Below are 144,179 nucleotides of genomic sequence, written 5' to 3' on the forward strand. Positions count from 1 at the left end.
CAGCTATCACAAAACAATGTTTCTGTATGAGCTAATGCATTGGAAATGCCCCATTTAGGTAAAAATAAAAAGAGCTTTTTTAAAAAAAAATGTATCCAGCATCTACACTAGATCCTGTATCTTATGTGTCACATCTAAAGAAAAGTTTTTACCCAACTTTCTCATATTTTGGGTTGCTGATGAGAGAAGGCCACTCCAGGCGTTCTTCTAGGTCAGATGATGATGTTAAACCAGATTTGTTCTTAAACTGGGTCCAGGTCAGATTCCAGTGGAATTACAGACGCACCTGTTTTTTTTTGTTTGCTTTTGTTTATTTTTTGTTAAAGCTATTACAGATCACAATATAGTGTTGGTATTAAATTATACTTTAAATCACTTTCTAGTCAATCGACCCAATTAAATCATTTTACTCTGGAGACATGTTCACTCAGTCGCACACGTCTACACAGATACAGACAACTTGGGGTTAAGTGCCTTGCACGGGGGCACGTCGACGTGCCACGAAGAAAAGCTGCAATTGAACCCACAACTTTTCAGGATGCGAGTCCTACCCTCTAAGCCCAAGTTTCCCCCAAACAAATCTGAGCTAGCTTGTAGTACTCCAGTGGACCCCGCCTATTTGTTCAGTATTTCTACACAATGCTGCTTGACTTGCTGTTGGCTGGTGAGGTTTAATCCTCAACATGGCCGTCATCTTCGAGTCCCGACCCGATGACCTTTGCCCTATGTCTTCTCTCTCTTTCAGAACTTGCTTTCCTGTGTGACCACTCTCAAATAAAGGCCTCTAAAGCCAATAAAACCTAAAAAAAAAACACCTGAAAATTGAAAGATGAGTTGTTAAATTTGTATTTTGACATGCGACATGTCTCCTAGACCTACATGTATTAAAAGACAATCGAAACTAAATTAGACATTTTATTATATAAAACCAAACGAGTGGAAATCCCCAAACGTTCCTGAGTTTGTGCCAAACCCAGGCCTGTAAAAGTGGTGCAGAAGCTCCGCCCAGTCAGATGGAGCAGTGAGAGGGTGTTCATCCAGATTAGACACCATCATGTTTGAGCCAATGACATCATCGCAGTGTTCTGAGTTTAGACAGAAAGTGAAACTTTGTGGCAGAGTTTGATCCTTCATTGTTTTTGCTATCTTTGTGAAATCTAAATCTGAGCAACACAAAGGTTTAGCATTCTTTTATTTTGTTTTTTTAAAAAAGGGATCATTCTCTTTCTCAATTCCATTTTATTTCTTTCCTTAAGCTCTTCATACGTTAGCTTGTACCATACTGGCTCTGTTTTTTTATTTATTTTTTTAGCAAATGAGGCGTTAAACAACAAAGGGGTATAATTCTAGTTGATCATGAGGCCCATAGTGTAAAGTTCTGTCCTACAGTACCAATGATGCTAAAAATCATAGCATAATCAGCGCTGCATGTCCTCCAGGTCAAAACAAGAGCAACTCACAGCTTGTCAGGGACACCAACAGGTTTCCATCAGTGGTTGGGTAGAGATAGCACCAGCTCTTCCACATGTGGATAAAATGATCTACTCACTGTTTCACGTGTGAACTGTTTTTGGTTTTAGGAACTTAGTTTCTGTAGAAACGTTGGCTGCACTCCTGGATAATTTGGTTTGCTTATCACGTCCTGTATACAAACCGTTTCTGCTTTTCATTTAATAGCTGTGATTTAGTTTTTCTATTCTATGCTGACTGCTTTCTTTTGGAAGAGCCAGAGTGGAAGAACCTCAGTGCTGGTTCTGCTGGACCCCAGTGCAGCCTTTCACTCTGCTGACCATGACACTAAGTGAGCTGAAAGGACTCTGGTCAGGCACTCAGTTGGTTTGAATCTGAGGATAAAACAAAGTGTGAAGATTTGTAGCTACTGACAGCAGATAGTTCAGGCCTTCATTCTTCATCTCTTTTAAGTGGACTTTCTCTTCATGCCATCCTCGTCCCTTTGGCTTTGCTATAACACCACTGCCAGTCCTCTGACAGCTTACCAACTTATTGGCATATTTCTTCTGATTAACAGCCTTTTCATACATATGTGATGTTTTCATACTCCATGAAGACAATGTGGTCTACAGCTAATCAATTATTGTGCCTTTGTCTGTTATGTATTCATTTATTGCCTTTTTATTATTATTATGAATGAGGCTATTACTTTGCTGAGTATAATGTATACACAGAAGTTGAATCTTTATTTTAAAACTCTTTATCTTTGCTGGGGAGTTAATTGGAACTGGAAATACTGGGTTACTGGGAGGATGGGGTTTATGGAACCAGTTACCAGAGAAAAGGAAGTTTTGGTAATATCCAAAAAAGAACACATTAAGCCTACCGTTTCCTTTTTTGAAAACAAAGGAACTCAATTACAACTTTCACACTGTAAGAGAAAACCCCAAAAGGTTTAGTTTTTATGTTCATTGTCTGGAGAATTCAGAACACGGAAACACCTAACCCGTTTACCAAAACTCGTCTCAGCCTACAGTTAACGCAAACGTGTTTGGTCATATTTTACCTGGTAACGTCAGGATATAAAATTCCTGATTGGTTAAGGTCACAGAGTGGGCGGGATTTGATGTGTATTCAACCCGAGGCTGAAGCACTTTCTGTTTATTGATCAGAGGACGGAGAAAGAGCCGGTTCTGTTCCAAACCTTCCGCCACCCGAAGAAGAAGAAAGTGAAGTAAAAATGAAGCTGCTGCTGTGTCTCGCAGCTCTGGTTGCTGTTTTCTGCGCAGTGAGCTGCAAAACTTGTAAGTAGCAAAATCTTCTGTTTAATTCTGCCAGGATAGAATAAAACAGTGTGATATTCTTCATCACACTGAAGAATATCAGAAACATTTCCTATTTACAGGATTGATCTTCTGACGCTGTCAACAGTTTCGTGTTCTGTTCAGTAACAACGTTTTAGGCGACACCATTGGTGTCTTTTTGTTGATTTGATCTTGATGAGGCCTCGATATAGACGCAGTTGTAATTGACATTATATATATACATAATTAATATATATGTACAGAATATGTTTTTCTTTTAGTTAATTCTCCCGAAAGCTTCAATGTTGGCGGGAATTGAAGTCAAGGACAAATATGAAGCATAAAATAATTATAGAAAAAGCTTGATCTGAGTTTAGTTTCGATTTTCCCACATTGCAGACTGTTGAATATCTCCCCCTACTGGCGACAGTGTGAAGTAATTTTCAAATTGTCTTTCTTTTCTACCGTTGCTTCTCTGCGCCAAATTATTTATCTTCTGTGAACACGTGAAGGTTTAATGTCTGAACTGTCATAGAAACACTAGTTTGATGTTTAAGCGAAATAAAAGTAAAGATTTTGAGGATCTCTGGTTGTATTGAGAACTTATTTTATATGTTAGCAGTCTGACGAAGCTTTTTCATTATCTCAAAGTCTAAATTGAGACACTGAGAAGGAATTATTTGCAGAAGAAATGTGAATAATTACCATAATCCTGTGAAATGACGACCGTTTTTTGCCCTGTTGCCTCCAGCTCCACCCAAGGTTCTGATCTACAGCCGTAACCCTGGAGAGTTCGGGAAAGAAAACTCTCTGATTTGCCATGTGAGCAACTTCCACCCCCCTGACATCACCATTGACCTCCTGTGTGATGGCACAACACTCCCCAACCCTGTGCAGACCGACCTGGCCTTCAAACAGGACTGGCACTTCCACCTGACCAAGAGCGCCACCTTCACTCCAGTATCTGGCAAAACATGCATCTGCAGAGTTAATCATGCGGGAACATCCAGAGACTACAATTGGGGTGAGTTGGTCATTTAAAATCTTTCTGGAATAGATATTTTTTTGAATCAGAACCAAAGTCCAGGAATTCCCCTCAGTCTGAATTTGGCTTAATCCGTTTTGCTTTCGATTTCCCTCCCTGTGACATGCCTGGTCATATGACTGCAGCCAACAGAAACCTGCTGGGAGAACAATGGTTTCATAAAAACAATCATTTAAACCTGTGGAAATGTACCCACATATTGTTATATCTAATTCATTAAACCTCTATGATAAAAGTATGACCATTAGTGACGGGGCTTATGGCTCTTCAGGATCAGTTCACTTCAAAGAGCTGTTTAAAGTTTCCAGTTTTGAAAATGTAAATTTTTCAAATAACAAACCGTCTTATCCATAATATAGTTTTATTTTAATTGCTTTTGGAGATAAAGTTCACAAAAAAGTTGAATCATCTGTAAATAACCAAAGTATGTTCTTATAGATTATAGTATATATTTTCATAAAACATAAAATTTCAAAATATACTTGTTAAATACCCGTGTAGCTTTTTAAATCAATGTTGTGTGTATTTATAATGTTTTAGTCCTTTTTGTAATATTGAAACAAAATTTAAAAAAATGTAACAGAAAGTAGAAGGAAAAAGTTGACTACAGATGCAGTGGCAGAAAACACAAATCCTCCTCTGGACTATTAAATATAAGAATTAATGTGACTATACACATTAACCAAAGAGCAACAAGGAAGAATAAACCAGGGAGAAGGGAGCGTCCTCATCCTCTCTCCTGCTGCATGAAGCCTGTCAGTGTAGCCCCCAGCTAGTGCAGAGCCGCCATGACACGAAGAAAACAAACCCAGACTGTGTGCTCATAAACCAGAACTCTCCTCTGTTTTATTTATTTGCTGATTAAATACATATATTTTTCATTAAATATTATAAGAGCTGCTGCAGTCTGCACAGAGCATTGTTAGCAAGTTAAGTTATGATAATAAACAAAGAACAGCTCTCAGTCAGACCTGCCGTTCTTAGTAAAGAGCTGTTAAAAGAGTCGGATTGTTCGTGAATGTCACATCACTGATGACGATATCTAAATGATATCTACAGAACCTGCAGAGCAACGTTTCCGGCTTTTATTTTTTTCAATATTTGTTGCTGTTGTGCTCAACTTTGAAATAAATGAAAATGGTTCAGGTGTACAATCACCATGTCAGAAAACCAAAAATGTTTTGCTGAAAAGTATTGTCCCCAGTAGAACATTCTGGGAAATATATATATTTTTTCCCCAAACATCAATCTGGACTCTCAGAAAGTCCTCAGATGAGTAACAGTTGCTGTGTTGTGTTTTACAGAGCCCAACATGTAACTGCAGAAACCCAGGCAGGTAAGTTTCCTCATGTTCCTGCTGTCAGAACCGATGAGCCACAGTACAATTATCATATAGATAAAGTTAATTACTATATACTTGTTAAATAGTAACAATAATAGCTATTATTACATTATCACCAACGTTTTCCTCACTGAGAAATTCTGTTTATTCATATTTGATATTTGTAAGTTTGGTAAAATTGTGTTCCAACACGTTTTGGCTATCTTCAAGGTCAGATTACTTTTGATTGATTACTTTTCAAAACTTTTCTAATGCTTTTTTTTTTAAATGTTGAAGCTGAAAACAACATAGAAGTAGATCAGAAACAGTTTTTATCTTGACTGCACTTTGGCTCCTCAGCAGCAAGATCATCTCTTATTAATGCTGTCATGTTTCTTTTCAGAATATCTTCTGCTGCAGAATCATGTGTTCACCATCCCATCAATCAACAGCATCAGTTTTCTTCAGTTTGCCTCTCACTGTTTATTGAACAATAGTTGGGTAGAAGGTGGTGGGTCATTTTCAGTCTTGTTTTTGTTGATACAAACTTTCCTACAACATATACACCAGGTGGTAATTTAAGTGTGCTGTTTTTAATTTCTTGCTTTTCATCCTGTAAATGATTGTATCCATGTTTGATATGTAAACACTCTTAAGTGAAACTTTTTATTTCACAATTGGCCAAATTGTCTGAGAGGTTTTTCTATTTTTCTTATTGATTTATGGCTTAAGGTGATTGTCGGCAGCATGTACTAAATAAAAGCCTCTTAGTAAAACTTCTTTTCTGTCATTAATTAAGAAACATTACAATAGTTACAAAATTATAGCTTACTATAAAACAAAATACAAATAAACTGTGGCTTTATTTCATCCCAAAGGGAACATATGTCATAACTCAATGTTAGTCAAATATCTTCAAAGAATTTTGTCAGTGTGAATTTATTCATAAAGTACTTTAAAAGCAGCTGTTAAGTTCACCAACATGCTGTACAGTAATTCCTACAATTATGGATGCTGAAGGAGGGAGGATCTCCAGTAGCAGTCAGTCTTCCAATGAATGTGAAGAGTCTTCTGACTGAAGACTGCTGCTGTCTTGACAGTCATGACATGCTAACAGCAGAGCTGGTCTTCCACAATAACACATCCAGGGTGACTCCATCAGTTGTTGGCGGCTCTGCTGATCCATCTCCTTTGCTTCTGCTGCTCTTCAGGTTTCTGTCTGAACGTTTGGTCAGAGCTGGGCAGAGAGATGTTGAAGTTGGGGATCGGATCCTCATCTGTTGTAATGGATGGAAGAGTTTGAACTTCCTCCTCCTCTCTGCTCCATGCAGATTCTGTTTTAACTTCTCTGGGATGTGGGGTCAGAGTTCAGATGTCAGTTAAGCTTTTGAGAACTTAATTAAATGCCACACTATGACAGCTGTGTCTCACTGTGTATGTAAATGTCTGGTTTCAGTTGTACTTAAATACTACAAACTCACTAAATAATGTTAAAGCATACGACTACCTGGGTTAACTGGACTGACTCTGTTTTAGCTTCGTCTTGACCCCACAGTCTGTAGTTTGTCTCGGACTGACAGAGGGAGTCTCTGTCAGTGAGGCAGAGTTACAGCCTGAATCGTACGGTAACCGCTCCGATGTTCTGCTGTAACTCATTCAGCATGTTTGACTCAGAGCAGAAATCTCCTCCATGATGCTTCCAGGCATATATTACATTACACATACTTTGAAGAGTAGGCATCATCTTTTCTGTCTCCACAGTCCAAAAGATGATTTGTCCTCAGTAACATGGAGTTCATTCTTATCATTCATGATTCAGCAGTCCGGTGGAAAGTAAACAGTTATGAAAAGGTTTCATATTTTAGTTGTATTTCATAAACTGTGAATGCGTCTCAGGACATGGAATCATCTTTTATTAAGGTTTTATTGGCTCTAGTGGCCTTTATCTGAGAGTTGTCAGACAGGAAAGTGGGTAAAGAGAAAGAGAGGGGGGTCAAAGGTCATCAGGCCAGGACTCAAACCTGTGACGTTGGGGTTGAGGACTAGTCTTCCATATGTTGTGCGTTACCGGTGTTCCACCGCAGCGCCCAGACATGAAGTCATCTTAAAGTCTAGTTTATTTCAGTAACTCAATTCAAGAGGCGAAACACATTATACAGACTAATATATCTCTAGCATTTATTTTTTTGTTCAATTTGATGATTGTGCCTTACTTCTGATGAAAAACCTGTTGGAAAATTAGAATATTAATAAAAAAAACATTTTTTTAAATGCAGAAGTGTTATGTCTTACTGACCTGACAGTTTCCTCTAACAGGCCATCAAACTCGTTTTCATTTTAGTCCAAATCAAGATCATGAATATCCTCAAAGTTCCTGTTATGGCAGAACATATTAATAAAGCTACTCATTAACAAATGGTTCAAATATTGTAGAAGACTCTACATTTGAAATTTAAATAATATTGAGCACATTTTTTACATTGATGTAATCATATTTAAGCACTGTTACGACCCGTCTAGGGGTGGCCAGATCATAACATGAAAGGTCCCTCCTCGTCCCATCCCAAACAGCCAACACATACAAAGTTAAACATTTTACAGTGATATTTATTAAAAAATATATATGTATTTGATTTAGATATGACAGAAAATGGAGCATATAACTTCAGAATGAGCTAATGCCAAAACAACAAACAAAAGAAACTATCTAAATAATAATCAACTTACCTAACTGAAAATAAATAAACCAAATGACAAAACTTACCTCCCTAACTAAAAAAACAGGAAAGAACTAAGGTAACATAAATGGCAGCTCACTCCTACAAACTCCAAACCAAGAGGTTTAACAAACAAAAAAACAAACAGTGTTGCCGGTTGAGATGAGCAGAGGAGGGATCCTTCAGGAAGTCCACGTCAGCAGCTTTTATACTCGTCACATCCGGGAAGCCACCAATCGGACGTCCCCCGTCGTCCTCCAGGCACCAATCAAAAACAAGTACCTGCACACTTATTTACATAATCAAATTGAACGACCCCAGTCGTAACAAGCACATAACTGTCATGTTTGTAGTTCCTTCTCATGTGGCCCTTTAGCCCATCCAAGCTTATTGCAGGTCACAGCGCCCATGTCTGCCAGGTTCCAAGCACCAAAAGGTTTTCATTCATGATTAATAAAACTTTCTCATTGCAGTTTTTTTTTAGTGTGTGAGTCTCTTCAGGGTGAATTAAAAACTCCTTTACGCTGCATGTGACAGACTGATTGATAACTGAGTCTCAGTAATGGGTTCAGTGCTCAAGAATAATGCAACATGTCAGAAAAGAAGTCCAGTCAAAGTATCAAGTGAACACACCAACTGTCAAGGTCAGTCAGGGTGATCACCTCTACAGAAGGAAACGTTTTGGCAACTCTGGAGCAAACAGCTGTGTCAGCACTCTGAGAGAAATATTGCAGCAACAGTCTTAGAAGAGCAACTGCTGGCAATTGTCAGTCTGGGAAGGCTTTTAGTAATTTCCCCGAATTTAAAGAATTAAATTATAAATTGAAACTTGCCAATCTTTCCAGGACTGTGTGGATGGAAAATCTGATTTGTCAAGCTGTGCCTCTGTACTTTGTTGAGGAAGGATCATAGTAGAGTGTTTGCTGCAGGGCACAGCTGGACGTCCCAGCAACTTCCTCCCACACTTAGAACAATAATTTAAAGACCAAATAGAGATATGATTGAATATTTATTACAAAGTACCATAGTCAAATGCAACCGACTTTTTTCTTTTTTAGGTTTCCTACAAAAAACAAAACAAAATCTGAATCAAGTATAAATGAAATGAGAGAGTTGACCAAATGAACAGGGATCAGTTTTATGCGGGAGGAAGTGAAGCAGGATGAAGGAGCTTTAGATCTTGCATAATTCATCTCCAAATGTCAGTTCTGCATCTTTCCAAACAAGTTTATGTTTTTAGAGTTTCCATTATGTCCACCAGATGGCACTCTCGTCCTGGCGCCTGATGCAGACCACTTCCATTCTGAAGGTGCTTGTTATGGGAGCGTGGCGTTGAGCTTCAGATTGGGCTCTCCTTATTGAGCTCATTACATTACCAGCTGCTTGACCTGCTGGTCGATGGAGCAGAGGAGGTGATGTACTGTAATTGTGTGATTTGGCTGATTATTCCTGTAGCTGTTCAGAAACGCTTTCGCTTCAGACTCGGTGTTTCCATCTGAGCTCAGAATAAAATTATTTTTAACTCGTTCTGCAAAAAACTAACTACCATCCGATAGGAGAATGCACAACAGTAATTATTAAATCTTACTGTAAAAAACTTGTTGCATTGATTGAAAGTCCATGCGCTTAGATTTTGAATTTTTGAAGTTTAAACTTCAAATACATATATGTATATACACATGTATATACCGAATATATAGTTCATTTTCAGGATTCTGGCTTGCAGTTAATGTGAACCCAATATTCAGTTTATCTGAAACTTACAATATTACATCAGACAAGCCTGCTCTGTTAATGATTTATTCACCACAAAAACGGAAACTAAACTTGTTCTAAAATGCCGGTGTGACAGTTTTGGTATCAGAAAGCTATGTGAAGCGAGCCGTGTCAGTTGCATTTATAAACGTTTACTGTAAAAAGTAAATTATGTAAACCAAAGTGCAGAATGCTTTTACATCCAGCAATGACTGGAAATTGGTGGTTTTCATTTCCCTTTTTTCAGTAGAGCATTAAAATTCATGGGCAGGTATTTATGTGCTTCATGTACACCGTTAGAATACCAGATGAAAAATATATTTCATGTTCACTTAATATGACTCCTCAGTTGCTGTGTGAAATGACTGGATCAAGCAACACAACAGCATAATATTTCAGAATGCAGTACAGATGCGATGGAATGAAAGCATCCTAATCCAACCAGTTCTGGATTATAAAGTTACTGAATTCTAACCTGAGGTGAAAAACCCAAACAGCAGAACACCATTATTTATTAGTCAAAGTGAAAACATGAAACTAAAATATCTACAAATTGTGTGACTTAGTGATAAAGTTCCTGAAATTAACTGACTTAAAAAATGGCGAATAGGCAAATTCTCCACCAATAATTTTGATTTATATTCCACAAAAAAAATAACCAAACAGATGAATGGTGGTCTACTGCATTCATGTTGTGTTTGTGGCTCAGTGGGAAAAGTGGACAAGGAGCTTTTAATGCCCCATGTTCAGGCATGCTGCCTGTCAGAGCTGTGTGTGAGGGCGTGTGGGCGTGTGTGTGTGTGTGAATGTGTTTCCACTGTGGAGAAGCATGACCAGTGTCAGTGCATTGAGTGGATGGTAACTAGATCTGAACCAAATGACTTGAACATATTGAGGGGAAACATGCGTGATTGTCGCTACATGCTGGTCCAGGAGAAACTGATGCTGCAGGTTAGTGACAAACATTTTAATCTACTTTCAATCATTAATTGAGCTTATCGGGTCAATTGGAATGAACTGAAATGATTTTTTTATCACGTGCCTTGAGAAGTGAATTGGTGTTCTATAACTGAGTCCGTCTGTTCTGCATGACTCCATATACAACTGATGGAGTTCAGATTGAAACCCAGTTATTTCCCATGTGTCCCTCTATGACGGACACGTCCCGATGGGAATCTGTGGGACAGCATCGTAAGGAACTCGGACAGAGACCGGGTGAAAATGTCCAAATATCCCAGTAGTAATGTTGGTGTTGCCCTCTGTCTTCCTCTCTGTGTCTGTTGGATGAACTTAAGGACTTGTGCTGAGTTCTGTGGAGCTGCCGCGGTCTGTCCTTTCTCCTCCTCCTGCCCCTCTTCCTCCTCCTCTCCCTCCTCCTGCACCTCTTTATTGTGCAGCTAAATCCGTGGCGGATATCCCTTTAACAGGCAGAGGCAGACAGTAGCAGCAGAGAGGAAGCAGCTCTCTCCTCCTTCAAACTGACCAGCGCGTCTTTCTGGCTCCTTCCGGCCGGCGCGGACCAGAGCATCCAGTCTGCAGCTCTCCTCCACAAGCGGTACGTTTCTTCAGCATCTTCCTCGCCGTGTGTAAGCCCAGCCATGTGAGCAGCTCCGTGTCTCACGCTGTGGAGATGTTGCGCTCCGTGTCCGTGTTTTATTCACGTGTCTTTGTGGGATTCTGCGCTGGACTTGTTCGCTTTTCATGTGCAATATGTAAACGCATCTAAAGCTCGGATGTGTCAGATTTTGTTCCGAACGCTGTCCAGTCCGGTCCGTTACGTGCCAAGCACAAAGACGACAGTTGGTGGGACCAAATGGTTGGAAAGTTGAAATCTAGATGAGTGAACGGCTGTGGAGGCAGGGATCTGCTGCAAAGTGAGCAGGAAGGTGATCTTTGACTAGACCAGTTCTCAAGTTGTGTTTGAACTCTGCAGGGGAAGCAATACTGAGAGGTAACTGAGAGGAGCAGAATTAGATGAGACCTGAGATAAAAAAAAGAACTACAAGTCTATTTAGAATAAATACAGGTGTGTGTATTAAACAGAGATCATTTTAAAATGTGCAGTTTCTCTGACATTACTTAGAGATGTTTTAGTAAAATAGCAATTTCTGTTTAATTTGATGAAAAATTAATGATTAAATAATTTCAAATATTTATTTTGAATATGACTTCAAATAATGCAAAGAGAGCAGGCTGATATTCAGTTTTTAAAACACACCAGTCATGTTTCAGAAATCAGTGTGTGGAGGAATAATCCAGATTTTCATCCTCTTCTCTCCTGATCGCTCAGCAGATCCATCCATAATAGATGTAGAAAATGTTGGAAGTAATCTCATTATTTTTCCAGAACTGGACTTCAGGATTTTTTCCACTTTGGATATTTGGTTCTTTTTAGTCTATTTATTTAATTTTATAAATATATTGTCATTTTCTAACTGTTCCATGTAGAGTTACTGCTCTTGATTTATTTTATTTTATTTTTCTTTTGTGTACGCATGTATTAGGAAAAAGTGATCAACCAGAAACAACATACATTATTATTTAATTCAACTGATATACAAGTTAAGATTTGAAATGTTGAGAAACTCGTAACAAAGAGAAGCAGCAACTCTGATGAGTTTTTTACTGACAGTTTACTCAGAGGAAATATGCAAACCGATAGGATGAAAACAGGGCAGAATATGAAATATTATACAAATGATTTAAAACATTTACAAGAAGTGAAAAATAAAAGCATCAAATCGAACAGATCAAGGAAGAAAGGAGTTCTGACCAGAACTGGACTTACATCCGAGACAGTCAGACAAATTAGAAAACTTGTAATCTGGCCTTTTTGTACTCAGTCAGTGTAATAATCCCAATATAAAACTTACAAATCTAAAATTATTCTCGAAAACATTTGCAACTAATAAAAATACCCATCAGTTTCAGCTGTGAAATTACTTAATCTGTGAAAAAAATGATCACACTTATTTCTTTAGATGATAAAAATGTGTATTTTCAAGAAAAAAAACAGCAAACCACTGTTATGTTTGATCAGAATCCATCGAAATATAATTACCACTGACACTTAAAAGTAAACAGACATTTTGTGAATATTAGTAGATATTTAATTTAACAGTTCTGCAATATGAACTGAATATGAATATGAATATATCCTTTCCTATATATATATATATATATATATATATATATATATATATATATATATATATATATATATATATATATATATATATATATTTATATATATATATATATATATATATATATATATATATATATATATATATATATATATATATATATATATATATATAAAAGCATATAGACACTGACTTCAAAAATTAAAATTGTGACATATTGCAGAAGGTATTGGATATTGGAGCTGATCAAAGAAATGAACTCATTTGTCTGACAGCAGTGAGAACACAGAGGAAGTGTGGATCAGAGTTCTGAATCAAACAGCAGCCGAGCGTAAAACAAAGAGAAGATTAGTTCTTTCATTAATTAGGCGCTGCAGGACTCTGCCAAAAACACACACATTCTTGTTTCCTTCAATTCAAGGAACTATTTAAAGGAGAAAAATTAAAGAACACGCAGAACTAAAAAGTCAAGCAGTGAAAATAAATCTAACTGAATAACTGCATGATAGTAGATGGGATAAAGATCCACATCCATGTTGCCAAACCCGGCTGGCAATGCAGCCGCCTTCCTCTCTGCTGGAGAAGGAACGCCGTAGCTTGATGATGTGCAAACAGGAGAAGACGGAAATCAGCTCTTATTATATATTTCTATTAGAAGGACTGCTGCAAATGATGATGAAAAGGAAAGTGTAACTGCCTCGTTTATTGTCAGAGCAGCACTGTCAGTCAACTTTACCAGCTTAGTTTTTTTCTCAGGTCTTCTACAGCACAGTTCTGTTTCAAACCTACAGGCAGTTTTATTTATTCTGCTGTATTTTTTCTGTTTCGGGAAAATTCTTCCATCATGAATTCAGCAGTTGCCATGTTTTCATTACTTCCATAAAAACAGACCAAAAACACCTGCATTTAACTTATAACTCATTTAGAGTTTGATTCATGGACGCATGTAAAGAATGTGAGAGCAAACAGGTGTGTGTCACATATTGCTGCCATGGTACTGGAAATATTAGCTATTGTTTAGATTAATGTGGGAAGCCTCATTTTATCTGAGGTATTGAAAATAAAAATGAAAATGAGTGTCATCAAGTTTCTGCTGAAGGGAACCCCAGGTTGTTCATTCCACATCAGCAGTCAGCTGGTTACATTAACTACACAAACTGTATCTCTCATGGCTTCTTTATGGTGTCGAGTTCAAAACAGCGTTCCTTTAGAGGGGCAACGGGTGGCGCTCTTCTGATAACCAAACCATCGCTCTGGGTGATTTTTGCTACCAGAAACAGTTTCAAACAGAGCGCTTTGCTTTTATAACTGCACATCTGTTCTGAGTCTGAGGCTTTTTTCAGAATATGTTTCTAAATAATCATCATTGGTGAAGCGATGCCGTCCATGTTGTCTTCCCAGCTCTTTTCTGACTGCATCCCCTTCCACTGGCGGCTGCCATCGTCATTAATGTGCTTTTATTGCTGTCATTTTTATCATGGCTCCATATCGTGGTCTGTTAGTTCAGGCGCATTGCTCCCTCTAACCGGGCAGCTTTTTCACCTTCTATCATTATATTGGTGAGGATAAGGATGGCAGAATCAACCTGACCAGGCATCCTTTCCTTCTGAAAGGAGCTCAGGTTTGCTCTCTCTCCTGTTCTAAGGAATGAAAACAGATCTTTCTGAAATGATGCAGAACCCAATTTTGATCGGTTTAAGATGGAAAATCAGCTGGTCTTCTCTTTTCAAACAGGCAAATTTTATTCATTCAGGTAGAAAAATATAACTTTTGTGAGGGAGATGCGATCACCTCAGCTGTGTTATCACCATGGGAACCTGTGTCTACATAGGAAACAAAGACCAGGGACAAACACAGTGACACAGCTCTGCTATCAGGAAAGACTTGAAGGTATGGATCATCTTATTAGTGTTAAATGTTAATTTAAGAAAATATTTTCGAATGTGTTAAAGAATGAGCGCTCACTCTCTGGATTTCTGGGTCACATTCATCAGACAAATGAAGCTCTTCACAATTCTGATGTGTTAATCCATATTTAAAATCAGAATACAATTTAACTCATTTGTAATTTTTCATTGTGAACTGCATTTCTGATAAATGATCCTGTAATAAAGACGCATTTTCTTTAAACATATCAAGCTGCTAATAATATTAGAGATGTATTGATTTTTATTGCTTGTAGTCATAATTCTCAGCTTCACTCTGCAGATTTTTTAGATCATTTTGGTCACTTCTGAATAATGGGTGTGTAATAAATGGTAAATAGACTGATTCTATATAGGACTCTTCTTGTCACCCTGACCACTCAGAGCATTTCATAATCCAGCCACAATTACATTCATTCACTTAGTCTAGTGCCTTGCCCATGGTCCCATAGACATGACAGGAGGAATCTGGAATCAAACCTACAACCTTCCAACTGTAGGACAACCACTCCATGCACTGAAACACCAGGTGCGCCTAATAACCAGTAAAATATTATGTTCATTTAATGAAGTAAATGTGGTAAAACGTAACCACATTATATGTCAGTGTGGTTTGGAGTCATTCAGCTGATATGATTATGCTTCTTATTTCATCATGTTTGGTTAAAAAAAAAAAAAGACATTTCCTTTAGTATCTGTATGTATTATGTGTGTGTAAAAACACAAATCCACACTGAGAGTTTCTCAGTCGTGCAGCTGATCTGATGACCTGTGTAAGCAGGCACCTTTTCACCCCAGCTCCTCATTCATTTTCCTTCACCAGAAACCACAAGACCACCGTGCCTGGAGAAACTGAAACAGCATCTTAATGAAGCATCTCCAAATTAAAATTATTTTAATTCAGGCAAAACCTCGTAAATTAAATGAAGTAAACTTGTGATTCATTTGCTGTCAAAAATAATTAAAAACACGGCGCCGCGCAATTCGTTTCTGTTACAAAACGTAATTGCCTGAAAGCCGTACTGTTTTATTTAAAAGCTTCATTTTTCAGAGCTGAGATGTGTAGCAGAAAGAAAAAAGATTCAGCTGAATGTGAATGGGAGATAAAAAAGAAGCGGGCTGCGGTGTGGCGGTGGCGCTGCCACCGGCTCCAACGAAACCTTTAACAGAAGGTTTTCTAAAACTCAACATGATGTCTGATGTCCTGAACAGGCTTGGAATGAGAAGTGCAGCAGGGCCGCTGCAGCTTCCGTAGAGGCCAGAGGGGCCCGGGGCTCCGATGGCCACCCAGCTTCCTGCTGGTCACACTATAGCTGTGCTTCCATCCTGTTGTCATGCAAACTTAGAGCAACCTTTTAAAATGTTGTAAAAAATAAAATAAAAATTAATTAAGTGCGTTTCCATGTACATATGATTCAACCAGCCTATGCAAAACGAAACGTGATTTCATCAGATGTTGACGCTATGCATGGCTGTAAAAAAATAAGATGTAGAAAGTTGTAGACATTTTTCTGAGTTTTGTGCACAGACCCACCAAATAGATGGGAAAGTTTGCTGTATCAGAACTTATTTGGCAAATGTGTTTCCATCCTGGCTTTCAGCACATGAACTCTTTTGTAGAAGAGCCAAAAAGCATATGAAACGAGCATAAAAACTCTTTGTGAAATTTAGGAAGCTTTGTTTCTAAGTTTGCTGTTGAAATAAATTTTTTCCAATGTGACACCTCAACATGCACATAATATACACAGTTAGTGGCTCTAGCAGCAAATTCAACATTTTTACTGCTTGATCATTTGGAACAAACAATGCAGAAAAATCCATAATGCATAATAAAAATAAAGTTAGGGTTTCCCCCTGACTTCTCTTTAGCCGACAGGTTTGTTTCAGCTGCGGCTCGGGAGGAAGAGGATTGGTCTGTCTGTCAGCAGCTTCACCATCACGTTATGGCCCTACAGTTTGTGAATGTGTGACCTCGGACCAACTATGTGGGATATGAGGATAATTTTATTGCAAACATACAAATGAGCTCCAAGTTCTTTCACAGAATTGACTGGTTGGGAGAATTTTCCTCTTCAAACTGAAGTTTTAAGCACATTTTAAACTCGGTGCTAAAAGTGTGTGAATGGGTGTGTTTCCAGGTGTTAAAGACATCTTTGTTTTCATGCACTTGCCCGTTTTGAAGCAGACAACCACAGAATAAAACCCCGGCAGCTGAGAGCAGCATGTTGGAGCTGCAGCACCATCCTACTGTAAAAAGAAATCTGGGAAAACTGATGACAGCTTTGGTTTCTCCTCCAGGTTATTTTCTGTTTACAGTCTCTTACTAAAGTATTCACACTCCTAGAACTTTTTCACATTTTGCCCCATTACAGCCTTTGGGTATTTTATTGGGATTTTATGTAACGCTTATGCATCATTGTAAAGGACAAGGAAAAATATTTTCAAAATGATTTTACAATTAAATCCTTTTCATTTGTATTGTCTTTGGCTCCTCTACTATAACACCACTAAATAAAATCATTTGCCTCTAGAAATCACCTAATGAGGAGGCAGAGTCCTGCGTGTAATTTAATCATAAAAGCCCATGTGCATCTCGCTCTTTGAGTTGGTCTGTCATTTAATATCTCAGTAAAATGCTTTAAGGTTTATGGCTTTAAAACAAAAACAGGAAGCAGATCAAAGGGTTTGAATAATTTTTATTCATTCTCATAAATTAGAACTAAAAGCCAAAAGGTCACTCTGACACATAGTAACAATATTATATTGGGACTAGAATTATTTCCACGCAACCCGGAGATGATAACAAAAAGAAACAAACAAATAAATAAATAATTAGAGTAAAAAAACAAGGTAGCAATCAATTGAACCACAGAACTAGGTCTGATACAATAAGCAATAAATCAGTTATGTGATAAATTAAAACTCAATTATCTTTATTTTCATAAAAAATTTATAGTTTTTCTCTCTTTCTACCAAAAACTGCATGATAAAAGTCTTCCGTCTGGTGCTTTTGTCTTAACTACTCCCTTTTTTGAAAAACAATTTTATTTACAAAGACTTCATTTTTCATTTTATTTGTTGTTTTTGTTGTTTTGTCTTTTTATTTTGGGTATTTAAAATCTCTTCCAATTCCAGTGTGAAACCTTCATTAGAATTGAAAGCTTATTGATCTTTTCTTGCATTAATGTGCCATCTCCATTATTTTACTTGAAAATGTAATATTGTTGTAATACAGTATATTGTTGTGATAAACAACAACATTATTATTCATCACAATAACGTCTGGGATTATTTATTAACTTGTTATTGTGGCAGGCCTGCAGAACACTCTTCTTTATTAGAGATATGGAATAATTCAAGTCATTCTAACAGGCATCAAACAGGATTAAATTACAAGAGACAGAGGAAAATCTCTGCTTTCTAGAACTTCAACATACAATAAGGTGAAAACGTTCAGCAAAAAAATGTGAAAATAGAGTAAGATTACGGTATGCATATAATATTTAATTATACAGATGGTGTTACGTTTGAGTCCAAAACTGATTTTCAAAATGACTTAAACCTGGGAGAAGAGTCGACACGGGAGTCTGTAAAAACAAGATTCAGTCGTTCTGAGTCGCGTACGTGATCAAGACAGCTGCATCTGAGCCCAGAGTGTTAGACACTCAGCATCTGCTAATGCATTTCTCTGTCTGACACTAACAGTGTGAGGGACTGTCACTGTCACATTCATGACAACAGAAACACTTTTAAATATGCATGCACAGGCCTTCATGCTCATCCGCTCTGCACAGAATGCACACACACCCTGAAACACATCCACCAGCCATGCTGGGACTCGCCTGTGACAAACAACCGCAGTGTGAAGTGTGAAGTGTGTTTCTGTCTCATCAGTGGGCTGTCAGCGTGTGAGGTTGCAGTGAATGATGAATCGAGATGGCACGCCGACATCGCGCGGCGGTCCAGGTGGACTCCGCCAAGCCGCCTGTCCCCAAATTATCGCCTTCTTCTTACACTGTTGCCATCATTCAGCACCTCTCAGTAGCTGCGCTCTGCTTCCAACAGCCAGTGAAAAATGAGCTGCAGGACTGAATCTGTGTCTTAATAGATGAGGCGCACGCAGACGGGCCTAACACCAGGGACAGGCAGCAAAATCTACCAAATCCTGTTCAGGCTCTAGCTTGTCAAAAGCTGTATTCACAGGAACTAAATGTTGCTGCAGATTCATAACATGTTAGCAAAATATGAAAGCATTCATTAAAACATCTGTAAATATGAAATCATTTGAGAGCTGAACAAATTTCTAGATTTATTTTTCATTCAGTTGGTTGGGTGAAAATGTGGAAGGCTGTGCTTTCTGAGTGACTGAAAATGTAGCTGCTGCTAAAGCTTTTATTTTTTATTTTTCTACATGTACACTGTAATGGAAGACAGCAGCAAAATCCGCTGAATTTAGTTAGATACTTTTCAGTAATATCAGAATGACACTGAGAGCTGATATTACCAAGACACATATTTTTGACCTAACAAACATACTACTATTGATAACATTATTAATATTAATACTAATGTTATTAAATGGGTGGCATAAAATATTTCAATGAACTGACTGTCTTTCTTTTAATCAAGACAAATAAGATTCTGAATAATAACTCAGAAGAGGAGGTCAGTTCAGACACAGAGCACCAGTAGAGTTAGTAGAAAATCAATGTACTTGCCTCAAACACAAGGACTCTGAAGAAAAGTGGTGGTGATAAAGCTTGATGTGATGAGATGACAAAGAAAGCAGAATATTAGAAAAGAATGATAAACTGAAAATCTGACAAATACAGACTGGAACAGCAAAAAGGCTCACAGGTGCAAAACAAGAAAAAGGAAAACAAAAAAAACTGAGGTATCAGAACAATCAAGGAATCTGCAAAGGTATTATTCATCATGTATGCATGTCATATGGAATGAATCACTTCTAGGACATTTCTATGGCAGCTTATCAATGTTCACTGCTGCCAGGGCTGCACAATGTACTGAAAATTTATTGTTATGACAGAATCATTCTATGCAATTTGCATATTGAAAACAATTGCAACAACTTCAAGAGCTATTGGAGAAACATTTAAGGATCACACATTAAGATTTTCTGTGCTTATGCTGAGTATAGCTGGTGGAGCTGGTCGTTCATTAGAGCTTAAAAATGTTTAGAAGACAAAATGGTGATCAGTTTTTACTTCACTCCAAAAACAGCAGATGTAACCAACAACTTCCCTTCTTGTTGACATTTCCAAAAAACATATTGTTGATTCATTTTACTGTATTTTTTCCAGTAGCTGGACATCATATTTTGTTTTGCAAATATCATGGAAACTCTTCTATTCAAAAGTTTATTTTCACTCAGAAAAATAAGCATATAGAAATAAAATGTTATTTAAATCAGATATAAATTTACATTAGAAATTAGTATAAAAAGCCAAAACTGGGGATGAGGAGGTACGATTCTAAGGTGATTCAAGGAACTCGGTAATTCAAAAATGAAAGGCTTCTTGTGCCTCTCTGAGTGAACATTCCTTTGCTTTTTGTTGTTGAGGAAAGACCACTAGAGATTAAAGGATTTCGCAAACATGCATGAAAGAATCAAGGCAACATTCCAGGTGTGCTTTTGATGAGGGAATAACATTATAACATAATGTGAAGCTGTAGCAAATAACAGTCATATATCCAAGTAGAACTTGTGGACACTTTTCAAAGTTGTCCCCCTTCTTTTTGAGTCTGAAGAATGTGTGTGTTTGGACGGCCAGGAGGACACACACATGCTCAGTTATAAACCACTCGCCTTGTGCTTTACTTTACAATTATGTCAAGACTATGGTTATGTCTTGTTGAAGGTGTGGTTAATAAACCACAGCTTTTCCTTTCACTAAACTTTCCATCAAGATGCCTGCAGAGGGTCAACTTTTTTAGCAGCCATGGTATTCTCAAGAGTTTAAGAGAATCTGGCAAACAAATGGAGTCAAATGATGAAATATGAAGATATTTTGTGTTTTCTTCAGAAACTGTTTAGGAATAAGAGGAACTTCATTAATCTTTTTAAACATGTAATTACTACACTAGGGTAATTTGCAAAACGTTAGCTGTTCTGGTTGTAGAACAAGTCGCCCCATATTAAACATGCAGAGCTACTTTTCTGTCGTGCTCTAAAAAGAAGAAGCAGATACCAGGATCACCTCCTGTTCTGCCTCTTTTCTGAAGTGACTCTGTTGTATTGGTTTGATTTGTTCTGTTTGTCGACTTTTCATGGTTGCTTTGGTTGATTCATTGCATGTTTGGACAGTTCTTCACTTTGCATTTGGATGCTGTGCAACTGGAAGTATGAGCAATGCCTCCATGGCTGCAGCCCCAGGCACCTGTCTCCCTTTGGATGGGCTCTGAAATGAAATTGTGTTGTGCTTCTGCACAACTAAATGAAGCATTCTATTCTATTCTATTCTATTCTATTTTGCTCTTACTTTGTTTCATTTACTTTTGAACAGTTGTTATGTTGCATAACCAAGACAACAAGGTCTTGTTTTTACAACTGGGAGATGCTGATTTGCATCTCAACAACTCAACTAACACATGACCTCTGACCCCAAACCTTCAAACTGTGTCTTCCATCTATCATGATGGACCAGTCAGTCTTTCTAACCAAACAGCCAGACAGAGATTTAAAGAGGAACGGTCAGAGCAAATGAGACGAATTAGCAGTTCTTGATAAAAAGGAGTTCAGGACAGGACATTGTTATAGAATATCATTACTAAATAGTTATTTTAAAACTTAATAAAAACTCCAGTTTGTCACAGAAATGTGTTTGTGTTTTGGGAAATACCCTCTCATGTAAATGTTTAGCTACAGATCCCACCTATCCAAAGCTCTGTGGGTGAATTCTGTTCTTTGTAATCCCTTTAGGTGCTGAGGAGCTGCAATAAGCAGAGGAACAGGAGGCCATGTTCCCGCCACAGATTACAGCCACAGTGAGCTCAGCTTGTGTTTGAGGACAAGAGTCTCCCCTCTGGCCTATCCAGTCCGCTCGTTGTCCAGTACCAAAAGCACCAAGCAGCTGACACCACAGACAACTATGGCCTTCACACTGTCAGAAATCATGGCGGCAAGGCGGCAGCAGTCCCAGGCCCAGTCACACACTCAGCGAGGCAGCAGGGCGGCTGTGGAGGTAGACGAGTACAGCACCAACCCCACACAGGCCTTCACCTTCTACAACATCAACCAGGGCCGCTTCCAGCCACCGCATGTCCACATGTGAGTAGTCTGGAGAAGAAAAGCTGCGGCCATGTTGGTCACCATGACAGGATACCACTCCAATGAGTTTCCCAATATTTCACAGTCAGCTGTTAGTCGTATTATAACGAAGTGGAAGTGATTGGTAACAACATCAACTGTGCCATACGGTGTTGTCAGAGCAGTCAGTGGATAACACGTTTCTGTAGCTACAGTCCTCCAAGCTTCATGTAGTCTTCACATGGGTAAAGAACAGCAGAAAGCTTCATGGAATGGATTTTCACTGCTGAGTCATTTCCAAGCCTTACATGAGTGAGTGCTCTCTGTCCGTCGCTGGACTCTGGAGCTGTGGAAACATGTCATGTGGAGGAGTCAGGGTTTGGATGTTAGCAGCAGAAAGGTGCTGGGCTGAGTGTGTGTGTGTACGGTTTGGTGGTACAGGGTTACTGCAGGACGTAGACTTTTTATTACAGTAAAAATAACTTTTAATGTTTCCCCTTATAAAGACATTTTGGATCATTCTTACAGCTTTGTGTCGTAGGAATGCTCTAGTTACAGTTCAGCTGATACGTCCAGCAGCTGACCTGTCCAGCAGCTGACCCGTCCTCTCTTGACGGTCCCCCTCCTGGCTCTGATTGATTGTAGAACCACAGAGAGGAGACGGAGTAGCTCATAGCTTTCTGTCTCATTCCATTCTGTCAGGACATGGTGGTTTAAACAAATATCTAAAAGACACATTTTTATAAAAGTTACTGCAGCCTAAGAAATGATCTTGTATAGTTAATAGAGTCTGAAGCATCTGCCAGTTTCTGTGTAATGAAACTAATTATAGACAGAATAAAAATATATGTACATATACATATATATTTATTATGAGAAAGTAATTCTGCCAGTTGAGGACCATATTCATTAGCATGTCAGTGGAATGAAAATGTTAAAGTGAACTTTAGCATTTTCTTACTGCGCTTAGTTCATTTTACTTTACTTTTCATGACTGTCTGAGATTCATGTAGTGGATATCTGCTTTTTACCAACATCCTGATTCTTACATTCTAGAAGTTGGATGGTGGGTGGCGGTGATGGGGGGTTAGGATGTGGTGGGACGACAGTGTGGAGGAGAAAGGGCTGTGTGGAACCGTAGCTGGAGGAAACTTCCTAAAGTGGGCCATGGTTATTCACCATCTCCCTGGTTCCCTGGAGACCAGATGAATGTACATGCTCACTGAAAATCCCACAGGACTCTACACTTTTCTATATCTGCACTTTATTCTTTTTCTATTTTTGTACATTTGCTTCAGTGTGTCTTTGAGCTGGGCTTTTATTGTGGCCTCTCGTTCCCACTTCTTCCCAAGTCTCCTGCTTCCTTTGCTTCCTCAGTCTGTGGGGATGTTTTTTTTTTCTTTTGGTTGGATACTAATTTAAACTTCTTTTCCTGTCAGCCTGCTACTGCAGAACTTTTGCGAACACTGTTATTTACCTGCACACTTTACACATGCAGTGACACTTTTATTATGGTCCTCAAACTCAACCTTGACTTTGCTCATTTCTTCCTTCTCAGGGTGGACCCGATGCCCCACGACACTCCCAAACCTCCAGGCTACACACGCTTCGTGTGTATTTCAGACACTCATTCACGCACAGACGCCATCCAGATGCCGTACGGAGACGTGTTCATTCATGCTGGAGATTTCACCGAGCTTGGGCTGCCCTCTGAGGTCAAAAAGTTCAATGACTGGCTAGGTTAGTAAAGCCTTGACTCTAGCACTACTGTGGCTCAGGTGTTTAAATTTCACCACTAGGATTCTACAGGCAGTTTAAGTACAAATCACATGCAGCACCTTTTAAAACTTTAGAAGTAAAAAAAAATAAAACAATCACTGTTTATTTCAGTTCATTTTCTCAGTATGATGTGTTTCTTGTGTATTTTGTAAGTTCAGCTCTTATCTGATTTTATTTATTCTGTTATAAGCTCAAGGACGTTTGAGTACACTCAGAGAATTTTTAGATTCAGGGCAGAATCTCTGCTTTCTTATTTTCTAAACCTTTAAACAGAAAAGAAACCCTTTGTTGCATCCAAACTTCTCAGATGTTCACTGACTGAACTGAAATGACTTCAGTTGACAGTGAAAACTTTAACAAAAGGTTTACAAAATGCTTAATTTTTTTGAGGGTATCATTGTCGGCTGAAATGTGAACCTTCAGGTCAGATTTTAACCCGTGTCATCCATGAGCACGAATGTCTGTTGAACTTTGGGCTTTTAAGGATGAGTTTGAGTAAGGCAGAATTCACTTGATTTTGCTTAGTTGGAATTCATTTCACTTCAGTGGATTTACAGTCGAATCTGTGTTGCAATGTTTTATGTCAACATATTTCAATACATAATTAAATCCAACTTACCAGTTTAGTAAATATGTAGAAAGAGAAGAATTTGCTGAGGGTCCCAAACAGGCAGGTGGCAGTTCAACAGGATCAACAGTTTTTAGCTCTGGCCAGGTCTGTTATGTGAGTCTGTGAGCCTCTGTGTGTTCATCTCGCTTTCTGACGGGGGAGGGGGGCATCCTGTCCTTCCCCTGTTTACCCACTCAAGTATATAAAAGCTGCAGGGAGTGCAAGTTGCTCGGTGAGTTGCTGTGCTCCAGCAGCGGGCCAGCCAATGGGAGAGATGGGGATAAGAAGGTAAAGTGAGCCAAAAGCACCTGCTGCCACCTCTGAAGTTCCACTCCTCTCTCTCCATTCCTTCATCGCTCTTCTCCTTTCCTATTATTTCCTCCTCCCCTGCAACTCTGCTGTCTTCCTCCTCTCATATAAATATTTATGATGTGGCTCTGTTCGCTGCCTTTTCACTGATGAATGCGACTCCTGCTGCTTCTTGTGCAGAACAGATTCAGAGTGTGATCAGCTGTAGTCTGACCCCTAACCCCGGTCACAAATGATTCTGCTACTAAACTTTTTACCTTCTCCTTACTTTCATTGCCTTTTCCTCCCATCATCTCTCCTTTCCATTTTCCTTTCTCTATCTCCTTCATTTTTTCCCATTCCTCTTTCTCCCTCACATTTTCCAGCTAGCTTCCTCCCAGTCCAGTCCTTCCCCATTCTACTCCCTCTCACTTAGTGCAATTCTTCTTTTGGCTTTTATTTTTAGCAGGAAGTCAGCTGGCTCTAAGGGTGGGGGAGGCAGGGGAGACTGGCATCCACTCAAGGCTTTGTCAGGGGATGGCAGCGTTGCAGGAGAGGCAGGCAGAGAGAGGAAGGAGAGGATGAGTGAAGAGGTAGGAGTTGAAATTCATGCAGGAACAGTGATTGGACATGGAGGAGATGATGGGACTGTGGAGGTAAAGTAAGTCTGGTCTTTTTTTGTATGTGGAGGAGCTCAGAGTTTTAAAACCTGGAGGTTGATTCCATGATCCCCCAGCCACTATCTTTGTCATTGTCACAGAAAACCATATAGTTACTGCTGTCAGTCACTGAGAAAAGGACACTATGTGTGTGCGCGCATGTGTCTGTTTAGCATTTCTCACCTTGGAGGCCCATTTTTCCGTCAAATGCTACGTTGTGAGGACCAACTTCACCTTATGGGGTCCAAAACCCGTTAAAAAAATTGCTGTTTGTTTCTGGGTGCCCTGACCCCTGTTAAGTTTAGGGTTTAGAGTCAGGCATACTGGTAACAGCTTTAAGGTATGGTCTGGGTGAGGCAGTAGAAATGAAGGAAATGTCAATGCACAGTTCTTGTGAAGTTAGAAAGATATCCTTTATGTGGTGTTATAGCATTCTGGGCTTCCGGCTGTTGAGAAACATTTGCTTCCTGGAGGCATATGTAGCCGCTCTCATCAGACTCATCTGTTGTACATGTACTCTGCGTTGTGTGTATAGGCAAAGAGAACCAGCAGACGAGGACACCAGGGTGTATTGCAGCAGTAGGGCAGATTTATTCTGTTTAAAACAAAAATGCATCAGCACTCCAGTTCTTGGGCTCTGGCCTTCCCACACACACCTCTCCCCAGCGCAGCTTGGCGCGAACTCCAGGACTGTGGTAAAACCAACCAAAATTCTCTGACATTCACAAATAATAAAGTAAAATGTCAAAACAATTAAAATAAGACCCAAACAAAAATAATCTGCCCACTAGTTACAATATTTTATAATTCAAACTGAAAATATACAAAATACATTAATCTAACATTCAGATAACATTTTGAAGCAACTCACATACCTGTTTAAAACAAAAATGCATCAGCACTCCAGTTCTTGGGCTCTGGCCTTCCCACACACACCTTAACAAATCAAAAGAACAAAAATGACCACATTGGCACGGTAAACTCAATAAATGTCCTTAACGTGGGAATTAAGTGCCCAGTACAGTGCTGCGCTAAACATAAAACAGTTGGGGAACAACATATAAAAACTTGCGAGTTTGGCAAAAATACTTTTAAGGACATTTTGAATACTTCAACAGACAAACAGAAGACAACTTTGTACGCTTACCTCTCCCCAGCGCAACTTGGCGCGAACTGAGGAGGGCAGCGCGAACACACAGGATATGACAAGGAGACAGGAAACAAGAAAATAAAAGCTTCTCCGCCAAAATAAAATACAATTCAAAAACTAAGAAAAACAAATATACACAGGTAATGAGGATGGATTTGAGGTGAAATATAAACAGTTTTACACACTTGCTACACATATACAGTGTTGAAGTTTTAAATTTTACCCAATCTCTAATGTTTGTCCATGACGTACGTAAAGTACCAGTTTGATGATAACCAGAAAATGCCTGCGCCGTAAAAAACCATCCTCCACTGTGAAGAGAGAAGAGCAAATCCGAAAGAGGCGGGTGTTTGTTAATTTAATATTTTTAAGCATGATCAACATGGACTGAACAGCTTCATTCACTTCCTCTGCTGCCATCACTAAAACTACAGGCAGACTACGATTCTAAAACAGAGCAGAAAATCAACTTCATTGTTCACAACTTCAGTCAGAAATCACCCAGAGAGAATTTGAGTCAATGAGAGAAAACCCAGACTGTGCTGAAAACAATTTTTTTTGAGTGGCACTGCAGAGGTTAGTTACAGTGTAAATAGTCATAGCCTGATTTCAAAATAATGGTTATTGATTTTTATCAGTTTAATGACTTTCTATTAGTATCTATCGATCTATAGATTGTCCGTATCTATAGATCGATATAGATACATATCTATCTATCTAGACAGACACAGCCACACAGGTACACCCACTAGAAGGAAACAAAAGTGTCCTCCAGGAGGCTCCCACCGCACAGTACAACACCTTCATTCTACTGCCTGGAACCAACGGTACTTTTTTGTTTCAAGAGAGAGCAGAAAGGGCGAGCTGAGAGGTTTGCAAGCAGAAAGTTAATCCATGCAGAGGGAAGTTTTGCACGCAAGGAGAAAATCTGAGCGCGATTACAAATATTTGAGAGAGTACAGACAATATTTGAGAGAGCAGAAGTTTTGAGTGCAAACATTACAAGTTTTGAGAACAAAGAAATTAATTTCTGTTTTCAAACTGAAAATGTGTACTCTTCTTGACTTATGGCAGTAAAATTCCTCCATAGCTATCACCCTGTCACACAGCTAGCTGTTACAAAGTTCCCCTGATTGGCAGTCAAGCTGTGGGAGTAGAAGATGATCAGTCAGAGATGGAAAATGGAGCAAGAGAAATGAAATAACTCAGTTAAGTCACTCAAAGCAATAAGTTCAGAGAGAAAAACATATGAGAAGGTGGATGGAAAAGAGCCAGACATCACAACAAGCTTGGCTAACTGCATGCAGCGAGGCTAATGCTTTATGCTGCTTCCTTGCCTCCTTTTTCAAACATCAGAATTTGATCCAGCATGTATCACTGATGAGTTGAGACAGAAGCTAAATGTGCAGTGAAGTTATACAATGTTTTTAATCATAGTAGTGCTGTGTTGTGAAAACACGAGGAACACACCTTAGAAGAGGCTTTGTATAATATAATGGTCTACAGTTACTGATAAATTTGATTCATAGAGAAAGTAGAACACTACATGACATTGTAATGTTGCATATACCTTAGTAGATGTTTTGATATGACAATTTTGGAGTAAAAACCCCTGCTTTCACATCTGGAGGTCACTGGGTTTGGTCTTGGTCACAATAGCTGTACTGTAAAACTGCTGCTTTGATTGTCAAATACTATGAACTCTAATCAACAGTCACCTGACTGTGTGCAGTGGAACGGGACATTGTTTTAAATAGATGCAGAAAACTGTAACTTTTTGTCGGTAAGGGAGAAGATTTTCATTTTCTCCAGGAATACTTTTGGTTTTTGACAACATGAGATTTTATGGTTGTTGTCGCTGTTTTCTACTGTTTCATTTTGTTCTATTAAGAACTCGGTCCTTCAATTCCTTCACCATCACCCAAACTGGTCTGTGCCCCATGCAGGTTTTGGCAGTTTGAAGCCACAAGTGGATGTTTATTTCCCTTAGTAGCAGTGAGTAACGAGACACTCTGTCATTATGTCATTTCATTTTCAGGATGACCAACCAGGGTTCGTCTTTTTGCACAGAATATCTTTTTTATTGAACATTTGTGATGCAACTTTGTAATGGAGTTGTACTTAGATAGAACTTACTTTCCAAGTTATCTTTTGCAAGTCTTTTTCAGTTTTTAAAGTTTTAAATATTCCACATATTGTTGTGTTCTTATAGTTCTGGACTACAGGTGATCAGCTTATCATTTAAAGCTAAATCTTAGAAATTTGAAACATTAGTGAAATTGGAATTTATTTCAGAGTGACATAACCATTTCAAGCATTTATTTCAAATAATCAAATCAGATACTCTTTTGAGAATTCTTGTGAAGAAAACTGAATTTTATTTTTTCATTAGCTGTAAGCCACAATCATTTCAATTTATAGAAATAAATATTTCAATGTTTAAGAGTAAATTCAGTTCACTCTTTACATAAAATGAGTTTATTGAGATGCATCTACAGTTTTCTTTTCAGGCCAGGCCTGCAGTGCTAAAAACCCTCCATAAAAATGTTGTTAAATTGGCAGAATTTGTAACTCATTATCATAAAAGTAGCAGTTAAACAGTGTGTGTTGCATTTAAACACAAGTTATTTAGTGTACAATCAACAAGGAGCAACTATCATTTTGCATTTTGGTGCAAATTCCATCCCAAGACGAGCTCAGAGAGCTGCAGGGCATTCAGTGTGAGATTGCGTCTGTTTCGCTCTTTTTTTCATTTGCCACTTGCTGTCCATTCATTTTCTGTTTAGTGGCGTTCAAACAACTTCTGCCCCTTTCCCCCTGGCTCTGTGTGGCTGGACTTCGCTCCTCTCCACACAGAACCTGAACCTGTTGTGTTTCCATTAGGAGGCTGATGGCTGAGGTTCTGGCTCGAAGGCCCGTCTCCAGCTGCTGCAGTGGTTCTCTGTTAACTGTTACTGTGTGCAAGAGCTACTTCATGGTGGTTTTGGGGGAATGCTTGTGCATTTGAACAGCTGATTTATTATTACAGAGCATGTGTAGTTCAGTTGAGTTGTAAATAGTAAATACTAAAACTATACTTCCTGCAGGTAAAACTATACTTGGGTTTTACCTGCTCCTTCCTTTGTGGTTCTAAATATTATACTAGTCCCTCTTGAGTTTCATGAACCATACAGGTAACAGCAGTCTGTTCACATCAAACTTCAGTCCTGCTCAAAAAGCCAGCAGTGGGCCAGAAAACCAGTAATGGAAATGCTTGCAAAGTGGTGTCTGCCTCCTCATTGGGCGAGAGGTGGGACACACAGAGACACAACCATCCACAGTTAGAGATCCCCAACAGTTATGTTTTTGGGCTGCTGCAGGAAGCTGGAGTACCTGGAGAAAACCTACAAATGTCCTGGGATTCTAGAATAGCTCCTCCAGGCGGCTGGGGAAAGGGATGTCTGGTGAGAGGGATGTCTGGGTCTATCAGCTGATGGATGGATGGATGGATGGATGGATGGATGGATGGATGGATGGATGGATGGATGGATGGATGGATGGATGGATGGATGGATGGATGGATGGATGGATGGATGGATGGATTGATTTGCATTACTCTGATAAGAAGAATATTTATTCAGTCCAACGATCTGGAGACGTTTAAAGGCTTTGAAAGGTGAAATGAAGTGAAACTGTGGGTGTGACTATGACAGTCTCCTGCCAGTTTACACATTTAACCTCAGTTATTGTGAAAATATTAGCGTAGCTTTGGAATAATACAGAATCGTGGCACAGTTTCCCACAATTAGTTTCACTATCCTCCTCTTAGATGTGACTCTGCTTTCTGGCTGGAGGCTGCAGGGTTCGCAGCCTTTAGCATCTTATTTAAAGCCTGCTCTGTTCTGTTCTGTTGAATAATAAATGAGCAGAGACTGTGATGCAATCACCATTCAGGCATTTTAAATGCAAGTAAGTATGGGTTGTTGCTCTTTTCTGGTCAGAAAAGGGAGAGAGATCTTTCTCTGCATATCTTGGCCTCTCCATCTCCACTTTGGGTTTTACACTCTTTTACTCTGTTTCCTCATATCTCTACTTCTGTTTAGCTTCTTTATCTTTCCTCAGTTTTCTGCTGTATTGCTTCCTTTAGCTCTGTAACAGTGAGGGCATTAAACTTTTATGCTGTCTTTTTATGGTATGTTGTACTCCTCTTCTGCCTCCCTCCTTTTCTTCCTGCCCTTGTCACACATCTATCTCTCCTTAGTTTGCCATTTTCTTGTTCCTATTCTTGGGTTTCCCTCCTCACCTAGGTCTGCACTTATGTCTGCACTTCTATTCTCCATTTGTCTTCATTTCTAATTTCTCTCTCTACTTACTTCCTCCCTGTTAAATTTAAATCAGCGAACTTGAGAAAACTTCATCCGACTGTAGATTTAGCTAGCCATTTTGCATTTGTCCCTCGGGGCTTTTGTTTGTTCTGTTTGCATTTTTACAAATCTGTGCTACTTTAATCTACTGTATGTGCATACGGGAAGGAAAAAGATTCAATTGGCTGTGAAGTGCTTACAGAAACATTTTCACTATTTTTTTTTTGTAAGTACTGAAATTTTTATTCATAGTTCAGGAAACATTTATAGGCAGAGGAGTTTCCAAGAAAAACATTTCCAACATGATGGACATACATATCTTTCCTTGTTTTTAGCTTTTCTGTTGCAGAGTCCTCTCTGAGTCAGGATCATTAATGTACAGTACAGACCAAAAGTTTGGACACACCTTTCTAATTCAATGGGTTTTCTTTATTTCCATGACTATTTATAAGGCAAGAAATCCCACTTATTAACCTGACAGGGCAAACCTATGAAGTGAAAACCATTTCAGGTGACTACCTCTTGAAACTCATCAAGAAAATGCAGAGTGTGTGCAAAGCAGTAATCACAGCAAAAGGTTGCTACTTTGAAGAAACTAGAATATAAGGGGTATTTTCAGTTGTTTTACACTTTTTTGTTTAGTGCATATTTCCACATTTGTTATTCATAGTTTTGATGCCTTCAGTGTGAATCTACAATGTCAATAGTCATGAAAATAAAGGAAACTCATTGAATTAGAAGGTGTGTCCAAACCTTTGGTCTGTACTGTATGTTTTATAATAAATGTTTCTTTCACACTCTCTGTCAAGGAGAGGGAGGCCTTTTACAACCCCAGGTCAAACTGCTGGAGACTTTAACAAGGAGCAGATGAAGGAAGTCAGCAGCACTGCAGCTTGTCTTAGTGTAGACAAGACACAAGTAGATGATTTCACTTAGTGTGGCGCTGTATTTGATAAAAAATTAAGGGATTCACCTTGGAGCCAAATGTATATCATGACTTCTTAGTGAAGGAGCAGGATGTGAAACCCCAAAACAACTACTTTTGCTGATAAACTGTCAAAAACAAGTTGTTTAGGGTTCTATCTTTATGTTTATGTGCAAAGTTTGACATTTTTGTGCAGTTTGTTTAGTTTGTCTAAAACCGTCTCACTTCTGGCCTCTCCAGTCAAACAGTTCTACACTGACTAAACGGGCAGTTTAGTCAAACAGTTGAATTTCTTCTTGTTGTTCCAGTACGACTTGGTGATGATAAAATCTAAATTTGCTCTAAATAGTTTTGAAGAACAAATAGTTGAACAGAATTCTGCAAAGTGGCTCAGAGTAAAGAAGTTGTTGTTTAACACTGATTTAAGTTGACATAATAGAAACCAAAACCCTGGCCTGGGGTGGATGGCTTGTTGCCAAGTACCTTTAATTCATCAGCATTCATCAGATGCCCACGCTGCTTGTTGTGAAAGTTGCAGCTTAATCTTCCACCACATTATCCTGGAGGCGACGTTTGTCACACCGAACAAGGAAGTGGAGCAGACAGAATAAAAGAGAGAGATGGAATGCCAGAGAGAGAGAGAGGAGACAGACCACCTACGAGGATGCTTGATGATACGCCGTATCTGTCTTTGTCACTGCCTCTGTGTGAGCGTCTCTGGATGTGCCCGTGTGCGAAATGCATTATGTTTGCTGTGGACGTTGTGAAGTGTTAGGAAGTTCTGCTGGACTCAGATAAAATAATGCTTTTGGATGCGTGGCGCAGTAGGTGGTGTTTGTGTGTGGCTCCTCATAATTACTGGCTGTCTTTGTTTTGGCTCTGCTTATTCAATTGTGTGTGTGTTTATGTGGGTGTGATGGAACCTGCAGTGTGCGGGTGGTGCATTAAATGAAATGTGTATGAAGTTTGAGTTGAGGTGGAAAGGCAAAAGTTCTTTTATCTTCCTTCATTGTGTACCTTTATCTCGCATATCTTCTTTGTTTCTCTTTTATATGATATATTACTTTTTTTGCCCAGTCAGTCTTTCTGTGTTTCTCTCACACTGTCATGAAACCACCACTGAGTGTGTAATTTATCTGTCGCTGAACATCAGTTGTGTTTTGTCTGAAGCTTCACTTTGAATCCAACTGTTCTTTTTATTCTGGCTAACGTTGTGCCGCAGGTTCAAAACCTTACACAGTTCTACACGTAAAGAGAGTGTTCAGAGTCAGACAGACAGTGACAGAGATGGCAATAATCAAAGGAGTTGAATAATCAAATTCATCTAATGTATGTATACAGTGGACCCGTGGTACAGGAGGGAGTTTGGGACCACAACCACAAAGCTGAAATCCACAAATACTTGAGACATGTATTATACACTAATATGCATTGAGATAATGAGAAGTATAAGATGGCATGAACCAAACAGGTACGTGGCAGTGATAAATGTTGGTTAAAGGTGATGATCTAGCTGCGCAGTCCAATGAATGCAGAGAAGTTGCATCTCTTCCTCTTACTTCCTTCACCAGCTGCTCTTTTTCAGGAGGTTTTGCAGAGTTCTTCTTCATGTGTATTTCATCTTCTGAAGCTGCATTTTCTTTCAAATGTTTTGGATATTTTTAACAAAAAGAAAAAACAGTCTGCGAATAGGCAAATTTTCTATGAATAACTCAGAGCTAAAGAAAAATCTTCGAAAATGTGAGTCTAGGCTGGGGTTCACTGTGTATGTGTCACAGCATCAGCCCACTGCAGCAGAGACCTCCAGATCTATGAAGGTCTGCCAAGGAATGTGGCACAAAACCATCAGTACATGATCATTTAAGTCCTGGATGCTGTGAAGTGGAACCTCTGTAGTTTACTCTCATTTGTCCAGATGTTGGACTACATTATGGTTGGGACTCACTCTGCCCTCTCCAGCTGACCCTGGTCCTCCCTCTGAGGGCCACATGTCCTTATTCACAAAGACATTAATGATACAAAATTGAAAAAGAACTGTTTGTTAACTATTACAAGAACAGTTATTTATTGGGAGTTAACATTTGTCTAGTAATAATCTACTACTCTGTTAGGAATCCAGCCATTACTTACTAGTGGGTTATTTATAAAATTAACAAGGAACAAATGAAATACTACTAGCTAACAATAACTAGAACATTTCTGAAGAAATTTAAGAGTCAGGCTAAAGTGTGTGATTCTGGACCGAATCAGAGGTTCTGATTAGGAGTCAGTGGGCCTCAGGTCAGAGAGTAAAAGCCTAAACAACGTAAATTAACACATAGTTCATTAATTATTAGATGAACAAGATTTGGTTCCAGTGAGTTTCTGCATAACGTAACATTTTTCCGGATTATTATTTTTTGGTTGTGAAGTCTTTCCAACATTACGGAGCTCCTATGGTTCTGGAATGTTAGAACACACTGACCATCATCAGTGTGTTCTAACATTGACGGTTTCAAATGTTCTGGATATTTTTAACAACAAAAAATAAGAGAGTCTGTTACGACCCAGCTCAGCCAGGGGGAAGGAGAAGAAACATTAAAGAAACTTAGATGGTAAAGGTTGATCAATTTAGGGTTTATTGTTTGGGTTTAACAAAATAAAAAGTTAAAAAACAACTACAATCAAAAGTTAGGGTCTTTTAACCAAAAAATACTAAATAAAACAATATCCACAAAACAACCAGAGTTGTAAGCCAATGATCTTAATCAAACAAAACTGGACTAAAACTTAAGGTTAAACAAAAAACAACAAAATTCTAGTTGGAGTCAGGCTACTATAAGCTTACATACAAAGCCCCCAGAGGGACGATCAAAGGTAACAAAGATTTACAAAAGCTCACAAAAAGACGGTGCTGTGTACAGAAGTCAACAAACACCCATCAAAGTGGCAAGCTGTCTGAACAAAGAATCAACCATGCTTCTCCCAGGAAGTCTTGGGTTTAAATAAGGATGCCTCATCAGGGATTGGTGGAGCTGATAATTGGTGAGCCAATCAGCTCTGCTGTAGGCCTCAGGGAGTGGCACAGGTGGATGAGGGCTGCTTCCATTTCCTAGTGGAGTCAATTTGGTTGGAAAGCTGCAGATATACCGATACGGAAGAGAAAAAGAAAACATACAAGGCCACTGGCCGTAACAGAGTCTGACTAAGAGACAGAGTGTTCTTGACATTTAAGTAGCCTCAAAGTATTCAAGTAATATTCATCCATCCATCCATTTTCTAACACCCTTGTCCCTAGTGGGATCGGGAGGGGTGCTGATGCCCATCTCCAGCTAACGTTCCGGGCAAGAGGAGGGGTACATCCTGGACAGGTCGCCAGTCTGTCGCAGGGCAACACAGAGACATGCAGGACAAACAACCATGCACACACACACTCACACCTAGGGAGATTTTCTAGAGTCAAGTACTATTGATTTTCTAAATAGTTTCAAAGGATTTTGATAAAACTGATTTAAATTAATGATGTAACAAATAGAGAAAGAAGACAGGATGAAGGTTTGAAAGAACCTGAGTTTTCTTTTCGTCTTACTTCAGAGGAAAGTTTGAGTGCTGCCACTTCCTTATTTATTAACTCCTACGGAAACAAATTTCAGACTGGCAGGAAGTATTTGGCCCTTATTTTTATGCAACTGCACACACTCCCAGAATTCCCAGACTTACACTGTTATTAAGTTATTTGGCAAGATGTTTTGGCTACTGCTTTTTAATATCGACATGTACACACACACACATGCACACTTTGGAATTAACTGTTGGCAGGCTGGATTTTTTTGCCTTTCTTAGGGAATCTATGTGTGCACACACACACGTCAGAGCACACACATGCACACACACACAATGGGCAATAATCCGCCTGTACATGTGGGAGCTTTGGCCAGACCAGGGATTTTCCTCTTCAAAGAGCAGACCACCCATAGCAGCGACAGAACAATGATGGCCGTGCTCCGGAAGATTTCCTGTGGGTGCAGTTAGAGCCCACACACATCTAGCTAGCTCCATGCATACAGACGATCTCAGGCATCTACATATACAACACACAAAGATTACGCATGGACACAAAATCATAAACATACCTGCAGGCTGCATAGTGTAGCTGAAAGGTAGTTTACCTGGAAACCACCAGGTAGAATTAGTGGCAGGATGTCACACACTTGATTTTGAAAGTTTGCAGCAGAAGGGAAGGGGATGCAGCAACACAACGGACAATACAGAAAAAGGACTGAAAAATGACAAGGAGAAACTAGATGGTTGAAGGGATAAAAAGCTTTCATTTAAGACCGAATGATTTCCGCAATGTGGAAAAATCAGACAGAATCACAAAATTCACCAAACAAAATGGAAATCAAAACATGTAGAATTTACTGATAGTGGTGATTTGAAGACCTTATGTGGTTTCTGTAGTATTTTGGCCACTGCAGCTCCTGTACATTTCGTCACCTGGACCACACAGAAATAAAAGGTGAGGCATGGTGAAAAAACTGAAGAAAAAAAAACTTGAGGCTTAGCGCAGAGTTAGCAATGTACGTGAATGAACCACCATGAATGGGAGGAAAGTTAAAGTTAAAGTTACTCCATGTATGTGAACTGTCAAAGATTATTTTTGTGAAATGAGAAATTCTGACTAAACTTCAGTTACTTCTTCACTGGCCACATCACAAAGGCTAAGTGTGTCTAAGTCTTACTACTCACAGTGAACAGCAGCAGTCTTCCAGTCTAAATTAAACCCACCGTTCTGTCCATGGTACTGGACAGACTGTTTTATGTTGTTATTAATTAAAAAATAACTATTCAAAGACGCTGCAGTAGAATAGTCTCATCATAACATGCAGAACATATCGCTTCATTTTTTAGCCTCCCCAAAAGTAATTAATAGAAGGATAAAAAAAAATCTTTGCATAAATTAAAGAAATAATACTTTGAACTAACCTAAAAAACCTCTCATTTGTTACAGCTGTATTTATTAGTTTTGATTATTTGATCAAAACACAATTTTCATCCATCCATCCATTACCATACACTCTTATCCCTAAATGGGGCCATGAGGGCAGCTGGTGCCTATCTCCAGCGGACAACGGGTTAGAGGCAGGGTCGCCATGGGCAGGTCGCCAATCCATCACAGGACAACACAGATACAAACAGTACAAACAACCATGTACACACTCATATCAAGGAGAATTTAGAGATCTGTCAACCTGACAGTCATGTTTTTGGACTGTGGGAGGAAGCCGGAGAACCTGGAGAGAACCCAGGACCTTCTTGCTGCAAGGCAACAGTGCCTTCGTAACATATACTGTATGCTACCAATAGGAGCCGCCACTGTGCAGCTGCTCTATATTTTCATTTAAAATAAATTAAAAAAATATTTATTTTTCCAGAATCAGACGTGAACATTTATCTCTACAAACTTCACAAACATACATTTTATTCTTTAACATAAACAAAAGCTATAGTGTTACAGAAGTTTAAATTTAGATTTTGTATCAAAATCTAAATTTTGACTGTCTTTATTCCTAGAAATAAAGATAATTTTTCATGTAAAAGGTCAAAATTATTATGGTGTATTTCTAAAGCAAATGCTCCTTTTCATGTACCAGAAAATACAAAATAAGACACTCAAGTCTTCAGTGCTATTTCCAACATACACCACATAAGGAAAATAAAACAATACAATAAATGTGGCAGACCTGTTTTAACAAGAAAAAAAAAATCAGATCACGGTGTTTTGATTTCTCTTAATTTAAAGTCTGTTCCTTCCCTATACAATTTACGGTACAATTGAAGCCAAAGTTCTCCAACAAATGTAGATGTTTTTAGACAAAAAGGAATCAGAAAATGAGTTTGCTGTGCATTGGTTTTGTGTATCCATTTGCCTTTGGGAAAGTGCAGCCCCTTGTTTATGGGGATTTTTTTCTGTGTCTTTGTGACAACTAAACACAAGCCCTTTCTCCAAACAAATGGCAGTTATGTATGAAGAGGCGTCGTCCCAGGCCCAAACCGTAGAAATGGCTTCTCTTTGACAGCTGCTTTCATCTCGTTATTATTCCTCCTTCACACTCAAGGATTTTTGGGCTTCCCAAAGTATTTCTTTTGCCGTCTCCTTCCTCTCCCTCCCTCTGTCCTTCCACCGGCACTGAGCTGTGATTGGCTGTTATGACAGACTTGTCGCCTGGCTGTCAGCTTCCTCTGAAGCTGACTTTAATTACTCCTTTTCACTAACATGACATGTTCATGCACAGATGCATGCAAACTTGTGCACACATTGGAAAGTCACTCACAAATAGGCCCGCTGATACACAAACTGGCGCATTGAGCTGCACACTGTGCTGTGCTGGCAGTAATAATGGAATAAGAATGGCGATTGAACTCTCTGCCAGCCAAACTACCTCACACAGCAGACCTCCAGATGTTTGTCAATGTTGACTCTGTTTCTTTAGTCAAGCTTTGAAAACGTCATTTGAAATTGTGAAGGCCCAGACACTGCTGGACTTGATGAGCTCAGATCAATGTGGCACCCTGCTGTGCCAAGCATTGAATAGCCAATTAAAGCCATTGAAAAGGAGGAGAGGATGAAGAAGTGAGGGTTTGATTAGAGGAAGATGATGAAAGAAGATGGGGTAAAAATCCAGCAGTGGTTGCTCTAGCCTGTAAATGTTTAATATTCTGCATCATAAAAGTGACAGTGATGACCCATTCTGCTTTCCTTTATTCCTTCCTTTCCTTCCTGTTTTCAGAGGGACGCATTCAGCTTTGCTTGCATTAACAAAAGGTAGCAGTGCACTGGGTTGAGACCTTGACTGATTGAGGAAATCTAAGACAGATGTACAGATTTACTAGGAATAGCGAGGAAAACAGGAAGTCACATGTCACTTGTCACATGTAAATTTTAAACCATCTGAGAGGGGTTTCACATGGTCCGCAGTTTCTTCCTCCGCTGTGCTTCCTTCTGTCTTCATCTCTGTTTCTCCTCTCTTCCTACATTCCTCTTCATTCCCCGATTCCATACTTTTTTTCTCCCATGTGCATTTCCTTCATTATGCTTATTTATTTATTATCATAATGTATTTATTGCAATTTCCACATATCTGCCTGGCCACTTCTTAACTTATTGTGTCCTTCTTTTTTAACCTTGCATCTGTCCCCTTTGGTCATTCATCCCTCTAATATTTCTCTCTTCTAACCCAGGTACTCTGCCCTACGACATCAAAATAGTGATTGCTGGGAACCATGAGTTGACCTTTGACCAGGAGTTCATGGCAGACCTCATTAAACAGGACTTCTACTACTTCCCTTCAGCCTCCAAGCTGAAGCCTGAGAATTATGAGAATGTCCAGTCGCTGCTCACCAACTGCATCTACCTGCAGGACTCTGAGGTCACTGTGCGAGGCTTCAGGATCTATGGTTCTCCATGGTGAGTGACTACAGCTCTCTACACAAGTCAACAAGTCTGAAATGTGTAACATGGGATCTCTGTCCTGCTTGGCTGCCATGCTGAGAATGAGACAAAGAATGTGACGCGATGAGGGTGGAGGATTACTTGGTTGAGAGAGTGAGTCCACAGCCAGGTTCACAATTGAAACCAAGCATAAAATTAAGAGCATGTGTAGACAGTTTCTTTTTATTTTGATTTAATTACAAATCAGTGTAGTATATTTACATATACTACATATAATCATTTATTAATTGGGTTCATTCTTTTAGACATTTCATTTTACTCAAGTTTAAGACATTTATGAAAATGTTGCTGTTCTGTTTGGTAGATGTCCCTCTATGCTCAACTGATTGCATAAAATGTTTTAAAAAAGAAGAGCTCTCAAGCCTTTGGCCTGGCTTTTCTCTCAGGCACCCTGTGTTTCTAGTACGTCAACAACATGAATGTTTGTGTTTGGTCCTTTATGTGGGCGTGTGTGTTTGTGTGTGATACAGGATTATTGAGTTGGTATAATAGCAGTTTTTCCAAAGCAGTGCTTAAGCTGGTGTATAGTGAGCTGGACAGGGCAGCAGAGAGCTGGGAGTCAGAGTGAGAGGATGGAAAACAGACGGGGAATGAATTCCAGGACCGGACTGGACCGGACTGGACCGGACTCAAGAAGTTAGAGCAGGGTCTAAACATGGAAGATCTTCTGTTCACCACCTGGTCACCACCTGGTTGCTGATGGTCCTGCATGTTGCTGAAACCTCACAAATCACAATTTTCACAATGATCAGAACACCTGCAGCACCACCATCTTCCCTCCCTACCACTACAACAGCCACCTCCACCCGTCTGCCTGTGTGTCTGTTCAGTCACACCTGTATGGAGTTGTGTTAGCTATTTAGTGACGGTTAGCCTGTGAATGAGCCAGAAGACTTCTGGAACAACAGAAGATTAAAGAAGATTAAATGTTAAGCTAAAGTAACACAAATAATGTGATGATGTGATTTTAGACATAGTGAACCTTTTAAAATTATGCTGTGAAATGTGTGACATATTAAATGCTGACATGAAGTGGTTGAATCCTGAAGACTTAAGTAATTCTGTCGTTTTTCCGACATGTTTTGTTTCCCATAAATATTATGAACAATTATTTTTCCTCTGCATTTTTAGCATCTGAAACTATAGGCATGAGCCTCCTCAGGCTATGATGATGCAATAGTTGCACTAAAATGTAAAACAAAAACATACTTAAGGATATAATTGCTTTGATTTTAAATAGTAATATGGGAGATCAATGGCTTTGATTATAAATAGTAATATAGGAGATCAATGGCAAGTGACTGGACAAGATTAACATTTATGCTTTTAATGTAATTTATTGACACTCATTAATTAAATTAGTCATTGTGAATAGAGCACAGAGAAAAGAAAAACTAAAGTTAAAATGAAAACATAAGACAATCTCCTTAAGAAAAACTGTATATACAGTGCTGTAGGAATTACAGTTCAGTCCTTATATATGTGCTTATACATAACAACAAGATGGCGGCGCGTGTAGACGCTGCGGCTCGGAGCTCCCGTGTTTTCGTTTTTTTTTAGCCTGTTTTTATTGATGTCTTCGCTCAACACACTACTGGAAGCCGTTACAACTTACAGCAGATTAGAACTGTGGGACATAGGAACACAGTTTGGACTTCACACACCCACCAAGCTGGACTTTATTCCTCCAGAGCTGCTACGAACACCTGGGACTATGATCATTCCCCCCATGCTGCCAAGGCGACGGAGGAGGCAGCGCAAACAAAAGAGGGGTAAGAGAGCCGACGTGCGTGCTAGGCTACAAGCTAGCCCTCATAAACCGGCCCTCCCCAGCCTCTTCCTCGCCAATGCCAGGTCCCTCGTCAACAAAATCGACGAGATGCGACTCCGGATTACTTCTCGCCGGATGGACAGCTGTGTGACTGTTGTCACAGAGACCTGGTTGGAGGATAACATCCCGGACGCAGCGGTGGAGATAACGGGGCGCGATCTGTTCCGGGCGGATCGGACTGCAGCTTCGGGTAAGGGCAGAGGCGGAGGTTTGGCATTGTATGTACACAATGCCTGGTGTACAGCCACACACTCTGTCGGAACATTCTGCTCTCCTGACTTGGAATATCTGGCGGTGAAATGCAGACCCTTCAAGTTGGTGAGAGAACTCTCGTCCATTGTGATCGTGGCCGTCTACATACCACCGAGGGCTAATGCTAAGCTAGCATTAGAGGAGCTGTACTGCCTGATCAGCGTGCAGATGAACTCCAACCCGGAGGCGGCCGTGATTGTGGCGGGGGACTTCAATCACGTGGAACTGAAGGCTGTGTTTCCCAAATTCCACAAATCCATAAACTTTCCCACCAGAGACAATAACATTTTGGACCAGGTCTACTGCAATATCCCCGGAGCCTACAAGGCTGAAGCAGGTCCACATCTGGGCATGTCTGACCACATCTCAGTGGAGCTGATTCCTGTCTACAAGCCTCTGGCCTGCAGAACTAAGCCGACCACCAGAATAGTTCAGGTCTGGACTGAGGAGCTCCTCCATGGGCTGCCACCTTATCGTGGTGGAGGGGTTTGAGTGTCCCAATGATCCTAGGAGCTATGCTGTCTGGGGCTTCATGCCCCTGGTAGGGTCACCCAAGGCAGACAGGTCCTAGGTGAGGGACCAGACAAAGAGCAGCCCGAAGACCCCAATGATGAAGGAAAACTTTGGACTTGGTGTTCCCTCGCCCGGACGCGGGTCACCGGGGCCCCACTCTGGAGCCAGGCCTGGAGGGGGGGCACGATGGCGAGCGTCTGGTGGCCGGGCTTTTACCCATGGAGCCCGGCCGGGCTCAGCCCGAAGAGGAAACATGGGCCCCCCCTCCCATGGGCCCACCACCCGTGGGAGGGGCCAAAGGGGTCGGGTGCAGTGTGGGATGGGTGGCAGCGGAGGGAGGGGACCCTGGCGGTCCGATCCTCGGTTGCAGAAACTGGCTCTTGGGACGTGGAATGTCACCTCTCTGGTGGGGAAGGAGCCGGAGCTAGTGCGTGAGGTCGAGAGGTTCCGACTAGAAATAGTCGGTCTCACCTCGACGCACGGCTCTGGTTCTGGAACCAGTCTCCTTGAGAGGGGCTGGACATACTTCCACTCTGGAGTTGCCCAAGGTGAGAGGCGTCGGGCAGGAGTGGGCATACTTGTTGCTCCCCATCTCGGCGCCTGTACGTTGGGGTTTACCCCGGTGAACGAGAGGGTAGCATCCCTCCGCCTACGGGTGGGGGGATGGGTTCTGACTGTCGTTTGTGCTTACGGGTCGAACGACAGTTCAGATTACCCACCCTTTTTGGAGTCCTTAGAGGGGGTACTGGAGAGTGCTCCTCCTGGGGACTCCCTTGTTCTGCTGGGGGACTTCAACGCTCACGTGGGCAATGACAGTGAGACCTGGAGGGGCGTGGTTGGGAGGAACGGCCCGCCCGACCTGAACTCGAGCGGTGTTCTGTTGCTGGACTTCTGTGCTCGCCATGGATTGTCCATAACGAACACCATGTTCAAGCATAAGGGTGTCCATATGTGCACTTGGCACCAGGACACCCTAGGCCGCAGTTCGATGATCGACTTTGTCATCGTTTCATCGGATCTGCGGCCGTATGTCTTGGACACTCGGGTGAAGAGAGGTGCGGAGCTGTCCACTGACCACTACCTGGTGGTGAGTTGGCTCCGGTGGTGGGGGCGAAAGCCGGTCAGACCTGGCAGGCCCAAACGTGTTGTGAGGGTCTGCTGGGAACGTCTGGCGGAATCCCCTGTGAGACGGAGCTTTAACTCCCATCTCCGGCAAAACTTCGAACACGTCCCGGGGGAGGTGGGGGACATGGAGTCTGAGTGGACCGTGTTCCGTGCCTCCATTGTCGAGGCGGCCGATCGGAGCTGTGGCCGCAAGGTTGTCGGTGCCTGTCGCGGCGGCAACCCTCGAACCCGCTGGTGGACACCTTCGGTGAGGGATGCCGTCAGGCTGAAGAAGGAGTCCTATCGGGCCTTTTTGGCCTGTGGGACTCCGGAAGCAGCTGATGGGTACCGGCGGGCGAAGCGGCATGCGGCTCGGGCGGTTGCTGAGGCAAAAACTCGGGCGTGGGAGGAGTTTGGAGAGGCCATGGAGAAAGACTTCCGTACGGCTTCGAGGCGATTCTGGTCCACCATCCGGCGTCTCAGGGGGGGGAAGCGGTGCAGCACCAACACTGTTTATAGTGGGGATGGTGTGCTGCTGACCTCTACTCGGGACGTTGTGGGCCGGTGGGCAGAGTACTTCGAAGACCTCCTCAATCCCACCAACATGCCTTCCACTGAGGAAGCGGAGCCTGGGGACTCTGGGTTGGGCTCTCCAATCTCTGGGGGCGAGGTCGCCGAGGTGGTTAAAAAGCTCCTCGGTGGCAAGGCCCCGGGGGTGGATGAGATCCGCCCGGAGTTCCTTAAGGCTCTGGATGTTGTAGGGTTGTGTTGGTTGACGCGACTCTGCAATGTCGCATGGACATCGGGGGCAGTTCCCCTGGATTGGCAGACTGGGGTGGTGGTCCCCCTGTTCAAAAAGGGGGACCGGAGGGTGTGCTCCAATTATAGAGGGGTCACACTCTTAAGCCTCCCTGGCAAGGTCTATTCAGGGGTCCTGGAGAGGAGGGTCCGTCGGATAGTCGAACCTCGGATTCAGGAAGAGCAGTGTGGTTTTCGTCCTGGTCGTGGAACACTGGACCAGCTCTACACCCTCGGCAGGGTCCTGGAGGGTGCATGGGAGTTCGCCCAACCAGTCTACATGTGTTTTGTGGACTTGGAGAAGGCGTTCGACCGTGTCCCTCGGGGAGCCCTGTGGGGGGTTCTCCGGGAGTATGGGGTACCGGGCCCTTTGATACGGGCTGTCAGGTCCCTGTATGACCGGTGTCAGAGTCTGGTCCGCATTGCCGGCAGTAAGTCGGGCTCGTTTCCGGTGAGAGTTGGACTCCGCCAGGGCTGCCCTTTGTCACCGATTCTGTTCATCACTTTCATGGACAGAATTTCTAGGCGCAGCCAAGGTGTTGAGGGGATCCGATTTGGTGGCCTTAGGATCTCATCTCTGCTTTTCGCAGACGATGTGGTCCTTTTGGCTTCATCAGATCGTGATCTGCAGCTCTCGCTGGAGCGGTTCGCAGCCGAGTGTGAAGCGGCCGGGATGGGGATCAGTGCCTCCAAATCCGAGGCCATGGTCTTGAGCCGGAAAAGGGTAGAGTGCCTTCTCCGGGTCAGGGGGGGTGTCCTGCCCCAAGTGGAGGAGTTTAAGTATCTCGGGATCTTGTTCACGAATGGGGGAAGAAGGGAGCGGGAGATCGACAGGCGGATTGGCGCAGCGTCTGCTGTCAAGCGGGCGCTGTACCGGTCCGTCGTGGTGAAGAGAGAGCTGAGCCAAAAAGCGAAGCTCTCGATTTACCGGTCGATCTACGTTCCCACCCTCATCTATGGTCATGAGCTTTGGGTCATGACCGAAAGAACGAGATCGCGGATACAAGCGGCCGAAATGGGTTTTCTCCGTAGGGTGGCTGGGCTCTCCCTTAGAGATAGGGTGAGAAGCTCAGTCATCCGGGAGGGACTCAGAGTAGAGCCGCTGCTCCTTCACATCGAGAGGAGCCAGTTGAGGTGGCTCGGGCATCTGGTCAGGATGCCTCCTGGACGCCTCCCTGGTGAGGCGTTCCGGGCACGTCCCACCGGGAGGAGGCCCCGGGGAAGACCCAGGACACGCTGGAGGGACTATGTCTCTCGGCTGGCCTGGGAACGCCTCGGGATCCCCCCGGAGGAGCTAGAAGAAGTGGCTGGGGAGAGGGAAGTCTGGGCCTCCCTTCTGAAGCTGCTACCCCCGCGACCCGACCTCGGATAAGCGGAAGAAGATGGATGGATGGATGGATGGACTGAGGAGGCCTCCTCTGCACTTCAGGACTGCTTTGAGCATACAGACTGGAGTGTGTTCAGGGACGGCGCAGACTTGGAGGAATACTCATCGTCCGTTTTGTCCTATGTTCAGTTCTGCACCGACGCTGTCCTCCCTGTTAAGACCATAAAAGTGTTTCCAAACCAGAAACCATGGCTGGACAGCACAGTACGGGCCCTGCTAAAAGCCCGGGATGCTGCCTACAGGTCTGGAGACAGGTTGGCTTATAGCAGGGCCCGGTCGGAACTGAAAAAAGGTATTAAGCAGGCCAAGCTCCAGTACAAACAGCAGATTGAGGAACATTTCATCAACAACAACCCCCGAAGCATGTGGAGAGGCATTAGAACCATGACGGACTACAAACACAGCACTCAGCTGACCAGCCGCGACCCCACCCTGCCTGACACCTTAAACAGTTTCTTTGCCCGCTTTGACACGGCGGGCAGCAGAGAAGCCGCACATCTACCCCAACTGGAAGAGCAGCACCAGCCCCTCGTCTTACAGAAGCATCAGGTGACGTCCACCCTGAGGAGGATCAACACCCACAAAGCTCCAGGACCGGACAAGGTGTCAGGCCAGACGCTGAAAACCTGCGCCGACCAGCTGGCAGGAGTGTTTCTGGACATTTTCAATCTGTCCCTGCAGCTCGCCATGGTTCCTGAGTGCCTCAAGTCTTCCACCATCATCCCTGTACCGAAGAAGAGGTCCATCACCAGCCTGAACGATTACCGGCCCGTCGCTCTGACCCCGGTGATCATGAAGTGCTTTGAGAGGATTCTTCTGAGGTACATCAGAGACTTCATCCCCGCAAACCTGGACAGCCTTCAGTTCGCCTACAGAGCGAACCGGTCAACAGAGGATGCTGTCTCCATCACTCTGCACACAGCCCTGACCCATCTGCAGCATCTCAACACCTACGTCAGGATGCTATTTGTAGACTTCAGCTCAGCATTTAATACCGTCATCCCAGACAAGCTGGTGCTGAAGCTACTCGAGGTGGGGCTGCCCGCTTCACTGTGCCACTGGATCAGAGACTTCCTCACCAACAGGCCTCAGGTGGTGAGAATAAGTGGCTCAACATCGTCCCCACTGGTCCTCAACACAGGCACGCCGCAGGGCTGTGTGCTCAGCCCAGCTCTCTTCACCCTGTTTACACACGACTGCGTGGCCATCCACCCCACCAACACAGTCGTGAAGTTCGCGGACGACACAACAGTAGTGGGTCTCATTTCAGACAACAACGAGACCCACTACAGAGAGGAGATTCTGCAGCTCACTCAGTGGTGTTCAGCCAACAACTTGGTGCTGAACACAGGGAAGACCAAGGAGGTCATTGTGGATTACAGAAGGTCCAGGAGGACGGCTCACACTCCCCTTCTCATAGATGGAGAAGTGGTGGAACGTGTGGACAACATCAAGTTCCTGGGCCTCCACATCACTTCTGACCTCTCCTGGAACACAAACACCTCCCACCTGGTGAAGAAAGCACAACAAAGGCTCTTCTTCCTCAGGAAACTGAGACGGGCTGGACTTTCCTCACGGCTGCTCGTGAACTTTACAGGGCGATGATCGAGAGCATCCTCTGCCTCAACATGACTGTGTGGTATGGTAGCTGCACAGCACTGGAGAGGAAACAACTGACACGGGTGGTGAGAACAGCACAAGGCATTGTGGGATGCCCCCTCCCAGACCTGGACTCCATTTACACAGACCGGGTCAAGAAGAGAGCTGGATCCATAGCGATGGATTCCAGCCACCCGGGCCACAGACTGTTTGTGCCGCTGCCATCAGGCAAGCGGTACAGGAATATACGGACTACAACAAATAGACTGAGAAACAGTTTCTTCCCCACAGCCGTCAGAGCCATTACTCCCTGCCGCCCCCCCCTCCCACACATATCATAACCTCGCAGTCACACATACATATCCCCCACCCCCACACAGCCATATTGTTCTGCACTTTGCACTGTCACATTATCTGTACTTTGCCATAATTGGACCTGCTGCTACTTCTTTGGTGTGGTTGAGTGCCTTTAGTTAATTTAGTTGTATATATTGTTATTATTATTATTGTGTGTTTGCTTATTTATACTGTATATATTTGACCTTTTGCACGGGAGCTGCAATGGAAATTTCGTTGAATTCTGTTCAATGACAATAAATGCTATCTATCTATCTATCTATCTATCTATCTATCTATCTATCTATCTATCTATCTATCTATCTATCTATCTATCTATCTATCTATCTATCTATCTATCTATCTATCTATCTATCTATCTATCTATCTATCTATCTATCTATCTATATACTTTCCACCTCCATGCTGAGAAAAAAAAATCCACAATGGTGTTAAGGAAGGAAGAGTAGAGTAAGAGGAACTTCATCAGCATCCTCTTGTGGGTCACAAACCATATCCTGATGATGTTGGAATGATGAGAACTGCCACATGCCTGCTGCCTCTTCTTCTGTTTGCCTCATGACATCTCTTCTTCTTCTCTCTGGGTCTCTGCCTAAGTCCTTGTCAGCTTTTTTCTGCCAAAATGTGATTTATACCCATTTTCCGTCCAATGAAATGTAATTTCTACCTGAAATGACTATTTCACTCAAATGGATTACAGGATATATATAAGGTTAATAAATACACTGCCTGGCCAAAAAAAAGTCGCCACCTGGATTTAACTAAGCAAATAGGTACAAACCTCCTATTGGATAAGTACTGCATAGGCGATTATCTTTCAGCTGGCAACAAGTTATTTAACCCCAGCTGATGCAATGAGTAACTCCTCATTTCTTAAACAACCATGGCAAAAGACACATCCTGTGGTCGTGGAAAAGACGTTAATCTGTTTAAGAAGGGTCAAATCATTGGCATGCATCAAGCAGAGAAAACATCTAAGGAGATTGCAGAAACTACTAGAATTGGGTTAAGAACTGTCCAACGCATCATTAAAAACTGGAAGGATGGTGGGGAACCATCGTCTTCCAGGAAGAAATGTGGTCGGAAAAAAATCCTGAATGATCGTGATCGGCGATTACTTAAACGTTTGGTCAAATCAAATCAAAGAAAAACAACAGCAAAACTCAGGAGTATGTTTAATTGTGAACGCAAAAGCATTTCCACACGCACAATGCGAAGGGAACTCAAGGGGTTGGGATTGAACAGCTGTGTAGCCGTAAGAAAACCTCTAATCAGTAAGGCTAACCAGAAAAAAAGGCTTCAGTTTGCTGGGGAGCATAAAGATTGGACTCTGGAGCAGAGGTGGGGACTCGAGTCACATGACTTGGACTCGAGTCAGACTCGAGTCGTTAAAATCAGGACTTGAGACTTGACTTGAAAAAATGCTCAAAGACTCGGACTTGACTTTGACTTTCATGCCATTGACTTGGGACTTGACTCGACTTGAAGCTGTTTACTTGAAAAGACTTGATATTTTTTACTCAAAGTCTTAAAATTTAAAACCCCATATTTATAAAGTGGCGTCATTAATTAATTTCACTCATTCAATATGCGCAGACCGTCACTATGGTTTTCCTCTCTCCTTATGTATGTATGTGTACGTAGCTGCAGCACAACCAATCAAATTAACAGGATTTGGACGTTTAAAAAAACGCGGCAAAGCTACAGAGCTCAGGGAACGAAATACGAAATAACGGCTCAATATGCTTCCGCGAGTAATTTCTTTTGGCTACGTAGGTTATGAACTTTCGACTAAAAAACGAACTGCAACTTGTAAAACATGCAAGAAGAGAATATCGGATGGAGATGCCACGACGTCCAACTTTGTCCGGCATTTGAAGCTTCACAAAGATCGGTAGGTGGCACTTTTCTTTTGCTGTAAGATAGTTGACTTTAGCTAACTTCGTGTTAGCATGTGTACTCCGGGTTAAATTGGTGATGATTTACCATAAATCCGGTCCTTCAAATGCCTCCACAAATAATGTGCACCGTGTTAGCTCAGGAAGCCGGTGGATAGTGAGCGGGGCTCCGGAACAGAAAGCAGATTCTGGACCTGAACACAGGGAACAGAGTCTCTCTGTCCCATCATGATGATGAGCCGGGTTTAGTATCATCTAAGGATGGTTGGTGTATTTGAAGACATCTACGTTGGGAAATTATATTGACAATATATTGTTTACTGCAGTCAGTGCATTAAGTCAACTGTTTTTGACTTAATGCACTGACCGGCGTGACTGTCACATGTCGCACAGAACCCATTTCCAAGTAGTATAGCTTTGCTGGGGAAAAAAAAAAAGACCAAATACAGTGACTGTCCCAAATAAATTTTGTGTTTAGAATATCTGTCCCATATTTACGGAGGACTGAAACTAACATACTTAGAAATAAAAGCAGAAAAATAAATGCACCAGACCTTCCTGAGTTTACTTGTGATAACTTCATTTATACTTATTTCATTTTTTGAAAACTATGATTGTTGTAGTGTTGATGTTTATTTATGAATAGAAGGAGTAAACTGAAGTCAAATGTAATTCATGAAAGGCTGTAATTTATTTTCTGACATCTGTTTACTTCTGACAGATTTGAAGAATACCAGATGAATAAGAGGATCACAAATGAACCTCAAATACATATTTTAAAAAGAACAAATGGTCTAATATTTGAATTTTATGTATAATTGCAAATTATTTTAAAAAAATAAATAAAAACAACTCGAAATGACTTGAAATTAAAGGTTCCTGACTTGAGACTTGACTCGACTTTTGCCTGTCTTTACTTGAGACTTGACTCGGACTTGAGGACAGAGACTTGAGACTTACTTGAGACTTGCAACACAGTGACTTGGTCACACCTCTGCTCTGGAGGAATGGAAGAGGGTCATGTGGTCTGATGAGTCCAGATTTACCCTGTTCCAGAGTGATGGGCGCATCAGGGTAAGAAGAGAGGCAGGTGAAGTGATGCACCCATCATGCCTAGTGCCTACTGTACAAGCCTGTGGGGGCAGTGCTATGATCTGGGGTTGCTGCAGTTGGTCAGGTCTAGGTTCAGCAACATTGTGTGCCCAAAGAATGAGGTCAGCTGACTACCTGAATATACTGAATGACCAGGTTATTCCATCAATGGATTTTGTCTTCCCAAATGGAACGGGCATATTCCAAGATGACAATGCCAGGATTCATCGGGCTCACATTGTGAAAGAGTGGTTCAGGGAGCATGAGACATCTTTTTCACACATGGACTGGCCACCACAGAGTCCAGACCTTAACCCCATTGAGAATCTTTGGGATGTGCTGGAGAAGGCTTTGCGCAGTGGTCAGACTCTCCCATCATCAATACAAGATCTTGGTGAAAGATTAATGCAACACTGGATGGAAATAAATCTTGTGACACTGCAGAAGCTTATTGAAACAATGCCACAGCGAATGCGGGCTGTAATCAAAGCTAAAGGCGGTCCAACAAAATATTAGAGAGTGTGACCATTTTTTGGTGGCGACTTTTTTTTTGGCCAGGCAGTGTATGTAAAACAGTAAAATGTGCTTCTCAGTTCCCTTCTGTGTTTTCATGTAGGCTCACATAGGCAAGTAGAAATTACATACAAATGTCCACAGCATTTGAACAGCAACAAAAGTAGGCCTTACAGATTCTGAGCACCAAATTGTAGTTTGTAAGTGGTTGACCGAGATTTCTTGTAAAGCTGTCTTTAAATGTAAGGGATACTGGACTTTTGTTTGGCTGGTGGGCATAGCATTAAGTAGCAATGCTATGCCCAAACATAACAAATGCAAAAACATGACTCGATTTCAACTACTTAACTATAAAAGCCTAGAAGAAATTATTAATTAATTAAGCTAAAGTTCCTGCTGTCTTGATATCTACCCATATGTTTTCTTAAGAGAGTCCTGCCTGTCATTGCAAATGATCTGAGTCAAATAGTTAACTCATTCCTCTCATCAGGTGTTTTCATCAGTAGGAAAGTGTTTACATTTGCAGATGATGCAGTTACGGTTAGTCTGCTGAACAGCGATGAGGTCTGTGGGGGAGGATTTGAACATGTGGTGCGAAGCTCACCTTTACCTGCACACAGAAAAACAAAGGCATTGGATTTTATGAAGTCTGCTCACTCTCTCAGACAAGAATTATATTTTAAGCTGGTGAAAGAATATATATCCAAGTAGACATCACATGATGAAATTTTATTCTAACTTGAAAGCATTTCTTAAAAACTACTGCCACTGTATTTTCTTAGAAAGTTGGAGGTTTTTGTTGATAGAAAAATACTGAGTCCTTTAAGTCAGTCCTTTACTGAATTAGTTTGAACATTTTCTATCATGGCCTAGTTTGGAAATATCTGAAAACACTAGAGCCAAAGACATACCCAGATACCCAGATAATGCATCCCCGTGTCCTGACAATTTAGTGATGCTATATTAATGTGCATATTGATGCCATCTGTATAGTAAAGCTGCATTGATGAGCAGTCTTATGCACAGGAGGCCTTTTAGGTTCTGTTTTACTGCTAAATCATGATATTTATACCAACAATATTTAGCTAAAGTGATGTGATTAAAGTGATTAAATCTGACCATGTACATATTGTGAGAATAATACATATCTCTGGTCTAAGACAATTTTGTTGTTTACTCTAAACAATAATAAAAAAAACTATTTGTACACATTAACACTATCATTTGTTGGAAAATATTTTGAAACCTAACCTGTTACTCAGAAATGTAATTATATTTTCTCTGAAATTGCATTATCCATTCTCTGAGTGCCACAGATCTGGGCTCTTCAGTATATTAGAAATGTGTCCTACTCATAATTTAGCAACTTAGATTCTCGGAAACATGGCTGTTCCTCGACAAATGGCATCTGAGTCATTAATAATAATGAGCTGCATGGCAGGGACATACAGTTTCACACATTCTTTTGTGAGACCAAACACAGAAATGAGTATGCATGTCTCATTCTGTGCAGTTATTTCATTAGCAGCCTGTTAACCTCACACCCATGTCTTATGATAAGAAGAAGAAAAAAGTCATTATCTTTGCTTAAAGGAAATTTTCCCTCTGGTATGAATTTATGTGAACCTTAAAATAATATAGAGCTACTTCCCCATCAAGAACCAGCTTCTAAAAAATTATTCCAGTAGAAATGAAAAAAAGTTAAAGTGGCAGTATTATGTATTTTCTAGGCACATAGTGAAATTTCATAGCACAATCAAGTAACTATGTTACCTTCAAATGTTATAAAAATGCAATATGTATTAAATATGACTTAAAAGAAATTTGACTTTGTAATTTAACGCTTTGAAATTGGGCTTCTGTCTTTTTAAGAAACTCCTGCTCTTTCTGAAACTCCACCTTCAGGAAGCCATTTATAACATGACTCCTCTATTAACCCTTTAGCAACGTTTTACCAGCGTTGAACTGAGAAGTAGATCCTATGAGTTTAACAGATGTGCAGCTCCACCAGGTGTTTGCTAATTGCTGCGGGCTAGTCTGTGTTAGGGTTCAGCTCCCAATATCCTATGATATGCCATTTTTTCATTTTTTAAATTCTGTGACAAATAAAACCTTGCCAATCCTGACCTTGGTCTGGGTCAGGATTGAATGCTCTGACAGCAACTTGTGTATTAGAACTTTGTAGATGCTCAAAATGAGTTTATTTATTGTCTTTCTCTTTGAATATGCTTCCAAGATCCTTGAAAATAGGAAATTCTCAGTCAGCTGATTTAGAGGACATGAATGATGTCCATATGTGTTCATAGTCTCATATATATGAAAAGTAAAAGGAAACAGTCCATTTGTTGATTGGGGATATGAGTGACTGGAGAGGCAGAGCTGGAGATTCTGTTTTCCTTTTTAAATGAAAACAGTGAAAATGTGCGTTCCCCACTGCTCCACGAGAAATAATTAAGGATGGAGATGCAAAAGACTCCTTAATTAGATTTTTTAATTATTGAGGATTCACTTCTTCTTCTATAGTGTCCCAATTAAGAAAGCTCATCAAAAACTAAAGAGATGAAGAGAGACTGTTTTTCTTTCTTGTTCCTCCTCCTTTCTGTCTTGTCCCCTTCTCCTCCTCCTTCTCTTATTCCTCCACTCTTTCATTTTACATAAACAGACTACCTGCATTCTGTTTGATGGCCTGTCTGCACTGATGAGCAGGAAATAGAGGGGATTCTTTCCAGCTTTAATTAACTTGGTTTTTTTCATGGGTATGGTTAAAATAAAGAGAGAGGAGAGTAGGGGGATGGGAGAGGGACTGAGGAGAAGTAATGGTTGCATGAAAGTGTTTCCTTTAATGATAATGAGTCTAACGATGGTAGTGATGGCATCAACATTAAACTGTTTCTCTTTTTAGATGTTCATTTTAGACTCTTGCTGACCAAACTTTCCCAGAAAAAACAGTGAATGCTGGGAATTATACAGGACTCTTTCAGTTTATCTTGGAATTTGGAATGAGATCAGATTAACAGTTTCTCATAGTGAAAAGCTCAACACATAAGCTTAAAATTTGAAAATGTCACTTTCATTGGTGTGGGGTGTCCTATTCCCAGTGTCTCTAGCTATAGTCACAATACTGTTTCTGTAGTTTCCATGGCAACTGTGTGGTCTATAAGTCTACATCTGCGAAATGTGTACACAAACTCTAACTGTCACACCTTTATCTTTGCATCAGCCATCTTGGATGTTGTGGACGGGGTAGCTTAGAAACATCCAACATTCTGAGCTGGAATTCCAGCTTCTGAAACCATTCAGTCTCATTACTTCTGAGTATAAATACTCAGAAGTAATGGGAATGTGCTGCAGGCCGCATGGCAGAGTAGTTGGTAACGATGCTGTAGATGTTTTGCTCGTTCTCTGAGTTGGGACATTCCCAGTTTGTTCCCACAAACTTGTTACAAGATTATCTACAGTTTGTGATGCATGTTGCATGTATGCATTTGTAATGTTTAATTTGGTCTGTATTGTACAGCTACAATAATGAAGGAGTGGACAATATTAATATGAGGATACACAGGTTAGTTACAAAAAGACAAAAAAAAGTACCTTGATTCATTTCAAATTAAACATTAACAGGTTTTAATGTAGTTATATAATTTTTATTAAAGCATAAATACCTATTTATATTTATGCATTCGACTAATTTTCAAGCTAATATAAAACAACCTTTGGCTATTTTTGATGGTAAATTAAATGTCAAACATTTTCAACATAACTTTCCATGTATTTTAAAAGATTAAAAGATAATGCTCAAATCTTCATATAACAATGTAAACCTAATGACAAACAGTCCAGGTTTGTCATTACAGCGATGCAGAGTTAAAGTTGACCCACATGTTTTGGGATTTGATGAGAAAATGTTTTTCTCCCAGCCTTCAGACTTGGCCCTCACTTGGGGTGAAAAACTTGAGACTAGACCTCTTCTGGTTCTGCTCTGCATCCAGAACCAGAACCAAACATGGAGAACCAGCATTCAGCTTTTGTGCACCACAAATCTGGAACAAACTGCAAAACAGCTGAAACACTGAGTTCCTTTAAATCTAGACTAATAACGACTTGTTTGGAGTTGCTTTTAAATGGAACACTGACCAGTGTATTTCATGTCTATTGTTGATTTTATGATGACATTTGACTAAATGTAGTGTTTGTTACTGGTTTCACAATTGGTGACTGTATAACCTGTTTATGATGTTTCTGCTAATAAACTTTGAACTCCCATGTTGCTGAAACATGTTATTCAAATAGACTTGATTGAATAACATGTAACTTGTTTGATAGGCATGGAGTCATCAATACACTTGCGACTAGATGTGGAGGCAAGTCAAGACTTGACACTAGACTTGAACTCCATCTATGGCTCCATTTCTTCATTTCTTCCACTTTCATTTCATATCCTTCTGCCTATGAAATCTTTATAAAAGAGACTTCGAACCATGAACATCAATAAATGCGCATGAAAGAAAAAAACCCAAAAATATTCTTTTTTTACCCGTTCTCCCCACCTTCTCATGGCTCTTTCTTCACCTCCTCCTTCCTTATTCTGTTTTCCAACTCCTCTTCCATTTCATCTTTATCTTCCTCCTAAGTGCCGCCAGTCTGCCGGCCTGTTGCCGAATAAACAGTGCTGGAAAGCAGGAAGAGCAGACAGGAGGACGTTTTAGTGAGTCGTTTCCCTGGAGGGGTTTCTCTTTAAATTACCTGCTAAATGGCCTCAAGGGGCTGAGCTTTAACATGCGTGGGTGTGCATGTCAGCATTTGTGTGTGCTTTTGTGTTATGGCCCGCTATGGGGCATTTTCCTCTATTTCACACATGACTTCACTCCCCAAGGCATGTGGCACTGTTGATGGGGGAAGGAAAGGAATTAAAACGATTCTGTCCTTATGTTCCTCTGCACCTCCCCTTCCTGCTGCTACATGCACGACACACACTCTGTCTCACACACATGAAGACTCAGTGACGTTCATTAACCGTGTAACTACCCAGACCCAAAGTAACCATAATGTTGGTGCCCTAAAACCGAACGCCTGATCAGCAGTGATTCAGAACCACACAACTAAAAGAAACAAGATCCCTTGGAAACCGTCTTGTACACTGTTATCCTTTGCTGTATTTTCTACAGTTAAATACCACAAAATGCCCAGTAAAACTACCATAAGACATCTTTACAAGTAGTTACTGTAATTTGCATTGCATTATGGGTATAGTACATAGTATTACAGTAACTTACTGTATGTTTTGAATTTGCAGTAATTTACTGTTTACACATTACAGTAGTGGTACTGTACTTATAATATACAGTAAGAATTATATTTGATTTCCAACGGTCATCATAGCTGCTTCATCGTGGTTCCCTGTTTCTGTATTTTTACTCCTTTAGTGGTTAACATATTTTTAAGGCAGAAAGAGAGCATGTACTTTTGTTTTTTTCACATCCTAGCTAACATTAACATGCAGTTTATCTAGCTACGTCATCAAGCGTGGCTTCGCTTCCAACTGTTTTCTGATGACGTTTGTTTTAAACTCCGAAGCTTTTTCTCTCCAAGTGCAAGTGCAGCTCTGTCTCCGTGCTGTGGGCTCACACTGCTTCAGTTCTTCAAGACAGGTAAAAAAACACTTCTTAGAAAACTGATTGAAGCCAAAACCTAGTCTGGAAATGTACATTTTAGATGGAGTTAACGTAGCTTATAGCATCATGCTATAATGCTATAACTTAGCATTATAGCATGAGCTGGTTTGTGCTGGTTAGCCTGGTAAAATAACGTTACCTTTACGTTACTAACTCTGGTGTTTTATATAACTGGCATATTGCAACCTTATAAGTTACGTGTCTGTAAATGAGGTGAAAGAAAGGAAAATATGATGGTGTTATTTTTTGAGCTGGTTCGGAATTAACATTAGCTAAGGTGCTAATTTTACCATTGAAGGTTTTAGCTTGACTTTTACCGCTTAATCTTCCTCGGGCGGCTTTGGGTTGAGATGAGCTCAGTGCTGAGTGTCTGTTAGCATTGTTGCTACATCCTTTGTCGAACAATATAACCTTAACTGATAATTGATCCCCCCCCTTCTCTTTTTTTTTTTTTTTACATCCAATGACTGTTCATTTGTTTAAACCATGATCTTGCAAATGTTAAAAGTGCAGATTAGCTACGTAGGTCAGCAAGGATGAATTTCTAACTTTGTTCTTTTTTTTCCTTTTCTTCAGATGACCTTTTTTTTTTAACTCCCAAGCTTTTTCCCTCCAAGTGGCTGTGCAGTTCTGTCCTGCTGACTGCTAACATAGCTTCATCTCTTCAAAAGACAAGACAACAGGTAAAAAGACAGCTCTTCAAACTTATTTGAAGCCACAAAATAGTCTGGAAATGTAGAGGAGCAGCTAACCTAATCTATAACTTTGAGCTTGCTACAGCTGGTTAGCCTGCTAAAGTACCATTACATCTCCAACATAGTGTATAAGAGTCTGTAAATGAGGACAAAGGTGAAAAACATTAAAGTGGTTTCTGTTATTTTTTGAGTTTGTTCAGCCACAGTGGCAGGTGGACAAAAAAGTTAATTTCCAACCCTGGTTACACATAAGGACTGTTCACATGTTTAAACCATGCTCCTGCAAATTTAAAGTTAAGTCAGTACTAACAGGTGCAACTATGTACAGGTGTAAATTCTGCAGCATTTGTACTTCAGAATTTACAGAATTTTGTAGTCATGTGAAGAAACATCAACACACAGCTAATTATCGGTTTGCATGTGGAATAGAGCAACGTCCTGCTTCCTTCAGAACATTTTCTGCATTCAGGTCCCACATGCACAGGAGTCACCGCCATTGCAGAAGTCAGACTGAACACTTGTGGAATGTAATGCTTTAAAAAATGCATTTAGCCCCACAAACTGTCATTCACATCCGCTGTTTCAGAGTGGTAGCAGGATGTAGGGGTAAAGTCTAGTCTAGTCTCCGGGATGAGGTTCTCAAAAACCTGTTGTAATCTGGGTGAACTGGCCCTTTAAATATAAATTACTACCAGTAATTCATATTTAAGAGAGTTTTCCTTTTATGTTTTAAAGGTGTCTTCCACCAAGATGTCTGTTGAACTGGAAATGACCTTACCCACTACACCAAGGGTAATCATGCTTGGTAAGAGGAATATTTTCTATCACTATAATTTTTTCGTAGCAATGTATGTAATTGTTATGGTAGTCTGTACTTTTACTCACTAGCGTTAGCCTGACAAGGGTTTGTCTATTTTAGGAAATAGCTTGATGTCTGCAACCCGGTGGATGGTCAGTATGGAGGAGAAGGTATTTTTCGAGCCTGAGCAACTACATGACTTTGCCAGCGTCCTTGCTGTCTTTTTTGGGTCATATTATGTCTTCAATCTGGAGTATCAGGAGTCAGCATCCACCACGCTGGAGATGATACAACGGTAAGTACTCTACACCAAGCCATTTATGAATTAAATTTAATGACAGTTTGACTGATGATGAAGAACCATAGCTGATTGCTGTATTGTACGTCTTCATTAAAAAATACAATTAATATATTTTATTTCTGTTAAAAGATTCTTTGTGAGGATCAATCCAGATGTTGGTACCAAATGCACAGCCAAAGTCGGTACAAGCCGCAAGACGGGAAGTCTTGTCAAGAGGAAAGTAGTCAGTGTCAACTCCCAGATCACCACCTTCTTCCAACAACTTGCTGAATTTGAATGGAGGACTTCCAACTAGGTAAGTATTTTACCAAATGTAAATGTTTATTATTTTGTTGTCTTTTCCTCCTATCTTGCATGCTCTGACTTTACTTTAGCCTTTTTAATCTGATTTTAATGATTATTTATAAATGGCATGTGATTCCTACACAATAGCCCTTTAGAGTAGCCTACATCTTTTCTGTGTCCGTGGTAAAAAGTGGATGTCGCTGCATCTCTTAATAAATCACAGAAATGTATAAGTGTGTAGTCGTTTAAGTGTGGTGTATTTTTATACTATGCAGTTTTCAGTTTATTAGGCACACCTTTGCAGTAATCCGTCAGCACCAACAAAATGACTAAAACGATTGTTGTACTTCATCGTCCCCTTGGGGACATTTGTAGTACGCAATCTTTTGAATTACTGAAGACTGACTGACTGACTGCTTTTGCCATAAACAATCCAAAAACCTGAAGTGAAGCCAGTCCTGCTCATTCTTTATGCAGCTTCTATTATCACTTCAGTCCAATTGATTTTTTCTTTAAAACAAATTATCAACTTAATGCTGCTTTATGACAAAGATTTTATGCATGTGAACATTGTCACTTCAGCTTAATTTGTCAACTTCCTGTCGATTTGAAAATGTAGATAACTTCCTGACCATCTCATGACCTCCCACATTGTCTGTCTTATTCTTTACAGTTCAGCTTCCACAAGATGGATCCCACTGCTTTTGTTTGACGAATGGAATAAAAGTTCTTCTGATGTAGGAAATGTGTTCTATGGTTTTGTTGTTTTACAGCACATTATATTGTATTGTGACATTGTTTTTTATGACATTGCGAATATGTAAATGGATTTTATTTCTACAAATCTGCTGAAAATAAATACCTGTTATTCACAGTACTTGGACTAAAATTTCTTTTATGAAATTTTTCGGTTTATGGTAAAATATTCTTATCTTAAAGAAATGTAAACTTTAATTTGCAGTAAAACTCTGACATTATGTTGTGAAACAAGTTTACAGTAGACCAGCTTTACTATAAAATACAATTACTGTATTATACTATAAACTACATTTACAGTAATGCAGTTATAACTGTAAAGCACACTCACAGTAAAAATTAACTGTGAAATATAACAGTAAAGGTACTGTAGAATGGTAATTACAGTAACTTACTGACAACACTGTTGCCAGTAAGTTACTGTAATTACCATTCTACAGTACCCTTACTGGCAACAGTGTTGCCAGTAAGGGTACTGTTGCCTTACTGGCAACAGTGTTGCCAGTAAGAGTACTGTAGAATGGTAATTACAGTAACTTACTGGCAACACTGTTGCCAGTAAGGGTACTGTAGAATGGTAATTACAGTAACTTGCTGGCAACAGTGTTGCCAGTAAGTTACTGTAAAATTACAATAAAAGGTCTAACAGTGTATTCTGTACAAGACCTACATGACCTACAATGACATGTAGGTCATTGTATTTATCACAAGGTGCTGTTTATTGTGAGACGAAGCTTACTACATTAGCTTGTCACACTGCATATTACTTAGCTTTGTCCTGTGCAAGTTTTCATATTACAGTGATAATTTACAACTAATAATCTATACAGTACATAATATGAGTTTGGATAAATAGATTTTGCTAATTTCAGCCACTTTCATGCATATATTTAATAATAATGATCTAAAAACTTCAGTCACTGTGACTCCTGGTATTTGTTGGGGTTAATGACCACAGCTCCTCTTGAGTGGCTGAAATCCATGTATACTTGAGACTTCCTCTACAGCTGTTCATTTAAAAGGTTCAAACACCAAATATACCTTGCTATGCTTGCTAACTGGACAGAGTTCATCTCCATGGGTCACTCTTAATCAGATTCACACACAGTCACCTGTGGTGTTCCTCACGGCTCAGTCGTTGGTCCCATCTTCTTCATCCTTTACCTCCTACACCTTGGTCAGGCCATCAGCCTGGTCTGAATAGCTTTCTAGTTCCTAGTGTCTTCAGTTATACAAATTATTCTATGAAACTCTGAATTTTTTGTAATCTTTCTTCTTAATAATCTTAAATTCTAATTCCTTCAGCTTGCACAAATACTGTAGCCTTAGGAGGAATTGGGATGAACAACCTCTAGTGATCATCATTCATTTTCACTGAATCCTCAAATCCCCTCAATTTTTAGTGCTTCTTACTCAGCTATACAGTACTGTGGGGAATTTGATGCTGGATTTGAAAAAAATACTGTTAAAATTATTTTTAAAAACCTCTACAGCATTCCTTATGTGTTTTCTGTTCAGTTTCAATTTGAAGTGACTTGTCTTTTCAGTGAGATGGATGGCTGTGTACTATGAGTTTATGAATTATTGTGACTATAAAATTACAAGTATCGCTGCTGTTTGGCAACTTTTTGCATGCCACCTTGACCTCTGGCATTTTTCCTTTATGTTAGGAGAAGCTTTCATGAGATGATGTGATGGTGAAACCTTATGATGTCATGTGAAGAAGGTTTTTTGGATTAATTCCTCTGATATTTTGGTGATGTACAGCAGGCAGAGAACCGCTGACTAAACTAAAAACCATTAAACCTACTGAAGAATTAACTTCCCTGAATTCCTTAAAGGACCATACATCAAATTTGCTTGAACTTTGGTCTGGACTCACTAACAAGCACCTCAGTTTTCCAGAGTCACATTGAAAATTAATTTTTTATTGTCTTCTAACTGTTTGAGCTCATTTGTTTGCTTTAGGATTTTTAGTATGATGCATCCAATATTAGGCCGTTTTCTGGAGTGTCTTATTTAGTTCTAACAACACAAAAAATATTTTACCATCTATCTTCAAGATGTTAGCACCTGTAGGTGTAGGTGTTGCAGCTCCTCCAAAGTAACTATGGATCTCTTGGCTGTTTTTGTGACTAATGGTGTCCTTGCTAGCGAGGACAGATTCTATGTGTTGTAGGTTTGCAGTGGGTCCATCCTCTCTTCTTGTTCAGAAGAAGGATTGATCAGCGCTCTGGGATGCTATTGCAGAACCTAAAATGTGTTCAACTTTCCTTCCAACGTTCTCCCTGACCTGTCTGCTCTAGTCCTTGGTCTTCATGGTGTTGCTTGTTCTCTAGGCAAGTGTAAATGTGATTTGTCTAGGAATACACATGCTTTACAGATTTAAATTTGTAGATATATAATCTATATGAAACCATATTTTTTCTTCTGCTTCATAGTCACATGCTAACTGTGTTTCTTGTCCTTAAAATGGTTCTAATGTAATGAATGTGAAAAACTTCAGGGGTTGTACATACGTTTATAAAACAATGGCAGATTATGGGGCTTTGAGATAAAGACAAAATTTTGGGGGCCATTGTAATGAATTCTAATATAAACTGTCTGCTGTTTGAATATCAGAGCTTAATCTTCAGGAAGACGTCACGCTCTTTGTGGATTACTGGTTCATCCTAGTCACTCTTCGTTTTTTAAAGGTTGTTTTGGGTTCTATTGGCCGTTATTTGAGAGGTAACAACAGGAAAGTGGATTGTAAGAAAGGGAGAAGACATGCAGCAAAGGTCAACTTGTCTCCATACAGGAGTCGCACTAGTCACACTCGTCTTACTGAAGCACTTACAGTATGTTATAATTTTATCCAGTATGTTGTTATTATTATTATTATTATTATGATTATTATTATTATTATTATTATTATTTGTTATCATTTGTGTGAACCTACATATCTACTGTTACACTCAAATTCCCTCTATAAAGTTCTGTTCTGTAACAGAACAGAACTTTAGTTTGTTGGTTTGCATGCTGTCTAATAGAGAAGGATTTGCACATGGAGAACAAAAATAAGTAGATAATGAAATGTTTGTTTCCGGGTGGAGACTGTAGGAGAAGCCCCGGCTCCTCCCTGGAGGTCGCTCAGCCAGCAGTTTGCCCCATCTGCCATGTTGGCGCCAGGGATACACTTCCTGTCTCCACCTGTCCTGGAAGATGGAGATGGAGCTCCCTGCCTCTGCCTCACCTTCCACCCCCAACATTTTATCCACTTCCCTTCCACAAGCCGCTGGCTCTGGCTGAACTGGCTAATCTCCATGATTCATACACAGAATTATAGGCAACTGAGTAGGGGAGGAATTAGGCAAGGAGAAGGCCTGGGGAGGGATGGGGCAGGAGGGGCAGTTAAATTTTGTGGGTTTTTTTCTCTACCTTTCTCTTCCTCTCCCCCTCCCCTCCGTTCCCTCTCTACAAGCAGAGAACTTTGAAATAATTTGCGTCTCATGGGTTTTTTGCACATTTTAATTTCCAACTAAATGGGACATCTGTTTGAGAGAAGAAAGATTTGCCATGGTTGCCAAGGCAACTATCACTGTGAAAGGAAGGAAAGGGGGGAGTGGGTTGTGAGAGAGGAAAAAAAAATGCAACTGCTTTTACAGACAAAATTAGACTTTGGTGAAATGTTATCCTTGCATGACAGCAACAGTCGCTCCTTGTTTTTTTCTTTTTTCTTTTCATCTTTGCTCATTCCACTTTTTCTCTATTTATCAACTCTTTGCTTGTCATATTTCACACCTTTTCTTTGGCTTTGCTTCCTGTTCCCTGATTGCCCCTAATCTTCATGTTGCGTCATGAAGGATCTACCATAGACCTACAGTTAGAGTCCAAAAGCCTCTCTGCTGCAGCTCCTCTGTCCTTCTCTAATATGTCTGTTATTCATGTGTACTACAGTGTGGCTAAATGCAAGATAAATTAACTGGACATATACAGAAAAAGACAAATGGTGTCTGCATGGAATAACTACACACCCCTGTTGAAATCCGAGTTTTATTGAGGCATTAATATGACACCAAGATCAATTATTTATGATTTTTCCCCCCATCTCTTTTATATCCTGCAATTCAACAAAAACAACAATGAAATCCTGTTCAGGGAAAAATTTAAAAATTTAAACTAATAACTTTGTTGCTCCTGAATCTTCCATCAACTCATTATATTTTAATTGTTGTACTTTGCAAACATTCTACAACTCTATCAAATTGTGAGGACATCTCTTGATTTTTCTTCTGTGAAGTCACTCTTTGGATAATTTGTATGTTTCCGTGGACTGATCTTTATAGCAGATATTTGAAGGTTTTAGTCCCAAACTGAATGGTCTTTAGAATTGATCATAAATCCTTCCACCTTGAAACAAACCCCAATTCTATTCCAATGAAAATAAACCCTGATCATAATGATACCACCACCATGTTTAGCTGTGAGTATAGGATTCTTGTTAGTGATGCATAGTGTTTCTGTGTTAAACATACCTGTTGGAATTATTGCCCAAACATTAAAGTTTAGTTATACTAAAATGCAGTTTTTCACAGGGTTTTGGGATTTTTTATTTTGCCTACATGTTTTCTTTGGAAGGAAAGGATTTAGTTCTCCAGCCGGTCATCATAGTCCACATATACAGTACAGACCAAAAGTTTGGACACACCTGTGTGTCCAAACTTTTGGTCTGTACTGTATGTCACATGTACAAGACAACAGTCAGTGAGAATTGCAGGCCTCCCCAACCCTCGCCCTAAACTAGGGTTGGGCAAAGTACCAAACCTAACCCATAACCCAAGAACAGCACCTGTTTAGTGAGAAATGCTAACACACACACACGCACCCCCGCGCCCACCCCACATGCACACACACGCTACAGCCTCCACCTGCTACTGAGTGAAGTTTACACAGTTCTGAAAGCATGTGCTCAGATCCAGCTCCTCCTAATCCCCTGCACAGCCAGCAGACGTTCTGTTCATCTGCAGAGACTCATCGTCCATTCCTCATCATGTCTGTCTGTCCATCTGTGTCTTTACGTTCTTTTCTGATTTGCCTTCTGTCCATTGTTTTACTTCCACAGAGCTCTCAAAAAGATTTTAAACTTAAATTGTTGTTCTTATTTATTTATTTATTTATTTTACGTTTAATACTTTGACGGCTGATTAGCTCATCACTTAGATTTTTTCATGTTGTAAGTCCCTCCTGTGTAGTGCTGTTTCCGTTGGGAGCTCATTATCGCTGGGCATGAAGTTGACTGTCAGGGTCTCGGCTGATTTGTCGCATCCCGGTCCCTGCTGCCATCGAGCGCTGCTGATGGAGGGCGTTGTTGAGTGGTGCGTGTGTGTCTGTTGGTGGTGAGTGGGCTGGAGCTGCTTGAGTCGGGGTTGAGGGACTGTTCAGAACTCTCCACTCTGGGGACCATCACAAAGCATTTTGCTCTGGCTGTGCATGTTGCTGTCTTGTTCCACCACAGTGACTTGCATCAGCAGCAGGGGATGGCAACTAATGTCGTACATGTTGAGATTGTTTCCTTCAGGTATTCATCATGTGTCTGGTGTTATTCTCAGTAATCTGCCCCGGTTTAGTTTATTTCTTGACTGTAATAAGAATAAAAACCAGAGGTGGGGACTCGAGTCACATGACTTGGACTCGAGTCAGACTCGAGTCGTTAAAATCACGACTTGAGACTTGACTTGAAAAAATGCTCAAAGACTCGGACTTGACTTTGACTTTCATGCCATTGACTTGGGACTTGACTCGACTTGAAGCTGTTTACTTGAAAAGACTTGATATTTTTTACTCAAAGTCTTAAAATTTAAAACACATTATTTATAAAGTGGCGTCATTAATTAATTTCACTCATTCCGTATCAATATGCGCAGACCGTCACTATGTTTTTCCTCTCTCCTTATGTATGTATGTGTACGCAGCTGCAGCACAACCAATCAAATTAACAGGATTTGGACGTTTAAAAAAACGCGGCAAAGCTACAGAGCTCAGGGAACGAAATACGAAATAACCGCTCGAATATGCTTCCGCGAGTAATTTCTTTTGGCTACGTAGGTTATGAACTTTCGACTAAAAAACGAACTGCAACTTGTAAAACATGCAAGAAGAGAATATCGGATGGAGATGCCACGACGTCCAACTTTGTCCGGCATTTGAAGCTTCACAAAGATTGGTAGGTGGCACTTTTCTTTTGCTGTAAGATAGTTGACTTTAGCTAACTTCGTGTTAGCATGTGCACTCCGGGTTAAATTGGTGATGATTTACCATAAATCCGGTCCTTCAAATGCCTCCACAAATAATGTGCACCGTGTTAGCTCAGGAAGCCGGTGGATAGTGAGCGGGGCTCCGGAACAGAAAGCAGATTCTGGACCTGAACACAGGGAACAGAGTCTCTCTGTCCCATCATGATGATGAGCCGGGTCTAGTATCATCTAAGGATGGTTGGTGTATTTGAAGACATCTACGTTGGGAAATTATATTGACAATATATTGTTTTGACAGGTCAGAGAAAAGAGGAAAAAACTGCTGTTATGGTTCTTTGTATTGTGCTGTGGAAATGTCAGCATTTTCGTCTTTTTTATTGAATATCAAGTTTAACAGAACTGGGCAATAAAGTGGTCCAATTTAAAAATGTTTTTTATACTTTGTGTTCAGCTACACATGTTCTATCATTTGAGATAAATACATATTTTAAAACGAACAAATGGTCTATTATTTGAATTTTATGTATAATTGCAAATAAAAAAATAAAATAAAATAAAAATGACTCGAAATGACTTGAAATGAAAGGTTCCTGACTTGAGACTTGACTCGGACTTGAGGACAAAGACTTGAGACTTACTTGAGACTTGCAACACAGTGACTTGGTCACACCTCTGATAAAAACTGTATTCTGGTAGTAGAGCTCATAAGATGCAAGGAATGGCTGATGACGGTGAAAGTGGGCACTTTTTATAATTCTGACAGATGCTTATGTTACTGCAGGGAGGCCAGCACCTTTAGATGTAAGCAGACTTAAGGAGAGGTGGTGTGCAGGAGAATGCCGGTAGGTGATTTGAACAACTTGGGGCAGTGTGGATGTGTGGGGGGATGGTGGTGGTAGGGGAGCAGCAGGAGGTGAGCTAAACCTGTTGAAAAACTGGTTAAACTGGTTTGCTCTATCCAGGCTCCCAGATGTCTGTGTGTCCTTCCCCTTCAACCCAGCGATTTGCTTCAAACCTTTCCACACATCTTTCACACTGTTCTGCTCGAGTTTGGACTCAAGCTTCCTCCTGTAGTTGTCCTTGCATGTCCTCAGTGTCTCTCTGAGTTCACGCTGGACTCTCCTCTGCTCCTCCTTATCTCCAGACCTGAAAGCCATCTTCTTTTTGTTTAGAAGTACCTTCAGGTCACTGGTAATCCAGGGTTTGTTGTTGCAGTTGCGGTTTGCAGTCAGAGGTAGAAAGAATATGACATCCTGCTTTAAAAAATATTACCAGTCATAAAAACTTGCAGTTACATTAGTCATCAACTCTTTACCCAAAAATAAAGTTGACTGTTGAGTGGTCTGCACCCAACAGTTAATCCTTTTAAGAAGCCAGCTTTTTTTCTGGAGGTCTGTTGAAGCCAGACACAGGTGGGATAAGGATTTAGTTTCCAAGACAAAACAGCCCACCTTCAGATCTGTCAGGTTAGATATACAGTCCTCACAAGTTTGTGAGCCAATGGAAAATATTGCACATACAATTTATTAAAATAAACATATTTTTAGAATTTATTAATATTAAAAAAGTGTTTTTATTTGTCAGAGCAACCAGCAAGAGGAATATAACTTCAAAATCACAAAATCCACAGTGATGTTGCAGTTAACATCACTGAACATTAACGAAAAAAAAAAAAAAAATCAATAAATTAAGAATGTAATGAGTGAACTGATCCACAATTTTGAAAAATAGCTGGATATATATTTTGTAGTCTACTGGCATTCATTCATCAGTAGCTTAACATGAAGAAGAGCTGAGAGACATGGGGAAGACATGCAGCAAAATCAGATCATGGAATCATTTATACAGCTTTATAAAAATTACTGTTTGATCTAGTTTATTTAACAGAAAGTGGACGCTCTACCATGAAAATCAAAGAAAATCATTCATTTTGAATACAGGAAATTCAGATAATTTAACATCTTAAGAAGATCAGCAAATTGCAGAGCTAACCATCTTATTTAAAAGCCAATTTGTCATCATTTTTGGGTTGACATCAAAGTGAGAGCATGCAACACTGACCTTGTAACAAAGATGACATTTGTAACAAAGCAAGAGAAAAGACAAGCCTTAGGTCTATAATTATCACTACTGATGGAAAATAGAAGAAATGCAAACAAACATGATCAAGCAACACTTACAAATATATTATGGAATAGATTTTCTCTCATAACCTTTCTTGTGACCCTGTTAATTATTGGTAACAAAATGTTCGATGGTTCTGTGATCATGCCTTGCCTGTTCACCTTGACTTAGTGTTTACCTCCTCAGGCCAGACCCTCTCTTATTACAGACACACATCACCTGCTATGATCAAATCCATTCAAGATGATCCAACTGGGAGTTGGTCAAAATACTCACCTGCCTAATAATTATGCACAGTGTAATAGGCACTTTGTGATTTTTATCTGTGAAAGGTGCTACATAAATACAACTGTATGTTGTATTTTTTACAGATGGTGGTAAGTTAAAAAGCAGAGCTTCATACAGTCTTATGTTTCTGTCATTATCCCCTCTTTCCACCCACACAAAGGGATTTGCAGAGCTTGTTTTGGCTAATTTCACAGTAGTCAATGTATTGCTCCTGGACAATGTGTATAAAGACAAACTGTACATGTGTGTCTTAGCGTTAACGTAGCCTGTGGTGATGCATGGTATGTGTTCGTGCAAGTTTTTGACTTAATCTACCCACTCAGCAGAGTAGGGTGCCAAGTTGGAGAAACTCTATGAGGGAACATGTTGTTTATTATGATGAAAAGACACAACTTTAGCCATTAATGATTTATATGCACTCAATCTGGAGCAGAAAAATGAACTTTAATCCCTAGACTTGAACAGAGTTTTTTTACTGAATCAAAAGGAAACATATTCTGGAGTTCCATAAGCCCATCTGGTTGAGACAGAGCACAAAAGGAACAAGAGGTTTGGATGCTAGAAAGGCGAGAGGACAAAGTGAGAGAAAAAGTAAGACATCAGATTGGTTAATAAACAAAACTATAATGCAGAAAATGAAGATGGACAGATGGGAGGAATGAGATGAGGAGGGAAGGAGGATCCCTGCTTGAAGACAAAGTGTGGCCGACTATGGTAACAAGCAGGATTAGAGCTGTGACAGAAACAACAGCCTCCAGCACTCTTCTCTGTTAGAATGACTGTGGAGTGTTGAACCGTCCCCACCTTAGTCAATCCATTTATGACTCATTACTTTAGTTTCACACTTGTCGCTGTTTTGGCACCATGGAATATGTATTCATTATTCTTGTAATGCCAGTGAAACTATAGTGTCAATTATAGTCCAATGTGAATATTGAATAATGAGTTTCAGTTCTTGGTGGATATTTAATGAAGAAAAAGAGAAAAGTAGCAAAAGTCTAAAATGATTTTATTTCAAAACTCCAAATGAGCAGAATTAGTTTGGCTTTGGGGTCAAAAATGTGGAAGATTTAGCACTAAGGATAGTTCATAATAATCAGGACTAATTGTTAATGTAAGTTAAACAACTTAAGCAAACAAAATCCTAGACATCTGTCAGTGTGAAAATGACTAAAATGCCTTTTTCTGAGGCTCTGGGACCAGCAAGGGATGGGAAATGTAGCAAAAATATGATATCACAGTTTTTCTAATGTGATTGATGATTTTATCACAATCCTGCTACATAAAAGGCCAGAGAGCAGTTCTTAAAAGATTTTAATCAGTTTAAACAGTTTGGTGAAGCCACACTGCCTCAGTCTCTTTCTGTCAAAACTGTCATCTTTAACAAACTCAGCACACACAGCTTTTTCTGAACAAAGTCGTGTTGGTTGTTAGTAAGATGTGTGTACTATAACTATCTGCAGGTCCTCACAAGTAAATTCACAGACACATGAAACTGAGTTCAGTCTTTGTCTCAACAGTTTCTGTGAGGCAACATACTAGTGTTTGTGTCATAATGTGTGTTTGATGGTGAATCCAAACACGGAACGGCAGAGACGTCGAGGAAATAAAAAAAATGTTTAATGATAAAATGATGGACAAACTTACAAAAATCACATTGAGCCAGAGCAAAACAAAAACCAGAAAGCCATTGAACTCAAATATACTATATATACAGTATATAAAAAAATCGAATATCTGATTATTAAATCTTACAGGACAATCTGTAAAAATATAGACAGATTAGTATCTTCATCTGACTCTCACTCAGACTGGTTATGCAATTTATGCTTAATTTTTTTATTCTGTTTGTGTTTATTTCTTGAAATGAGATTTTCTGAATTTTCAGAGAACTAATCTTTTTATTGTAAAATTATATCTTGATTTATGTATTCTGTATTTTGCTTTGCAAACAGTCACTCTACAGATTTCACTAAAATAAGTCAGAAGAATCCAGTGGATCACTTAAAATTTCCAGGGTAGGTGAATAGAGGAGGTTCCAACGGATCATTCTAATTAACTGCTTGGGTTTCAGTAACACACAAAATAGAAACCGGAGTGTTCCTTGAACCATCTGGAGGTTGTTCCAATCAAAAAAATTAAAATAAAATGACAGGAAAAGTTTGTCCAGCTGGAGAGGCAAGCATACAGAAACTCCTCTGCTGAAACAAATCTTCCCTCTGCTGGAAGGAGGACGTGTTTTATCCCCCATCCATTCCTCCAGTGAGTGCTGCCACTGCCAGCTGCCTCCTACAAAAATCCTTACATCCATCACACCAGCCTCCTTTCACTGAAATTATCCATCCATCTGGATGAATCCAGACTGTAGTAGTGGAAAATCAGTTTGTTTGCTGAAATGCTAAAATATTACAGCATAAGGCTCACATCTACTATCTGCAAATAAACAAACACCTGGTAGGTCCCAGTCTCCCCAATGCTTCCTGTTTTCAATAAGAGAGCATCGGCTGTCAGGGAAGGTGTGTTAGGGTGGGGGATAAGAAGCAGCAGTGGGGGGAGGCAGACAAAGAATAGGAAGCAACCCAGGGAAGAATGAAAAGAAAAGAGATTAAACTCCGCCAAACAAAGAAGTGAGACAGGGAAAACTGGAATACCACCGGACACGGGGAGGGAGGAATGAGATGCTGGATTAGAGACACATGAATAGTTGAGTCCCTTGTTGTTCTGCCTTCCTACTTCTCTGAAAATCACATTCTCCATTTTTTCTTTTTTCCCTTTTGTTCGCCAGTCAAATCTGATGTCGAGGGAGCCAAAAGTGAAGCTAGTCATCCTACAGAAGATGGATTTATGTCACACAGTCTAACTTCACATGATGCTGGCCCACAGGGAGTCTGGTCTAGCTGTTTGCTCTGTGGTTCATACTGAAACGTAGACTTTGACATTGATGTGTTTAATAGTTCCACTGATGGGACGTCTCACACAGAAGTCACACACGCCCCCCCCCCCCCTCACGCCCGCACACACACACATACACAAAAGACAAAAAACTGAATGCTATGCATTTTGTTTCAATTTTGGAAATAAAACAAAGGCACAGAAATTTGCTTGGAGGATTTAAATTTGCATATTTATTCTTGTAATCCAAAATGAACCAGTTTATATATATTTGTAAATTTTTTGTGCCACTCTAGTATTTATCTGGCCTAAAACATTTATCACAGCATAATATACTTACTGGTACTTCACACGCAGAGACAGAACTCAATTGCTCTAACTCTAACCTAACACTGTAAAGAAGATCTAAGTGTAATACATATCTGAGGTGCATTAAGGAATCCCAGTCCATCTGGTGGTGAGGGACAGCAGGCGGCTACAGGAGGCATGATGGACTTGACAAGTTTCCTTTTATATTTGTTTAATTCATAAAATTACTTTAGATTCTGAAACATTTGACCTTTTAGAAAATGCTTTTTTATCTCCAAAACGATGAGTTAAAGTAAAGCATCATTTGGAAGAAGCTGGATGAACTAATGAACGGGAAATAAATGGAGGTGAACAATTACCTCTGCTATTCTGAACTTTAATCTTGAAGAATATCAGAAAGCGGTTTCTGTCAGCGTTTGGCAATGCAGGTATGAGATGAGCTTTAGGACAAACAATCTTCCTGCATCAAACCAAACCTCACATTTGTTTTTAAGGATCAATTTTATACTGGACCTTTAAAAGAAACTCCTGCTAGCTGGTAGCTAGTATGGTTTACTGTTAGCAGCCAAAGTGTGAGTGGCCAGTTTGTCTGCTACATATGGTCTCAGGACATTTACCTGAGAAGGCCTTACATCTGGCCCATGATGCTAAGACTAATTCCTGGAGTTATATTGTTTCTGCTTGTTCACGTTAGATGGTCTTATAGCAGAGACCACACAGTTTCATGTTTTCTTGTTTTAATAACATGTCTATTGTCTCAAAGAAAGCTGAACTTTCTCACTCATCTGTGGGAGGAGCAGAGGGAAGGTCATCTTCAGGTAGCCAGCAGATACTGTCACAACCAGAGGCTCTCAGGAAAACACCAGGCTTTCCTGCCCTCACTTTATTTCAAGCATTTCCCTTGTGATGTTATTCTAATGAGCAGGACTTGTATCTGCACAGTTATAAAGACGGGGGATGTTTGGCACCTGGAGTTGTAGAGAAAACACTACAGGGACAAATGTATGAGAAGATAGGTCTTGCTGTGTGTGCACCATGCTAACCATGGAGGAAAGCAGACTTGATTGCGTGTGTGTGGGTGTGGGTGTATTCATGTGCAGACTGTTTTACTCCTCTACTACCCCTTCCAGGCTATTGGGGTCATTAAACTGTGAGTAGTTAATTAAATCTAGCAGAGGTGATTATGGCTGAGTGTTTCCAGTGTGTCAGTACATGGAAACATTAACATGGATCTGTGTTACACTTCAGCTGTACTAAATATGTCAATTTTTCCCTCTATTCCAACCACCACATTTTATTGCCTGCTTATTGGTACAACATGTATCAGTACTGTAGTTCATAAGAAAGCAACATAAATTGAACATCGATTTAGGATAGTTGGTTTATGTCAGTTACTTTTGTCAACCATAACTAGAGTTTAGTATTTCATAAATACAGTTTTACATGATGACAGTTAAGGATTTAAAAAGATGCTCAGAATTGTGCTTTTATTTATTTTTTCTATGACTGATTAGATTGGTCCCTCCTTTCAAATATTGCAAATTGTAAAATCCAAGTCTTCCTGCTTTGAAGCATTACATTAAGAAACTTGAATGAGTTAAATTTAAATTCAGTTTAATTTCAGCTTCTTTCCTTTCATAAAATAATCTAAGTTAATGGTGAAAAAAGTCCTGATTATTCCAGGAGTCAATGCTTTTTGATGTGTTTGACAGAACAAACTATACTGAACTGAATTTCAATATCAATATCAATAACAGGTATCGCACATATTATAGATTGCTCTATAATAATGAATATACTGTAGATAAATGCTGTGTGCTTATTTAGAAAGATGTGGATCATATCTACAGCAAAGATAAGTTCTTAAAAATAGCCAGCATGCATTTCTTGGAAAAGGCACAACTAAAGTATGATCTCAGAAGTTCAGCTTATCTCCTATGCCTGGAAACTCTTTTCTCTTCCCATCTGGACTGTTATGCTTAAAAAGTGTGGCCCTCCATTGGCCACGGCCGTGCTAGCAGGTCGTTTCCTTGCTAAGGAGGTGAGTCAGGGGAGTAAATGAAGAGGGAGTGAGAGCTGGGGTAATACGTCACAGGCGTAATAGCATGAGAGAATGAAGAAGAGAGAGAAAGAATGAGGGAGAGAAGATGATGGCCTTGCAGCCCTCACAGAGGTATTCAATGATTCATGGACTTAGTGCATTGATATCAGTGGACCTGCGATAGTGAGACACACACAAACACAGTTAGGTTCAAATATGAAAGCTAAAAGTCCTGCTGTAATCTGTTTGTGTTTAAATAGCGTGAGCTAAAGAGAAAGTGTTATGTTTGGCTTCTTGTCTTGTTTTTTTGAAAGGCAAAGCCTGTTTGTGAAGAAGTAAGGTAAAAGCAAAGGTTTGAGGTGCGTCTCTGTCCCAGCGGGGAGCCTAAGGAGAGGCTTGGGGATTGTGTCCTCCAGCATAAACATCTGTTTTCTCCTTTTTGTGAAGCCCATAGCAGCTTGGTATATTACCATAATCCTTGGCATGCTCCACACTTCTCCCCCTCTGAGTTAACATGCATCCCTGCACCAGTGTAATCCCTTACCTGATAAAAACATTATAATGCTTGAGCATGGTTATTATCCATGAATTACATTCAGTTATTTTCTGCTTTCCACATCAAACATGGAAGTACGGCTGATTTCCTGTCAAAGGTAATCTGGCCGCATACGCTTACACTTTGTGGGAACTACATTTCATGAACACTATGGTAAATATTAATCAACCATTCAACTGCAAAAAAAACAAAACAACTCTTCTGATGTTCACAAGAGAATCACATCATGACTGACTATGCAAAACCGAAGTATGGTGCAGATATTTAAACTGAATAGTTTTATTGTTAGCTGACAAATTGCTGTCAAAACTGTCAGTGTTTTATTCCTTAGATATCTCCGTCCCACAGGAGGCCAGAAATACTGGAATTTCCTTTTAGAACATCATCATGAAGAAGAAAAATCTTAACACCACTGAGCCAAAATGGCCACTAGCTTTTCTTCGTTAGACACCTGTTACCTACCTCCATCCATACACTCTTCCATCCCAATTATTGATATAAGATTGTGATGGAATCTCCTATCCCAATGGATGGATTGTATGTCTTCTATCACTTGATACAAGACAGAGCAGGATGGTGGGACAACTAGTCCCATCTACTATTACACACACAGCTCTGGTCTTTCAGCTCTGATGCTGATTTTTACACTACATGCATGTAGCCAATTAAAGTCCTGCCATAAAAATGTCTGGCATATGAAGGTGAACAGGAAATTGGTTTAATAAACCATGAGTGTAAAGCGTGTTTATTTCTGCACTGTGAATGTGTTACCAGACGACTTCCAGGAAAACACTTTGGTCCCATTTGTCATGTGGTGTGTTGAGATACAAGTCTAGTAACTTGTTCTTTTCCGAGACTTCAGACCCAACCCTCCAACAGTTCCAAACATGCCACACTTGTTCACTCCATTTTTAATTTAACATGTTTACTGAGATGGAACTCTGATTTGTTTTTCTTTTCTGGGAGTTAATTTGAGAATTAAACAATTTGACCACTGTATGATCTTGCTGTGATGTCCTTTTCTCAAAATGGTAAAAATCACCTGTGAAAAATCTCTGTGAAAAAAAAAGAATTTATTTGGAATTGCTTTTAAGTACTAACAGGCAGTAGCAGATGTTTCTCGATGTTGTCATTGAGTTAACTCAGATTCAGCTGCTCCAAACAAGCTTTGCTTTTATTGAAGTTATTGAGTCCATTTTGTTCATTGTGGTTTAAATGATTTTTGTAAATATATTTTGTTTTAGTTCTGTTAATCAAATAATACTTTTTAAATTTTATGGGCAAGATGATTATTATTTAATTCTAAATAAAAATGGTTTCAAATGGCATTCTAACCTTTTTTTTGGCTGTGTGCACATTTGCTAACTCCGTCCTGTAGCCAACACTCGTCTGTCTTCTCACATTTCCGAGTCCGTCCATGGGGGAAGTATTTTATCACGGTTCATTCATTCTTTGTTCAGATGAATTACTTTATGTAACTCATGCCTTTTTCTTCTTCTGCTGTCACTTCATTTCTTCCTTTGCTCTGGAACTAAGGAGCATCAGTTACACTGCTGGGCTCATTCCAGTTTAATTTAGATGTCCATGTTAAGATGGACATAAATGTTGCATTTCTGTAGCCTATTAATATGCTGAGCCCAGTCTAAATGTTTTAATATTCGCTGTGTAAATTATTGAAAGTGTGTTCTTGGGCTGCTTCAGATCATTTGACAAAATTCTTTATTCCTGGACCCTTACAAAGAGATAAAAATGTAATTAAGAGCTGCAGCAGAACCATTATGATCCTTTGCCTGGACATGGACCTTACCTAGTCCTCTGCACCTGTGACCTCCACATTACCACATTACCATCCACAACTGCTCTAAATGGAGAGAAATACTATTTTACTGGCTCGACTTGCTTTCTTCCCTACGTTTCTTGAAGTCCCCATGTACCCAGACAAACACCCCTCCCCACACACACACACACCGGATATTATTCTAAAAAATCCTCATCTGATGTTCCATTAGACACAGATGCCGCTGCAGCAGCTCTGGCGATAAAGTTGGCGTTTCAAGTGACTGAGCTCAGCAATTTATTAAAAGCCGGTTGAACGCCGGCAGTGACAGACGTTGTCGCCTGCCGTTGTACACATACGTGCGCTGTGTGTTGTGGCGGAAGATGGATCGGAGTACAGATTGTAAGTGACATGTTAATTTCTTCTCCGTCACTCACGGCCGAGGCGTGAGCTCCTGCAGTAAAGGAACGGCACGCTGAGCCATCAAGGATTTCTTCCTCCTCTGTTCTTTCCTCACTTATCCCTTTTTTTCTCCTCTTCTTCCTGTCATGGTCCATTCCATCACTGTTCAGGATCAAAGAAATGTTTCATTTATCTTTTTGCCACGTGGCTGCAAACTACTTAATGTTCTAAAACATGCTCTTCATATGGCCACATGCATGTTTTTAAAGTCAAGGTCAGACCACATGCCTGGACACTGAGAGGACACGTCCCTCATCTCAGAACTGTCCTCTAAGATGCTGGTCAGTGTTACTAGTCAGCCTTGATAAAATCTGAAAATCACTAAGTGACTGAGGGGAGGTCAGCTCACAGACAGACACACAGAGGCCTTTGAGGGCTTTACAGCAGCTGTCTCCCATTTCTCTAATGCACTTCTTTCATGTGAACTGTTTTTTCTGAACCCTTTCCTCTTTATTGTATTTCAGTTTAAAGTCTTAAAACTGTACATTAAATTCTGTTCAGATCCTGATTTTCATGTTGTGTTTGTGCTTCAGATGGATGTATGATAGTTGGAGATATTTCATGTGTTGTAGTCAAATTACAAGTGTGTCGATATGCTGTGTTTAGTTTTGGATTTGTGATGTTTTTGTGTTTGCTCTGAACCATCAATACATGTTTTAATGATGATATTATGGGTCATAAATGTCAACATCCAGCAGCCTTTGACTGAGATCAGTTTGTACAGTCTCTATATGAAACTGAATTATTTCCACTCACGGGGTGTATGCGTGTGTGGGCGTGTGTATATGTGTGTGCAGGCAACCATGGTACTATGGCTGGGGCTTCAACTTGCCGCGGGGTCAGGCTCTTCTCGACAAATGGAACCAGATTCCAGACAACACAGACATCCTGGTCACGCATTGCCCCCCACTGGGTGAGATATGCATTACAGTGTGCCCCTTTCCCCCCTCCCTCAAGGGACACACGCATACACATGCACACCCCCTCAACCTAAGCTCAATTCACAACACAGCTCTAACCTTAACCTCTAATCCCCCTGAATACTGGGGGTTCAATGTAATTTTTAAATTTTCTACTTACACTGTGAAGAATGACATATTTCATAGTTCTATGTCCAGATGATATTTTCAGCAAGTCAGGGTGTAATTACTTTTCATTGTGGCTGCATAGAAACTCTATTTAGGATGTGTTTTCTCAGGCAAAGATGTGCTGATGAGTCACTTTTCAGTTAGCAAATAAAAGTTTGGGTTCAGCTTGCTCTGAGTTCTGTAAATGCTTCTCACCTCACACACACACACACACACACCCACGCACCCCCCCCCCCCCCCCCCCCCCCCCCACACACACACACACCCACACACCCGCCAGTGCGCACACACACCCTACTGGAGTAGCCTTATTTACAAGCATGTTGGGAACCTCGGAGCTCACCTTTCAGCTGCTAACCACTTTACCACACATTCCCATCGCAGAACAAAATGCTTAACAAACAGATGCTGGATCGCAGGCTGACTGACATCGTGCTCACACACAAACTAGTGCACACACACTTTCACACCTCATCTCCTGCTGCAGCTGTGCTGCTCCAACAACTGTTTATGATTGATTTCTATGTCTGCATCTCGGCTTTGAACACTGCGATTTATTTTTCACTCGGCTTAGCCAACTGTCTCCAACTGTCTGCTCACAAGCCACCAGCATATGGAGCAGCTCCAGCAGGCTACTTGTGCATGACACATTTTCACTCAGATGCAAAAGCTAAGCGATAGACATGAGAGGAAGGGGAGAAATGGACAGATGTTGATGACATACACTTTTCAAATGTTTTTGTCTCTTAGTAAAAAAAAATTAGAAATGTATGAAAGAATTGTTGAAGAACAAAGCAGCGTGAGCAAGACATTGCCAGAGCAGCAGAAGTTTTTATATTTTAGGAGGTGAGATAAAACAGTTTATCTGAGGGCAAAGACAAAGATATGGCCCCTTTGTTTGGCTGTGAGAAAGAAGCCAACATCACAAAGAGACGGAGTGAGAGTGAGACAAACAGAGGAGCACTCCCTGCCCAAACAGCAGCTGCTTTAAACAAGAGGCACATTATAGTGCAACACCCCGAGCCCTCCGATATTCTCATTTCACTTCTACTGAAAGAACAACAGTAAACTATTCTATGTTGATTAAAATGTTTTCCTCCATATGTACATTGGCTTAATGGGTCGAGAAATCAGATTGATTCACTTATTGAACTCAAGCGACTCTTAACAACATAGTAAAATGTTGAAAGCCGTGTTCCCGTGGGGCTGCAGAATGGTTTTACTGGTTTCCCCGTGCTGGTAAAGCAGCTGAAACAGGAACAGGTGGGTGGCTCTCAGGAAGTACTGATTTAGAATGTTTCAAAGATAAACAGATACTTGATTTTATATTTCATGTCAATTTAGACCATTTGTTCATTTAAACATTCATTTGCAATTGAACACATTTTGGAATGTTTTTATGAAGCTTGTGAAGCCTCTTTACTACAGCAGTATGAAAACATTTACACTAAGAGGAATAATGATTACACTTTTTGACATTTTATGGAATTTTCATTTACTTTCAGGTTCAGATTGTCTGTCTTTATGCGTGAATTTTCACTGAAGAAAGCAGGTGTAAAACTATATGAGTTCAGAACCAATAAAATACTATTTCTTTTCTTCAAATTCTGGTGACAGATTACTAAATGACACAACCCCAAAAAATGTGAATTTCTATCGAACACACAGAGAAGATAATATTGCCTTATGTCTGCGGTTACAATGATTAAACACCTTTTAGATTCCATAGCAACAAGCTCAATAATGTCTATCTTTAACTAATCTGGGTTGGATAAAAACTGTCATGTCAGTCATGAAAACATCATCAGGTGTTTGCTAGGATAACTTAGACTGTGTCTCAGAAACAAACCATGGATGGAACTACACAGAACTTGAAAGGGAATTTCACACCTCTTCAATTTGTCCACAGATATTAAAGTATTGTATTTGATTGTACATGATAGACTAATGAAAAGTTGTGTTCACAATTATAATTAGAAAATGACAGTGTACACTTGCATTAATGCTGCATCCATGGCACCCAGAAGGATAATACTTGTTTGTGGCTGGTGATCATATACTGTCCATCTCTGTGATAAGAAAAATCCTTCATGGGCTTAAGGGATGAAGGGTACAGTGAGAGGAACTGCATCAGTATCGTGATGTTGGAGTGATGGATGCTGACATCATGTCCTCGGCCTCTTCTGCCTCCTCACCCTCCACCACAGTCTCATTCCTCCTCCTCGACATCTCTCTCTGGCTGTTGATTCCATCCAAGTTCTTGTCCTTCCTTTGTCATAAATGTTACTTCATGTTCCGATGTACCTCTGAGCCATGCAAAAAATGGGTTGCTTGTTGATGCTTCCCACATTTACCTACGTTAGAGAAAGTCAGGATTCACCTGGGAGCAACTTACCAAATCAGGACAGATTGAGAGAAAAAAGTCTAATGGAAATGAATAGAAGTATGCCTGAAATATATGACAACTTGTTCAACCAATGTGCATGCAGACTTACATATTGTATAAAAGTTTGTATATGACAAACTTTTACCCAACGATGGATTCAGGCCAACCCTGTTCTCCAAAATGTTCTCCTTCCTTCTCTGCTGTTCCTTGGTCTTCTTGTTTTTATTTATCTCCCACAAAAATCTGAGGCCACAAACACAACAGCTGCATTTATATTAAATTGCATACATATGAATGGGCTCTGTTTAATCATTTCGTGGTGTTACAGTAGAGGGGCTTAAATATACATAAGTATAACACACTTTAATCGTAATGTTTTTGTAATTTGTCTTGTACAAAAAATTTAATTCAACAATGTTTCTTTCAATGTGACAACATGTGAAACAATAAAATGGGTCTGAATGAGTTTGCATTGATCTGCAGATCCAGGTAGATGTTCATCAGTAACTGAAAGTGACATACTCGTCTTACCTTGCTGCAATAATGGTTCTGTTCAGATTGTTTCAGAAATTCACTTAATTGGATGTTTGATGGCTTTGGGTTGATTTCCTGTGTTTTCACCGCTTACATGCCTGAGTGAAGGTTATAAATTCCACCTCCCCTCTAATGGCGATACATCACTTTTCCAAACAAAGCTTTTCATTCTGGGCTGTTTGTGGGATGGTAAACTGCTCAGCACAGCACAAAGGGTAAAAAAAAACAGGCTGTCTGAAAGCAGCCATATAAAATAAAGATCAATCAAAGCCACACACAGACGCAAACTTCACAGTACGTGTGACAAGGATGAAGCATGGAGTGTGTAGGATTTAATGGATGTGCAGTGAGGAGGCACGCTGCTGACGCTGAGTCAATAAAAGCATCTAGTCGGAGGAATAAAATGAGCGAGGAGTATGAGACTCCATTTTTTGCCTCCTGTCACTCTTTCCAGACAACAATAATAAAGTGGAAACAAAAGACAAGAGAAAAGCAGCAAACAAGGAAAAAAAGTAGATAAGAAGACTAATAGAGGTTTTAAAGAAAGAAAAATCAAACAGCACTTTTTAGCAACAGATTAATTCTTCTGGATTTCAGATAAAACCTTGGTTTATAAAAAAATATTAGTTTTTCTCACTTACTTTAATGCATTTCTCAGCACAGAATTCAAATTCTCAAAACTTCTTGTTCAGTCTTTAAATCACTGTGTTGCTGGTGATCATCAAAAAAAGCAGTTTCTCATTTCTGTGAGCAAGTTACAAATGCTTTTGTGCATCCATGTACAGTACTGTACTGTTTCCTCTATTCTCTTTTCACTTATGTCTTGTTGATAAAAATGTATTATACAAGTCTCTTTTGAATAATCAACCTCCACAACATTTAAACCTGCAGTATATAGGTATAATTGTACAATTTTTTGCATCTAATAAAACCATTTTGAAGCTTTCTCTGTTTCATAACTTCCTGAGATCTATAAAAGTCAGTCTCCCAACAACCAGCACAGCCAAGCCCCATCTCAGTGTGGAGTGAATATGCACTGCAGACCTATACTAGGCAGTATTAATTGGTCGTTGCAATAGGAGCGTGATATGAGTATAGTAGGCATGACAACAGAAGCACTCAAACAACCAGCCTGAACTGCTGTCAGGGTGATGTAGGTGTGATGAGCTTGAATCCTGAGCATGAGGCCTGTGTGGCCAAATTCCTAACAGCCCAGCAGCGCTGAAGGCCCAGGTCCTTATCTCACACTGTCTGTTTGTTCCCCCCAAACAGACACAATTCAATGATCCAACAGAAGTTTCAGACATGTTTATAACTTCACTCAAATTACACCGTTGTGGAATGAAGAGCCCACTTTGATTTTGACACCCTCGAAGAATTTGTTCTGCAAAGACCAGGTGTAAATTTCCTCATGCTAGTTATGACATATGCCATTTCATAGGTAGCATTTCTTTTCATCGAGTTGACTTCTGTGGATATGCTATAAAGAGTTGCACATTTTAAGGAGATGCCATAAAATTTCTCCTACTTGATCCAAAAACAACGGTCTTATCTAAAATTTTGATCTTTTTGTACATTTGAATGATTCAGCTGTCACTTTAGTATATCTATGATTTTTTTGTTTGTTTTGTATTGTTTCTAATGTAACCCAAACATTCTATAAATCAGTTGATGAAACATCATACTGTAGCCTGGTGATTCTGCTGCTTCATGCGTCTGATTTCTCCAGGTTTCCTGGACTGGGTTCCTAAAAAGATGCAGCGTGTTGGATGCATGGAACTGCTCAACACAGTTCAGAGGAGAGTCCAGCCCAAATTTCATGTGTTTGGACACATCCATGAAGGTAAATGCCTCTGCTTTTTAACCACTTCTAGGAAGTCGTGGGATGATCCGTCATGTTTTCAAGCTGTTGCATCCAAAAGGTTGTTGCTGATGTATTTCCATCTTGGCATTGTGTTAGCACCAGGGATCAACTGTTATTTCTATGGTTACCAATGATAAATCATCCATTTCCGTAAAGCAATATTTCACTGCAAAATACTAACTGTAAGCTATAACACCTGCAAGCTGTAACTTTATGAGCAAGCTAAAATTAAACCAAGTATACTTATAGCATTGTTTGAAAACAAAGGCTATTTAGTGAATATGCCTTTCAAATACTTTCTTACGGTTTTTAAAATTTAAATCTGATGAAACATTCTTTTTTCTTAGTTTTTTGTCATTTCTGTTTTAATTTCCTAATTATTATTATTATCATAATCATCCCACTCTCACTTGCCCTCCTCGCATTCCTCATTATGAACATTTCAACTGACAGATACTAACCTGACCTCTTCCTCAATCTGACCCTGGGTTAGGTAGAGGGGGACTCCTCTGATGAATCCCCCTAGTTCTGCCTCCTCTCTGGCTGTGAACCTGCCATGCACTCAAATTTGTCAGGATTAAACACATTGGTTATTTTTGGCTCATTTTGCTGCATTAGTTGCATGCTTTTTAGCCTTTCGGCTTGCAGCAGTTTGTCCATTGCCACACACTTCTCTCCAAATCCAGTCAGCCCAAACGACAAAATCTGTACAGTCATCAACGTAGAACTTTGGTCAAAGGACAGGAGGGGGGTGACCTGATGAGGGCTGAGAGATTTCATTGTGTTAGCCTAATGTCCATAAATAAAACCAACCAATGGACCACTGCAGTTAACACAAGTGATTTATAATATACTTTTTTAGTTAAATTACGATTGGTCGGGCCAGTGGGGCTTGCCAGCCCACCCCTGACCAACACTAACCTGTACAGTGTGCCACTGCTCTTGGCTTCTGCTTGACCTCCTCATTGTTGGGATGGGTTTATCTTTCTACATGCTACTTCTGCAAACTTGCTGTATTAGCAGTTCATGTTAATCTCAGATCTGACATGGACTACATTATTATATTTAATTATATCTGGTTACATAAAAGCATAGCGGTCTCACCGTTACTGCTGGTAAGCTCTTACATACTCATCTGCAATTCATCCAGGCCAGCAGGTGTAGCGAGGCAGCTCCCTGTACTGAGGATTGCTTTTTTCAGGGTTACCAGGTCAGTGTGGGACCCTGGAGCAGCAGTCCCTGATCAGAGACAACTAGATTAGAAAGTAGATCAGATTATTTTTAAAGAAATGAGCTGAGTGCTGCTTTCCTCATTATTGAGAGGGCTCCAGGAGGGATTTATAAAGAAGAGCATTTTTGAGTTATTGCATTCCAAATATTAAAGGGCCTAAATAGAGTTGCAGAGATCACTTCCACAATCCTGCAGTCAAAGAAAACATTCTCACAATGAGGTCATTTAAAAGATGGCAGCTAATCTCCGTTGTATCTGTTACTTGAAGACATGTTGCTCCAAAGAGTTTTGGGAGCCTGGGTTTTTTTTAGACATTACTGTCTTAAATCTCACACTCACACACATAGAACACTACTACTTCCATTCCTAGGGACTCATGCTGCTCCTTTTCTTTCATTTGCGCCATTAACAACTGCATGTAGAATTCTTCCTCTCCTTCATGGCTCATCAAACAAACCATTTCATCAACCATAGTTTACGTTTCTGAATATTTACGAAAGAACAGTGTCTGGCCTCGCTGCACTCAAGACTAAAACTACATTTCTCTTGCAGCGTATGACTTAGATATTAGAGTTTTTCCAGTCAAAAGTTTTCCTTGTAATAATCATTGACATTATTGAACACAGTTTGAGGATTTTAAATGTTTGTTTTGAAGCAAATTCTTAAGATTTGTTTCAGTTTTTAATTCAGTTTATTTAGAACACCAATTCACAACAAATGTTGTCTCAAGGCACATTACAAAAACAATCAATAATTTCAGTTGACTCATACATTCCAATTGATCCTAGTTATCAGTAGCTTAAAAAGTATCCGTTTAAGGAAACCCAGCAGATTGCAGATGTTGTGGTAGCAGAGAGCAACGGGGAAACTGATCATTTTAAGTGATCTCTTAATTTTTTCCAAAGCTGTTTAATACATGTTATGACATGTATTAAGGTAACTTAAATGGTTTAAAGCAGTGTTTGTCCTAAAATGAATTGAGGAGCTAAAAGTTGTGGCAACTAGAGCATTATTTAATTTGGAGCAATACAACTGAGTAACTTGAGCTGAATTGGATCTTCTTTAAATAGATTTTACCATCTAAGTTAGTCTGGCTCAAAATAGATGACTACAATCAACACATTTTAAATAAGTTAGAAGAAATGGACATAGGATACTTACTAGGTCAGTTTACTGAGTGAAACCTTTTTAATCCATGTTAGCCTGACAGAAATATTTGAGTTACGGTAAATGTACTTAAATTGAATATTCTTTCTGAACTCAATGGTTTGGTTAATAAACTTAAACTTTTTAAGACAATTTCCTCAAATTAAGTTCAACTAACTTATCAGGTTTTACAGTGCACCTCAACTCCACAACGACTCAATAGAATGCTCTCCAGAGGAACATGAGAGACACCAGAACCAACAATGAAATATATGTAGCCTGTGTGGAATGAATATATAAATGCATGTGTTTTATTTTGATCCACTTCATTTAAGAGTCATAAAAACTGATAAAAGTTCTTTTAAGTTCTTTTTTTTTTTTGCCTTATTGTACAGGTTATGGCATGATGACAGACGGCACCACAACTTTCATCAATGCCTCAGCTTGCACGGTGAACTTCCTGCCCATGAACCCACCTATCGTCTTCGACCTTCCCAACCCCAGGACCACATGACTGCAGATGGCTGGAGCCCAGACCCCAGCCGTCCGCCAGGAGAAAGGAGCCCAAAGAGGAAGTTGAGTATGAAGGGCTGGACAGATGGCGGTGTGTAAATATAATCCTGGTGTGTGTTTCACAGAGTGCCATAGTGGCAGACTGATGCTTCCTCAGGCTTTCACCATTATTCCATGTGCCATAACTACTTCTTCATGTTAACACTGGGCTTGAAAAGCAGATGCATGGACTCATGGAGAGAAACATTAATATGCAGACAATTTGTAACATTTCTGTGTCCTTGCTGCACTGACAATCTGATGCTGCTGTCGGAGACAAAAGAGACTTCATTGTCAGTTCATTAAAATTAACAGTGAAACAGTCCAACTCCTCATGTACACTAGAGCCTTGGCTGAGCAGCGACGGAACGTTTGCCAAGAGGATTTCACACCACTCTTCCTACTTTTCAACTTTAATTTCCCATGTCTTTCCCAGTCCCCTGCACACACACAGACCGTCCCGTCTCCCCTTTTATGCCTCCGCTTCCTCTCGTCTCCTTAGGGCCAAAGCATGCTGGAATGTGTTTTCTGTGTTTTTCTTTTTTCCCATTGGCATGTTTGCACATGCAAGACATCAAAGGAAGTGTACAAGGGCAGCGAGAGGTCTCTGCCTCAGGCTGACAGTATGTTGGGGTGTCAGATGTGTCGACACTACTCTCTGGGGCTCATTACAGCCTCAGGTGATTCTCTTAACCAGCTGAAAGGCAGAAACAGGGTGTATGTCCCCCCTCTGTACCACTGCTCCTCCATCCTCTTCACCCCTCCCGCTGTGACTAGCTCAGAATGTAGCTGGTGCTGTCTGAGAGCTGAAAGGGACCACCATTAAACCTGAAGGTGCTACACGCTAACACTGCTGTCCGTTCAAGACAAGCAACGCTGGAACACCTGAAGCAGCAGCTGGTGTTTCAGACTCCTCAGTTACTGTGTTTGTAGGAGGACTGGACAACCTGGTTCTTTCAGTCAAGACAGGAGAGCTGTAACAACATACTGTAACTGATATTTGTAAAGTTCCTCCCTCGGAATAAAGAAGAGCTTGAAGCTCTTAAATGCTGTTGCTATGCTATGCTTTTTCATTGAAAAAAAAGTTAATAATTGTGGTTGTTACATTTCATTTGGTCTATTTCTTAGTAATGTAAATGCTTGCTGTGGTATTTATTCTTTTTGTTTAGCTGTATGTATTGATGAACTCTTTAATGTCTTTTGTATTTAAAAACAAAAAAAAGTAGATAAAAATTTGTAAAATTGTTTGGATTTTTTCAAGGTTCTATCTTGTAGATTTGGTCGTCTAAATATGCTGAGCATAACGAGACCAGGTCACTCTACGATCTGTCTGCACTCCAACGATGCGTGTGAACATTCCTCAGTTTATTCCTCTTCATCCTCTCCTGCTTCTTCTTAAGTCTAAGTCTATTGCACTACTATGACATCTTAAGGATTTTTTGAAGTTATGAATAATGAGTGTACACCAGCAGCATATAACTGCTTTACTCTACTGTGCTATAACAAAGTGTCATCGTGCTTTCAATTTTAAGGGCCCTTTAAATCAGAATTAATACTTCAGAAATCAGAAGTCTAAGATTGGTCTCCGCTCACATCTAATTCACTCTCTACAACCTATGGAAAGTTGTAGTTACAGTTTATTTCTAAATTCTATAGGATCATCTCATATCAGACTTAAAAATAGAAATGCACAAAGTCTTTGTGGTATCTCATCTCACAAGGGTGATTTATTTATATAACAACATTCATACACAAGAAAATCTAAGATCTTGTTTAGGACATCAAAGTAAAGACAAAAAGAAAATAAATCATAAAAGCAATGGATTGAAGAAGATGTTAAAATATAGATATTTAAGGCCAAAAGGAACTAAATATTTCAAACAGTTCATTAGTCTGATATTTTGAAAAGTTGCTTTAAATCATAATATTTTCAGTCTTGATTTAAAGGAACCAACAGTTTCCACACACCATAAGTTGTCACTGAGTATGTTCCAGAGCTGAGGAGCATAGGACCTCCATGCTGCCTCACCTTGTTTAGTTCTGTTCCTGAGAACCATCTCTGGTTTCTACAAACCTGGAATAGGAACATCACTTCTGGTCTCTACAGTTCATACTTGACAAGCAACCAATGAAGTTGCTGCCACCTGTAATCCTTTGTGCTCATGACCAAAGCCAAGACAATATTAAGAAAAATCATTCAAGACTGATTTTTACCAGGTGATTAAACTAGTCAAAGTCTTGAAACCAATGGAGAAATCATGGAAGAGTGGACCTTCAAATGTCTCTCCAACCACAGTGACTCCAAGAGCTAATCATGTCAAAGACACTAAATAAAAAGCGACAAAATAATAAATCTGCAGGGTGGCAAAAATGTTTCCAGGCCACAGCAGCTACAAATTGGGAGGGCACTCATGCTGACCTCTACCCCAGACTGCTTACAATATATTCAATACATAACTGATCAGTGTTAAACAGAACTGTTACCATGTTGAGGTGCATGTATATTTCAGTTAGCTGGATAGCTGAGAAACAAAAAAAAGCTCATCATGCATCAACAGCTTCCTAAATGTTCCAATCATCAGAATATTAAAGGGTCTTGGTTAGCAGTGTATTAAACATAGTGACAATTGAAATGTCCAAATTACTTTAATAATCAGTTTAAGAAAAATGTCTTAATGAAAGTATTTGGAAACTGTTGATGTGAATGTAAGGAAAACCAAGACATGGAATGATGTTTTTATGCAAGGCTGTTTGTCTGGTCCACCTGCAGGTTCCTGTGCATATTTACCGTCTGTCTCCTCCTAAATCTGTTCTGCTTCAGTAGCTGTATTAATGTGCTTCCTGATCTATCCACAAAGAGACAGACTGGTTATTGGTTTCTTCAGACATTTTCCATTCAGGAGAAAAACAACTTCTCCTCTTCAGACAATCTTTGTGTCAATGTTTTTTTCTTTTTAAAAAAAAGGGATTTTTTTCCCCTAGTGAAATAAAGGAAAGCCTCCACAGGCAGACTGGGGTACTGCAGCAGTGGTGTCATTTAAAAGGGAATCATTTTTGTCCTGTGACAGTTTTACTTCCTGGACCTTTTATATTTCAATATTACTGGATTCTTATGCCCATTTTTAATGAATGAATGTATAGCATTTTAAAGATGACAAGAAGTTTTGATTTGCTGTTATATGTTTTTTCCATCATTGTTGGAACACTTTGTGTGCTTGGATAAATTCTGATCCATCAGCATCTGGACACGTCTGTAATGTGAAGTACCTTATGTTTCTTAAAACAACAGATGAGACTCTGTTGGTTCTGAGACACTATTCAACAATCAAATAAAAACCTTATCTGTGATCAGCGGATCTCGTCTCCCGACCCTTTTTTTTAAAATCAGATTTGCAGAAAAAGAAATTGAGAGGTAGTGAAGTATGTTTTCACCAGATTATATTCCTTTTTTCAGTCAGAGGTATTTGTGTCTATTATCAGTTGTAGAGGTTAGAGCAGGAAGTTAATTTCCAGTAGTTAAACCTTCTCTTTTCTTTGTTTGGCTCACATTTGTTCCATAAGTCCTCCACACCTTTGGACATTCTGATGAGAATCCTTGTTCAAATAATTACATTGGTAATCCTGAGGGAGAGCAAGTGAATTATTCAGACGGTGTTTTCCTTTGCCAGTAGTTACTAGCTCTCATACGCTCAAACATCAGCTTCTTGTTCCATTCTTCTTTCTCACTCTGCCTCTCCAACTACAACTCGGTAATCTTTTTCTCACTTCTGATCATCTCTTTCAAAATTCTGTCTGCCAGTCCTTCTATTAGGCTCCACAGATAATGACGTTCGGCTCTCTGCATGTTTCTCTCCTCTGAGTACTAGTGTAGATCCTGCAGCATCATTTTCTTTGGAAGACCAGCAGGGTTATTCTGCTCCCGTTCATTTATTCCAAATGACAAAACAAACCCTTAAAACTTCAACCCAGTACATTGGGAGTGGACTTTCTTCTGACGTTCTAAATTAAGTTTATCTTCTGATGCAGTATAGCATTGTCATGCCTGCCCTTAGCAATATTATAAAGTTTTTTTTGTCAGGTAATTGTTGTCATTCCCAGCCTATTTGCTGGCACTTCTTCTATGAGATTATCTTTATTAGGAATTACAGCAGAAGGCCAGCACAAGACATAAGAAAAATCAAAAACCTAAAATACCAGTAGAGGTGAGAGCATCTGCATTTTCAGAAAAATGTCACTTTTTTACAAGTGCTTGTAATTATGTGATCAGATAAAGTAGTTTTGTATTCAAGCTAATGTACAGACACTATTAAATTAGATACCACGCAGTGAGTATCTGCAATTTTACACAGATGGTGGGATTGTTCAAAACAATGAAGGTCTTTGTGAGGAAGGTTTTGGTTTGGAAGGTTGCAGCTTGTGGGTTGCCAGATTAGGCCCTCTCCCACACGCTTCACTAAAGCTTGGGGTTCGACTTAGCCACTCAGCAGGATTTCTTTCAGAGCGTGCCCACCCGTGTGTCATTGTTCAAAGCTTCTTGTACACCTCTCGGTGCCAGAATAGCAGCAACACACCAAACGTGTCCAATTTGCCCATCATGGGAGGTGACAGTCGAGAGCCTGAGGGTGGGAGGTCCCTGCTGTGTTTACACAATCTGGCAACCCGCTGTTGCCCATCACCACCCCCTCACATTCCACCGCCAACCCCTCCCATCACTTTACAGTAACCCAGTTTTTTTGCCTTTGATGGGGGTGAAGACGATAGAAAGGCTAATGTTGCTCTGGGGATGTAATATAAAATGTACAATAACCAGTAATAATTAAATTCATTTTATTTATACAGCTCCAGTTAACAACAGAGGTCATCTCAAGGGGGCTCTGGGGAAAAGTCGTCCACCAGTTTCTACCCCACATTCACACCCATTTGTTGACATATTACAAACCAGTTCACATTTTCCTTCACCATATGTTAAGTAATGTACAGTAATATTCAATTATTTAGATCATGCATTTCAATTAAGCCCATTTGTCAGAGTACCTTATGAAAAAAATAACTTTTGAGCAGGAATTAAACATATGTTTCATTAAGTTCACATTTCTATATTAAAAATGGATGGATGGGTGGATGTAATATTCTAATAGATGTATGTATGTAATATTCTAATCTTAAATATTGTTTGCATGAGATGTAGCCAGAAAATAATCATAATTAACACAAGTAAAAGGGTGAAAACATGAATGTGAGTGCCTACTGGGGACCTCCAGACAAGCTAACCAAACCTTTTTAATAAATCTTTGTTTCTGCACCTCAGAGGGATAGCTCGTGGTTTTTGAAGTGAAGTTCTGCTAAAAGACTGAACACAGTTAATATCTTACCTGCAGTAGATAACTCTTCTGGCTCTTCAAGCAGCATAAATCCAGATAAATTGGTCGAGTTGGCATAAATTATTGACCTCAACCTTCATCTTAAAACACTCCATCCATAAAAAGTTTGATGTGGTTTTCATGAATGTTATTATTTTTTTGATTGAGCATCATGTTCTCTTCTGTATGCCAAGTTTGGGAAAATCCTGGTAATGAGGCACTCATTTGATTCAGGTGTGGTGGAGCAGGGTTTCATCTAAAACAGGGCAGCAGATCTGCAAGGCTAGGTGATAGGTTTATTTTGTCACAACCTGCAAAGAATCAGCCAGAGACAGAGATTAGGTTTCTTTTGATTTCTTTTCTGCAGAATAGGAGAATTGAGAACAGACGCGACGAATCGCTGTCAAACACTGCCTGGACTCAATTCTGCCAGTTCTTTCTTTGCATTTCTCTTTATTGTATAGAAAAAGGAAGTTGGGCTTCTCTTCACACAGTCACACAGAGAATTGACCAACCGTCTTTACATTCTGGAACCTCTCATGGACATGCCCTTATAAGGGCATGTGGCTGACCACAACTAATCAGTTACATATGGAACTAATAACACATGAATGTTTAACGTTTTTAGCTTCTAAGCAAACATCCTAAACAAAGTTAATAACATACTACAAAAGAAAGAGAAGTTAAGTAAATATAAAAAGAAGAATAATATAAAAAGAATAATATGAAAAGATAACTTGTAAAATAAACTCATGAGTAAATGAACAGGAGGATAATTTTCCTAACATTTCCCACCTGTTTTTCATATTATGCATGAAGTCTAACACAGACATCAGGAATACATCACTTGCTGGCACATTTTCAATGCATCCATCATAACGTTAGACATCAGGGTGCCCCTCAGTGATAGAGGCAACAAGTTGATATTGATATAGAACATGTCCAACAGTTTTGGCTATCAGAGATTTTAGACATGGGATTATGCAGGCAGTAAAAATACAAAACAAGAAAAGAATAATAAGAAGAGGCATCATTAATTTCAACAGCAGGTGCCACCATGGTCCAGATATGAACCAAGAAAGGAAATCTCCTTGTGAGGGAACAGCATCCTGTAACATGGCTTGTTGCAGATTCTTTAAGGCAGACATGGCTTCAGCAATATGAGTTTCATTAGCATCAGAAATATAAGTACAACAAGATGTTCCTATCATTACACACACACCACCCTGACTAGCTGTAAGTATGTCTAACACCATCCTGTTTTGGAGAACCATCAGTCGCATTTCACTAAGTTGTTGATTCTGACCTCTCTCAATGTCCATGGTAATATTTACCAGGGTCTTCATTCTGTAATCCAAAGTTTCAATCATCAGCATAGATTTTGCTACTCCAACCCATGGAAAAATTGACAGTCCCCATTTCCCAGCAGTACTCCAATGTTTGTGTTCTTTGGGAACATTTGAACCCCAGATAGGATCATGTGGCTGGAAAACAATTTCTGAATTTCTCCGCCGTCGCAGGTGATGGGAGTGTACTGCTGCAGTAGATACAATGATGGTATGATCAGAGACAAACACAGGAGCACAAGTACCTGACCAGTTCATGGGTAGCGACGCATAGATATTACTTCCTCCACACAGAAACCAACCACCCTCAGAGGGATAATTTCCTCGAGGTGTCCACATGGGACATGGGATTAGAGTCCCATCAGCACTTGGACAAACGGAGCTAGGAAATAAATCAGTGATATTTTGCTGGCATCCAGGTACATGGCCTACCCGAACAGTCCAGTTTCCTGGTGGAGAATGGATACAGACCGGATGTTTTGTCCCTGGCATCGTGACAGCTTTCATCCGTGATGGGTATCCAGTAACATTACTGTAGGTGAAGATGGGCGTCACGCCAGTGCACACTCTTTTCATCAGGATGTCACCATCTGAAGTGTTGACTGGAGTCGCTGGCATGAAATGTAAAGCACAAGAGGCAAAACAGACAGCTTGGGACCTGTTCATGGGACTGACATACAGAGTAGGTTTTCTGGTAGACTTTGGCATCACCGAGCAGACGTAGCAGTTGGTCATATTCCGTTCTTTGGCCAACATCTCCACATAAGTCTGCCATATGTTGTCATGGTGATGGTCTGGAAGGTGTCCTAGCCAGATCTTCATAGCAGTGGTATGGACAAATCTTCTCCCCAGATGGATTAGTGAGGTTGGACTGAAAAAACAGGACACGCACACAGCAGCCACAGCACAAAAGAGGCCCCATCTCCATGAGGACCCCATCTTTGCTCAGTTACAGAGATGTTAGAGTTTACCTAGGACTCTATGGAACAGGGATGTGATGAATTCTTCCGCTGACGTTGAGATGTGTGACCCTATATAGCCACGCCCCTTTGTAGTCAGATCTTCCCCACTGCCCCCACCTAGGTCTCCAACACTCTCTGCAACTTACAGTGGCTGAGGTGAATCCAGGATGGTCTCTCAGCGATCTTTACTGCAGTGGGAGTGGTCAAAAGCACTTGAAACGGTCCCTCCCACCGTGGGCAGGCCCAGTTCTGTCTCTTAATGGCCTTGATGAAAACCCAATCGCCTGGTTTCACCACCTGGAGGTCCTGTGAAGACAAAGGTTCTTCTGGCAGTGAATTTGCATTTGACACTTCTTTAGACTGTAACATTTCTTTCATGTAATCAGCTAAAGTTTTTTCACTGTCATCTGGTGGTGGTGTGGTGTCTTTAAATAAAGGAAGCTTAAAAGCTCTGCCGTGTACTATTTCAAAAGGAGTTAAACCATTCCCAGTGGGCACAATTCTCATGTACATTTTCACTAAATCCAGACACTCTGGCCATGGCCTTTTGGTTTCTTCCATACATTTTTTAAGTCTGGATTTAACAGTAGAATTTGCTCTTTCAATTAACCCAGCGCTTTGGGGATGGTATGAACAGTGATTTTTTAATGTTATCTGCAATCTGTCTGCCATTAACCGAATGACTTGATTCACAAAATGTGGACCATTGTCACTGTAGATTTTCTGTGGGATGCCATGAGTTGGAATGATAGTTCTGCATATTGCTTTAGCTACAGTTAGTGCATCCGCATATTTTGCCGGGACAATTTCAACCCATTTAGAAAAAGCATCAATCATCACTAAGCAATATTTATAGGGACCACTTTGAGAAAGTTCAATGAAATCCATATGCATAGTCTCAAATGGGTATTGTGGCTTAGGAAATTGACCCCTCTTTGGTCGAACATTTCCTTGTGGATTATGTCTTACACAGATTGTACATGCTCTACAGAAAGTTTTAGCATATACATTAAACCCAAACGCTGAAAAATGCTGCTGAATTATGTGAACCATCCCACCTGTGGACACATGGCAACAACTATGAGTCAGAATTGCTGCAGCATTAAAAAGACTTTTAGGAAGAATAGGTTTATTGTTAAGCATATAAAGGCCTGTTGTGTTCTTAACAGCACCCTTACTGAACCATGAGCGTTGTTCAGCACGGTGAGCAGCTTGTTGGTGTGACAGGAGAATTTCTAGATCAATAAGAAGTTCCTGTGATGTCGCATGATATATCTCTGACACACCAAAAGCGCCTGTAGCAGCTAGCTTAGCCGTGTTATCTGCATAACGATTACCAGTTGACACAAAATCAGTCCCTTTAGTGTGAGCAACACATTTGAGAAGGGCCAACTTAGATGGTAAAAGTATGGCCTGAAGCAGCGATAACAGAAGCTTAGCATGTGTAACAGGTTTGCCAGTACTAGTAGTCATACCCCTGCGTTCCCATTGCTTAGCAAAAAAGAAAACTGTAGAAAATGCATATTGACTATCAGTATAAATAGTGACATCTTGACCTTTAGCCAACTCGCAAGCCCTGGTCAAAGCAACTAGTTCAGCAGCCTGGGCTGAATGATGTGCTTTGATCTGTTTGGCTTCAACTACTTCACCAGCAGAGGTCACCACTGCGTAACCTGTTTGAGTCTCCCCTTTGTAATTTTTGGAACAAGATCCATCCACAAACCATACATTGCCAGTTTTTAATGGCACATCAGACAAATCTGGACGAGGTAATTGTAATTTTTCAGTTTCAAACACACAGTCATGTGGAATACCATCTGTAGCAGTTGGAACAAGAGTAGCAGGATTAAGAATAGTACATCTCTGAATTGTTAAATGAGGCTGAGAAAGCAAAAGTGCTGTGTAGGAGAGCTGTCGAGCAGGTGACAGAAAAGACATTTTTGCCTGCAACAACAGCACATCTACAGCATGGGGAACTAATAAATTTAGTGGGTGATATAAGACCACTTCTGCTGAACTTTCTACAGCTAGAGCAGCTGAGCATACAGCTTGTAGACATAAAGGAAGTGCAGATGCGACTGAGTCTAGCCGTTTGGAATAATATGCAATAGGTTTTAATTTTCCTCCATGAGACTGTAACAGGACTGAACACATAAACCCATTTTTACAATCAACAGTTTGAACGAACGGCTTCCTGTAATCAGGTAGCGCAAGAACTGTGGATGAGATAAGCTCTGTTTTCAAATCTGTGAACTGTTTTTCAGCTTCAGGTGTCCATGTTATCACCTCAGACATGGCCATAGGAGTCTCATAAATGAGATTAAGTAGCAGTTGTGTTTTTTCTGCAAACTGTGGGATCCAGGCTCTGCAATAATTACAGAGGCCTAGAAAAGCCATCATCTGTTTTTTTGTTACAGGTTTTGGAGCATTCGCTATTGCAGATTTTCGCTCATCATGTATTTCCTTCCCATTTTCAGAAATCTGATGTCCCAAATAGCGAACTTGTTGTTGAACCCACTGTAATTTTGATTTGCTAACTTTATTTCCAGTAGATGCAAGGTGATGTAAAAGTTGCAGAGAATCTGCTTTACATGCTGCTTTACTTTTAGATGCTATGAGAAGATCATCTACATATACCAGAATTTGACTACCATTTTGCGGAGTAAAACTTTCCAGACAAGTCATAACTGCTTGTGTGAAAATAGTTGGACTATCAGCAAAACCCTGTGGCAAACGCGTATAAGTATACTTTTTTCCTTCAAAAGTGAAAGCAAACCAGTATTGTGAGTCAGGATGTACTGGTATTGAGAAAAAAGCATTACTTAAATCGATCACGGTGAAAAATTTGCTTTCTGGGTCTAGGGAATTAAGCAACGTGTGTGGATCTGGAACGTTTGGGGCTCGAGTTTGGACTGCTGCATTCACAGCACGGAGATCTTGGATCATCCGCCAATTTTTTCCATCAGCCTTTTGTACTGGAAAAATTGGAGTGTTACATGGTGAATCAAAACATGGTCTAATTATTCCAGCATCCAAAAGGTCCTGTACAACAGGTTTTATTCCTTCCTGTGCATCCGGTTTTAACGGGTATTGTTTTATTCTGGGCCTACACTGTGATTTTGGAGTAATAGTGACTGGTTCCACTATAGTAATTAATCCTACATCTGTTGGACCTGTGGACCATAATGAAGCAGGCAAAGTCTGTAGGTCATCCTCATCAGACTGCGATAGTAGGACTGTAGAATCTAGATTAAGTCAAGGAGAATCTGTAACTTTTGGTTCTGTATCAAAGAGAACTCTGTACGACATTCTCCAAAGCTGTGTACTCGGACTGTACGTCCAGCCTAATTTTTGAGAACAAGGCAGAAAATCAGATGCCATTTCTGCTGCTTTTAAACGGGGACCTGTGTCTCTGCTTTGTGTGTCATCAGCTTTAAACAAAGACAGATGTGGGACCCCTGGTAGGCAATAAAGAGATAGCTGTTGTGTGGGCAGAAGCACAGAAGCTGCTGCAAATGAGTTTCCGTCAGTATATAAATACTGAGTAGTCACCAACATTGGTTCCTGCTTTAAGAATTTTTTTGCATATCTGTCATCTGTTGTTAAACACACATTCATGATAACTTCTAGTTCTGCTAACGGTGTTTCATCAACAGGGACAGACAGAGACTCTTTTGCTTTGATTAAGAGTTCACTTTTTTCACTTATCTGTTTAAGAAATGGCAGCTGCAGAGCATAATACATTGGTTTTTCAGTTACTGTGGCCATAACATTTTCAACTCTTACAGCTTTTATTCCTCCCTTTGTAGGGAAAATTGCAATGCCTAATTTTCCCATCAAATCGCGCCCTAAGAGATTAATTGGGCAGCTAGGTGAAATTACAACAGGGGCGTGCAGCCTTTTTCCTGTCTGAGGATCACAGATGTCAATACAGCGTGACATCCACTCCTGTGAAGTTTGACCATTTGCTGATTTTACAAATATAGGAGTATTGGAGGATTTGAGTCCTACACTGTCTTTAACGCAAGTTTTACAAGCTCCAGAGTCACATAAGAAAGTCACAGGCTGACCATGGACAGTCAGAACAATATACGGCTTTTCTTTTAACATATTTAATAGTTCCATTGCCCCATACACATTAACAACTTGAGTCTGAACTTCGTTTTTAACAGTTGATTCATCTAGTCACGCCTGATAAGGTCGTGAATTGCCCCTGCGACCTCTCCTCCTCCCCCTTTGGTGTGGCGCCTGTCTCTGATTAGGACATTCTTTTGACCAGTGATCTAGTGACCCACAAATCCAGCACCCCTCCTCTGTTTGTGGTATTCTATTTCTTAACTGAGACAACCCCCTAGACCGAGGGCCACCTCTATTTCCTTGAAAACCACCTCTATTGCCTTGAGGGGGTCGGGTGCTTTGAAATGAAAACACTTCCTCTGGGTCAGAGGTGGAATCTGCCCAGAAGATGTGTGCATCTCCCCCACTAGAACTGCCTCCATTTCTTTTTGCATGTTTCTCTGCATGCCGTGCATACTCCATTAACTCATGAACGGTGGAGGTGTTAAATGCTACCAGATGTTTTCTAATCCATTTAGCAATGTGTGGGAGAAACCCGGACATTAACATATTTTTTAATTGCTGTTGGTAAGGAGAGCCGTTGTGATCACTGAACATAATGCCGCTGTGAAATTTATATTCGTTTTCAAAACGGATTTTAAAATCATCGACATCTTCCCCTGATTTTTGTTTAATTGAACCAAGGTGGGAATAATCTGCATGCCTAGCAAAGACCTCCTTAGCTCTTTGTTGAACTTCATCCCACTGACGTTGTAGTTCACCTCCCATAGTAGTTTGGTATGGTAAAGCAGTTCCTGGAGAACGGATTGAATATCCAGTATAAGTGCCCCGGACTTTTGCCCAATCTTTCCCTAAAGAAGATTGCAAGGCTTGGCCAAATTCATATCCATTTAATCCATAGGAATTATAAATCCCTTCCATATCCATGATCCATTTATCAAGATCTTCTTTTGGAGAAGTTACACCTTCTACAGCTTTTCTGGCTTCTTCAAGAGACCACGGACGGAAAACTAGTATTGTAGGTTGTTTATTTTCCTCTCCCGGATTAGGATTTGCAACCTGAACCATCGGATATAACTCTTCTGATGGCTCAGACAGTGAAGGGTACAACTTTTGATATGAGCTAGAAGAACCCGGAGTTTTAGAAGAATTATATGGAGGAGGATTTTCCATTTGTACATGGATTTTAGCAGTTATTGGGGTTGTTTTACTGCGAGTAGATTGAGAGGGACCCAAAGTTTCCTGTTTTTTTTCTATTTTTGCAGGCTGGCCTGTTGAAACCCCCCTTAATGCCTCAGGAGCGTCCTCCTTTGGGTCAAAGGCTGGGGGTGGGGTTTTTTGTGCACATACTTGAGCTCGAGGTTGAGTTTCATTATCTTCTGGTCTAACAAACAAAGCTTCGGTTTTTCGGCCTAATTTATTTTTAGCACGCGCATTATGTCTATTTTGTGCCTGGGTTAACCACTTACGTGCAACTACAAGTTCCTTTAATTTTTTCTGTTGTCTGGTACCAGTTTTTGAACTAACACTTGTTTCTAATTTACACACCACGATTTGCCATTGTTCGACTTTCAACACACCATTTATTCCATACTTTTTTTTCCATTTGGCGAGGTATTTTAAGTTACCTGGCTCCATCTCACACATAAACTTTTCATCCCCTTTAAGACTTTTCACCTTCCCATGTGAAGAACCCATTTTTTACAGTGTTTTCGTCCCGTTCTTTATGACACCTAGGGTGGACGCTACAGAACGGGGGTTGGAAGTGGGGTGGTGGTTAAATTCTTGTCGTGGTAATCCTCACTTCGACTCAACTCAATAAATGATTTGAGTGGAGGATTCTTGCTACACATCCCCAACAAGGCCCACCACTTGCTTTCCCACTGTTTTTTTAAAGGTTTCACAGGTTTCTTTCCCTTCGTGCGTGTGTTTTATACTTTCCCTTCTTTATTTTACATCAAACGGGGGACTGAAAACCACCCGGATACCACATTATTTACTTACTTGGCTGATTCCTGCTCTGTCTCGGTTCTGAGTCCCGTCAATCCGCCGTTGGCCGAAAGAGGTTGACCTAAGACACTGGCCCAGCGAGGAATTTACCCCCCGGGACTTTCAGGTTAAAGAACCTGACTGCCGGCAGTTTTCAGCGCGTCTTTCCTCTGTCTGTCAGCGGCGGGTATGTTGGGAATGCCGGACGAGCCTCCAAAAATGATAGGTTTATTTTGTCACAACCTGCAAAGAATCAGCCAGAGACAGAGATTAGGTTTCTTTTGATTTCTTTTCTGCAGAATAGGAGAATTGAGAACAGACGCGACGAATCGCTGTCAAACACTGCCTGGACTCAATTCTGCCAGTTCTTTCTTTGCATTTCTCTTTATTGTATAGAAAAAGGAGGTTGGGCTTCTCTTCACACAGTCACACAGAGAATTGACCAACCGTCTTTACATTCTGGAACCTCTCATGGACATGCCCTTATAAGGGCATGTGGCTGACCACAACTAATCAGTTACATATGGAACTAATAACACATGAATGTTTAACGTTTTTAGCTTCTAAGCAAACATCCTAAACAAAGTTAATAACATACTACAAAAGAAAGAGAAGTTAAGTAAATATAAAAAGAAGAATAATATAAAAAGAATAATATGAAAAGATAACTTGTAAAATAAACTCATGAGTAAATGAACAGGAGGATAATTTTCCTAACACTAGGGTTGGAGACCCTGCTCTAAATGGTCACGTTGTCATTGAACATTCATCTTAACTAAAGACAATGATTATTTAGTTGGGAGTTATTTATGTGTGCGGAGCGAGGAGAACTTGTTCAAGGCCTTGGACCCATAGAAATTAGACTTAGACTTAGACTGACTTTATTATCATTTTGCATGCACAGGGTGTATACAGAACGAAATTCCGTTGCATACGGCTCAGGACAATGTTTTGAGGTTCCAATGTTATGAGGTTACTCCAGAATAAAATAAAATACAATATAAAATATAAATATAAGTATAAAATATAAAGTGCAGGAATGACAGTAAAATAGAAGTTATTTAGCTATGTATATGTGCAAGGTATGAAGTGGAGACCAGTTTTTGAGTGCAGTCCAGTTAAGAGTTCAACAGTCTAATGGCAAGTGGGAAAAAGCTGTTTCGGAACCTGGTGGACCTGCACCGGATGCTGCGGAACCTCTTTCCAGAGGGCAGCAGGGAGAACAGTCCATGGTGGGGATGTGAGGGGTCACTGACGATGTTTCGGCCTCGGGACACACAGCGTTGGGATGAAATGTCCTGAATGGAGGGAAGGGGGGCCCCGATGATCCTCTCTGCTGTCCGCACCACTCTTCTCACGTTCTTCCAGTCGGAGGCGCTGCAGCCTCCACACCACACAGAGAGGCAGCTGGTCAGAATGCTCTCTATGGTGCTTCTGTAGAACGTCTTGAGGATGGGCGGGGGCAGGTGTGCTCTTCTCATCCTCCGCAGGAAATACAAGCGTTTCTGTGCCCTCTTGACCAGAGATGTGGTGTTCACAGTCCAGGTGAGGTCGTTTGTGATGTGCACCCCCAGGAATTTAGTGCTGCTGACCACCTCCACAGCCGAGCTGTTGATGAGCAGTGGAGCCTGGCTGGGCCGGTTCTTCCTGAAGTCGATGATCATCTCCTTCGTCTTGTCAACGTTCAGGATCAGGCTGTTGTCTCTGCACCAGTCCACCAGCTGCTCCACCTCCTCTCTGTAGTCCAGGTCGTTGTCGTCTCTGATGAGGCCCACCACCGTTGTGTCGTCCGCGAACTTCACAATGTGATTGGTGGCGAACCTGGGGGTGCAGTCGTGTGTCATCAGAGTGAATAGCAGAGGGCTCAGGACGCAGCCCTGAAGGGAGCCTGTGCTGAGGGTGATGACATCGGAGGTGTGTTGTCCAATCCGGACTGACTGAGGTCTGTCGGTGAGGAAGTCTAGCAGCCAGTTGCGCAGGGGGGTGCTGAAGCCCAGGTGTCCCAGTTTTCCTGCCAGATGCTGTGGGATGATTGTGTTGAACACTGAGCTGAAGTCCAGGAACAACATCCGCACATGAGTGTTCTTCTCCTCCAGGTGAGCCAGGCTCAGGTGTAGGGCGGAGGAGATGGCGTCCTCAGTGGAGCGGTTTCGGCGGTAGGCAAACTGGAACGTGTCGAATGTGGAGGGGAGTCTGGAGACGATGTGTTCTTTTACCAGCCTTTCAAAGCACTTCATCATGATGGGAGTCAGTGCCACAGGCCGGTAATCGTTGAAAGAGGTGACTTGAGGTTTCTTTGGCACCGGAATGATGGAGGCAGTTTTGAGACAGGCTGGCACTGTGGCTTGGTCCAGTGAGGTGTTAAAAATGTCTGTTAGGACACCAGCCAGCTGACCTGCGCATTCCCTGAACACCCGCCCAGGTATGTTGTCAGGGCCTGGGGCCTTCCGTGGGTTGACTCTTTTCAGAGTCTTCAACACATCGGCTGTGTCCAGGCAGAGTGCCTCCTCTTCCTGGTGGGGAACAGTTTTCTTTGCCGGAGTACTGTTCAGTGCCTCGAACCTCCCAAAAAAGTTATTGAGTCCATTGAGAAAGTCAGCATCAATTTGCCCACTGTGGGGAAGGATGGATTGTAATCTGTGATCGCCCGTATGCCTTGCCACATACTCCTGGTGTTGCTGGTGTCGTGGAAGAACTCCTGTATTTTCTGACTGTGGGTTCGCTTTGCTAACCTGATAGCACGGTTCAAGTTGGCTCTCGCTGTCCTCAGTGCCTCCTTGTCGCCAGACTTGAAGGCTGAGTTCCGTGCTTTTAGCATTTCCTGTACCTCCTTAGTCGTCCAGGGTTGTTGGTTGGCCAGGGTGATAATGTTCTTAGTGATGCTGACGTCCTCTGTGCACTTGTTGATGTAGGCTGACACAGTCATGGCGTACTCATCGATGTTGATCTGGTCGTTGTAAGTGGCTGCTGCCTTGAACATCTCCCAGTCAGAGCACTCAAAACAGTCCTGGAATGCCTCCATGGCCCCCTCAGTCCACACCCTCACCTGCTTCAGTGTAGGTTTTGTTCTGATCAGCAGGGGCTTGTATGCAGGAATTAGCATGACAGATAGGTGGTCTGAAGAGCCAAGGTGGGGGCGGGGGGCTGCTCTGAATGCTTCTTTGATGTTGGTGTTATTAAGGAAGAATAATTTATTAAATTAACTTTGGCAAAAAGTTTGGCTCTCTCTTCCTCAATCTTCTGGGTCCTCTCAGCGGGCGACGTGCAGGCACAAGGAAACAACAACACTGCGTGTTGACGTCACAGAATCACAGAGTTTAATCCCATACAAAGCAACGCATGAATCAATCAACAAAGCTGCAGAGGAACAGAGATATGCATTCTTTACCTTATACAGACAAAGACAGACAAGACAGAGACAAACAAAAAACAAAACAAAGATGCGTCTTTGGAGAGAGCCGATGCAAAAAAGCAAAAATAGTGGCAGCTCTCTGAATTTTTTACTCCTGACACGAAGTCTTATACTAAAGGTGTGTCTTGTCTTTTTAATATATGCACTTAAGGCGTTCCTCTAGTTGACCAACTGGAAGCTACCTTGGACACTCAGAGAAACTTAGAAACTCCCCCTAATGTACGGCAAAGATCAAAGGGCCATCTGGTCTCTGGTAAAACAAAAGAGCGAACAGCTGCGTCCTGACCCCCTGTGGTTCTACGGCCATTTGGGTAAAGAAAACCTGAGATAAGATTTCACAGATACCTGTGAAATCCGAAGTCTCTCCCGTTGTCTCTTCTTACATCCAGACATTTTAGTTCAAAGAAAGGTTATCTTCAGTAAAACCCCGTTTAGCATAAATCCTGAGCAATTTTCTAATATTAAACAAAACATTTTCATTCAAACAATTTCCATTTGATTCTGATATAGTCACAGATAGTACAATTTTCAAATACATTCATCATTTACTAGATTAGTAGCTTTAAAATGAGATAATACAATCTTCAATCAAAACATGGTATTAATACTTAGAAAAATGTCTTAGAAATTAAATGTTAGCGGTTTCAATCTTCTATGTTGTATTAAGTTTCACACCATCCCAGATGTTGGTTTCTGGCAGGCTTTTGATCTGCTGTGAACAGAACAGGCTTCTCTCCCCCAAGCTCCAGTGATTCTGCCCTGCAGGATATGCTAATTTTATGGCCTCCTGTGCTCTGGCCGCACAGCGGGAGGCCCCATTGAGAGATCTGCATTTGGCCCCTGTTTGTCTGAATGCTTGCTCATCTGGTTTAATTTTGAATGTTTAACACAAACCTGTTCAAAATGAAATTTGTTCAAAATAAGAGTGTTGAATATACCTTTTACACATGCCATAAGATTAACTGTATTAAGCACTAAAAATAATCATTTTTCCTCAACAGTGTGTAGGCCAAGTCTAGAGTATTCACTCCCCTGGTTGGAAAATCCACATACTGGTTGAAGTGAGGGAGAACAGTCTTCATGTTGGCCTGGTTAAAATCCCCAGCAATGATGAAAACGCCCTCTGTGTGTGAGGATTGCAACTCACTGATGGTCCGGTAGAGAATACTCATAGCCTCTTTAGTGTTAGCACTGGGGGGCACATACACAGCAGTGATGCTAACAACAGTAAACTCCCTGGGCAGGTAGAATGGTCTGCAGTTAACAGTCAGAAGCTCGATGTCCGGGGAGCAGTAACTGGCGACATTCATGGCATTTTTACACCAGTTGATGTAAATACACAGCTCCCCTCCTCGGGTTTTACCGCTGAGAGCGCTGCTCCTGTCTGCGCGGAATGTAGTGAGCCCCTCCAGGCTAACAACGTTGTCCGGTATGGACGAGTTGAGCCATGTCTCCATCAGAATGAGAGCGCAGCAGTTCCTCAACTCTCTCTTTGAAGACAGTTCCAGTTGCAGATGGTCTATTTTGTTGTCCAGAGAGCGGACGTTGGAGAGGAAGATGGACGGAAGCGGCGATCTGTGGGGGTTAGCGTTTAGCTTAGCTGTTAGTCCACTTCGACAGCCGCGCTTCCGCTGCCGGTCGCACCGCCTTCGCTTGCTCCTCCTCTGAATAGTGCTGCTAGGCGAGTCCGCTGTGCTGTGGGCCGCTGGGTCTTGCCTCCGTATCACTATCAACATGCAGCTGCTGTAAGCTCTGCACCACACATACTGCTGTTGTGTACAAAGTGTTCACAGATTCACCCTAACTTTATGTTAAAAAGCAGATTAGATGGACTAGAGAATAAATGCAGGCTCATAAATGCAGCCTGTTGCTTGTATAAGTAGAACATGTCTCAGTTACTGGGAAATTTGCTGGCAAAGTGCACTGAATTTTATCATGAATACAATTTCCGAGTCCTAATCAGTGTAAGCTCATCTGGAATGTTCTCCTTATGGCTTGTATAAAAAATATATGAGTTAAGTACAAAAATTATTATGGCAAGAGAACTTGATACTGAATTTTGAGAACTTGCATACTTTGATTGAAAAAGAAATACATTTCTTTTGGATGCTCAGCTTCTTTGACTCTGGTAGCAAATCTTTTAAGGGTGGAACAAATCATTATCCACTTTAAAATGTATCCATCACAAGATTGGAGAGAAACTACAAAATTCTAATTACAGGTAAAAAAAATTATAATAAAAAACGTATGCATGCTACATAGACAAACAGTATTAGGCTAAAATATCACCAATCGTCCTCCCTACTGATAATAAAAAGACCCACATCATTCGAACACTAATAGGATGTTGTGTCCCACCAGTCAGTATCCAGAACTTTGCAGCACTCCCTCATTCGGAGGAAAAATTTGGCTGAATGGAACATATAAAGTATTTCTGGTCGAGTAACTACTTAATGGAAAATGAATGTAGTTTAAAAAGCTCTAAGAAAAACAAAAATATGCTTTTTACAAATCTTTTATCTTTTACAAACCAGTTGCTCTGACCAAAAAATCTTCTAAACAGGTTCTGTTGTCAGCACACGTTTTAAAGGAAGATTGCTGGTGTTGTACGGTCTCTTACCTACTTTTATGGAAATATTCCTTGGTTTCTTTGTAATTAACGCTCAATGCCAACATGATGACAGCTTTCAGGTTAGTGTTCATTCAAACGCTTTCAGGTCATCCCCATTCCAGCTTGCAGATCAAGTTGAAATTGAGATGTCCAACAGGTTCACCAGCTGCAAACATCATGAAGACAAGAAGCTGTTGTCTTTCATGCTGAGCATCATATTTTCTCAAATTCTCTCTAGATATCTTTTGAGAACCACTGCTCATGCCCACACTGTCTCTTCTCTATGCTGCCTCATGGGCTTTCTGTTCCTGGACTCCCATCAGATGGTTTATGCCTGGAGTCTCACTCAAGGCAGAAAGGAATGAGAAGAGGAGGGGAAAGAACAACTGTAGTGAATATTCACTTGCAGAAAGTCTAATGTCATTCATGTAAGTTAAAATGCAAAATAAAATGCCAAGTGAATGGAATAAATATTCACAAAAACATTTTATTTATAATAAAAATAAATGATACGAGTACAAATTTTACCACATTTTGTATTTTACATTTCTGTTAAATTGTTTTGAACTTTTAAAATACATTTGTTTCATAATCTGGAAGCAGATGTTATATTTCTCTAACTTACAAACATTTCAGTTCAGTTTTTTATTCTGTTAGACAAAGCCTACTCTATCTGGTGTGTATCTTTTTGCGGATACAAATTAGGAATATATCCTGCTGTTCTGTGCTATGCTGCCAAAATACAATTAGCTCAAACCAGCAGAAATGAGACTGATTCTGAATCTACAAAGACAAAGACACTCCCTCTTACTCTATTTTTAGTCCAAGATGATTTCTCCAATGGCTCATGTCCGTAACAAGAGATAATTTAACTGAAAGCAGGGGGTTCAGCTTTAATTTGGTTGGGTGGGGTAAGGAACCGAATGCAAAAGAAGATGAAGTGGAGGTGGACGTAAGCCTGGTGGGGAGTGGGAAATGATTTTAAAAATCTCTATTTAAGCCTTGAGACCCCTGTGTAGTGGAATTGATAGAGCTGTTCTTACTGCTGGTCATAATAGAGTTTTACTCTGTCTTTTCATCTCATTTTCCTACTTAGCTTGGGAAATATCAAGACTTAATTCTTTGCAATCTAACAGCAAAGTACATTTACTGAATTGTTATTTCTTTACCAAGATGACCTTGCTGTGTCCTATTCTCTAAAATCTGAAAGCAAGCGAACACAAAGCAGAACAAGTTTGCTGCTATGTGACGGCTCAGCTGCTTATGAAAAATACACACACACATAGTATTTTCCCTTCGCTACTTCATCCTTCATAATCTCCCATTGTCCTACCTGGAGTATTAGGGGATGGAACCAACCCTGCAGTCACCAGGGAATGGATGGTGTAGTGATCCAACAGTGTGTGGGTCAAACAGAACTGAGATCCACTGAGAAATTTATTGACTATGATACATGGGAGGTGTTGTCATGTGTTGTGTGACCATAAAGGATTCAGGACGTCAGAAGATAGAATGGTGTAATAAAATGTTTAATAACAGAAGTAGAACTTACACAAAATAGTGCCAAGCACTGAAAACACATGGAAGGGACATCAATGCCATGACTGAGTCTGTCAGAACAGTGAGACCGTTCCCCAGTAACAAGCCCTGGGTAACGATCACTGGGTCACCAGAGACCTGCAGGAAGTGCTAAACAGGAAACAACAGCCTTCAGGGAGGGAGACAGTAAATGATCACCTCCCATCAGCAGACACAAATTAACACAACATTAGAGTTTCTCTTCAAACAACAATTCTCACTTAAATGTGAACTTTAGCTGTATGTCTGCAGTACTGATGGTTCATGGTGATGGTTGATAAAAACTAGATTAAAATGTCTGGTGTAGTAAAGCTTCTCCTGGAAGTATGTTTTTATCTAAAAAATTACTAATGTAAATGGAATTAAGTAAAACTAATTATTCATTCCCCACCCATAGTTACTATTAGTATTGTTAGTAATACTACTATGTTACTAATTAGTGTAACACTCCAGAGGAATCACAGGACCTATCAGATCAAGGTCCTCATATATATATATATATATATATATATATATATATATATATATATATACACTGCTCAAAAAAATAAAGGGAACACTTAAACAACACAATATAACTCCAAGTAAATCAAACTTCTGTGAAATCAAACTGTCCACTTAGGAAGCAACACTGATTGACAATCAATTTCACCTGCTGTTGTGCAAATGGAATAGACAACAGGTGGAAATTATTGGCAATTAGCAAGACACACTCAATAAAGGAGTGGTTCTGCAGTTGGGACCACAGACCACTTCTCAGTACCTATGCTGTCTGGCTGATGTTTTGGTCAGTTTTGAATGTTGGTGGTGCTTTCACACTCGTGGTAGCATGAGACGGACTCCACAACCCACACAAGTGGCTCAGGTAGTGCAGCTCATCCAGGATGGCACATCAATGCGAGCTGTGGCAAGAAGGTTTGCTGTGTCTGTCAGCGTAGTGTCCAGAGGCTGGAGGCGCTACCAGGAGACAGGCCAGTACACCAGGAGACATGGAGGAGGCCGTAGGAGGGCAACAACCCAGCAGCAGGACCGCTACCTCCACCTTTGTGCAAGAAGGAACAGGAGGAGCACTGCCAGAGCCCTGCAAAATGACCTCCAGCAGGCCACAAATGTGCATGTGTCTGCACAAACGGTTAGAAACCGACTCCATGAGGATGGTATGAGGGCCCGACGTCCACAGATGGGGGTTGTGCTCACAGCCCAACACCGTGCAGGACGCTTGGCATTTGCCAGAGAACACCAGGATTGGCAAATTCGCCACTGGCGCCTTGTGCTCTTCACAGATGAAAGCAGGTTCACACTGAGCACATGTGACAGACGTGACAGAGTCTGGAGACGCCGTGGAGAGCGGTCTGCTGCCTGCAACATCCTTCAGCATGACCGGTTTGGCAGTGGGTCAGTAATGGTGTGGGGTGGCATTTCTTTGGAGGGCCGCACAGCCCTCCATGTGCTCACCAGAGGTAGCCTGACTGCCATTAGGTACCGAGATGAGATCCTCAGACCCCTTGTGAGACCATATGCTGGTGCGGTTGGCCCTGGGTTCCTCCTAATGCAGGACAATGCTAGACCTCATGTGGCTGGAGTGTGTCAGCAGTTCCTGCAAGATGAAGGCATTGAAGCTATGGACTGGCCAGCCCGTTCCCCAGACCTGAATCCGATTGAGCACATCTGGGACATCATGTCTCGCTCCATCCACCAACGTCACGTTGCACCACAGACTGTCCAGGAGTTGGCGGATGCTTTAGTCCAGGTCTGGGAGGAGATCCCTCAGGAGACCATCCGCCACCTCATCAGGAGCATGCCCAGGCGTTGTAGGGAGGTCATACAGGCACGTGGAGGCCACACACAATACTGAGCCTCATTTTGACTTGTTTTAAGGACATTACATTAAAGTTGGATCAGCGTGTAGTGTTATTTCACTTTAATTTTGTGTGTGGCTCCAAATCCAGGCATCCATTGGTTAATAAATTTGATTTCCATTGCTGATTTTTGTGTGATTTTGTTGTCAGCACATTCAACTTTGTACAGAACAAAGTATTCAATGAGAATATTTCTTTCATTCAGATCTAGGATGTGTTATTTGAGTGTTCCCTTTATTTTTTTGAGCAGTGTATATACATATATATATATATATATAAAGCCATGGATTACATTAAAAAGAAAATTATCTCAGCGACTGCCAGTGAGGACCGAGGTTGACCGCTGGTCCAATCCCCATCGATCCATTATGCCAGTCAGGTTGTATGGAACCTTCCAGCATTATATGTCCCGCGTTATATTTGGATTTAATTTCAGACTTTATTCTTTTTTTTCTGATGTATGAGAGTTTCGCAGGGGGTATGTCCAGATCTTGTTTAGTGATACGTCCATTTAATTTTCGCAGCAAAGAGCACATAATAGCAATAGTGCTTTAAAGTAAGGAAACCTATTCTATTTTGATTACCGTTATTTAGATAAGGCGAGAGTCCAGGCAGAGAGTTATTTTCCCCAGTATAAGCACAAATGTGTGAATTTTTTGTTTGTTGGGTTCTCCGTGTTCATTCAGGAGAGAGGGGTGGGACTATACCGGATCTATCTGTTTTGAGAGTGTCTTTTGTCAGGTATCTACTTGTGATGGTTTGTGGATATCACACTACAGTCCGATTGGTCATATATGAGCAGTCCTAATATTAACAGGTTTATCAACAGTCACCCAGTTAATTGTGCGAGTTGGAATGTGAAATCATTTAATGGTCCAGTGAAATTTAGAAAAGTTATGACACATTTAAGACAACTTGATGCTAATATTGCTTTCTTACAGGAGACCCTTTTGCGTAAAGCAGACAGGGTAAATCTAAGCAGAAGATGGTCTGGTCTAATTTCCAATCCAAATCGAGAGGGGTAGCCATCTTAGTTAGTAAACAGGTGCAATTTACAGCATCCAGTGTTAAAACAGACACGGCTGGACGCTATGTTATTGTGTTGAGAAAAATGTATGCACTTCCAGTTGTTTTAGTCTCAGTATATGCTTCAAATTGGGATGATCAAACATTTTTTAGTAAGTTTTTCTTAAATATACCTAATATTTCAACACGTAATCTCATAATTGGGGGAGATGTGAACTGTGTGCTCTTATCTCTTGATCGTAGTACAGCAGGAAAGATCTCTCTAAATCCGCCCAGTTAATTAATTCATTTCTTAATACTTACGGTGTGGTCGACATGTGGTGTTTTCGAAATCCGACCCTAAGACGGTATTTGTTCTTCTCCCCTGTTCATAAGAGCTACTTGCGGATTGACTATTTTCTACTTGATAAACTGATTTTACCTTTAGTGAGAGAATGTGATTATGGAGCGATAGTCATTTCTGACCATTGTCCTCTTATAATGAAACTGAACATTCCTGTCATGCAATTTGTCTATCGTCCTTGGTGGCTTAATCCCATACTTTTATCTGACGAAGACTTTGTTGATATGCTTACATTCGAAATTAAGTTTTTTAATGATGTTAATCGGACGCCTGGGATGCCACTTAGCACTGTTTGGGAGTCATTAAAGGCTTACTTCAGAGGCCAAATCATTTCTTATTGCGCAAATAAAAAGAAGAAAGGCGTTGAACGGCTAAAATTGCTAACAGATTAGATTCTACAGTTAGACAGGGAGTGCAGCCACGATTTTACACAAGATTCACTTAAGTGACGTATATCACTCCAAACTGAGTTTAACCTATCTACCCAACAGGCCGAATATTCAATATCCAAATCCAGGTATTGCTACTATGAGCATGGTGAGAGGGCTGGACGCCTTCTTGCACAGCAGTTCCGGCAGCGCTAGGTTAGCCAAGATATCCCAGCAATAAATGATGAGCATGGTTTTTTGTGGTTTATGTAAAAAATAATAAAAAGCGTTTGATCAAAAACAACAACTTTCACTTAAATGTGAACTTTAGCTGTATGTCTGCAATACTGATGGTTCATGGTAGTGTTAATAAAAGCTAGATTAAAATGTCTGGTGGTTAACTGGTCTCTCTAAATTCTCCCTAGGTGTGTGTGTGCATGGTTGTTTGTCCTATCTGTCTCTGTGTTGCCCTGTGACAGACTGGCGACCTGTCCAGGATGTACCCTGCCTCTTTCCCGGAATGTTAGCTGGAGATAGGCACCAGCACCCCTCCCAACCCCACTAGGTACAAGAGTGTTAGAAAATGGATGGATGGATGGATGAATATACAGTATATAACATTTATTAAGAGAACTGATGCCTTTTCAAATATAAAACTAACATTAATTATCAGATTCATTTTTACCTTTTCTATTATTCAGAATTTTTGTGAAACCTATTTGCTAGTCACGCTGTGCCTATTTCTGCTCATTGTCCTAGAAGCAGACATCTCTGTAGGGCTCAGGTATGTGAATATTAGAATTCATTAGATCCTGTCTTTAGTTTGCTTGTTTGCTTGCGTACATGGTGTAACGGCTGTGTGTTCCAGAGTGGCTTTGGGTCCTTGATCCCTTAAATTATTATTATTCACTGCGACACCTCCTCCTTATTTTCTGCATTACTAGACATGTATCCATCCATCCATCCATCCATCCATTTTCTAACACCCTACTAGACATGTAGAGTTCCAAATTTTCTCAGTTTGGAGCAAACAAAGTACCATAAAATCAAGCAGAGTAGAAAATTTGCATGATTACATTCACAGACAAAGTTTCTACAAATTGAATTTAAATGTTTCTGAAATTAGATCTCAGTGCTGCTCTTGCTTTGGAAGTGACATCCAGTGGTACCACAGAGGCCTTAAAGCTGGAACATAGAACTTTTATAAAACAGTTTTTTTTTTACATATTTGTTGAAAGATAATATGTGTAGAAGGCAGCTCCTCTGCCTTCTCCCAGTGGTAACCAGAAACAACCAAACAGAGTCAAGAGGCAGGTCTTAGTATTGGCACTCACAAACTTAGATCCCCCAGCACCTTTAGCCAGCAAATGATGTAAAGCATAGGTGTCAAACTCTGGCCTGCGGGCCAAATTTGGCCCGCAGTGTAATTATATTCGGCCCGCGAGGCAATTTCAAATTAATATTAGAGCTGGCCCGTCGGTATTATACGGTGGCAACGCTGTGATGCCGCATTCACCGCTTATACTACAAATCCCATAATGCTGTGCTGTTTTTTGGCTCGTTAATCAGGACAGAGGCAGACACGCCTCCTCCTCTGTGTCAGTAGCACTTATGGTAGCGGACATGGATGTATTAGGAAGATGGTGATCCGTCTTCTTGCGCACTCCTTCGGTGAAAGCCCCGGTGCACCCCGCATCCCCGTACCTCTCCCCTAAACCACACTGCGACCTCAAACTACAGCTGTCACTGTGTTACCCCACCAAAAAATGGCAAAAAGAAAGGCAGAAAATAGAACTTTTCTGGACAGGTGGGAGACAGAATATCTGTGAGCAACTTTTCTCCTCAATGAAGATGACGAAAACGTCTCACAGGAGACGCCTGACTGACGAACACCTTTGTTCGATAATGAAGGTTTCCTCAGCTCAAACCCTGAGCCCCGACATTGATGAACTGGCATCCAAGAAAAGATGCCAGGTATCTGGCTTGGCCGTGTCAGAGTATCTCAAAATGAGCAATAAATAAGTTTTCTATGCACCTTTTCTTGTTACTCCAAGGCCTGAATGGTTTATTTAATGATTTATTCATAGTTATGTTTTATTTTCAAATTTATTAGTCTGTGTACAAAGCTAATTTTGACATTTACCTCAGAAAGGAGGCATTCAATTTTTATTTAAAATGCCATTTATATGTTTTATTATTTTTAGCAACTCAATTATGCACACCTGCACTTTTAAGTTATATAAGCCTTGCTTGTTCAATATTTATTGTTAAATCAAAATTTGTTTGGGTCCATATTTGTTCAACCTTGGTCCGCGGCTTTGTTCAATTTAAAATTTTGGCCCACTGTGCATTTGAGTTTGACACCACTGATGTAGAGTGAAAACAATAAACCCTCCTTCTGGCTCTGATTGATTGTTTTTGACCAGGAGAGGTGCATTTCTTCAGATGGCAGTAGTAGCTCAGGAAAATGATGGAGGAGATCGACGTTTTCACAGCCCAAAGACCAGACAGGTCTCTTGCCTGCACTTTATCTGATTCCTCACATAGGACCTGTCTGCCTTTTGTGACGGAGCCCCTTACAGCATAGCTCCTAGGGTCACTGGGACACTCAAACCCGTCCACCACGATAAGGTGGCAGCCAACAGAGGAGTACACAGAAACAGTTTCCCACCAATTGTCTGTTATTCTCCTAATTGCGCTGACTACACAAATTAAAGTTGTGTAGATTTTACATGTTTGACCAAGCACGACATGGTAATAGTTTTAACAAATATGTAGAAAACACATTTTTTTAAAAATTGTAAGGACACTGGGTGGGGACCCGGAAATTCAACCCCACACAGGAGTTGCAAAGGAAAAAAAGTTTAATTAAATTTTCAGATACTGGTGCGGCTCAGGATGTGGTCATCCAACACAGCACTGAGAAGAGAAGGCTGGTGATGCACTGATAGAGGGGTAACTTAGAAATGTTCAGCTTAACTGACCTGTAGTGCAATGGACGGGTGAAGCAGAGAACCCAGGAAGAGACCAAGACGATAATCCGGCAGAGGTCATACACAGGAGAGCGGAGAGAGCAAACTTAGCTTGAGGGGCAGGCAATAGTCGTGAGGCAAAGCTTGGGTCAAGGTCCAGAAATCCAGAACAGTTGGGATCCGTGAAGGGCTTGGCAGGGGGGGTCAATCCGGGGACAGAAAAGGGTCGAAGAAACACTGAAGGCTTTCAAGGAAACGCTGGATCTCTACTGGCTCATGGCTGTCGATAATCTGGCAAGGAGGCAGAGGCTGAGAGGAGTTTAAGTAGGGCAGGGACCAGGTGGAACAGGTAAGCAATCAGCAGGCGTGGCAGGTGAACTGAATGAGTGTTAACGCACAGCATGGACAGGACAGAACATGGATCATGACAAAAATAAAAGTTATAAGTTACATACTGCATCTTTAAGCTTTCCTAAAATCTTATTTCAGTTCCTTAACATTTTGTTGTCTTAGCTAAGGACTGTTGGAATAGGCTTCATCTCTTTGTAGCATGATGTCATTTTTAGCATAGTTGTTCTAGAGATTAACATGTACTCGGTCTTGAACATATCTGATGCAGAAATTAATTGGTTGTTCAGATAGGATCATTTATTTTAAAGGTAATTTTTCCAGTGCAGCTTTCTAGGTTTTTCCTGCATGATTCAAATTATCTCTGGAGCAAGTAGGATGGTAAGGGGTATAGTGTCCACTTGGACTCAAAAATAACAAATGGAGCAGACAGAGTAGTTCAGTACTCTAAGACCAGGAATCAACCCAAAGGTTTAGCTCAAAACATAACAGACATAAAGTGGCAGAAAATAATGGAGTGACAGGGACACAGACCCTGAAGAGAAAGCTGATACAAACAGAACAGGGGACTCAGTGAGCTACACCTCGAAGCAAACACAGACAGGTTTGCACTTTTAAAGCAATGAGATTTCTGCAGCTTTTTGTTCAGTGCTGAAATGTGTAGGCAGAAACACTAAATCGGAACCATTAACACTGCTCGCCAACTTTAAACAGTAACACCAACATTTCTCAGTAACTGTTGAGTAGGATGGAGTATAACCACCATGCTGCCATTCACACTACCCAAACAAGTGAAAATGTTTCAAAGTCTTCACACAGATCCAAGTGAAGACAAAATTAACGACATGTGTTGAAGATATAAACGTATATGTGTTAAAACAGCTCAAGTGCTTCTATTTTATAAGGTTTAGTTTTGCTGCTGAATTTAATGGGATATTTTTTACTGTAGATACAGGTTCAGCAAATCTATCTACATCACTTCATGTTTAGTACCTTTAAATTAATTTATCATGAACCAATGAGTCCCATCTCAGACAAAGCAAATCATAAACAGCAAATCGTATTCTTAATGCACTTTCATCATTGCTGAGACCTAGGCCCATCAACACACACATGACCACACCTCAAGAATTCACTTAGTGTGAAAATGACTGAAACTTAAACTATCAACTAGGCCAGCATCTTTAATACATTTAACTGTGATGTGCAGTTTATTTCAGTTAGAAAATGGTGAATTTCTGTACATCTATGTTTTTACATATCTCAGGATAAAGTTTATTTTAACTTCCTTCATAATCAATAATGATACAAACAGCAGAATTGTTTGAGTGAAAAAAATTGTCAAGTAATGTCTGTAAACTAGTGCTAAAACTGCAGTGTTTCACACAGAATGTCAAACTTCCAGTATAAACATCTCTGTATTTGTCAAATATTCCCTTATCATCTCTATGTCTCTTTTTTTATGAGATTTTACATTTATTACCACAGACTCTTTCAGCTGGTAAAAGATGCTAATCACATGATTCAGTCCAAGAGGAAACATTTGTAATGAAATGTATGTTTTTGTTTAATGTGATTTATACAAGGGCAAACCACGTAAAAAAAAAAATCACTAAGCACAACTAAAAATTCAAAAATGTTTACGCAATGAGTGCACAACCTTCTTTAATATGAAACAGTGTTAATTATGGACTGGCTTTGAAAGTCTTCTATATTGAGTGCTGGCTATTGTTAGGTTGTATTTTTATGAATGTAATTGTTCATTAGAGATAATAAATATACATTGTACCATCAGACTCATGTCCAAACTGAATTTTTTCTGAGGTAGTTTTGTTAATGCCTGAACCATAGCTGTTGTGTAACTTGCCTAAGAGCTCATTAGTACTCTTAAGTGTGAAGACACATCTGTTTGATCTTCCATCCATTTAAAATGACTGGAGGATCTTTTGTCTCTCCTGTGGCATTAAAATAGGAGGAGATTTTGGCACCTAGACAAGAGATCTATATATGGACAAATACTTACACATGAACATAAGAGTGCACTTGTCCTCACATTAGAAGCAGAGTAATTTTTATAAGCAGGCGCAACATAAAAATCCCTTCAAAGTAATGATTAAAAAACACCAAAGTTTTATCAAGTTGAGGAAGACTGATTTGAAGTTAAAGGAGCAGAACTGAATGTGAAGGCGTGTTGAAGGGGACAGCTGTCAGACGAACATATGGCTAGAGACTGAGTTGCTAACCAGTGGCCATATGCAATCATCTAATCATGTTTATGGCCATCAAAAAACTTCAGATGATGATCATATCTGTAAAGCTGTTTGGCATTTACATGTGAAGCATACATCTGAGCATGTGCCTTTGTCACTCAGCAATCTGTTAAGATTGCTCCTTTGAGGCCTATCGAATTACGTTCAAAACCACTCCTGTCGTGTCTTTTAGTAAAGCTCCTGCAGTAAAGCATGAATACTTTGGAAGTCTGTTAGCATACATGCAGCAGATTTGCTTGTTAAAATACAAGTAAATTTAAAAAGTAGGTAAGATTTTTTTTAATAGTAGTATTTCAAAATGAACTTTAAATTATCAATTCAGTATGAGTTGTGACTGGATGGTCTGGTTGCCTGTGCAGCTATAATTTTAGTCATTTGCTCTTGGTGTGCACTCTGCCCAGACAGCTATTAGGTTGACTGGAAAACTTGTAGACTTGGCTGAGAGAAAAGCAGCAAAGGTAGAAGTATTATTTCAGAAAATAAGTCATATGTTTTTTGATTCATACAGTTGAGTTGCTGTATGCTTCATAGATCGGTATGTTCACAATCAAATTGTAACATTCTACTTTTTGATTAAAACTGAAACAAGAGGATAGCCATGACTGTTAGCTACTCTGCATCCTGTGTCCATGACGTATAATAATAGGTTTGAAGAGCCTCTCTGTTTGTCTTTCCGTGTGTGTTTGTGGATGGGGCCGCTCGTTCTTACTCGTGAGAGTCTTCTCATCATTAAATCATTAGCTCTAGGATTAAATTTAACCCAGCTTCCCTTCCAGTTTTCACCAGATGGTTCCATCACCATTTATCGTAGCAAATATTCTTCGTCTCTACATCTGCGCCTGGATCCGTGGGTTTGCTTCTTACTGACAGCATCTCTTCTTGTGCCTTAATTTAAGTTGTATGCCAGCCTGCATGTTCAGTTCAACCCAGCCATCTGCCTGCCTACTGTAACTATTAGCATCTCTGATTTGCTTCCCCTCTCCACTAACTGTACTCACCTTAAAGTCCTTGTCAGTTTGCTCATTTTCCGCCACCATTGCAAGCTCCATCTCACTCTCAGCTGAGCCTCTGGGTCCATGTCAGAATGCTGAGGTTGCTCACTTTGCTTTGTCAGTAGTGCCAGGACTGGTTTCCTGATGTTCTTCAAGCATAATTTACCTTCCAAAACTAAAGATTAGTGCATTTTAAACCTATTCACATTAACTTAAATGGGTAAAATAGGTACAACAGCTCTGGATTAAAATCTCAACCTGGGGTCTTTCTACTCCACAATCCAAAAATATCCTGAAAATGGACATTTTTCTATAAAGATTGACTCCACTGATTCAATGTTTCAACTTTTGATTTTGTGAAAATACCCACCATCAAGAATTGTTCATATGTGTGTATATTGTCTGTTTACTGATCTGTGATAAAGTTGAAAAAAATACAAAAATGGGGTTCATAGTTTGAATTTATTAATAACAAATAATGAAACAGAGTGCATAAAAGACTCTAAAGGTGTGCACATATTTGTGTATTTGTGCAAATATTTAGTTAACTAACATTCAACACTACAGTTTTAGAACAGTTTTAAGACAGTTCCATATATTTGTTTATCCAATTTTTCAACTAGTTATTTTGTAATGAAAATTGGACAAGTGTTTTAGTCTCTAGATCTGCATTGATGTTGAAGTCATAAGGTAAAACACTAACAGCAAAAGAATTTGACAGCTTATTGACCCAAGTGGACAGTACACAAATGGAGAACCTTTCAGTTTTATTGATAATTTGTAAAAATATACAATATATTTCTTTAACTTCACAATTGAAATTCCTTTGTGCTTACTTTTAAATAAATTCCCATAGCATATATTTAAGCTTGGGGTCATGAAACAAAAAAGTTAAAAGGTATAAGGGGTTTATATACTCTGTTTCTGACAGTGACTTTGTAGCAATCACCTCTCCTAGATTAATATGTATTAAATGGTCATAGTCAATTGCATCAGGTGCGCATTGTGCTGAACTTCTTTCACCAGTTCCTGATGTTTAGAAGGCAAATAGTAGCTGTGGAGGTAAAACATTTTTTTAAACGAAAGAGACCTCTAGTAGAACCTAACAAAGTGTCTGTGACTATTTGCCATAAACAACTAGGATTTGGAAAAGACACCTCCTCCCCAGAGCAGAACCTTCGGTGAATGCAATTATTAAAGTCTGAGGTAATTTCACAATATCTTGAAGGTTATCCTGCAATAGTCAGCCCCGCCCACTCCTCACTACTTCCCAGGGCTGCCTACTGACCAGTTCTCCGTCTAACAGGTCCGGAAAATCTCTGAGACCTGGGTATTACCCTAAAAGTACTCCATAAGAGATAATCTATTTAAACTGGTGGCGAAAGTGATTCGTCTAGCTCTAACTACCTCCAATCCAGAAGTTATGACCCTTTACAGTTAAGAAACAATCAGCTGAGTAGCCTTCGCAGCTGCATAATTCCAATAACCACTTCTGTTAACGGTAGCTCACTTTCTAAATCATAACTTGCACTTGGAACCGGCTAGATTAGGTTTAGTGACTTAGATGTAAGTCCCAGGGTCATTATTTAATCTCACCAAAGGAAATTATGAAGCCTCCTATTTACTGGAATCATGTACATTAGTTTTACCTTAATTAAAAGAACTGGACAAAGATTGAATGACTCTATTAATTCCAATGTCCACCAACCTCATTAGAATTTTGTAGTATAAATTTATTAAGCAAGCTTAAGCAGGGATATGCGACATACAAATCAATAATCAATCGTATATAATTCAAAAACAGTGTAATAAAATTTACATGTACAATCATACTACCCTGTCTCCTTTCCCTAAGTTAAGTCGCACGTTCTGAAATGGAATTTCAATGAGCAGATTCAACTCATACCCAGACGATGGTGGATCTTTTGGCAACAGGAATTTCTAGCATCCTTGGTTGAGGTCTTTGCCTTGTGTGGAAAAACCCTCCTTAGAAAGGAAATAAAGCAGAACGGGTCCGAATCCTTTTGCAAAACCCAGTTCCTCATCCCTGAGGGACCTTTGTCCTTCCTCCAAGTCTTGTTGCAGAGTTTGAAGTTGCTGGGTTGAGACGAGACCAACGGTCGAATAAAGAACCAGAGATGGGGCGATGGGACCCAGTCCTTTCTTAGCGGTGTGAAGTCCGAGCTCCCCCGTGGTTCTGAAGTGCGGTCCGTAGCTCAATCTGCTCCTGCAGGTTGTCTCATCTTCTGCGCCGCCGGACTGGGAACAACTGGTTCCTCTTTTCAGCCCGTTTTTATACATTTCTCCACCATGTGTGTGTATGGGGGGGTTTGGTCTACGTGACTTTCTTCACATCTGCTGTCTCTCATAAAAAAGTCCCCACATTTCCCAACCTGTTTTTGCTGACCGTAGTGGAAGTTCCCGTACTTCCCCATTCCCCGTTGCCTCAGCCAAACTCACCGCACCACCCATCCTGTGCGCTCTGGCCATCTGTTCAGAACTGCTTGCGACATTTCCTGTTATCAGGGCTGTACTGCATTCCTCTCTTTTCTATAATTCACTATCATTTATTATAACTCATTAAACACATTCAAAACAGTGTAAACCTGTTTGAATTGATTTCAAATGATCACAACTTCACATTCATTGACAATAAATCACATCTTTTTCTTGTTAATCATTAACATAATCATTACATAGTTAAATCATTACAGATCATTAATCAGAGATTCTTTGCAGAAAGTTATTGAGTGATTACTTATACTCATATTATTCAGACTTATTCAACTTAATTAACTTTTAATCAAACTACAAGATTACTTTATGTCTTCCAAGCCATTATGCACCTTTTTCTGCGTGTGCCTGGAAAGATCTCATACCCTTATGCCAGTTTTCTTGACAATCTACATGCATTTAATTTTGATCCAAAAAATATTAGGACAGCTAAATGTAGATACTAAAACAAAACTGAGGTTGAACAAGTTAGCAGGTAAGATTAATCAATACCTGCTAGAACATTCCTGCTGTGCTGCAACAAGCTACATCATTAGATTTGCTCTATCACTAGTATCCACCTGTAACCACCACTTTGCTATCTTACTGGTGTTTTTTATATAAATAAAAAAAAGAAAATAAATCAAGCAGAGATACTTACCTGCAAAGTACAAATGTGGCAAAATATGCATCGGTTTAGAATATTTTCAAAATGCATAGCTCAACTCAACCTCTAAAATGCCTCTGATGTTTTTCCTTGGTTTTTTTTAATTGAACGTGCCAAGTTAAAATAAAATTATTTAACAATGCAAGTACAATAAACATTAAAAGTAGTGGGTACAAGTATAAACTTATTAAAACTCACCCCTTCTCTAGCAAAATGATCTCATTTTGTTTATATGTATTGTACAGGTACAGCTTCATCCTAATTTCTGATTCTTGATTAATGGAGTACAATATATTAATAACAACTGTAGCAGTATTAACTACAGAATATTGTTAATGTTGATTGACAACAATAATGTAACAACAACAACATAATACATCAAGACAGTTTCTCATATTTAGTTTAAACCATTTCCTTATACAAAAGTTTGAATTGTTTAATATTTGGACATTTTTTTTAATTCCAGTCAAAATGTTCCATAGTTTCACACCACAGACTGAAACTTCTTATGGTTCTGATCTTACAAACTTTGAATTTGTACTTTCTTCTGAGATTTTAAAATCCTTCTTCTTTTGAAAACAATTTTTTAATATTTTCTGGTAACTGTTTATTTTGTGCTTTAAATAAGACACACACTATAAGTTCACCAAATCAGTAAGTTTTAATAATCTAGAATGTATAAATAATGGATTTGTTCTATAAATTCAATTTACAATAAAATTCTTATCCTTTTTTGTGCATATTTCTAAAGTTATACTTTCAAAAGCATTATTAACTGCAGCTGACAACATGTAAAATGTCTAAAATTCAACGTTTTTATAATGTATAGTCCTACTCCTCCTCACTTTTATTCTTTCTATTCGTGTAGCTGAATTCATAACTGCTGAGAAGAATATCCATTTCTCTATCTGTATCCAGCCAAGCTTCCGATACTGCTATTACACTGAATGGTTGTGCAAATGTTCATAAATAATCTCTAATATGATCAAAATTAGCATAGAGGCTTCTGCTATTAAAGTGTATAATCGAAAGCTTTCCCTCTGACATAAATCTGATTGAATTGTTCATTTGTATGGCAACAGCAGGTGGTATCCACGCTGGAAAAGAAGTTAATGTCCAGATCCAAATCACCGCCAAAATCCATAGAACTAAATTCCTGGTAGTCAAAGGGTGATAATTCTAATTGACTGTATTCATAAGTTCTTAGTATGAAATTGTTTTTGCAACTTAGTTCAGTTCTCAGTTATATCCATGATATTGTGTTCCCATGAGATTGTGTTACCCCCTTTGTCGTGTCACACCATTCACACTTATTTGTCCAATTCCTCCAGGGATTTGATCATCAGCACTTTTGATTCTTCAGGTGTTCCTAATAATTTTATAAATATTTTGCGGTTTGCAGTCCATGTGCTCTGAATTTTCTTTTGCTTTCTTGACTGTCTAGATCTTCTGGCTATATCCACATTTTTCTTGATGAGATGCTCATTCAGGAAGACATTTGAGCCTTTCAATTTCCATAATTGTTTCAGCAGCGCACTCTTATGTTTGCAGTTCACAAGCTGCAGAATGATGGCTTGTTTATCTCCAGGATTCCTCATTTTCAAGGCATGGCAGGCTTTGATCTGCTTAACTTACAGTGCGATGCTTTTACCTTCCAAGAAGGTGGTCACCTGTTGCTCCGTTGAGATAGCTTTGGCCTCGGCATCGCCTCCTTCTTCCTGACACAGCATGGGCATAAGATCTCGGTTTTACCGTCAGTCCAGTTACAATCTCGTCATTTATTCTGGTACACTGTTCCAACCTATTCACTCGGTTTTCCAGATGAAATTTTTTCTTGTCCTTTTCTTCATTTTGAAGGCAAAGTGCTTTTATTTCCTCAATAAGGTCCTTCTGCTGAAGCTGCATTGGTGCAACTTCAGTAGCTAGAAAAACTAGCGACCTCTTCATATCCACATCTTCTGTTGACTGTGGGGTTTTTTGGCCCCATGAGTCAACAAGTTCCAAAGGAGAGCCTTTCCAAAACCTTTAAAGAGTTAATTCCACAATTGTTATATATTTTTGGCATTTATCATCGATGTTAGTGTGAGCTAGTGTGACTGCCCTAATTTTAACCTTTTCTGTCTCCAAAACTTTTTATTTAATGACATATGCAGGGCCCATGTTGCCCTGCATATGTATGGCACAGCAACATGGTATGGCAGTGCGACTTATATCTCTGCAATTGTTTCAAAGATTAGATGTCAACTATCATATAATAAATTTGATTCCATTGATTGATCATTTGAGGCTTGTGAAAACAACTAAATGTGTCTAGGTCGCAGCTTTGAACCCAACAGGAAATTTTCTATGGAAAGTAGGGTCAGCAAATGTTCTCTGGGGGTTCTGGGTTTGATAAGATGATAAATTCTCATAGAGAAACCCATGGGCTCCAGCCATTCCCATTTTTACAGCATTCAGACTGTCAATTGGCACACAGCAGACTCAGGAACATTGGGGTGACCTTTTGACCCCCAAAATAGTTCTTACCTCAGGAACCATAAGTTGTACTTGGATGACAAAGGATGCAGAGGAATGTATTGGGGTTTAGTGTATAATGCGCTGGATAATGCAGTGCATTATCCAGTGCGCTGTACTGGATAGTACATTATGCATTATCCAGTGCACTAAGATATAATATGACTCCAAAACACTTACTAAGATCATGCAGGATCAGAATATTTTTAGCCATTTATATTGATAGGAATAAGCTATAGTAATTGAGATGGCATTTCTGCATTTATCTCGAAGAGTAAATGTCAATTGGCATATTATACATCTGATTCTTTTGAGCGGTCATTCCAAGCTTTCTGAAATCATCCAAATGTGTCTAGGTCGCAGCTTTGAACCCAACAGGAAATTTTCTATGGAAACTAGGGTCAGAAAATGTTCCCTGGGGGTTCTGGGTTCGATCAGTTGATGAATTCTCATAGAGAAACCCATGGGCTCCAGTCATCCCCAATTTTACAGCATTGAAACTGTCAATTGGCACACAGCAGTCTCAGGAACATTGGGGTGACCTTTTGACCCCCCAAAATAGTCCTTACCATAAGTTGTACTTGGATAACAAAAAGGATGCAGAGAAATCAGCACTAAAATCATCAGTGTAATCCTCATTCCAGGTCACAGGGGTACCCAAAACCCAAATTTGATTACATTATAAACATCTATAAGTTCATAATGTCACTGGACATTATGCATTATGCATGTTGATAATGGATTCAGTGCATAATGCACTGGATAATGCAGTGCATCATCCAGCATAATGCCCTGGATATTGCAGTGTGTGCACTTGATTATACACTGCATTATCCAGTGCATTATGCACTACAAATATCCAGTGGATAGTGCAGTGTATCAACCAGTGCATATGTATTGTGTATGCACTGCACATTATGCGGCGCATTATCCAGTGTGCTGCACTGGATAATGCATTATGTGTTATCCAGTGGCCTAAGATATAATATGACTCCAAAACACTTACTAAGATCATGCAGGATCAGAATATTTTTTAGCCATTTATATTGATAGTAATAAGCTACAGTAATTGAAATGACATTTCTGCATTTATCTCGAAGAGTAGATGTCAATTGGCATAAAATACATCTGATTCTTTTGAGCAGTCATTTCAAGCCTTCTGAAATCATCCAAATGTGTCTAGGTAGCAGCTTTGAGCTCAACAGGAAATATTCTACAAAACCTAGTGTTGGAAAAAATTTTCATGGGGGGCTTTGGGTTCAATTGAATAATGAATTCTTATAGTGGGCCCAATGCTCATCAGCCATCCCCTATTTTACAGCCTCAGGGCCATCAGTTGGCCCACAACGGCCTCAGGAACATTTGGGTGACCTTTTGACCCCGAAATTTCCATCAGTCTTATCTCAGGAACTGTAAGTTGTACCAGAATGACTAAGGGTGCGCTAGACTCGCCCTGGTGACCTCTAAAAAATGCTTCTGGTCCCATACCAGTGCAACCACAAAAATGTGCAAGGGACTTTGTAGGGAGACAGGGCTACTGGATCCCTGTGGCTCCAAACCCCTTTATTTAATGATACATGCAGGGTCAACCTGTATTTCCTTTAACCCTAGCTATTGATAGGAACAAGCTACAATGATTGGACCTGCATTTTTGTGTTCCTCTCGATGAGTAGATGTTGATCGGTATGAGTAACATCAAATTCCAATGACTGGTCAATCCAGACCTTCCAAACTGTGTAAGTAGCAGTTCTAAACCCCAAGAAGACATTTTTGGCCAATACTGGTGTCAGAAAAATTTTAGCTGGGTGGTCTGGGTCCCATTCAATCATGTATTCCTGTATTACACCTTGAGGGCTTCTCTAATTTCGTGGCCTTGACCCTTCTATCTAAGTGCCACAGACAGGTCCTATTTAGTTTCTGAATTCCATTAAATTTAAATCACCAACATTTAAATCAGATTTTCTGAAAAACTGTAATATTTGATGTTAACCATTGCAAAAAGCTATGGAATGTCTTCAATGTAATTAAAAGCACTTTAGAATTCCGTCAAAGTTTTACTTCCTTTTAGAGGCTTTTATTTTTGAAACGGCAGGAAGTAGCAACTAACTGGCAGTTGCTTGATTTCTTACAACGTGTTTGGGGCGCACTCTATAAAAAGGACACTCAGGACTTTTCTAAGAAAACTGTGACTATCCAAAAAATGCTCACTAAGTATTAAAGTTTTGCAATGTAATATATTGTATTAACTACATATCATTGTTGTCTGCCATTTGTGATTTGTTTGAGAACATGTGTAGTTTAGCTAGACAAGTTCTAGCTAGGAAGCTAAGTCTTGTCATTTGAGATATGATATACGTTTTTCCTTTTAAATTGTTAGTGTCCAGTGATAAAATGTGAATTTCATTTTAGGTGAGGTAAATTCCGTCAGAACTTTGAATAAATTCGGATGAATTATGTGGTTTTGTTGTCATTAGCTCTAAATCACACGTGGTTAGCTGTGGATGTAGATGAATACCATTGCCATGTTCCAATTAAGTCACCTTTTTCTAAAATTTGTGAAAGAACATGATATTTTAATGTATACTCATTATCAGTGAAGACTTAAAATGTCTGCTTCCAAAAAATAATGTTTATTTAATTATGTTACAATCATGAGTGCTGATGTGCACATTTTCAGTGCCAAAAAAATAGTTAGCTGTCCTGCTGTTTATTGGAAATGAAAACAAGTGATAAGAAATTTTAAGGTTTTCATACTTTATAGAAATGTTGATTTGCAACTTATTTTTATGTTTTGCAGTTTAAGATGGCATCACATAGCAGTCCAATGAAAGATGCAATGCATCATGTTATTTTGAGAATGGACAAAATATCAAAACTTGAGGTGAAGTACATCAATGCAGTAAAAGGTAAGATGGCATATTATTTAGCAAATTCAATTAAACATGAATGACAAAGTCAAACTGTCCAGCAACCAAACATATCTGAACATAATAAGAAGACACTGTGCTATGTTTTATAGGACGTGGGGTCTTTGCAAAAAGTTCAATTTACAAAGGACAGTTTGTAGTTGAGTATCATGGAGAAAGTATCACTGAAGAAGAATATGAGAGGAGAAGGAGACTGTACCACCCTGCATATGCTGCCTTTATGTTTGCATTTAAGTGGCAAGGCAAAACATGGTGGTGAGGGCTGAAATATTTGTGTACTTTCAAAAATTTTGTTGAATGGATTTTGCACACATTTTTTATTCTTATGTTTTCTGCTTTTTATCCATTTTTGTCCTTTAACGCATTCATGCCTCCAGAGAAGATGGGTCACTCGGTAGGCTCATAAATGATGACCACATATAACCAAACTGCAAAATGAAAAAAAATTAACGTGAATGGAAACCCCCACCTTTGTTTCTTTGCCCTTAATGATATTAAAAAAGGCGAAGAAATATGATTATGGGGGTTCAGACTGTCCATTGAGACACAGGTAAGAAGCTTAGTAAAGAGTGAAGTATTGAGAAGCATGAAAAAATACATCAAGAATTGTCATCACAGAATGAAAGATTTAAAATACTTTGCAAAATTGTATTTTAAAGACAAAGTTGGAAATATATACTTTAAAATTTTCTTCTTCAACAATTATGAACAAATTGGTTTAGATCTACTTCCACTGTCAAGTCAGATTCTTTTCAAACTTAGGCCATTTTGTTATGTTGCTACTCAGTGGCAGATTTGGTAAATAGGTGAATATTACCAAAGAGTCAGCATTTGGAAATCTATCATATTCCTGTTTTAGGTTTTTGATGCTGTTGAGTTGGATTTAAAGACTTTAATAACAATACTAATTTAATCAAATGTAACAGTGATGGTCGGCACATGACATTTGATGACTGACATTTGATGGCCACAAGTCCTTAAAACTAATGCAGCAAGCAGAGGAATGTTCTGCATGTCAAAATGCAGTTGCGGTGCTACATCTGACTAAAACTTAATCCAGTGTTGCAGCTTCCAAATTTGCTAGCCAATGCTCTCCTTTGGACACTCATGGTGTCCCCGAAGCACACATTAACCAGTGTTACCTAGTGTGTTAGTTTTTTGTATTTGTTTGCAAAACCTGAAGCCATGACACATTTCCGAGGTTCAGACTGCCTCCGTGACTTTGCAAGAGCCTGTGGCGCCAAGTGTCCGAGGTCACTGACATCTACTAAACTCCGAAAACATCCTGCAACACTTTCAACTGTCTTGAATATGACCAATACAGAAATGGATAAACTGGCAACTTTTCTGGGATATGACTTTCGAATTCATCGTGAGTTCTACAGGCTTCCAGAGAAGACCCTACAACTTGCTAAGATCAGCAAAGTTCTGATGGCCTTAGAAAATGGAAGATTGGCAGAGTTTCATGGCAAGAACTTGGATGAAATTCAGATCGACCTGGATGGTATGTCTATCTGACTTTTGTTCTGTGTATCATTTGCAGCTTTAAAAACTGTACTGAACATTTAATACAGGCTAGAGAGACTGTAGCTGGTCAAACTGCTTCCCAGAAGCTGCTTTCTGTCTACTGAAAAATCCCACTCTAAACACCACCTGCCAATTGGCAAACTTCACTACTTGAAGTTTGCACAGGAATGCTCCTCCACATGCACAAATGTCAAGCTTACAACGAGCCAACTTCCACATCACAAATGATTACACATCTTTTACAACTCAGTTCAGAGGGCTATGAATTAATTATTATAAATGATTGGTTAAAATGTATTTTCAATAGGTCAATTCAAAACTTCACCAGACTCCTAACCTGTCCACTCATCTAAGAAAAATTCTAACTGCAAAATAACAACAAAAACTGCCCAGTTGTGAGATGATCCACCAAATCTGGCAAAACTGATTATTTAGTCAATCCTTCAATTTACATGTTTTTTGTGGTTTAAACAGAAAATATAAACTCTGATGATAACAACAAGGATGGCAACAATGCTGTGGATGAGAAAATATCTTCTGCTATTGGTAAGATTTTTGAAAAGTTATTATAAAACTATAAAACATAAGGTATTTTAGATCAACATGCTAGTTTTCTTTCACTTTATGTATAAACTGGTTTGAGCACACAGTTGAGTTGTTTGTAACTACAGTAAATGGAAAGATCCAGGTTCTTATAAGATATCCTAACTCTTAAGAATTAGAATAGATTTCTAAAATTGATTTTTCCTTTAACAAATCTTGACTTTATTTTCCTTAAGTACAGCCGAAGATCTGGGGGGTGTAGGGTGTGGGGGGAGTGGGTCTTAGAATCAATTTCTAGTTACCCTGTTGTGTACTCTCCCTCGCCCACTGTGCCATTTTCTCTCTCTCTCTATTTCTCTCTCTGCCTCACACCTGCAACCTCTTAGTCAATAGCCTGGTCTGTTGTTCCAGCAGTCACACTCCCAGGATTTATTCATCTCTCTCTCATTCTGCCTTGCAGGGTCCTCCTTTTAAATTCCTTTACTTCCCTGTTTTACCCTACTGACTCTTCTTGTTTTGCTTGACTCTGGCTCCATGTGTTTCCTGTGTTTTTTATTTGTCTTTTCATCTTAATTTTCATTAAACATTTTTCATCTACAAGCTGCCTCTGCCTCTCTGCATTCGAGTTCACTTTGAAATAAAGTTACAGGATAGTGAGTTTTATTTCTGAATGTACACTGCAGACACACGTTTGTGTTTGTCAGGTTTTTGACATGAATCACAACCCTAACCCCTAGTACTTTAACAAGTACAAGTCTATATAGTATACATAGTTTTGGGATAATACTGGTCAGTAAAATAACTAAAATGGCTGTCACGTGGGGTGCTGAGGTGGCGCAGGGGTTAAGTACAACCCACATATGGAGGCCTTATTCCACGACGCTGCTTTTGCAGGTTCAATTCCCAGCCTAGCAACCTTTGCTGCATGTCTTTCCACTTAACTGTCAATGTACTGTCAAATAAATGCCACTAGAGCAAATGAAACCTTTTAAAAAATGGCTGTCACATTTGAAACTTCTTCTGCAAACAATGTGGTTTCATGAGGTGAAGGTATGTTTTTGACTATTTCGATTCATTGCCCATCTATATTTTTATAAAAATGATTTCAATAGTATGGATTAAAAAGTCATTCTAAGTTTAAAAATTTTACTGTCAATTAATATAGTATGCCTTTTGCTGTGCTGTTCAATTTTAATATTTATAAATGTATTTATTGTTAAATAAGTTCAGAGGTTTCTCAGTTTGTTTATCTGATCATTTTTAAGGCAAAGGACATGCAAAGAGAACACCGTGGACTGCAGACGAAGTTCATGTCGTCAAGAAACACCTGGGTGCTTTCATAAAATCTTTCACAGTGCCAGGAAAACATCACTGAGAAAAATGCATAAAGGCAGAACCAGTGGCTTTAAAAATCAAACATGGTAAAATGTGAAATTTTTCATTCATAACCGCATTACAACTAACAGGAAGAAACTTCAGCGTCGTTAAATAGGCGTGCTTTATATATCTAGTTTTCCTTTTTCTATTAAGTTCCAATGACTTGTTTATTGTGTTTTTACATACTGCTTCAGTGTTCATTTAGAAGAAGCATATTTGTCTTTTCATTGTTTTTTAATGTTTATTTGAAAAACTTGAAGTGCAGGTTCATCTCTAACGCTTTAACATAAGGTTGTTTCTTTTTTTCTTTTACAGCCACTAGGCATCTTTGTGCCTGTAGTTAAATAAAAAGGTGTTCTGCAATGATTTGTTTTTATGTAATCATTTTCTGATGTTAGTGATAAGTTATTGATCATTCTGTTTAACCCTCCTGTTATGTTCGTTTCTGGGGTACAGCAATAATGTTCATGGGTCAATTTGACCCAGGAAGTGTTTAATCATGCAATAGTGTCAGAAACCAAAAAATTCCTCCAAAACATTTTTATATCTGATTATTAACTCCAATACTAACCATTTCAATCAATATTTGTGCAATGATGTTTATTTATTTCTCACAAATAAAGGACCAATAACAACAATTTATTCATTTGGACATAAAAAATGGAATTTACATTTTTTATGTCCACTAAAAATACCTAGACACAAAAAACAATAATTTTCTTGAAATTGATCTTTTTTTAAAAAAAAAATTATATTGCATTTTGATTCTTTTTTCAATGGGTGATCTTTATAATTGAACTTGAGACAAATATACTGTTCAGGGTCAAATTGCCCTGCTTATTAAAATCAAGACAAATGAGTCATGCAGAGAGTATTTATGTTTCACACCACTACTGCTGAGTGTCCACTCAGTGTGGGTGGAGTTTGCCCATGGGAACAGAAAATTTTCCCATCAAAACTTGTATGAACACCTGGTTTCTCGCAGTTTCCTAGTGAAGTAAAGAGAATAGTGAGAAAGTGAGCTTGTGTGTGTGCACGTGTGCATCTATGTGTGTGGGTGTGTGTGTGGGGGGGGGGGGGGGGGGGGGGGGGGGGGGAGTGAAATATGGTTCATAGCTGCAAGGAAACATATAGAATTGGACATTTTTACATTGCAACATAATTACAAATACAACTTTCAAACATGCATAGTCCAGAATTCCCCTTTCCCCCTCCCTCCTTTTAATATCACAGAAAATCAGGCCCATTGCTCCAGGTATAGATTTACAGCAGACCATCTTTTATTATAAATGTCTTTCCACAACCTCAAGGTTGCTGTTAGATCTTCCATCAGGTTGACAGTCCTCAGTTTCTGGACCCATTGTTCTAGGGTAGGTGAATGTGGTTTCAGCCAGTTCGCAGTGATCACCATGTGAGCAATCAACACCAGGGCTCGCAGCATATATTTTGTATTGGTATCTTCCGTCAGAAGATTAACATCCTCTAGAACCACTCTATGGATTTCCAAGGTCATATTCAGGCTTAGTAATTTTCCTATTTCCATTTTTATCATCTCCCAATAGCCTTTCACCTTTGGGCATTCCCAAAATATGTGGGAAAAATCTCCTATCTGTCCGCACTTCCGCCAGCAGAGGTCGCTGGCCATACTATCATAGCTGGCTATCATTATCGGCGTTCTAAAATATCTCATTCTTACTTTCCAGCTAAACTCTCTCCAATTTGGACTACTCAGACATTTATGCCATTTACCCCAACTCTCTTCCCACTCTGCATCCTTTACCACCACATTTAGTTCCAGTTCCCATTTATTCTTGACGTTTAGAGTTGTCTCGTCTTGGTCGAATCGTAATCTCTGGTATAGAGCTGAAATAATCTTTTGAAGATCGTTTAGTTTCTCCACCACATCAATCGAGTATTGTTCAAAATCTGTCGGTTTCTCTTTTAATTTGTCTATTTCTTTGTGTTTTTGAAGGTAGTGTCTAATCTGAAAGAATCTGAAAAGATCCATGTTAGCGATGTTATATTCATTTTGTAGTTGCGAGAAGGCTTTTAATGTTGTTCCTGTAAATAGTTGGTTTATTGTTATTAAACCTTTTTCTGCCCATTCACCAAATCCCCCATCAAGTTTGTTAGGTTTAAAGTCGACTATGCCATTTATTGTAGCTGCTCGTGATAGGGAGAGTGGTAGCTTTAATTTCCTCCGAACTTTGTCCCACACTCTCAAAGTTAACACCACCCACTCATTTTGGATCTTAAGTTTTTGCCATTGATTTCTACTTAAAAAAGGTAAATCTATTATCGAGATACTGTCGGGGTCTGGGGGTCTTGGTCCTTTTTTCCTTTTTGTTTTTCTTTTCCCCTCTTCCTGGTGTGGGTCTGTAGCATCACTGTGGCCCACTAGATGGAGCCAGAGGCTGTCTACCTGGGAGGCGCGCCTATGGGTTTTACGCACCTGGTGGTCATCATCTCATCATCCTCTGGAGGTTAAAGAAGCTGACTGCCAGCACTTCGACGCCGGAGTGTTTTACCTGCTTGGTAAACTGAGCCCCTCGGAGCTAGTCCTCTGAGTTTTTTCCCTCTAAGTAACTCTTTGTTGTCCCCTGTGCTCTTCAGGAATTGTTTACTCCTTGAGACCATTTGGATTCTCCAGAGTGGCTTCCATCCTGGCTTTTTGGTTAAAGCCCTCCTCGTGACGCCGTGGACTGTACCCACTGGTTGCCCGAGTCCCGTTTTCACCTCTCCCGTCACATCTCAAGATTCTCAGTTTTCATCGGCTGGCAGTCGGACCTCACCTCCACCTCCGTCAAGTCAGCACTTACCTGCTCGCCATCCACTGCAGCTTCCTTGTCTAGGATCCCGCTCGTTTACGGAAGCCGGATCCGTTGACTTCAGCCTGGAACCCACAGACGACCTCCCTGATTGTGATCATTCTTTCCAAAGTAAGAACCGATCTATTCCTATCGCAACTCCCGTTTCCCATTTGACTCGAACTCACCATCTCCTCCTGTTCCGCAGTTTTCCGCTGTCTTCCAGACTCTACCCCAGGATCCCCACCATATCACATTACTTTGTTTTCTTCAATAAAAAATCTTTAACTGATTTCCGTTCTCTGTGGTGTTCTGCATGTGGGCAAGAAGTTTAAACGCCAACATGACAGATGCTCCCTACTACCGAACCCTGTTCCAGCTGTACCCATTTTGTACCCAAATCCAACTTAATCCATGTAACAAGTGCCTTTAGCTGTGCCGCCCAATAATAGCTCTCAAGATGTGGAAGAGCCAGGCCTCCCACATTTTTTGAAGAACACATAACCTTAAGTCTCACTCTTGGTCGTTTGTTTTGCCAAATGAATCTTGATATAAGTCTGTCCAACACCCTGAAGATGGTGTTGGGAACCATGACCAGAAGGAAATTAAAGAGGAAAAGAAGCCGTGGTAGCACATTCATCCTAATCGTTTCCACCCTGCCAACTAAAGATAATGGGAGAATCTGCCATCTTTCCAAATCTTTTTTGATTTGAGATACAAGTGTGTTGTAATTGGCGCTGTATAACTGGGAAAAATTATTGGTCAGAATGACTCCTAAGTATTTAAGGCCCGCTTTTGGCCATTTAATTTCACTTCTTTCTCCAGATGTTCTGGCCATTGTCCTGACATCATCATTGCTTCCAATTTAATTTCATTGACTTTATAGCCTGAGATGTGACCAAATGTGTGTAAGCATTTCATAAGGGGGGTATTGTATTTGACGGGTTTTTTTATGTATAGGAGGATGTCATCTGCAAATAAAGAAATCTTATGTTCTATACCTCCCTTACCTATTATTCCTTCTATGTGTTTGTTCGTTCTAATCAGTTCTGCTAACAACTCAATACTTATGGCAAAAAGAATAGGTGAGACCGGGCTTCCCTGCCTCATCGCCGTTTTATATTGAAAAGAGCAGAGCAGTAGCCATTTAGCCGGACCCTCGAGATTGGATTTTGGTTAAGGATCGCAATCCATCTTATGAAAGTGTTTTTAAATCCCATCTTCTTCAATGTGTAATTTAGATAATCCCAGTCCACCCTATCAAATGATTTCTCCGCATCTAATTCAAGGAGCATTGAAGGTTGGCTGTCTTTCTTAGCAGTTGACTAAGAAAGAGTTCTCTTCTAATGTTGTTCTATCCTTGTTGTGTAGTTATAAATCCAGTTTGATCAGGTTTAATTATTTTCTTTAAGTACCTTTGCATCCTCCATCCATCCATCCATCCATCCATCTTCTTCCGCTTATCCGGGGTCGGGTCGCGGGGGTAGCAGCTTCAGAAGGGAGGCCCAGACTTCCCTCTCCCCGGCCACTTCTTCCAGCTCTTCCGGGGGAATCCCAAGGCGTTCCCAGGCCAGCCGAGAGACATAGTCCCTCCAGCGTGTCCTGGGTCTTCCCCGGGGCCTCCTCCCGGTGGGACGTGGCCGGAACACCTCACCAGGGAGGTGTCCAGGAGGCATCCTGACCAGATGCCCGAGCCACCTCAACTGGCTCCTCTCAATGTGAAGGAGCAGCGGCTCTACTCTGAGTCCCTCCCGGATGACTGAGCTTCTCACCCTATCTCTAAGGGAGAGCCCAGACACCCTGCAGAGAAAACCCATTTCGGCTGTTTGTATCCGCGATCTCGTTCTTTCGGTCATGACCCAAAGCTCATGACCATAGATGAGGGTGGGAACGTAGATCGACCGGTAAATCGAGAGCTTCGTTTTTTGGCTCAGCTCTCTCTTCACCACGACGGACCAGTACAGCGCCCGCTTAACGGCAGACGCTGCGCCAATCCGCCTGTCGATCTCCCGCTCCCTTCTTCCCTCATTCGTGAACAAGCTCCCGAGATATTTGCTAAAATTGAGCCAAGAATTTTTAAATCGTTCCCTAAAAGACTTATGGAACGGTAGGAGGCACATTCTTTAGGGTTTTTCCCCTCTTTATGTATTACCGTTATTATTGCTTCTGACCAGCTTTTTGGAGGATCATTTTCTTTTAAAGAATAGTTGTATACTGCACATAATTTAGGGGTAAGTTCTTTTATGAATACTTTATAGAACTCTCCACTTAGACCATCCGTCCCTGGACTTTTGTTGTTTTTTTAATAATTTTAACCTCAACCTCAGTATCCTTAATTGGCATATTCAGATCATCCACTTCTTCTTGTGTTAGTTTCGGTAAATTAAGCGTTTTAAAGAAGTCCTCCACTTCCACCCTTTTCTGGGGCAGACTTTGGGAATTACTGTACCTATATAGTTCTTTATAAAATTCTCGGAACGCCTCTGCAATTTTTTCGGGTTGGGATAGTTCTATTCCGTTTCCCGGGTGACATATGTTTGGAACCACTCGACTGGCCCGTATTTTTCTCAATTGGAAGGCCAATAAACGACTGGCACGGTGAATTGGACATTTTTTAATCTTTTTTACCCTTCAACTTGACTGCCGGGTCAAATTGACCTGAACAGTATCTATGCAATATGTAGACACATGGGGGGTTGCAAATGTGTAAAATGAATAAATTTTGAATTTATATGTACAGTGCACCTATTAAGACAAATAGAAAAAAGTTTCATGCAACAAAAATACTTCCAACTATTAAAACAGCTATTGAAACCATTTAAAAATGTTTAAAAATGACTAGACATCTTCACTAAATACTATGTAGGGGAGTTATAGCCAAAATGTGGAAATGTTCAACATAGGAAGTGACTGCAAGAATGTTAGGGATGTGTAGTTAAATTTGCTGTTAGTAATTACTACAAGTGAACTTATTGCACTACACCTCTGTTAAGGTATCGGTGCTTTGTTATGTTAAATTAGTTTGTACTGTATACGTACATACTGTATGTAACTTATTGTCAGTAAATTGGTTTTCATAGTGTTAAGAATAAATTATGTATTTTATGTCATTTGCTTGTACTGGTGGGGTTTGTAATTGGAAGAAAAAAACAGTGGCTGGTGAAATGTCAACTCTAAACAGGTTGTGTTCAGCCTTGATTTAAAGGAACCCAGTGTTTCTGCTGTTTTGCAGGTTTTTGGAAGTTTGTTACAAATTTATGGATCTGGTTCTGGATGCAGAGCAGAAGCAAAAGACCAGAGAGGCCTGGAAGGTTGATACAACAACACCAGATAAAAATTGGTTTACAGAGTATTCTAAGGTTGTGTTGAGTCATAGACTTCTGCATGAGCATGTACCAACAACAGACAATAGCTTCCATGTTGTCATTAACTTTACAGCAACCCCACATACCAAACATGCATGTAGAGATAGTAGAGAGAAAATGTCCATTTTAACAGGAAGAAATCTCTAACAGTACCTCTCAGTGTGAGTGATCATTTGCTACAACTGACTGGGGGAGGGGGGGGATAGTAAACAGAACAGATACACAACAAAGCACTCATCTAGAGTGCTTAGGGGTGGAAATTAGCACCCGCCACTGGCCAAATGCGGGGAAAAGTATGAAGTGGGGTGTGAATTGGAGCAACCCACTGTGGCGGGTTGACAATTTCAATAGACAAAAAAAAAGCTGCATTCAGTTTGAACTTCTGTCCAGAGGAGGAGTGGCTGACTGGACTACACACTGATGCACATACTGTATATAGGATGGACCTAACCTGTTATAATTTAACAAAAAATATATCAAATATCATTTTTAGAGACCGTGACAGCCCATTGGTTGATTTCATTGACAGACATTGGGCTTATCCAACTAAATCCCTGAGTTCTCCTTGGTCCGCCCCTCTCCACCGAGGTTATAAATAGTGCCATTTCAGCTAACCGGAGTCCAAAAAAAGTGAGCAGATACAAGACAGGAGAGTCAGAAAAACTATAAGTAAAACTAAAAATGTAAGCTCATTCAGAAAAATTTGTCAAACTAACCGATATGTTAATTACCACACAGTAACATCACCGAGGGTATTATTACCGTAAAGGAGGGGAGGGAGAGAAGCTAATGTGAGAGGGGAGAGAGGGAGGATATAAAATACAGTAGGTAAAATACAGTAGTTTCCCAGAAAAAAACGGGAGACTTAACAGGTAAGGGGTGGATAACACAGGAGGAATGATGACGGCCCGTGGAATTAGTAATCAACATGTTTTTAGATGTCTTTAGTAATAAGAATAATTGTAAATTTCAATACAAAACGTAATAAGTAAGGAACAACAAAATAGAATAGTTAGAAAACAGCTATTGAAACCATTTAAAAATGTTTAAAAATGACTAGACATCTTCACTAAATACTATGTAGGGGAGTTATAGCCAAAATGTGGAAATGTTCAACATAGGAAGTGACTGCAAGAATGTTAGGGATGTGTAGTTAAATTTGTTGTTAGTAATTACTACAAGTGAACTTATTGCACTTCACCTCTGTTATGGTATCCATGCTTTGTTATGAGTGCTAAAGGAGAGATGTTGATTCAGGAAAGCGCTGTGGAGGCCCTGTGGTGACAGGGGGAGATTAGGCTGGATATGGAGTCTAGAGACTGGCTGGGCGAGAAGCAGTTGTGGGACAACTTGAATCTGGTTTTTTGGCAAGACGAGGTTCCTAGGAGTGATCTCAGGATGAGGAAACTTCCTCTGGACCTTAGAGATGTCAACACATGAATGAGCCCAAGAAGAGACATGAAAAAGTCAAAACACCGTTCGCTTAGCACTGATCATGGCATGAACAAGTGGAGTCATCAAGCGATGAATGACTGCTCAGCCGCTCCTTAAGACTCCAAGTGCGTCAGCCTACCACAACTGTCCCAAGAAGATCTTCTCTGAAAGAGAGCACTCACACAAAACTGAATCCTAGCACAACAAAGTGTATATAGCCATTTAAAGTGTAAAACCTGATGCTTCCATATGTTTTTTATGTTTGCTCTATGGGAAATTATTTGTTGGGATCTAAGTGCTGGTTCAATGACAGGCTATGATGTGCAGAAAGCATTCTGAAAAAGGTAAATAATTTTACTGTTCTTTGTTAGGGCCAAGTGTTTTCTGTTTACATTTCCTTTTCTGCATGTCATGTTTTCCCTCTTTCTAATAATTTCAATTTCCTGTTATAGGCATTTGATGATGATCATTGATAATATTCCTTGTTATTCCAGACATGGTCATATGTGTTAGAATAAATAGTGTAGTCGCCCATAATGTGAAGGAAAATAATGTCCATGTTGAGATGAGGAAGAGCGCTCTGTCTTGGCTTTGTCTATTCTAACAGTCCAATAGGAGGTGTGTGTGTGTATGAGTGTGGGAGGGGGCGGGTGTGCGTGTGTGTGCGCAGGCCACAGCATCCTGAGTGCTCAAACCAATTAAAGTCATTGAAAATGAACCTGTCACACACAATCCTCCTGAGCCAGATCAAAAAAAGTTGGGCAGCATATCTGATATGGATTTGACTGCAGGGCCCAAAGTTTTAAAAGTCAATTAACTCTGTCTCATCCAAGGACAAAGTCTGACCACAAAGTGAGTCAGTTGTCTTCCCACTGACAGACAACTTCCCACATTTGAGGATACTACTCGTTCCCCAAAAGGGAACTTGAGTATCCACTGTACCTTGTTGTTAACCAAGGTACAGTGATTGACAACATTTGAAATACTTTACTACTTTATGACCAATTATGTGATGGAAAACAATTATATTAAATTATATTTCCTGACTTTCCAAGTAAGCTAATGATTAAATTTCCCTCCATTGTCTATACTGGCTGGCTTCCACTTACAAGTGGGGGATAGGGACAGGTGTCTGTTTCAAACAGTCAATGGTATAAGACACAGAGTGCATTAGTACAGGGCAGTGTTGTAGTCAAGACTACCTAACCCGAGACCAAGACAAGACCAAGACTTTTAGGGTCCGAGACCAAGTCAAGACCAAGACAGAGGGAAGTCGAGACCAAGTCAAGACCAAGACCAGTGCCCTCGCTACATGACACAATAAAATGTGAAATATGATCAAAATTGCTAATCAAATTGATCTGAAAGATTCACATTCCCATAAAAACACCTATATATTAAATACTTAGAGCTTAAATAAATTTAACCAATATTAAGAACAAACTCTTTGTTCTGCTTATCTAAAAAGATAATGCCCTGGGCATTTGCCCATAACATTCATGTCAGAAATCAGCACCGTCAGTGAGTCTCCAGACCAGGGCCGGCCCAAGCCTCCATGGGGCCCTAAGTGAAATTTGGTTATGAGGCCCTTTAGTTCTGGTAATAATGGGGACTGGCTGCAATCAGCAGTCCTATCTGTCATGTTCTGAGTTTTTCTGTGTATTTATTTATTGTTTTCTGTGTCCTTGAGTCTCTTCGTTGTCCTGTCCTCCCCTTGATTGTTCCCTGGTGTGTCTCGTTTCTGTGATTACTCCCTGTGTATTTAACCCCACCTGTGTTCCTTGTTCCTCGTCGGATCCTTGTCAGTTCTGCGTTGTTGTCGCACCAGTCTGTCTTTATGTCCCTCGTTTATCCTGTCACTACCGACGTTGAGCTCAGGCTTCCCCTCAGTCGTGCTGCCAGGTTTTGTGGACTTTGTTTTTTGGACTGTGTTACTTTCTGGATTATCACCATTAAACCATCATCTTCTCATTTCAACCTGAGTCTCAAGCGTCTGCCTCACCACCTCATCCACCAATTCATGACACTATCATTAGGTCATTCACAAACCTGCTATGAGCTTATTGCATCTCTGGCAGTGCTGTTTACATTATATACATATACATAATAGGATACATTTATTGGCCAACTGATTTATCGACCAGTTGATTTCTGGGCGTCGATTTCCTTAATTTTGGGGGATCGTGATCGGCTGATACTTACTTGTGAAGCCCATCTTATCCCCTAATCTTATCTTCGTCAGGAAAGGTTTAAAAATCAGCCTCTGTCCCCTTGTGGTCTACAGTGAGAGGTTTGACTGACAGAATGGCCCACCAGGTCAGGTCTGAACCTGGTGGGCAGTGGGGTTAACAATATTCTCACCACCGTTGCCAACTCAGCAACTTATATTTAGCAACATTTCAGACAAAAAAAATTAATATCAACCAAAATCAAAAGAAACAGAAACAGAAACTTTCTCATTAGATAAAGTTTGTAGGTTATTCTTAACTATTTCTGTAGTTATTTTGCCATACGCTTTCTATGCCCCAGGACAAACTGACCTCTTTTCCTCACTTTCTTCTTTTACTCTCCAATTTACATTATTTGCTGTTATTTCAACTGTTAACTTTTTGTTTTCTCCCATTTATTTTTTTCTCCATCTAAACTGAATTTGTTTTGTCTGAGGTACCTTCCTGGAGGAGGGCATCGGCTGAAATGATTCTGCCAACAATTAAATGCGTCCCTTTTCTGCTTTAACTTTTTGCTTTTCATTAACTGAGAGGTACTCTTTTGTCAGTTCTTTTTCTTTTTTGTGCCTCTGCTCTGTCTTCTCAAACCCCCCCAGTCGGTTGTGACAGATGTGGGAGGTTTCCTCCTGTTAAAAGGGAGTTTTTCCTCTCCACTGTTGCCACAGGCATGCTTGGTTTGAGGGATGGTTGCCCAGGAAGGGTGAATTCTTCAAGTCAATAACTAAATGAAGTCTGCAGGGTTTTCTTAAACAAAAAACTTTTTAAACTATTTTGCATAAGGTGCCTTGAAACGACATTTGTTGTAGATTGGTGCTGTATAGACGAACTTAATGGAACTGAATTGAATTGGATATAGACAACAGTATCTTCATGAGACTCTGCTGTTACCAACATGAACTACTGCATTCATATATGCAGTAGTCTATACATACTACATGACTGCATGTATGTAGTCATGTATGCATGACTACATACATGCAGTAGTCATGTATGTAGTCTACTGCATGTAGATTACATACTACATGACTACGTAAGAAAACATGACATTCCCTATTGATGTTGCATGTATTCTTTAGTATATAGTCAAGGTATTCTCCCATTTCGGCATCAGAATGCCACTGCAACTACGGCCACTTGTCATACATATCAGGTCACTGGACAGCAAGTTCCCCTTCTGGGCTCAGTAACTCTTGTTATATATTCACTCTGGTTGATGACAGTACCAGCATATAACACGTTACCATCATGGGAATGTGCTCCACTATACACTACATGGAGGCATATGTAGTGTATATTGATATATTGGAGCATATGTCTTCTTGAAATCATGTAAAATATAAGAAAACAGATCTAAAAGACAAAATTGTCTTTTAGATATATAGCTCCATATATTAGATAACATATGGAGCTTTCTCCATATGTGTTAAAAATAAATCGTGTTCAAAATGTCAGTAAGTATATTTAACTAAGAATTTCTGATTGTCCATAGGGAGGCAATATAATACTTTCATAGTAAACCTGTTGTTGTGTCAAAATTTCAGTTTATTTCTGACTGTCTGGCATCAGTTGGAGTCTTTAAGCCACATACAGTACAGACCAAAAGTTTGGACACAACCGTGTGTCCTTTTGGTCTGTACTGTATTTGTTTGAGAGGAGAGGATAATTTTGTTAATATTAGATTTTTTTTGTTTCAATCTTTTGGGAACTATTATGTTCATGTTTTAAATTACAAAGATTGGCAATCTGATGTCGATGAGGTTGCTGATCTCAGACATTATGACACATAGGATTATTTGGTTTGGGAAAGCACCATTTTATGATGCTTAACCAGGATACACCGAGGGACTTAATTTGGGTAGTTTCATTTCCCCAATGCTCTTCTAAAAGCGGACCAAATCATCCAGACAGCATTATGCAATACGAAAAAAAGCAACAAGAAGAAACTCATCCCCTTCAGCCAGTCTGAAGCACCTCACTTTACCCGACAACAAAACCTTCAGCTAGTTCAGTAGACAGTAAAACAACTCTTTTGCAAAAGGTTTGAGTTAGGTCTGAGTTTGTTTTGGAGTACCCTGAAACTCAATGAGGGATTTTGTTAAAGCTCAGTTTTAGGATCAACTCAGCCATTTCCCACCAATTTTATTTTAATTTTCAGTCAACCCTTATTTAACCAGGTAAGTTGATTGAGAACAAATTTTATTTTCAGCAACGACCTGTTCAGAAAACATTTACACCATAACCATCACCCAGTGTGCCTTGTACATGCTTGCTTTGTCGCTTGAGGGCACCTCACTACCCACTGAGGAACATGAGGATGGATACTAAATATACCCCAAATGACTCTTGGGTAATCAGTGGCCCAGAGAAGTCGCTTTCTAATTGCACTCTGATTAGTCTCTCAAAGGCTTGGAGGGAGCGTCCCTAATGTGCTTTAACACTCATATTATCTTTATGCTAAGACACTGAAGAAAATAGATGAAGTCAAAATATAGCAACTAACATCTGAAATGCCTTGACTTGAGAAAACCTTCAAGGTTAAATCTAGTTTAAACCTCCATCCAATCCCATTTGAGTCAAGATTTCTTTGTGTTGCAGAAAAACTTTCTTTCTGCCTTTTATAATCTAACTTCTGATATCAAGCTTCCTTACAAGCAGAACACCCAGTACCAAATTTATATAATTTCTTTTTTTTATTCTGCCAGAGTCAGGGGAAATTCAAATGTCGTTCCACAGCAGCATCAGGGTTTAAAAAAAAAAAGATCAAATGAAAGTGAATTTATTAAAGGCAGATATAAATATGATTCTATTCCCTCAATCTCCTTCTTACCTCCCTCGTCAACTTAGAGGATTCTGTGCTAATTAGAAATGTGTTAAAATCACCAAGGAGGAAGAGAGGAGATCATACGGTATTAATGAACAGAGACAGGAGGATATCGTCCAATCTCTGTCTCCATTTCATCTGTCCCTCTGTACATACGCTCCCCCTACCTTTATTTCTACCCCCTTTCAATTCCCTTTACAATGTTTGTTTCCCTTTTTCTTACCCCTTTTTTGTTTTCCAGCCCCAAATCATTTTTGTCAGAGCTAGAAATTCCTTGATTATTTTTAATTCCCTGCCCCCTCCTCCCTTTCCTCCCCTCCATACTCCCACGTATTTCAGTGGTGCCAGTTCTCCATTAGGCAGCTGTGTTCTTGTTGGCTAGGTTGGAGGCCTGGCACTGAGCCATGCTCAGAGTGTCTTGCCCATCCGTCTGCTCATCTACCCTTGTGCTCTTTAATTTTTCTTTACCAGCTTGTTATAAAATAATCCAGAAAGCCATGTGAGTAGATGATAGTTCTTCACCCTGCCTGTGTGTTACCCAGTTAGCTGATCAGAGTTCATCACCAAGAGACATAACTGTCAGCTATTTGAACACTGCATATTCCCTCAACTGCTTATAAATGTTGCATATTTAAAATGCTCTGCTCACTGTAAATATTAATTTTCCTTCAGCCTTAAAGGTGTTAATCTGTGCAGATTTAACTCAGCTGATAGTGGAGCACTCTCCACTGTCAAGACACCTTTTGAATTGCTATCTGTCGTGCTAAATATTTGGGCAAGTGAATATTTAATATACATTTTTGAACAAAAAATATATATTAAAACAAAGGAAGCAAATAAAAGAAAAGATCTTTGAAAACTATATGCAAATGGAATTTTTACAAAACAAATTTCAGTAAGGAATAAATTTATTCCTTACTAAAATTTAAGGAATAAATTTCCTTAATTTTACTAAGGAAATTTAATAAAATTTTCTTAATAAAATCCACTTTACAGACATTAAAGTGGATTTATCCCCACTTTAATGTCTGTAAATTACAAAGTGGAATATGATGTCAGGTGCATATGATAAGAGCACTATTAGCATGCAAGAGGTTTTGTTCTGTATGAACTTCATATATTTCATTTTATGTGCTCCTGCTTTTAAAGTGTCACCAAGTAAGAATGAAGATTCTAAAGCCTCTGAAAGGAAGACTCTACCAACATCTTAGTCTAGTACAATAACTAAGAGTTCTCAAAAGAACTTGATATCAGTCTTTAGAGAAATGATGTACAAGAGGAGAACATTCACAACTGGCAAAATGTATTTTTCTAATTTCAATTTGTGCAATTCTATGGTCAATGGAAACGCAGCTACTCAATGTCTGTTCAATTGGAAATAGATCGCACAAGTTCAGCCTTCATGAGAAATGTGCAAGAATAAAACTGAGTTAACTGAATTTATAAATAGAGTAGAAAAGAAATATCATTTTTTAAATTCTGTAATTCTACTTCACAGTGAGAAAATGCAGCATTGGGATAATTTGACAGGCAATCAAAGCATGTGGGCTCACACAAAATTTGAAATATAAGATATTGAAAAGCAGAATTGAGCATAACATACAGTAACATACAGTAAGAAAAACATTACAACACAAAATATTGTGCAGTTATTAAAATAGCAAACTCTGATCCAAAGGAATGAGTAACTGATATCACAATTGGAATATGCTGTTCTATTAGACCTACACATCAAAAAGATCAGTTGTGTGTGTGCACAACGCCTTTACATTCACATGGACAACAATAGTCAACCCATAAATTGGCAGTTCAGAAAAATTCTTCATCTAACTTTTGCATGACTACTTTAGTGAGAGTGCTGTAATAATTTGTGAACGTACGTTTGTGAGTGATCTGAATTGAATATTGATAAGTGAGGGAAATGCATGGGGTAAACAGCTGTGACTGCTGCTTCATCATAAAAGCGTGTGCATTAGTCATTACCAGGCACAGCTGCTGCTCTGAAACAAGTCATCAGAGAGACCAAACTCTCTCTGTCATTCTTTCATTCACTCTCTGTTGTTTATCCAAGATGCTCAGGATAAACACAAGAAGTTTGCTCCTGGAACTGATATCAAAGGGTAAGTCCAGGAGGGAAAGCTAGGCCTCCCTTTTTCCAGCAATACTGAAAGGGATGAAAGTGAACTTCCACAGAACACACACCCTTCCCTCACCTTCTTCAACAACGTGGTCTACTTTTGATAATTTCCGTTTCCTGTGTACAACTCCATTATTTCTTGGGATAGCCTAGCAGAGACCGAAGTAGAATCGTCCAGAGGAGCTGCTGGTCATTTTCTACATAGCCATATCTCCTTCACATCCATCTCTGTGTGGTTCAACTCATCCACAAAACAAGACAGGACCAAACTGCAACAAACAATCAGGAGTCAGGAAAAGGACTACTAATGTCTCTCCAGACCCAACACATTCCTGGACACAACTTGTTCAGACTTTTCCCTTCATGTCGGCACTACAAAGCACTTTATGGACAGAGACAGTTCCTTCTGGGAAAACAACAGAACACAAAGGTAAAAACTGCATTACTAGGGTAATTTGTGGTCGTTCAACCTCAAAGGCTTTAGAACTCATCAGCACTGATAAATAAATAAGAAAATATGTCAAAAGCTGTTCAACGATTGCTTGACTGTTGTAATGTCAACATTTTTACATAAGTCTGTTTTGATTTTTCCTATTTTTTTAATGTAAAAAAAAATCAGATTTTTTTTCAAATATTTACGTTGTTTTTTCATTTTGGTACATAAGAACAGGAACAATAAGTTTGTTCCTGTTATTCTCAGGAACAAACTTATTGACCTGAATGTGTTCTGTTTATGAAGAGCAAGATTGACAGAGCATTAAGTATTAAAAATGATCAACAATTCAGTGTTTACTGTCTTGAAGTTCTAATACCACAAGGTAACAAACATTTCAACCATACATGCACAAAAGATTCATTTACACACTCCAGAACTAAAACAAGGTTAGAGAAAAACATATTGCTTTTTAACAAAATTTAATAACTGATAACTGATACAATAACTCACATTATTGCCTAAAAGTATGTTAGAGACATTTGCGTCTAATAACCCATGTGTTATACATTTTTGTTCAGATAAATTCACAGTATTTGATTATTTTTTTTTACCTGTAATTAATTCATTTTAAGTTACATTTGAGCACATTCTCAACATTTTTTACTGACTCAGAGAATAGCAAGCTTTTCTGCTCCAACAGCAGTTCTATCTGCCACACACACATCACTCTGAGAAGGACAGGCAGTTCTGGTCTCTCCTGGCACACTTTTCGAGGTTCCCCTTTTTGAATCTAGAACTGGGAAACGCTCAGAGAGAAAGCTAAGTGGAGCTGAACACACAGTCGAGGTGGATGAAGGAAAACTGGAATTTTGCA

General features: G+C 40.1%; 2 protein-coding genes and 1 long non-coding RNA gene across 5 annotated transcripts; all 3 read left to right on the forward strand.

Moving 5' to 3' along the window:
* The first annotated feature begins 2,573 nt into the window (after positions 1-2,573).
* On the forward strand, positions 2,574-5,901 carry b2m (beta-2-microglobulin). The gene is made up of 4 exons (XM_032589421.1): positions 2,574-2,756; positions 3,508-3,780; positions 5,106-5,137; positions 5,526-5,901. The coding sequence occupies exons 1-3, from the start codon at positions 2,693-2,695 to the stop codon at positions 5,117-5,119; spliced, it is 351 nt and encodes a 116-aa protein (XP_032445312.1). The 5' UTR covers positions 2,574-2,692; the 3' UTR covers positions 5,120-5,137; positions 5,526-5,901.
* Positions 5,902-10,761: 4,860 nt separating this feature from the next.
* On the forward strand, positions 10,762-87,872 carry LOC116736776 (metallophosphoesterase domain-containing protein 1-like). 2 transcript variants are annotated; one of them, XM_032589524.1, is made up of 7 exons: positions 10,762-11,149; positions 21,606-21,953; positions 23,491-23,672; positions 38,908-39,133; positions 76,513-76,628; positions 81,453-81,566; positions 84,360-84,478. In XM_032589524.1, exons 2-7 carry the CDS (start codon positions 21,775-21,777, stop codon positions 84,476-84,478), a joined length of 936 nt encoding a protein of 311 aa, XP_032445415.1. In that variant the 5' UTR covers positions 10,762-11,149; positions 21,606-21,774. The 2 variants fall into 2 exon arrangements, with proteins under 2 accessions (XP_032445415.1, XP_032445416.1); XM_032589525.1 differs by lacking the exon at positions 10,762-11,149 and having other exon boundaries at positions 21,775-21,953; positions 84,360-87,872.
* A 25,514-nt stretch (positions 87,873-113,386) lies between these two features.
* LOC116736412 (uncharacterized) lies at positions 113,387-131,176 on the forward strand. Of its 2 annotated transcripts, XR_004342556.1 has the most exons (5): positions 113,387-113,425; positions 118,448-118,452; positions 130,381-130,612; positions 130,691-131,016; positions 131,111-131,133. It is a non-coding gene; the product is annotated as an uncharacterized LOC116736412 (long non-coding RNA). The 2 variants fall into 2 exon arrangements; XR_004342555.1 differs by having other exon boundaries at positions 113,402-113,425; positions 130,691-131,176.
* The last annotated feature ends 13,003 nt before the right edge of the window (positions 131,177-144,179 follow it).

Source organism: Xiphophorus hellerii, chromosome 17 (assembly GCF_003331165.1).
Source record: "Xiphophorus hellerii strain 12219 chromosome 17, Xiphophorus_hellerii-4.1, whole genome shotgun sequence".
Taxonomy (NCBI): domain Eukaryota; kingdom Metazoa; phylum Chordata; class Actinopteri; order Cyprinodontiformes; family Poeciliidae; genus Xiphophorus; species Xiphophorus hellerii.

What these genes read in the sequence shown, in the direction of transcription:
- b2m (XM_032589421.1), top strand. Translation starts at nt 2,693, where the DNA reads ATGAAGCTGCTGCTGTGTCTCGCAGCTCTGGTTGCTGTTTTCTGCGCA. An exon ending in CGCAGTGAGCTGCAAAACTT is followed by an intron (nt 2,757 to 3,507) that starts GTAAGTAGCAAA and finishes TGTTGCCTCCAG; the next exon opens with CTCCACCCAAGGTTCTGATC.
- LOC116736776 (XM_032589524.1), top strand. Translation starts at nt 21,775, where the DNA reads ATGGCCTTCACACTGTCAGAAATCATGGCGGCAAGGCGGCAGCAGTCC. An exon ending in CAGCCACCGCATGTCCACAT is followed by an intron (nt 21,954 to 23,490) that starts GTGAGTAGTCTG and finishes CTTCCTTCTCAG; the next exon opens with GGTGGACCCGATGCCCCACG. An exon ending in AGGATCTATGGTTCTCCATG is followed by an intron (nt 39,134 to 76,512) that starts GTGAGTGACTAC and finishes ATGTGTGTGCAG; the next exon opens with GCAACCATGGTACTATGGCT.